Below are 142,028 nucleotides of genomic sequence, written 5' to 3' on the forward strand. Positions count from 1 at the left end.
CACAATGATCAGGTTGTGCTTTATCGTAACCAAGCCCAGTCATAAAAGACTCAAACTTCTTGTACCACTGCCGAGGAGCTTGCTTCAAGCCATACAAGCTCTTCTCCAATTGGGAAACTAAGAGCTCCTTGCCTGGAACCATGAATCCCTCTCGCTGCTCCATGTATATCTCCTCCTCTAGGTCACCATGTAAGAATGCAGTTTTCACATCAAGTTGTTCAATTTCCAAGTCCATGGTGGCAGCCATGCCAAGCACAACTCGAATCGAAGACATCTTGACCACTGGAGAGAATATCTCACTATAATCAATGCCCTTTTTCTGACTGAATCCTTTCACAACCAATCTGGCCTTGTACCTTGGATGTGAGGTGTTTTCTTCAGTCTTCACTCTGTACACCCACTTGTTCTTGAGTGCTTTCTTGCCTTTTGGCAGATTCACCAACTCAAAAGTATCATTCTCATACAGGGAATTCATCTCATCCTGCATGGCTTCTGACCATTCTTCTTTGTTCTCATCAGACATTGCCTCCTCATAGCATGAGGGCTCACCTGCATCTGTCATCAACACATATGGATGTGGTGGATACTTAGAAGAAGGAATGTGACCTCTTTCACTTCTTCTTTGCTGCTGCACTGGTGGTGAATCAGGTGTATTTTCGTTGGCATCATCATTACCAACTTCATCATCATCATCACTTGATGGCTGCTCGCCACTTTGACTTGTACTGCCTTGATCAGTTGCATCTCCACTGTCTTCAGTGTCATCATCTCCCCCATGATTGTCATGCAGGAGAGGAGGACGGATTGGATCCATATCAACCTGAGGTGTGTTGGTCATTGGCTTCTCTGGTTTCCCAATATCTTTTATTGTTTCATCTTCAATGAACACCACATCTCGGCTTCTCACAATCTTCCTATTTGCTGGATCCCACAACCTGTAGCCAAACTCTTCACTTGGTTGGCTGAGGTAGATGCACCGCTTTGTCTTGCTATCAAGCTTGGATCTCTCGTCCCTTGGAACATGTACAAATGCCCTGCAACCAAAGACCTTCAAGCGCTTGTATGATACCTCCTTCCCTGACCAAACTCTCTGAGGAATATCTCCTGCAAGAGGAACTGAGGGAGATAGGTTAACAACATACATAGCATTCATCAATGCTTCAGCCCAAAATGAATTAGGTAAATGAGCATGAGAGAGCATAGTTGTGACCCTCTCTGTGAGTGTCCTGTTCATTCTCTCTGCAAGACCATTGAGCTGAGGTGTCTTTGGTGGACTCTTCTCAAGCGTGATGCCAAACTTTCTGCAATACCTTTCAAAAGGACCTCTATATTCACCACCATTGTCTGATCTCACGCACTTCAATTTCCTGCCAGTTTCTCTTTCAACTTTGGCATGGAACTCCTTGAAGGCTTCAAGCGTCTGGTATTTGTGTTTTAGCACATACACAAAAACCTTTCTGGAATGGTCATCAATAAAAGTCACAAAGTATAATGCTCCACCATGAGATTTTTCAGTCATGGAGCAAACATCAGTGTGCACAATATCAAGAACATTTTCTGCATGATGTGGAGGGAGTGTACGAAATGCAGCCTATGTTGTTTGCCAGCAAAACAATGTGCACAGGGTTTCAAGGATATACCTTTCAACTCAGGGAGGTACTCCATGCGAGCAAGAGCATGCATGCCCTTCTCACTCATATGCCCAAGCCTCTTGTGCCACAATTCAATTGAAGTGTCTTTTTCAGCAATGTTCAACACCTCATTGCACAACTTGGTTTTAGTCACATAGAGATTACCTTGCTTACTTCCTCGAGCCACAATCAAAGAGTCTTTGGTGAGCTTCCATTTTCCTTCACCAAAATAACTAGGATGTTTGATATCATCAAGCTTGCCCAGTGACAACAAATTCAGCCTTATGTCGGGAACATGCCTCACATCATCAAGCACCAATCTGCAACCTGTGTTTGTTTCAATGCATATAGAGCCCTTGCCAACAATTGCTGACGAACCACTATTTCCCATCCTCACTTGGCCAGTAACACCACTAGTGTAAGATGTGAAATACTCCTTGTGTGATGTGATGTGGAAGGACGCACCTGAATCCACAACCCAACTCATGGCATCATCACGAACAGCACTATAGCAATCTTCATCCTCAATGACTAAATAGTCCTCATCTGTTGCGGTCATGGCTGAACTGCTCTCAGCCTTTTGCTCGGTTTTCTTTGTGAGTTTCCCCTCTGCAAGATCTCTTTTGTACTTCCTGCACTCGCTCTTTATGTGTCCCGGATTGCCATAATGAAAGCAAGTAATATCTTTTCTCTGTTTTGACTTTGATCTCCCCCTTGCCTTGTTGAAATATTGTATTGCTACGTCCACGGTTCTCATTCTTCCCATGGGTTTCAGCCACATACGCATCAGAAGAAGGCGCATCACCCTTTTCCTTCTTTCTAGCTTCTTCATTCAGCATACTGTTCTTCACCATCTCCAAAGTCAGCTTCCCATCCAGAGCTGAATTGCTAAGTGACACAATAAGCGTGTTCCAACTATCAAGCATGGAACTCAGCAGCAACAATGCTTGCACCTCATCCTCAAAGTTGATCGTCATGGCTGAAAGTTGATTTATATGGCATTGAAAGACATTTAAGTGCTCAATCACACTTGTGCCATCTCGGTACTCAAGCTTTGCAAGTCTTTTGATCACGGAGGCCTTGTTCATTGATGTCTTCCTCTCATACATAGACTCCAACTTCTGCCACATCTCATATGCATTTGTGTCATTTGCAACATGGTGGAAAATATTGTGCTTGATGTACAACCGAATCATACCTACTGCCTTTCTGTGCAACACTCTCCATTCTTCTTCCGTGACACATGTGGGTATCTTGTCTTTCACAATTGGCTCATACAAATCCTTGCAATAAAGGATGTCTTCCATCATGGGCTTCCATAATGAGTAATTGGAAGAATCAAGTTTTATCATGCCACTTGTAGTAGCGCTATCTTCCAAAGCCATTGTGAGCAGCACTTCCAGCAACAATCAAGCAACTGGGATTTACAACCTTCTAAGCAACCAAGGCTCTGATGCCACTCTGTTGGGAATTAGCACACAAATGCACTTGTGGTTAACTGAAAACTGCAGCGGAAACAAGTAATCTCAGCACCACATCATGTACTAACTCAAGGATCGTTGCTTAGCACGGAAGGAAACATATGCAGCAGCATATATGGAGGCAGAAAATGTTACTCAGCGGGCAAGACACTCCTCAGCCTAGTGTCTTGTGGTAGGAGTAAGTTTCTGGACAGCACATAGCATCAATAAAGAGACACTAGATTTTTACGTGGAAAACCCCTCAACTTGAGGGGGAAAACCACGGGCCGAAGCCACCCAAATCCTCTTCCACTATTATCAAATGTGGGATACAACAAGTTCTTCTCTAGACAGCACTAGAGGATCTCATACATCAAGATTTCTGAATCTTGGATGAACACAACACGATTTGGGGCTCAAGAACTAGGGATTGGAACAATCTCACCAAAGATGGTGGAACCGAAGCTTGAAGGAGGCAAGGTAGTGGATCTGGACCATCACAACCTTGGGGAGGAGCTCCCTTTTCTTCTTCCTTCAATCTTCCTCTTCTTCCCTTGCTCTCTTAGTTTTCTCTCTTCTTCTCTCTTGGAGGATGAACTAATTTTCGTCACACTTGGTGGTGGCTGCTAGATGAAGGGTAAAGCATCCCCATCCACTTATGTGCAAAGTCCAAAATGACCCTAGATCATAACCCTAATGGGTAGTGGGCTTCTGCACCTCTTTGGGCTGCCTAAAAGGCCTCAAATGGTCATCTCCTCACAGCCCACATGAGGAGGATATCCCAACAACTTCTATTAGCCCAGCTTGTATGCACGATCGATACGTGCATCTTCTAGAATAAAAACATCAACTGATACGATATGATATGCAACAATAGTTAAAAAAACATCGATTGATAATAATATCTAGATGAGTTCTTGTATTGGGCTTTTCGGGAGATTAGAGGTCATCTAATCTAATATATGTTTTTTCTATCCACGTCATATCTATATTTGGGAAAAAAAGTAAGCAAAACAATCATAGGTAGAGCTGCAAACGAATCGACTTCGCGTGACTTCGACTAGTCTCAGCTCAAAATACTAAAATTCGAGCGAGCTCAAACTGAGTCAAACTCAAGGTGGCGCCGTGGAAAACTGACTTGTGCTCAGCTTGTATTGATCTCGAGCTAGTTTCAAGCTAAATAAGTAGAAAAGTGGCTGACTTCAACTGAAGGTACAACAGTCTCATCATGTCCGTGATAGTTCATCTTGGACGAATTAGCAAGAGATCATGGATGAACTATAAACAGAAGAAAATAAAAGTGCGTTCCCTCTCAAAGTTTGGCTAAAAATAGTAAGATATTTAATCCACGTGACCACGAACCATTTAAGGGCCTAAATATTGTTCCTAAGCTTCCATGGTTGCTAGTGTATAAAATGAACAAAAATCATACACAACATATATGGTAATAAATTATCTTAATTATTTTTAATATATATACATTGGGCTTGATTAATATAATTATATTATATCAAGCTATCAAAGTAAAATCAAGTGATTTAGTGTTGCCTCAAGATTGGTTCGTTTCTCGACCGAGCTACATAAAGTGATCATACTTAGTTTATTTATTTTTGAGTCAAGCCAAAAGACAAGTCAATCTCAAGCGGCTCACGGCCTCGAGCCTTTCTTGAACCCCAGTCGTAGGTAACCCCCACTGTTTCAACAAAAGAAAATAGGAGGATAGAATTTGAACATAATTTTGTTTAGGTGTATTTGAACCAACTAGGTCCAGACAATCCTTTTGGTTTAGGGGGAGCTTTGGCCCAACCGGCACTAGAGAGCCGAATGGCATCACTTGTTTGGGCTGAATGCAGTGGAGCCCGTCAGAGCGTATATGGCCAGGCCCAGGCATATACAGCAGCAGCAGCTGAAGAAGAAAGAAGAACAGAAGGCAAGCACAAACCCTCGACGAGACGGCGGCGAGAGGCCGGAGCGCAATGCCGCTCCGATTCCTCGGCCGGATCTGCGGCGACGCCGTCGGATCGGCGGCGCGGAGGCTCCGGGTACGTAACCTCCCCACCTCCCCCTCTCTCCCTCGCTTGGCGCGCGGTGCGTGTTGGACGGATTAAGCTCACGGCCATGGCTAATCGATCGACCGACCTGCAGGGAAACCTCGGCGACGAGATGCGGGAGCTCTCCCAGCACAGGTTATTCGATTCGGCTCTTTCCGATTGCTCTTCTGTTTCACCAAGCATCCGCCTTTGGTTCGGCTCAAATGAAATCCCGTTCCGTCCGGTGGCAGGTGGTTCGTCCAGTTCCGCGCGGAGAGGGATTTCTACGCCGGGGTCTGCAGCGAGGCCGCCGGCTCCGCGCGGAGGCTGAGGAAGAACATCCAGCACGAGACGGAGAGATTCGGCCGCGGCCTCTGGCAGCAAAAGTTTGTTTCCTAGCTAGCTACTGTCTCCATGGATGTTAATTATAACCAAGTTTTAATCACCTTTTGCACTGATGCTTTGATTTCGTTATAACACCCAGGATGTATACATAGTAGTACATCACTTCATTTCATCCAAGAAACCACTTCAAGTATAGGCCTTTAATTCGGTTCCTCTCCCTGAACCCTGATGGGGCTGCCTGTGCGGTCTGTTCTGTTCTGTTCTGTTCCATGTGGTGACATCGCAGTCAAATTCGACTGGAATGTGTTTAGTTTTCCCAAACATACTTGAAACAATCGTGTCGCTGCACTGTCTGTAGCTATATATGGAAATTATGTTGCTCACACTGCGGTCATTGGAAGCTTCGGGTTGGATTAATTATTCATGCACCATGACCATGACCATGGTGTAACAACTTTGGATGCATCTGAATGGGGCTGTCCTAACTAGCACGTACGTACGAACGTGCCGCATTAGAATTAGAATCTTAGCATAATTAGGTTTTTCTGTAATTTGCTAACCACACTGGGTTCCTTGATATAGCGTCCAACATTCTAATCAATATCGTTGAGATCTCAAATCCAATCATTGAACAACATATATAGCCTCAACAGATATACCTGCCGGTCATTTGAACAAATTTGTAATGCCATTTTAAAAATGGCTCTAGTGTGTTCCTGTCAGTCTCTTCTAACTAGTATCAATCTAATTAAGTGCCACCCTTGACAATCAGCAATAGTGGAGGCCCGTATATGGCGAATAGCTGCTCTGCATTTTGCACTGCATGCGGCTCCTCACCAAAAAAGGATGTTAATTTCAGTTACAATAAGATAAGCTAGTACAAATTTGTTAAGATGTCAGCAAAAACAGCAATGACACAATACTGTTGTGCTTCTAGCTAGTTTCCAATTTACTCAAGTTCTCATCATTTGCAGGAAAAAGATCTTGGATGCCTACCTTGCCTTGAGTGGAGTAAATTATGTTCTCAAATTTCCAGTGGGGCCAGCAGGTACGGCATTAGTCTGCTGGCCTTGGATCTCCGTATATACGTTTGGCATCGCTAGCTGTTGTCCCCTGGTTAACCGGCAGATGAATGAGTGTTTCTTCCCTCCTGCTCATAATCAATTGCAGCCATAGATGAGTTTGCTGCCGAGAAGGCCTTGAAGGAGGATGCCATGAAGTGGAGGTTCGAGGAGCTGTGGATGATCGAGCACGGCGCTAAGTACAAGCACAAGGAGTGGAGGAAGGCGTGGCTCTATGACAAGTACAAGAAATGCGCCCAGGATGTCGACAAGCGCAACAAGGAGAGCGGTGGGGCTGCCTTCGGGACAGACCAGTTCTGGGACGAAACCGAGCAACAGTTCCGCGCGCGCACGCGCCGCAAGCTCGAAGACTGATACTGCAGTATATGGCTTGCACCGATGCTCGAGTCATTGATAGAGAGGACATACGGTTTGCCGTGCTGAACTAATTAGCATTTGCTCTGAATCACGAATGCTCTGGATATTTCACGCTCTGTATGTAGTAGCCGTGACATGATGAATGTGGCAAGTGTGATGTATCATCGACTAGCATATGGAATCAGCATCTTTAACGTGTACGTGTTGATCCCTAGGTCTGGGTTCATTTTAATGTGCTTATTTAATCTTTAGATTATTGTGCAGTACGCCTGCATGCTGGAGAGAAAATTCACGTATAAATACATTTTACCTGCTGTTATCTATGTATATATTTGGAAATGATTACACATAGACTCCTACTTGCTGCTGTTAACTCCAGCTTAATAACAGAAAGAAAAATGTTAATGCCGTGAAGTAGCAGCAGTTCCAGAAAACATGATCACGACTAGTATAGTACTTTATATGTCAGAGTTTGTACAATGGTGAAGTGATGAATCTACAGAGATTAAGTTCCACAACTATTTCACGGCACGCATATACTCCAACTATTTCAATACATAGGTATGTATGTGGACTAAGATTAGACGAAAATGATCAAGCAGAGAATATTGATGCAGTTGGACCCATGAATGCATAGATGCATCATTTCCAGCAGAGGTGGAGGCTGACGCGCACGCCCTGGAGGGTGGCGTTGCCGGTGAGGGGATCGTACACCATCCGCCCGCCCTGCACCTTGGCGTCGCACACCTGCACCCGCGGCTGACTGTACATCCCGGTGACGACGTAGAGGGCGCCATAGAGGGCGAGGAGCAGCGCCGCCACCGCCAGGATCGCCCACCAACAGCTCCGCCGCCGCGCCACGCCGTCACGCCTCCCCATCTCGACTCGATCGGCTGGGTACTTAGCTAGAGTAGCTGTGGATATATGTAATCTTCAAGCAAAGAACTGGCCACCTACAGTACTTCCAACCTGCGTACTCTTCAAGCGAACTGGATACGTACAAGTGCATCAGTACTACAACATGTCAGCATCACCATTTGGATTTTGAACTCAGATTGTGTTTCAGTTGTTGTAGTATATTCTTTTTTGCGTACGATCGGTGGGCACAAATTTACAGGCCACGTCTTTTGCTTGGTGTTTCAGTTGTACTGTAGTACGTATTTCTCAACTCTACTTGGAAAGAGATATCCGTATGGTATCTACTAGTAGTTTGGTATACTGCAAGTCACCCCATGACGAGACCATGTTCATTATTATTGACATTAAGTCGATATATGTAATCTGCGGGATTTCTAAAGCGCGAACGTGCACCTATAATCTATCGGTTTTGCTAACCCTCATGTGCCTGAAAATTTTGTTTGCGTTCGTCTATTCTAAACGAGACTGAAGACGGGAGTGACATGATGAGCGCCGGTGAGGAACGTCAACCGTGACGAGGCAGAGCAAGGACCTCGCCGGAGACGGCTACATAGTTACGAGTAGCAGCAAGCTGCGGCGTCCTAGGCGAAGGCGAGGAAGAGGATTAACTAGTGCGGGTCATTGCTTGAGCTGGAGAAAGATGGATTTGGAGGGATGGTTGTGGTGGCGACAACAAAATGATGGGCAGTGGCCAGGGGAGGGCAGGGCAACGAGGCGTGCGCGCGGTTGTACCGTCGGCCACGGGAGACAGGAGCAGACTGTTAGGGCTAGGAGGTCGGGGCTTGGAGAAGGAACAGTCGCACCCGGCGTAATCCTGGCTGCTTGATGGTGATTTAACAATCTACAAAATTGAATTTCATGGTAATGAAAACTGGAGAATGTCAGCTGGGAGGAGGATGGCGAGCGAAATGTTTTGTTTTGGCAGCTTTTTGTTTGAACGTAAATAACTTTATTCCTCATACAATAGCCATGTCATTACAATATGTGGAAAAATAAAGTCTTGGAGTCCCAAAATTCAGATAAACCAAGACTAAAGCAGTGCTTTGCTAAACAATCTGCAACAAGATTGGTTTCCTTTCCGCAATGAACAAAGCTGACATTTGAAAAGTCCATCGCCAGCAGACTAGTTTCGGTGATGATTGGCACATCGGGACCCATGTAAGCATCAAGGTCTGAAACTGCCTGCAATGCATTTAAACTATCTGATTAATGATTATATTGGAGCACCAGAAATTTGAAGCCATAATAAGTCCATACCGAATAGCCCTTATCTCCTTCGAAACCACAAATGCTACATGAACCAAAGGCCAGGTTGCCGCTGCGATAACATTACCCCGATCGTCTCTCGCCACAGCTCCGCAAGCTCCTGCCAAGGTCTACGCATGAAATGACACATCTACATTAATTTTCACACAACCCGTCTCAGGTTTCTTCCATATTTGATCAAATTTTCGAACTGGCTGATTCGGAGTATTTGCACGGAAAAAGTTTGTGGCCAATACAACTAAACTTGCCATCTACAATGTTCGCAAATGCCACCCCCCCCCCCCCTCCTCCCAGTGTATAGGCGGTCCTATATGTTGTCAGTTATTAGCAGCCTTAGTAATTAATTAACCATAAATCTATTTGTAGAACATCCATAAGTCTCTCATTCTGTGACAGAAAGAGACAAGGTAACTCATGTTTGGTTCATCGAGAAAAAAATCCAATATACACAATGCATCATCAATAGCAAACACCACGTGTCATAGTATTAAGTTTAGGGGAACTTTGAGATGCTTTTTGTCAGATAATTGGCTTAGGTTACATGCTTTGCAAGGATGAGTGGTTTTAAATGAGGAGAGGGATAAATGTATATGGAAGCTTACTGGTTCTCGTAACTTTTTAGTCAAATCTTTATACAATATGCTGAAAGTTGTAAGGTATATCGCCCTTATAATAAGATTTGGTTTATTCGATGGTGTGGGAATTTGATATGTAGTTTGGTTGAGTTTGTGGGATGCTTTGATATGTAGTTTGGTAGAGTTTGTGGGATGCTGTCGAGATCTGATCTTGATGAACACACGGTGGTTGTGTTGTCTTATCAGTTTACAGAAATGAACATTGCGAAGAGGGGGTTGGGGGAGGGGGGGCTTATTCGAAAAACAAATGTAGTTCCTCGCAAAAAAAAAAAAACAAATGTAAGCAATTGGGATGTATCGGCAAGCATATATGGAACCAACTTCTTTAACGTGTGCTAATATTTAGGTCTTGGTTCATTCTTGTTCAGATTGCTAATGTGTTAAATCTTTAGGTTCCGCGAAGTTTTAAGATGGCCCCAAACTATCAGAGCCATCCATTTCTTTTGACTAAAGGCCTAGACTAAACGTGATGACATATTGCCTTAAAATTAGGAAACATCATCTTTAGGCATCAACGGTGAAGTAAATCTACGTACACATATATGTCAGGTTTTTTACAATGGTGAAGTAAATCTGCGTACACATTTAGGCAGCAACGACGACCGTTTAATTAACCGGCATATATAATTGGACGAACAGATATATACACCAACGGCACACAGATATATATGGTATATACAACAATTAATACGTGCATGTATTTCACATGTAGGCATCATTTCCAGCAGAGGGTGACGTTGATGCTCAGGCCTTGGAGGGTGGTGTTGAGGGTGAGGGGGTCGTACACCACCGGCCCGCCCATCAGCTTGGCGTCGCACACCTGCAGCCGCAGCTGCGTCTTGTACATCACGGCGCCGTAGAGGGCGCCGACAGCAAGGAGCAGCATCACCGCCGCCAGGATCGCCCACCGAAAGCTCCGCCGCTCGCCGTCGCGCCTCGCTGCTGCCGCACCCCTCATCTCGGCCGATCGATTGGGTACTTGCTAGCTCTGGAGTGAGCCCGTGTATCTGCTGTGTATGCGATTCCCGACGGACGGAGAAACATCTATATAGATCCATCTGGTGGTTGTTGCGTGAGGTAAGGTGCTCGCGCTTCACCCGCCTGGAATCTTCTCTATGCTTGCTCGATCACGTTGCTCCTTTGCTTGGACGGCGGCCTACCAGCTATGTCGATCGTCACGTCACTCCTGCACCCATGCATCCATGCATGACCAGGAGATTCATTACTGACTGAGAGGGCAGAAGGATACTCTTAGTGCAAGGGCAAAAGATGGTGTGGCTTGCTAGCTAGGGGGAAGTAACATGCATGGCCAAGTAAGTAATCCTTCGTTGAAGCCTCCAAGCCACGTACAGCACCAACCTGCCTAGTGCCTACTGTCCAAGCAAGAACTGGATACGTGCGTGTCCCCATTAATTGGATTTGAATTTGAACCTGCCCACAAATTTACGAGCGGCGTCTTTTGCTTGCTGTTTCAGTTGTAGCATTTTTCAACTTTACGTGAAAGGATCAGCATAACCGTTACAAAGATCGACATAGTATCTTGTTCGGCGCACCACAAGCCACCCTCACCCAGTTGGGGCAGAGATAAAGAGACAATAACTCATGCAGAAATGCTATTCGTACGCACAGGCCCGGCCCTGATGGGGGGCAGGGGGGCGGCCGCCCCGGGCCCCCGGAATGGAGGGGCCCCCACCGGCGGATGTGTGCTTAGGCCCAGCTGCTGCGTGGACTGAAGGATACTGCCATTCTGGCCCAAGTTACTGCGTATAGAAGAGAGAGTCCGGTTAATAACGCACCAGAATATTATTAGCGATCGTGGATTGAGTCAGCCTTCCACGATAGATGCATCAGTTACGGGGTTGCGGCTTCACGCATGCATGAGGCACGGCGTAGGCGGCGGCGGCTGCCGCGGATGCTTTTTTGCCTGTTCGTCTCGCGCGTCACGCCGCCGCACCCTCTCACCTGATCGATAATCGCCATCACCTCCTTGTCTATAGGGACCTCGACCGCGAGATTATCACCAAGCCGAGAAACTGATTCTAGAGAAGAAGGTATGTATGGCCTAGCTATTTTGCTTTTGCCCGTGATCGTTGTTCCCATGCATTGGGATTGATAATCGATTGATTGGCCATTGGTAGGGATGGATATGATTAGGCTTTGTCATTTGTGAGTTCAGTGTGATGATTAGTATGATTTTATCGAGTTGATTTAGCATCTGGATAGCTTTGCTACACGCCAATTTTTATATAGCCTTGCATTAATTCTCAAATTCTAATGGCAAGTCCAATTGAGAGACCTTGATGCGATGCTTAGGGCAATATATAAACTCTATACATAGGATCTGTCAAAAAGTCCCTACTGTTGTGCTAATTGCAATTTATAGATGCTTCCGTATTAAATTGATCTGACTGTGTCCGTTCTTTGCTTTCTGGAATGTAGAGATGCAAGCACTCAGTATGCTAAAAGAAGCAAGTCCTTCATTTTCTTATTAGATGGTTAATCTTTCTTTTTTTGAATTCTTCCACCTCATGAGTAAATAATTTGTCAGGCACAAGATTGAATCCTCGGATTATATTAAAAGTTGGGGAAAACCACTAATAAATTGGTCCCCATGACTTACTCTAAGGGCCCCGAGCTCTAGTTTCGCCCCGGGCCCCTAAAATCTCAGGACCGGCCCTGTGTACGCACAACCTCTACGTAAAACTTGCATACTGCGAGAGAGACAATCACCTTCAGGAAAAAAAAGAGCAATGCTACATCTACTTGGCAAACTATGATTGGGAGTTGAGGGAGAAGGGGCCCACCCCCTAGAAATCCGTGGGGGGTGGGGTGGGGGGTTATTGGGAGAAAAACGAGGGAATGACCGCCAGCAATTTGAACTAGTGCGTAACATTTTTGTACAATCAGTATGTAAGAATAGAATTGCCCATGGTTACCCCTATACCTGGCCAAACCTCGGGCCAGGCGTAGCCAAGGCCGAGGCAAAAAACCCAGGCCCGGGCCCGGCCAGCCATCGAGCCCGGTTTTTAGGCCCAAGGCCGGCCCGAACGCGTAAAAGCCCACCGGGCCTCGGGCCAGGCCCTTTCATAAAATCGCAAAAACGATAGGCCCGGCCCGGCCTTCGGGCTTAAAATCTAGGCCCGGGCCTGGCCCGGGAGCCGGGTCAGGCTTTTTCGGGCCGGGCTGCCCATGGCCAGGACTAGTTACCCCGCCGGGAACACATAGTAACCAAAACACGTATACAGTACATAAATTCCTCATTTTTTAACTCATTCAAGGATGGCGAGGAGGAGGCGGCGTCGATGGCCTGTATGAAGGGATGCCGTCAGGGCATTTGAGGCCCTTATTGGGCCCTTCCCTGCAGTTGAGGTAGAAGACGCCTGGCGGGTAGCCACCATGAAGGTCGATGTAATGGAACATGACGGCGGCGCAGTCGGTGCCGTTGACGTCGTTGATGTAGTCGGCGTACGGGCACGCGAAGTCCTTGAACGCCGCGCAGCATGGCGCCGGATCGAAGGGGGGCCACCTGCACCGGCTCGTCAACACCGTGTAGTTGGCTCCCGTGAAGTCCACCGGGCATGGCCTCCTGGCCTGCGACAACCTCCGGCTCCGGCCGGTGGCGGCTGCACCGTCGTCGTGGTGCGCTAGGAGGAACGCGTCATCTGCACCCGCACCTACGCACGATCGGGTTTGATCAGTACGTTAGATCAACCAAGAAGCTGTGCAAAAGCTATCGAGCAGATGTAACAGAGGCAGCTACTAGGATAGTGATCGGTCGAGACGAACTTGAGATGACTCCGGCTGCGGCGATCAGGGCCGCGCAGAGCACAAGGCGCATCTCCGCTGAACCTTGTGTGAATCGATCTCCCGGAGATGCAATGCAAGAAGTGAGCCACGAGAGCAAGGAGGGATAGGAGATGTGGTACGCAGTAAATATCGTTTGCATGGCTTTAGCAAGGAAGTTACTATAGGTTGTGTTAATTCGATTCACCAACTCACGCCCGCGTAATTCATTAAGCACGGGTTTAGACAGCTCACAAAACTGAAAGATTGAAGGTTCCCTTCCTGTGCTTAGATTGAATCGTAGTAATTGCTTGCAACGTTTTGCTTAGGATGGACAATTCACTTATTTTGGTTTTCTTATGTTGTTGATCAATGCTAATTTGCTTAGGACCGCTAAAATTGAGCGTCCTTGTACTTTTTCGGGACCAACTAACCAAAGGGTATCCTTGCGGGAGGCCTGAAAGGGTCAATTTTGGTGAGCTGAGTGTTCCCTCGTGATTTTTTTCATTTTGAGTTTTAGATCATCTTTTTGGCCTTTTCATTTTTGCCTATTTACCCTAGGTTTGGATGGAAAAAGAATTCTAGATCGCTTCTTGTGAAGGCATAGATTTGCTTCCATGAGTTGTGTCTCTTGAAAAGGAAAAACATGTTTTTTCTTTCGTGAGAGGCATAGATTTACCTCCACAAGAGTCACAGATTTGCTTCTCGTGGAGGCACAGGTTTGCTTCTGCGAGAGGCACAAATTTGCTTCTCGTTAAGACACATATTTACTTCTGGGATTATTTCTTCTGGTTTTTTTACCATTGGCAAGGGGATAGTTGAAAACAATAGTGCTTTTGTTTTTTGTTTTGGTTTTTTTGAATTGTTTTTTGGAAAAAAGTTTGTCGTAACCTATTAATACGGGATCTAATTTTGAAAATCTCGACACGAGAAATCCAATGGCGAAAACGGTTGACGATTTGGACGTGCAATTCAAGAGTAAAACATTTTGAAATAACGAATCTATGAGAAAAGGATAACTCCTAGGCCGTGTGCCATTTATCGCTACCTGAGAAGGTGGGTGACCTTTGCAAGGAGTACCTCTCAATCAGTGATTTTGTACTTTATGTATTTTAAAATATAAGTTGTATTAAACTTTAGAATAAAAAAACTTCTCGGTGTTTTTTTTTTGAAGGTCAATGGCCATGTATATACTTCACCTGTTTCTTTTTAGTTTGCATATAAAATTTGGTAAAAGTCGAGATTTGTAAGGTTTGACTAATTTATATTAAAAAAATATCAACACTCATAATATGAAACCAATATTACCAGATGCATCATGAAATGTATTCACATACTATATCACTAGCAAACAGGCCCGTGCGTTGCAGCGGAGGAGAACAAGTCATCCCTCATGCACACTCTCGAGACAGCAGTAAATCCCTTGAAATCTTTCACGATGTCACATGACAAATAACATGATAAGTGGTGTTGTGCAAAAACATAAAGATGGGAAGGGTACTCAAGATGTTTTTAATTTATTAGACAACAAAAATATCTACCTAGTTGGAGGTATCTCATTACACATTTATTGTAGTTACTCCTTGATGATGCCCAACAAATATTTACGCATTTGTTGTCGTTACGCATTTGTTTTCTTTCTTGTTTTCTTTATTTTTGGGTGTATTTTTTGGATTTTACGGGTTTTTTTTCTTTCTTTGTTTTTCGTGTTTCTTTTTCAATTTTATAGTTTTTGTTCGTTTTCTTTCTACATTTTTGTTATACACCAAGAATAATTTTTATATACACATTTAACATTTTCCAAATATACAATTAACATTTTTTTGCATGGTAATATGTGTCTTATTTAAGTCATAAGTATCATAGTACAAGTCACGTAACTGACCTGGCAAAACTGAAAAGATAGCAGAAAGCTAGCCTTTGCACAAAGGAACAACAACCAAGAAGTAAAATTACAATCAAGATTGAAGAAACCTCTGAACTTGACACCAACGCCCGTCACCTGCCTCTGGAACCACCACAGCAACCACCAAAGGAAAAAATGACGGATCACCTTATAGTTTTTTATGTCTACTTTGCTCATATACATTGTACATTTTTTGTATACACCAGGAACATTTTTTTATATACACGTTTAACAATTGGAAAATACATACATGATTAACATTTTGATAATACATAATTAACACTTGGTAAAAAAATTCTACATTCTCCATAAACAATGTACATTTTTGTATACATCAAAAACATTTAGATATATACGGTTAATATTTTCGAATTACATGGTCAACTTTTTTTAAATATATAGTTTTTTATGTCTACTTTTCTATACACATTCTACATTTCTTGTATACATCATGATCATTTTTTATATACATGTTTAACATTGTCCAAATACATGATTAATACTTTTGAAAACTTATAATTTTTTATGTCTACTTTGTTCTATACAGATTGCATATTTTTTGTATACACCAGGAAATTATACACATTTAACATTCTTTTAAATGCATGCTTAACTTTTTTCAAAAAAATGGAAACTTACATTATTTTTTTCCTAATTTTGTTTTCCATACACACTACCCATATTTTTGTATACAACGAAAACATTTTTTCTAGAGAAGTTTTAAAATTTCTTTAAAGCATGATTAACATTTTTTAAATTTTTGCATATAAGTGTTTTTTGTAACAAAAATATTCTGAGTATTTCAAAATAAAGCCAAAAGAAAGAAAAACGGAGTATAAGAAAGAAAAAAAAAAGAGTTGAAGGTCGCACTGGGCCGGCCTAATCGGCCAGCTGTCAAAAGAGAGAAGAGGGAGGAGAAAGGGGGAGAACATGGGATGAAACCTGCTTCTCCCAGGTTGAAGAGCGAGCGTTTACCCGGTGGGATGCGCATGTACTTGTGACACATAAGAGGATAGCTTCGTATTGAACCAGCAGGAACAACTGATTTATGAAGGAAAAAAGTGAATCGTTTTTGCCACTTACATGTGGCATTGGTGCGTAATTCTCGCCAACTTGTAGGGTAATTTGGATGATGGTGAATGGGCAGAAGCACTCTGTGCTTTATTATCAGGTAAAGATTTTAGTATCGTAGATGTTCATATTTTTTGATATAAATTTGGTCAAACTTTATATAGTTTGTGTTCAAACAAATTTTATATGCGGAGTAAAAAGAAACGGAGGGAGTATACTAAAAGATCCAACCCTTACAAAGCAAGGTCTAAAAAAATTACAAAGCCACTCCACAAGATATAGAAAGTACAGTCTTTTTATTTTGAGTAAATAGAAAGTACAGTCAGTTCCTTGGAGAAGCCCCAGCTGCTATAGCCCCAGGCGTTGCCCAACCCGGTGTTATAACGAAATCACTAATTAAGGAGTACTCGTTGCAAAGAACACTCCACTTTCCCAGGTCGCGACAAGTGGCGCACATGCAACGCGCCACTTGTCGCAACCTGGGAGTTTTCCCTTTTTTCGTAGATTCGTTTATTCAAAACATTTTATCTCTTAAACCGTGCGTCCAAATCTCGAACCGTTTTCACCATTGGATTCCTCGCGTCGAGATCTTCAAAACTAGATCCCATGTTGATAGGTTTTGACGAAAAAAAATTCACGAAAAAAAAACCGGGCGAAAAAACCGAACAGGGAGCATGGTTTTTTTTCCTTTCCGAAAGAGGCACGCCCATGCCTCTCGCGAAATCACAACCGTGCCTCTCATGGAAGCAAAACCGTGACTCTCGTGGAAGGAAAAAAACAGAAAACGCGTTTTTTTTTCTGTTTCCGGGGGGCACGGCCCCGACTCTCGCGAAAGCACAACCGTGCCTCTCGCGAAAACACAACCGTGTCTCTCGCGAAAGCAAAACCGTGACTCTCGTGAAAGAAAAAACAGAAAACGCGTATTTTTTCCCTTTCCGAGAGGCACGGCCGTGACTCTCGCGAAAACACAACCGTGCCTCTCGCGGAAGCAAAATCGTGACTCTCGCGAAAGAAAAAAAACATAAAACTCGTTTTGTTTTTCCTTTTCCGAGAGGCACGGCCGTGACTCTCGCGAAAGCACAACCGTGACTCTCGCGAAAGCAAAACCGTGACTCTCGCGAAAGAAAAAAAAACAGAAAACGCGTTTTTTTTCTATTTTCGAAAGGCATGGCCGTGGCTCTCGCGGAAGCAAAACCGTGACTCTCGAAAGAAAAAAAAACACGTTTTTTCGCGCAAAAATATTTTTTTAAAAAAAAATTGATCGAAAAGCTAAGGAAGACCAGGGAAAAACTAAAACATCGAAAAAAACTGTTTAAAAAGCCGAAAACGCGTGCGAAAAAATAAAAAAATAAAATCTGGAGGGAGCGTCCAGAGCGCGACACGTGGCGAATGGTTGAGAGCGCGCCAAATGGTGCTGATCGTTACAAGGCTCCCGAAAGAGCGCTCGTTAACTAGTTGCTCTCGTGTTATAACGCCCAGGATATCTGTAGCTTTTCAAGAGGCCTAGCCCCAGACGTGAATGCCCAGCCCCAGGCCTCAGCAGCTCAGCCCATAAACCGTCTCATTTTCTCATCCCAGCTGAGCTCTCCACGTTGGTCTGTTGCGATCCTTTCGCCCGCTGCATCTGCATGGATACCATCGATCACGCGCCTGCCGATCAGAAAGAATCCATGTTGGCTCGTTCCTGCGCCGCCCCAGGCGTTTCTCCTAGCCAGATCCAGAGTTGCAGAGCTGCGCGGCTCCGCCTGATGCTCGTCGCCTCGTCGGAGCAGCCCCCTTCAGGTTTCAAGCCTGGTCCTGTTCGGCTCCATCTCCACAACCGGCTGGACAGGCCATCTCTAGCGCTGTACGTATCACCGTTTCTTCTTCTACTAGTTCCTTTGCATCAGCGGAAAGCCGGAAACCAATGAATCTCTCTGTCTAAAAAAAGAAGAAGTTGAAACCAATGAATTGCTGAATGCTGATGTTAAACTGTAGTATTACTTTAGCCCAGCCATACCGCAGTACGGGCACTAGTAGAAAAGAGGGCTTTGGTTCAGGCCGGGTCAGCCCATTAGTCCCGGTTCAGTCCAGAACCGGGACCCATAGGGGCACTGGTCCCGGTTCGTGAGGCCAGGGGCCTGCCGGGCCTCGTGGGGGCATTGGTCCCGGTTCGTCTGGCTCCTTTGGTCCCGGTTGGTGGGACGAACCGAGACCAATGGGCCTCGCTCCTGGCCCACCACCATTGGTCCCGGTTGGTGGCTTGAACCGGGACCACAGGCTGCCCTTTAGTCCCGGTTCATGCCACGAACCGGGACCAATGAGGTGTCTATATATACCCCTCGCCCGCGAGCAGAGCACTGGAGTGCTCTGTTTTTCTCTGGCCGGCAAGGGGAGGGCTTTGTGATGCTCTACCTCACCTCCTATGCACATGAGGTGTTCGATGAAATGCCCGAGCCACACTAGTTAAGCATTCTCGTCTCGAAGCTCGACCTCAAAGCTCCATTTTCCTCGAGATTTGTCTAGATTTAGCGGCCCGTCACGTCCCATTCCCGTCTTCACCGCCGTCGATCGCCCGCGCCGATCTCGTCACCGGCACCACCGTGGTGAGCCTCTTGTTCTTATCTTCTTTCTGAAAGAAAAAAATTCTTACTTTAGATAGATACTTGTCTAATTTTCTTACTATTTTATTGCTTGTTATTATATAGTGCGATGGTTTTGGTATCCGCCCCCGTCGGCCCTTGTCCTGTCTATGATTCGGATGTGGTATATATTATCTTTATAACTATTGGTTCATATACCAACGTGACATAGGTTTTATTTATCTAGGAGGTATGTGAACCGGAAATTTCAACTGACCCTATTGTCGAGAGGTTAAATTTAGTTGAAGAAGAAAACAATTTCTTGAAGGAAAAAATAAAAAAATTGAGGAGGAGAAGATGATATTGGAGTTGCATGTTGCGGATGTCGTCCATGATCACAAGATCAAGATGGATGCAATGCGCTTGAAGATTAGAAAGATTAGAAAATATGCCATTCATACCGAGGCTTGGTATCATTATGCCGTTGGATCAATTGTTACCTTGGTTGCGATTATGATCGCATTTGTTTTCGCATTGAAATGTTTTACATAGTTTCAATGTATGGTTTAATTAATTAGATGCTCTGGAGAGCTATATGTTGTTAGATGAGAACTATGTATGTACTTTGGTTTTAATGTGATGATGAACTTCTATTAATTTGGTCACTTAATTATCTATTCATGATGTTCTGTAATGGTTTTTGACACACTTAATTATATATAATGCACACAGATGAACCGGCAATGGATGTACGGTGACAGACACACCTCCGAGTACATTAAGGGCATGCATGATTTTCTCGAAGTGGCTGAGGCAAACAAGCAGAATGGTTTTATGTGTTGTCCATGCCCTAAATGTGGGAATACGAAGTCTTACTCTGACCGGAAAATCCTTCACACCCACCTGCTTTACAAGGGTTTCATGCCACACTATAATGTTTGGACGAGGCACGGAGAAATAGGGGTTATGATGGAAGACGGCAAAGAAGAAGAGGACGATGACAACTATGTGCCCCCTGAATACGGTGATGCTGCAACGGGGGAAGCTGCTGAAGATCAAGAGGAACCAGACGATGTGCCCAATGATGCTGCAACGGGGGAAGCTGCTGAAGATCAAGAGGAACCAGTGCCCGATGATGATGATCTCCGCCGGGTCATTGTTGATGCAAGGACGCAATGCGAAAGTCAAAAGGAGAAGTTGAAGTTCGATCGCAATGTTAGAGGATCACAAAAAGGGTTGTACCCCAATTGCGAAGATGGCAACACAAAGCTCGGTACCATACTGGAATTGCTGCAGTGGATGGCAGAGAATGCTGTGCCTGATAAAGGATTTGAGAAGCTATTGAAAATATTGAAGAAGAAGCTTCCAAAGGATAACGAATTGCCCGACAGTACATACGCAGCAAAGAAGGTCGTATGCCCTCTAGGATTGGAGGTGCAGAAGATACATGCATGCCCTAATGACTGCATCCTCTACCGCGGTGCATACAAGGATCTGAACGCATGCCCGGTATGCGGTGCATTGCGGTATAAGATCAGACGAGATGACCCTGGTGATGTTGACGGCGAGCCCCCCAGGAAGAGGGTTCCTGCGAAGGTGATGTGGTATACTCCTATAATACCACGGTTGAAACGTCTGTTCAGAAACGAAGAGCATGCAAAGTTGATGCGATGGCACAGTGAGGACCGTAAGAAAGACGGGAAGTTGAGAGCACCCGCTGACGGGTCGCAGTGGAGAAAAATCGAGAGAAAGTACTAGGCTGAGTTTGCAGGTGACCCAAGGAACGTATGGTTTGGTTTAAGCGCGGATGGCATTAATCCTTTCGGGGAGCAGAGCAGCAATCACAGCACCTGGCCCGTGACTCTATGTATGTATAACCTTCCTCCTTGGATGTGCATGAAGCGGAAGTTCATTATGATGCCAGTTCTCGTCCAAGGCCCTAAGTAACCCGGCAACGACATTGATGTGTATCTAAGGCCATTAGTTGAAGAACTTTTACAGCTGTGGAATGGAAACGGTGTACGTACGTGGGATGAGCACAAACAGGAGGAATTTAACCTGCACGCGTTGCTGTTTGTAACCATCAACGATTGGCCCGCTCTCAGTAACCTTTCAGGACAGACAAACAAGGGATATCACGCATGCACGCACTGTTTAGATGACACTGAAAGTATATACCTGGACAAATGCAGAAAGAATGTGTACCTGGGCCATCGTCGATTTCTTCCGACCAACCATCAATGTCGAGAGAAAGGCAAGCATTTCAAAGGCGAGGCAGATCACCGGAAGAAGCCCGCCATGCGTATCGGTGATCACGTACTTGCTATGGTCAATGATTTACACGTAATCTTTGGAAAGGGTCCCGGCGGACTAGCTGGTCCGAATGACGCTGAGGGACACGCACCCATGTGAAAGAAGAAATCTATATTTTGGGACCTACCCTACTGAAAAGACCTAGAGGTCCGCTCTTCCATCGACGTGATGCACGTGACGAAGAACCTTTGCGTGAACCTACTAGGCTTCTTGGGCGTGTATGGGAAGACAAAAGATACACCTGAGGCACGGGAGGACCTGCAATGTTTGCACGAAAATGACGGCATGCCTCCGAAGCAGTATGAAGGTTCCGCGCATCTCCTAGTGATTCAAGCGTTAGTTTCATCAATACCATTTAGTATGCTTGCTTATCAGTTTGATTGACCTCTATTTCTTGTAAAGTGGTTGTGGCAGGAACAAGAGAATGATTTCTGTGGATACTACGTTTGCGAGTCCATCCGCCACACGACCTGTGAGCGGGGCTACTCTGACGAACAATATGAAGTGCGTAAGCAATAATATTCACAATTTTATTTTATTACCATCATTTGTGTTGAGTTTCATTTATTCATATATATATATATATATATATATATATATATGTATTGACCCCCTTCTTCAAATTAGATCTTTCGGATGCGGGATGAACTCCTAGCACCAGATCGTATGCGAGCAATTCAAGAGGAATTGCCGGCATTCTTCCTTGACCACGTGATCGCTGAAAACGGAGAATACTATGTGGACCTTGTGTTCATATATAATTAGGAGATTATATTGTAAGAGATAATTATTGTACATATGTAGCCGGTAGTGTCGGATAGATATACGAGAACTTGTTGTTCGACCAATCTCTCGGAGAAGGAGAGGTGGTCGATATCACTTCTCTCTGTATGCATATGTTCATGACGATCTTCTGTTTCCTTCATTTTCTTACTAGCTAGCGTGTCTAGTCCTCTCTATACGTATATAGTACGTAGCGTCGACCAAGCACGGAGATAAGAGAGGATACTTCTCTCTATTAATTAGCTAGCTAACACAATGTATGAAACACCTAAATTAACCCCCCAAAACCCCAACCCCCCCCCCCCCCCCCTTGAAAAAACAAAAACCCCAGCCCCTGAAATGCTGACGCGTGGATGCCTATTGGTCCCGATTAGTGCCACCAACCGGGACCAAAGGCCCTCCTGCCTGGGCTCGCCGCACCGGCCACGTGGAGGCCCATCTGTCCCAGTTCGTCTAAGAACCGGGACTAAAGGGCTAGGGCATTAGTAACGACCCTTTAGTCCCGGTTCAAAAACCGGGACAAAAAGCCCTTATCAACCGGGACAGATGACCCTTTTTCTACTAGTGGGGGGTACTCCTGCCATACTCTGCAAGAGCGTGGCTAACTTTATTTTGCGAACGACTAATAGAAGTAATAGAGATCTCCCTAGCTTCAGCATCCTTCATCCTCTTGATCTCCTCAACTAGCACGCGGTGCCTCGAGCGGTCCCTTCTCGAAGCGTTCAGCATATTCACAGCTTCCACACTATCCATCTCAATGATAATGGGCAAGTCAGACCGGTGTAGGGCCAATTCGAGCCCCTCCCTACATGCAGCCAACTCGGCTTCCAGGGCATTATCACATGTGCGAATTTCCCTACAAGCAGTGAAAATTATGCCTCCCCGGTCTGACCGCAGGACCATGCCTCCTCCAGCTGCTCCTGTTGCTGGTACATAGCTACCATCAACATTCAATTTTGTCCAGCCGGCTGGAGGTAACACCCACCCCACTTCGGCCTTCTGCTGTACATGTTGTGGTGGCGCCAAAGCATCAACCTGAACCACCATCTTCCCTTTCTCCATGTTACCTTGGGGCCATTGGTGGATGCATAACAAGGAATTGATGTAGCCTTGTAAAAATCTACGTGATGCTTCCGTTGGGGGTGGGGACTTGCCATGAGTTATTTCATTCCGCACATACCACACACGCCACATTGTCATGAGGACAATCATACGTGTAGTATCAGATAGCGGCTCCAAAAGTGAGAACAACCATTCTGGGCCGGTGTGCATGATGTCCTCCACCTTGGGTATGGGCCAGTCACGCGCCATAGCACGCCACAACTCTTTCACTAGGGGGCATCTGCACATAGCGTGGAAACCATCCTCTCGTTCCACACCACAAAGGGGACACACATCAGAGAGTTCGAGGTGTCGAGATAATTTATTTGCCCAAGTAGCGAGCGAGTTGGAAACCAGCCTCCATGCAAAGACTCGTACCTTTGGGGGAGCAGGGCACCCCCATATGATCTTCCAGATGGCGCGATGACCATCCGGTGCCCTGCTCGTTGCGGTCGCCAATGGACGCTCGCGCTCGTCCATGGCAAGGCGATATGCGGAGCGAACGGTGAAGATGCCGTTCTTCTCCGGGGCCCATGCGATGACCTCGTCGGTGATGCGGGGTGACGTGCGAATGCTGGTGATGGTCGCGACATCCACCGGGAGAAAATACTATCGCAGCACGTTCGTACGCCAGGCGCCGGACTCGTCCAGGAGCTCTGAGACCCGCCGAAGACGGCAAGTCCCTTGCCGCGTGATCGGCTGCCCCGTCGGTTCCGTTGGGAGCCAACGGTCACGCCATATGCGTATATTCCGGCCATTGCCGACGCGCCATTCAATCCCCTTCTTGAGGAGCTTGAGCCGTACTGAATGGCCTGCCACGTGGGAGAGGCGTTCCCCGAGAAGACAGTGTCCTCAATTTTGATTTACTTGTTTGCAATGATGCACTTTGTTAAACTCATGGCATGTCTACAGAATTTGTTCTTTTGTGATGATAATGAATTCATATTTTTACTTTTAGTGTGAATTTGTGGTGTACTTCTAGGATGCATTCGTGTGTGTGGTATTTGGCATTATTTTTAGCCGATTGGTTTAGCCCTAGGCTTTCACAAATCCTGGCTCTGCCTCTTCCGGCAGGGCGCCGTGAGCCATGCTTGATGTCACAAGTCGTAGAACTCCGCATCATTGTTGGAGCCGGCAAGATTTTGAATCCATGTGGCGGGGAGGTGTCGGGTTATGTCAGGGACGCTAGGACTTGCTAAGTATTGATGAACTATGAGTTCGGAGGAGGGTAGGGAGTTGACTGATGACATGGACTAACGTTTGGAATCAAGCCCAACTTTCAGAGTTATGCTAATATTTGGGCCGCTACATCAACCTATGTGCCACACGTGCCGACTGCTGGCAAAATAGGGCGGTCCCACCAAACTGCCAACTTTTCTTTTAGGCACTCAAGGGTGGTTGGTGCGTCGGCAAAGATAGTTCTTTTGGAAATGTTGCTCTTTGGAGGTGACCGGCGCTGGTCGAGACGTCTTCTTGAAGAACATTTTAATTTTTCGGGGTGTGTGACTATATTGTGTGCATTCTAGATGGAGTTGGTGTTGATTTTGCTACTCACCGGTTTGTGATGGGAGTTGTTCATCGTATTTGTATCTTAGCCTCTAACTTCTATAAAGGGCGGGCAATTCCTTCACTAAAATATTGATGCACCCGGATTTGGCAGGGCTGTCCGTGGGCATAATCCACTTTAAAAAAAAAAGACGAACAACTTATTCTGATAACTAAGCAATTGGTTAAAAGAGGGTGGTCGCATTTTCCTGGATTACATTTACGCCTTCTGGCGATGTGAGTTCGGTGGGAAGAGTCGAGTAGGAAGGTGTTTGTGGCGACTTTATCAATCTCAGAAGGATATGTCGGCTCAGTCTCTCAGATGTGCTCATGAGGTAGGGTGTGCGTGCGTTCATTCGTAGAGGTTGGTGTATGTGCATATGGATGAGCGTCTGTGCCTGTACTATGTCCAAAAAAAAAAAAAGACTCTAGTAAGTAAATAAACGCCTTAAGTACTTATTAATGGCACATTCTGCTGTCCTCAAGTATAGTAATACCTGCAATGGTGTTGCAAAGTCATTATGCATGTTAATTGTTTTCTGCAAAGACCACCGCACAAGGTGGGTCTTGGTGATAGTAGTTGTTGATGGATTGAGCACGCGTATTCTGATTTAACATACTTGGGTATACATATATATAAATAAAATAAAATCAAAGGGAAAGTCAAGCGGCCGGTTAGCGTACGGTAGGTACCAACGATTGATCGAATCAGATGCCAGAGCATAGGGACCCGAACTGCATGCGTGAGGTCGTGACAGGTGTGTGTGTGTGTGTGTGTGTGTGTTAGTTAGCAAAAGAATACAGAGCTCATTATTTTAACCAGATATCGATCTTGAACACATGGATGGTCGATATGCAAGAAGAGGAGGAGGAATAAGAAGAGAATATATTGTCATTTACAAAAGGACGTTAGTACGTCAACTATTAAAAATAGTCTTGACCGACCGCTAGCTAAGCTAGAGGACGCATGCATTGCAATTGCATGGTCTCTCCTTCCTTTGTTCACACTGCTTGCTTGCTGTGCGCGTCGATCGACCATGCCTCTCTAGAGCCCCCCTATGCTTTTCATGGATTTTGCATCGACCATCACTCAAGTCAGTCCATCTAGAGCCCCCCTTGACCGGAGGGAGTATATATACTACAAAGACCACGATCTTCCGTCAGTCTGTTGTGTGTGTGTGCGCGCGCACGCGTGCGTATAGAAAAAAATGGGATTGGTTTATATCCATCTTAGCCATTTGATGATTGCTCATTGTGCACGCGTTGCCACGACCGTCGCGTGGTTATCATTTCCTTTTTACAGGATATATAGTAAGGTGTAAGCCCCAAATAATATACTCTACATGATTGTGTGTAGAGCAAGGCAGAGCATATACTGTGCATGTTTCTGTATTCTATGACTCGTGAACTAGTCGGCGGTCCAAAAGAAAAAGGGGAAAGAACTGAAGCCGTGTAACGTATGTATGAAACTACGCGCTGAGGGCGTGACAGGTGTGTGTGCGCGCGTGTGTGTTAGTTAACAAAAAGATAAAAATACAGAGCACATTAAGTTAACCAGATATCGATCTTGAACACATGCATGTTGATCACTAGAATTAGTAACGTACACGCACAAGACAAGATGCTTGCGCGATGTTCAATGGGAAAGAAGAAAATGAAGCGAACCAACCTGTGGTCGGATGGTTAGAGCATCTCCAGCCGTTGGCCCCCAGGGGGCGCCTAAAATCGCCGCCTGGGGGTGAGCCGACGCAAAAAATCGGCCTGGGGACGAGTTGGTCCCCAGCCGCCCGCCCCAGGGCTGCCCCAGGCGCGTTCAAAAAAGGCAAAAATATAGCAAATTTCGGCAAAGTTCGGCATATATTACATAATAGTTGCGAATTTTTATTACATAATATATCTAATTAAAAAAGAAACTGGCTGAACGCGGAGTAGTCGCCGTCGTCGCCGCCATCCTCGCCGCCGCCGTCGTCGTCGGGCTTCTCCTCCTTGACGCGGCCGTCCCTGGTGGACCCCTGACCGGCGTCGCCAACGCGGACTGGTGGCGGCGGCGCGTCGTCGTCGTCGCTGTCCTCGATGACGACGACTCCTCCTTCGTCGCGGCCCTGGCGGCGCACTGGCGCTCCCTCGCCATCTTCAGGGAGTCCACGCGCACCCATTCCAGGGCCGCGTCATCGTCGAGCTCGACGTCGCCGCCGTGCTCCGTCTTCACCGCGGGGAGGCCCGGCTCCGTCTTCACCGGCGCGAGCCCCGGCTCCGTCTTGGGCTTGACGAAGCGCGGAGGAGCCGACGAGGAGGCGCGCCGGCCGCCCTCGTTGATGACGATGCCGGCGCTGCGAGTGCGCCGGCCGAGCGGCGTCTCCGCCGCGGGCTCGGCCTTGACGCCGAGCAGCGCCGGAGAGCCGGAGGAGTGCGAAGAAAAGCGTGATGAGGAGGAAGAAGAGGAGGTGCCGAACCTCCTGGGCAACCATTGCCCGTCGCGTCGACGGTGAGCCGTGGCCGTGGCGGCCGCCCTCGCCGGGGGGGGGGGGGGGGTATGCCAACGGCGGGTCGTTGCCGCCCTCGAGGTACGTCAGAACGCCCTCGAGGGTGCGGCCGGGGACACCCCACCACAGGTGGCGTCCCTCGCTGTTCTTCAGGCCGGCGCGCCGTTGGTGGACTACATCCTCTGCTGCTGCCAGCGCTGGAAGTATGCCGTCCACGCCGCTCGGTTGCCGGCGGCGTACTCTGGGAGGGCGAGCTGGGCGTTGGTGAGGGAGGCGCGCACGACCTCGACCTCGTCGGCGAAGTAGGAGGGTTTCGCCACGGCGTTGGGCAACAGGGGAATGGGCACTCCCCCGTTGCTGAGTCTCCACCCCGTCGGCCCGGCGCGCATGTCCGGCGGCGCCGGGACGTTCGCCTGGAACAGGAGCCAAGACTCCTGTTCGCGGAGCGAGCGGCGGCCGAAGCCGTTGGCCGCCGCCTCATCTTCGGGGAAACGCTTGGCCATCGGGAGAGGGAGGGAGAGGGAGGGCTCGACGGCGGCGCTCGGGAGAGGGAGGGCTCGGCGGCTACTCTCGGGAGAGGTAGAGCTCGGCGGCTAGGGCTAGGGCTGGTGTGGCCAGAGGCGAGGGAGGCCACCGGCTTATATAGCCGCGCCGCGCCCGTGTGTACGCGTGCGAGGGAGGGGAGGCGTCGGCGCGCCGCCCCGTGACGCGCCGCCCGTGAGGAATCAATGGTAAGGCTGACTGGCGGCAGCCTTGCCATTGATTCCCCGTGGGAAACCGAGGCGTTGGGGGAAGACGACGCGCGGTGTCGCTGACGCAGCGGGCCCGCGGCTCTTTCGCGCCAAAACCGCTCGCCCCGGCACCCCCAGCGCGCCGGGTTCGGCCTGGGTCCGCCGGCGCTAATTTCGGCCCAGGCCGGCGAAAATCGGGCTCCTGGGGGCGCGACTGGGCCAATTTTTCTGCGCCGACGCGAAAAAATCGCCTGGGGAGGCCTTTCTGGGGGCGCGGCTGGAGATGCTCTTAGAAGGATAATGGTATCCCAGCTCACCAGGGTTCAAGTCCCGGTGCTCGTATTATTCCTGCATTTATTTTAGCATTTCCGGCGATACGTTTTCAGTGGGAGGAGATGTTTCCGTCGACGATGAGGCGCCTACAGTGACTTCGTAAATCTCAAGACGATATGCCGTCGCAGTCTCTCGAAGGTGCTCATAGGGGTAGGGTGTGCGTGTGTGCGTTCATAGAGGTGAGTGTATGCGCGTATGTATGAGCGCTTGCATCTGTAGCGTGTTAAAAAATGAAGAATAAATAATACAATGTGTTTTTTGTCTTTTAAAACAAGGACGTAGTACGTCAACTATTAAAAATATACTCTTGACCGACTGCTAACTACCTAGGGGACGACGAATGCATTGCGCGGTCTGCTTCCTTTGTTCACACGGCTTGCTATGGGTATCCAATCCATCGACCATGCATGCCTCTCTGCTCTCTCTATATAAAGCCCCCTTTTGCATCGACCATCACTCAAAATTCATCAATCAGCATATAGCTATCTATCCACGGTAGGCTCTACACGGCGCACAGCGGTGGCTGCTTTGCTTCGAGAGACAGAGGTACGTGCTTGCTGATTATGCGTGTGCCGCATACGAAACGATTGCTGCTGCTGCTGCTGCTGTTGTTGTTGTTGTTGCTGTTGTTGTTGTTTGCATGCTCATGACATTTATGTATATGTCGCTGGCTACAGCTTTTGCTTAATACTTTTTCTGTTTCATAATTTTTGTTGTGGTTTTAGTTTAAAAAAACCACGAAAAGAATGATCTTGCGAACTATTTTTTTTCGTTGGGCGGGCCAGTACATTTGATTCGTCTCTCTGAAATTTTTACCTGAGATGTCTCCCGATATTAGCTAGTGTCAAAAACGCTCCTATTATATATACTATGTAACGGACGAAGGGGGTGTTTGGTTCAGGGACTTTTTAGTTGCAGAGACTAGAAAAAGTCCCTAAAAAGTCCCTAGGAACCAAACGGGAGGGACTTTTTCTATCGGGACTAGAAAAAGATTCTAGTCGAGAGTCTTTTTTATTAGTCCGTGAGACTAGAAAAAGTCGCGGCCTTCTGAACCAAAACCCCCGAAGTATTTCACCTATTAGTTGGCGTACGAACGTGGTAGGACCAGGTGCCCTGCATGTCAGCGGAACAGACTATTTTATTTTCTGGTCGGGACGCTGCACGCTGACTCGTTGCACACGAGGTGACTGGACCGAACTGCTGCTGACCAATGGGCCCTTCGTCAACACCGCATTCTGGGGGACCCGGTAGTCGGCGTGGGCATCCTGTCCGTACGCCCGCCACCCCGCTGCCAGTGCTAGCTACTCCAGCCGAGCAGCGGCTTGACCGCCCGCCACCCCATTGACCGCCGCCGCCGCCGCCGCCGCATTATTCGCCTCGCCGCTCGGCATCTTGCCCGCCTTCGCCACCTCGGTCTCGGTACCCGCGAGCGGAAATGGAGCTCGGTCTCGCCTCCTCCCGCGGCCCGGCCGGCCCCTCGCTCGCCGTCGCCGGGCGGCGGCCGCGGTCCTCGCTCTCGCCGCCGCTGCCGTGCCCCCTTTCGCTTCAGGTAGCTGCTTCATCCCTCTCAAGATCGTAATGCGTGGGGCTAGATCTCAGCTGCTTGTTTTGGATTGCGCTAGGTAAGGTAGCATTGCAGTAGCTAGTCCAATCTGTAAATGCGAGCTTGACTGGCCACTTTCTTGACATTTACTGTATGTACTATCTCCAATGTTCAAGGCAGTGGGTGACTGGATCTGGCAGAATGAGCTGCCCACTAGGATAGCACTATATATGGCTAGTGATAATTCCTTGAACAATACTTACATACCATTTGTTTGTATGGTCCTGCTGGATAACCTTTATGTTTGACTATTTTTGGCATCTGCTTGACTTACAGCACTAGCTGTAAATGTGTTGCTCAAAATGTCGTTTTCCCAGCTTGCTTTTGTGTTAACTTGTAAAGGCAGTTCAGGTGGTTTTACTTCTTGTCACCATCCTTGGCATCTCACAGACAGTCCTTTTGTTACATTCTCCTGGTTGCAGATACAGACTCGCGGTTACTCGATGCCGACTCTCCATCACAAGGACCATACCGCAGTAGGATGCCAGGCTTCTGTAGCAACTAAATACATGTATGCAATTATTTGTGAAATATATACAACACTATTTTGTTTCCACTACATTCACGAGTATTCATCTGTCTTTTCTGACGGCTGCTTTGTTCTGATGGTATGATTCTTACCAGGGAAACAGATGATATAGTCGATCTGGACTGGGAAAACCTTGGCTTTGGCCTTGTTGATACCGACTTTATGTACATGGCCAAATGCGGGCCAGATGGAAACTTTTCCAACGGAGAAATCCTGCCTTTTGGACCCATAGCACTAAGCCCGTCTGCTGGAGTCTTAAATTATGGGCAGGTTAGTTCATACATGCGGTGGATAGGAACCTCTAGCAATGATAACATGTGAGATATGTGGTATTCTTGGATGGCCTCACGGAGAGTTGTTATTTTGGTATGTAGGGATTGTTTGAGGGCCTAAAAGCATATAGGAAAACTGATGGGTATATCCTATTATTCCGTCCGGAGGAGAATGCCGTACGGATGAAAAATGGTTCAGATAGGATGTGCATGCCTGCACCAAGTGTTGAGCAATTCGTGGATGCAGTGAAGCAAACTGTTCTGGCAAATAAAAGATGGGTAAGTTATTTTTATGTCTTCTCATGCTCATTTCATTGCCCTCTATACATGCCTATGATCCCCTAACTTCTTCTTTAATGTACTACTGTAAATTTTAGGTGCCTCCTACCGGTAAAGGTTCCTTGTATATCAGGCCACTACTTATTGGAAGCGGGGCTATTCTTGGTCTTGCACCTGCTCCTGAGTACACCTTCCTTATTTATGTCTCCCCTGTTGGAAATTATTTCAAGGTTTGTACTGATTTTTTTAGTTCAACAGACATCGGCTCACAAGTACTGTTCTTATGTTCTTGATGATATAGATAGATGAATGGTAATTATGCCACAAGCATATTTGCATAAGTACAGGCTTATCCCCCGTGATCTATCTACTATCGAGAATAGTTGTCTTTTTTCCAAATTTATGCCAGCCTGGATGTTGATTAAGTCTGTTAACTTTATTCTACAGGAAGGTTTAGCTCCTATTAACTTGATTATTGAAGATAACTTTCACCGTGCGGCCCCTGGTGGAACTGGAGGCGTGAAAACCATTGGAAACTATGCCTCGGTAACTTTTTACATCGGCATTATTTTTCATTGTTTCGACCTCTGTCGGCACCCTTTTGTAGGAAAAAAGAACCTTTTGGGGCATCATTTGCTTTGGCATTTGCGTGATGCCTTCTCCCCAGTGCCCAAAATTTCTGTGGGCGAAATATGATGAAAATGTACATCTATAACATAATATAGACAGCTTTCAAAAGAAAAAGAGAATAATGGAAATTACATAATAGCTGCTCTTAGTGGTTGACTGGAAGTTTTTTCAGTACTAAATTCTCTCAGCAAACTAAGATTTACACCCTCATTGTTGTAAAAGGATATTGTTGGTAAATCAATATTGAAATTGAAGTCGTCGATTCTGTGATGAGTTGTTAACTATGCCCCCATTGTTTTGACTTTTGAATCTGAAACTATGATCACTTAATTGATAAACTGGTCGTCACCATGTAGGTGTTGAAAGCACAGAGAACTGCAAAGGAGAAAGGATATTCTGATGTCCTTTATTTGGATGCCGTTCACAACAAATATCTGGAAGAAGTTTCTTCATGCAATATTTTCGTTGTGAAAGTATGGTTCTTGACATGGCAGTTCTTATTTCTGTAAATCTGTTTCAATATCTGCAGTTACAGGTAGTTTTTGTGATCGAATCCTGTGGGAGCATCCTAGTTATGTACAACTTTTGCCCCCTTTTCTACAAACTAAGAAAGCCAAATGCGGACGATAAGCTACCAACAATATTTGGTTCAGTAGCAAAATTACAGGATTTTCGTCACCCTCATGTGAATTATCTTTTTCTGATGTTTCAAGTAACTAGGGAAGTGGCATGAATATTCCTTTAAGATACAAACCGAATTGATCCGTCAGAAAAAGATGTAAACACAGTTCGGTCCATCTAGTTTGCCTCTCATCTTCCTTGCATAGAACATTGGTCTTTATTTTCGTAGGCGATGAATACTCATTCTAATTCTGAAACTTATACCTGGCTTTCTTCTTAGTACATACTGTCTAGTTTTTCTTGAGGAGTTTTAAGTTAAGGACTGAAGAAATGTTAGTTATATTTTTCTAATATCTTTTGCACCAGGGCAATGCTATTTCCACTCCAGCAATAGAAGGAACGATACTGCCTGGTATCACAAGGAAAAGTATCATCGAAGTTGCCGAGAGTAAAGGCTACAAGGTAAATGTTGGTCACCAAGAGTTGATCGGAAGTACTATATGATGATGCTTCTTGTTTTATATGGCCTTAATTAACACAATGTGCTTTATTTAAGGTGGAGGAACGCCATGTGTCCGTAGACGAACTGCTTGATGCAGACGAAGTTTTCTGCACAGGAACAGCTGTTGTGGTTTCACCCGTGGGGAGCATTACCTATAAGGGGAAAAGGTGATGCTTCTGTTCTGCCTTGGAACTGTCAATTTTTACCGCGTTTAATTTGGCTGTTCAAACACTGACAAATAAGCCATGTACTACTAGAACTCAGACCACCATGCATTTTCTTCTGCTTTTCAGGGTAGAGTACGATGGCAACCAAGGAGTCGGCGTGGTCTCACAGCAGCTATACACCTCGCTGACAAGCCTCCAGATGGGCCACACAGAGGATCGGATGGGCTGGACTGTGCAACTGAATTAAGTATCGCATCACCGATCCTGGCTCGACAGATTTCCAGAACACTGCTATGGCAGATGGATTAAACTCTTCAACTGGGACCTAGGGGAAGCTAATGTGCAATTCTCTTGTTTACCATCAACTAGGATCTTGGAAAAACGGTCAGTCTAGCTGGACAGCTAGCGAGAGTTCCTGAACACGGCACATGAATATGTGTTTATCCTCTCTTTCATTCCAGAATAATAAACGTTACTCCAAATGTATCAAGTGATGTAAAACAGAGAAATTTCTCTCTTTTTTAAATGTACCCGTTGCCAATCTGTTTTCTGTTGATGATGCTGAATTGCTGATGACAGCGTTGTTTTCCTAGTATGATGAGTACAGCTTGAGTGTGCGGCCCTGACCGGTGGGTTACCGAACCAATTTATTGTGATTTCTTGACGTGAAATTGTCTAGTCAAATTCAAATTCGTGTCAACTTTGATTAGTACCGCATTTACTGAAACAGATTGATATTTACTGAAACAAAAGTGTATTATTATTTATACTGTATTTACCAAGTATTAGAATAACTGTATTGATACTAGTACTTATCAAATAACTGTATTTACCAAATTTACTTTCTTTTTTTTAGCAAAATTTACCGAATTAACTGGAGTATCAACAGCAAACCTGAGTGCTCGAACTCGCTATTGGGCTAGGCCTGACGGATGGGCTTTATAAGGAACGGGACTAAGGCCTGATGGGTTTTGGAAGGCTTGCCAGCCGAACGCCCAAACCGGAAGGAGTTCTGTCTGACTTTTGTGCAATATAAAATAGAGGATGCCCCACGCATTGCTGCGGGAATTGTTTGATAAAATTTAAGTTGATAACATGAGAACTAAAATTAAAATAAATGAATTACTATATTTGATTATCTATAGTTGTAACAATATTTATTGAATATAAGTAGAAAAATTGAATGAAAAACATTTTCCCATGCATGGTTGAATGTTTTGGTGAGATGTGTATGCATAATGACCTGGTTCATGGACGCAGTCGCTCTTGATTTTAATTCTGGAGATGCGTCAATTTAAACAAAGTCTAATACACAAATATTAGTCGATTGGGCTATTCGTTTTGAACTGAGAAGCGCTTGAAAAGATTATGCATAATTCACAAATCTTGGAGCACTATATTTATTTCTCTTGAAAAGAAATTATTAACAATCAATACTAGTCAAGGTACAACACGTGACTGAACAAGAAATTGTTATCAACCAATACTAGTCATAACTGGCAATACAACATGAGCTAGAACAAGACTACATAATGTAGCATTCCTTGTTCTTCAAGAAGCATATGCAAGTTGATGCCTGCTCTATCAAGCGACAGACACATTTTCCTCTTTCATATAGATTATTTAACGGTTAGAACCCAATTTGGGAGCAACGTACGATTATTTAATTACTAAGGCAACGCCTGAATTTCGGTGCATGGATATTTCACTTGAGCATGTACTTTATGACCCCGGGGATGTGGACCCTGTAGAAATAGTCATCCCAGTCAATGGTCTTCGGGTCGAAATTGAAGAGGCTGCCATGGTTGCTGGTCATGGCGAGCCTTAGTTTGTTTAGGTTGACGTCATCGAAGCACCCCTTGAACAGCGCGAAGGGCCCGTACAGATCCACCAGGTGCATCACGAACCTATAACAATACAACAATAAAAGTCGTGTCATCTTAATTATGTGGGAGCCATCAAGAAGATACAACCGCACAAGATTTCAACCAACTAACTAACCTGTACTTGCGTGCTTGGTCGTGGTAGAGGGTGTCGAGGCCGAAGAGGCCGCAGCAGAGGATGGAGAGCAGGTGGAGGAGCTCGAGGAGGAGGCGGTACCTGAGCATCATAAAGAGGTGGAAGGAAGCAATGCTGCTGAGGAATGTCATCTTATGGGTACCCACGGTGCGGCCGTCAGGGCCCACCCGAGGGTGCTCCGTGAAGTACCGAAACCCCGCCTCGTGAAGCACATTGTATGGTGCCGGATTACGCCGCGACGAGCTCACATGGTACACCGCCGGTGCGTGTGGCTCGGGATATGGCTTTGTCTTCTCCAATGAGGACGAGCTGTGTGCCACGATGGCAGCCATCGTCGCATTCACCACCATGTCGCCGGGCATCTACAGCAACATATACCCAACCAAACGATTGCATTCACCATCGTCGTCGAAATTCATCTTACTGTACGGATTCCTGGACTGGACTGGACTGGACTGACAACCAACCATTGCCTGGAATATATCTTAACTGCATGCATAGTACAACGTTGCTTACCACATCCATGGTGAGGTTGAGGTCGGCCAAGAAGTATGCCAGGTTCTGCTTGGCATAGCCGATCACGATCGTGTCGATCGTCCTGCAATTTACATTTTTACATTGAACAAATATCATATTGTACTTCTTTTGGCATTTGCAACAGAGTAAGACGATTGCACTCTAAATTTGGAGGCAGAGAAAGGACAAGAAACATATAATGAACCTGGTGCCTTCGATCCATCCGGGCAGTGGGTCGTTCTGGACACTGGTGATGATGCTGGGACGGACGATGACAACAGGGACATCACACTGCAACTGGCCCAGCACCATCTCCCCCATCGACTTGGTGAACACGTATGTGTTCGGCCACCCGAAGTGCCGGGCCCTGGTAAGGCCAAGGTCCTTCATGGCCTTCCTTTCGGCCTTGGGCGACGAGTCGACGTCGGCCTCAAGCTGCTTTTTCAGGTCCTTGGCCAGTCTCAGCTCGGTGTCGATATCGAGGTGGGTCCCCTCAAGCAGCGTCTCGCCATTCTTGAATGGTCTCTCTTGCACCAGTCCTTGCTTCTCACCCGCCACATAAGCTGCACCAACTCATACATGAATTTATTAACTTCATTTGTAAATCAAATCTAGGTGTATTATAATTAACATCCAAGAACTTTATTTTTGTTTTTACTTGTAGAGTTGGTGTACGTACCCGTGGAAACGTGGAGGAGCACCTTGAGATTGGGGCACTTCTTGGCGAAGTTGCACATATGCTTTACTCCCATCACGTTCACGTCCAGGGCCACATCATACCTGCACGCACACAAGTGTTCTTCTGAGACCATTCACTGCGTACGTACTCTTGCTGCACCTACTCAAGTTCTCTGCTGATTTTTCCTTTCTTGGACAAAACAATCAGTTGACAATGACGCACCTTTCGTAGAAGTTGGTGGTGGCGGCGCCATTAACGATGACATCGAGCTCTTGGGTCACCCGGAGCTCCCTCAAGGTCTCGCTGTCGACGCCGAAGTCCTCACGCATCACATCTCCGGCCAACGGGACGATCTTCACTCCGATGAAAGATTGAAACCCGTCCCCGTGCTTCTCCCTCAGAAGCCCGAACAGCTCCTTCCCTACCACCTGCGCATATAGAAAATAAATTAGTCAGCGCTAACTCTGAAGAAAAGGGATCAAAAGAATCATGAGAGGGGTAAAGGGTATAGATCATGAAGAACCATGATGGACAACACTACCTCAGTCTCCACCCGATGCTTCGCCGCAGCCGCATCCACCGCTCGCACCGGGAGGTAGATCTTCTTCACATCAGGTTGAACTCTCAGTATCTTTTCCACTAGTACTGCATATACGCACACCAACAGTGAACTAATTAACAGATGAGGACAGCACATATGAACTTGACGCAAAAAACTTCTAGGATTTGCCAAAAAAAAGTATATGCATGCGTAATATGTGTGCATAAACATTATGCATGCATGCATACTCTTTCCAAGAAAGCCTGTTGATCCAGTGATGAGGATGCTCTTGTTCTTGAAGTATCCAATGATCTTCTCTTCACTCAGTGTGTCAACCATCTTGATTTTTTTCTTGTGTGCCTGCGTGCGTGCGTGCGAGAGAGAGAGAGAGAGAGAGAGAGAGAGAGAGAGAGAGAGAGAGAGAGAGAGAGAGAGAGAGAGAGAGAGAGAGAGAGAGAGAGAGAGAGGAGGGAGGAAGGAGGAGATGATTTGTGTGGGTGAGTGGAAAGAGGGTCATGTACACAATATTTATACACGGGCCATGAAGGTGTTTCGTTTTGTTTTTGTTGTTTGTTTGGCAGTTGAACCAGTTGGTTTCATTATATGAAATCGGAGGGGGTGGCGCCCTCTTTTGCTGAAAAAAAGGTCTTTTGTGTTGTAGGTAGGAGAGGGGAGTCTTAATTTGAGGCACTTGAGCGCAACATTTATGCGCTGTCCAACCAAAACAAGGACCTGGTGATCATGAGAGGAATCACATGCAGTCAAAATAACGCGTAGAGGTACTCTAGATTTTCAAACAGGGTTATTATTGGGGTTGCAGTACGTTGCTAGCCATCAAATTAATAGCTCAAGTGGACAACCGGTAGTACTCAGTATTATTGCTACACACTTAGGAATGAGTTGTCCAGTAGGACGTCTAACTCTGGTTTATAGAAAACTAGAGAAGCTCACTATTCCTTTCTTTTTCGCTTTATAGAAGGCCCATGTACAATTCAACCAACGTAATACAAATCGTATGTCATCAAAGTTATACCATTAGAAATTAGAGGGTACTCCTACAATTGATCCGTGGAGTACAATAGAGTAGTATCATCGTACTCCATCCCTTCAAAACGCATAGCGTATTTTTCTCTCGTTAGAACAAAAAATTGACCAATAATTACACTATTAGCACATAATTCAGTGGTATATTTTGGCTCAATACGACAAACCTGTGGCAAAGAACTTGGACACAATATCTTGAAGATCGTTATGTTAGTACTCTACTCTACCATGTCTTAAAAACCGACAGTCGGATGGGTGGTACTAGCACAGGATTTATCAAGCCTTCAATTCCTTGTGTGCATTATTAAAGTTAGAACAGTGATTTTCAAACATGTCCTGCTTGTTTGGTTTATTTGCTACGTACCTGACCGACTTAAAGAGGCCTGCACTAGTAATTCCCGGTACGCACGGGCAGCATAGACCTGCAATATGTGGCGCCTACTAATTCCATCTGCTCCATGGTTTATCAGAAGTTCAAAACCCACGGTTCCTTCCACTTAACCACTTGTTTGCACAACGCTAACATTGATGGGATGAGATAGGAAGACGACAGCAGAACAAGAACCATCAAGGTCTACTCCTTTTGTTTAGTAAACATGGAGGAAACCTCCTCAACGGATCATCGGTTGGGAGATATGGATTAATGTAGGCATTAGTTGCCTGCCGACCGGCCACATGTCGTTGTTCTACGTACGTGAAAATGATGGGGAGAAGTAAGAGACTAGTTAGGGAATTCATGGATCTATTGAAATAGACTTTCGCCTCGCTTTATATAAATAAGGCAATCACCACATCCATCCAACAAGTTCAAGTATGAAAAGTAAACATATGGAAAGAAGACAAACGTGCCCTACTAAAAAGAAGAAAAGGGCGCCAAGTGACCGGCAGATCAGTGGCTTAGGTGCCCAAGCAAGGCGGCGTTCTGCCGTAGTCAGCGGATCCATCATGCCGCCTAGCCGATCTCAGTTCTACTACCTAGAGAGCGGTGCCAGTGCTGCAAAAAGTATAGACATTCAAATATGGAGTTAAAGGACCATCGACTCGTTCAATAACCATCTTATTACGCGTCGTCCAAAAGTTCCACATCAACGCCACGAACACTAACCAGAAGAGGCATCTCCTCCTATCTATCTGATTTGTCCAAGTCTCCAAGAAATGACTGATCCCACTAACAGAACATAGCTTAGCTAGGAGTCCACCTCTTTGGAGTAACAACGACATTGGTGATACTGGCTGCACAACCGTCTCATATACTCCCTCGGTCCCTTCGGATGAGAACATTGTTGGAAATATGCCCTAGAGGCAATAATAAAATGGTTATTATTATATTTCCTTATTCATGATAATTGTCTATTGTTCATGCTATAATTGTGTTATCCGGAAATCGTAATACATGTGTGAATGCATAGACTATAACATGTCCCTAGTGAGCCTCTAGTTGACTAGCTCGTTGATCAATAGATGGTTACGGTTTCCTCACCATGGACATTGGATGTCACTGATAACGGGATCACATCATTAGGAGAATGATGTGATGGACAAGACCCAATCCTAAGCATAGCACTAGATCGTGTAGTTCGTTTGCTAAAGCTATTCTAATGTCAAGTATCATTTCCTTAGACCATGAGATCGTGCAACTCCCGGATACCGTAGGAATGCTTTGGGTGTACCAAACATCACAACGTAACTGGGTGGCTATAAAGGTGCACTACAGGTATCTCCAAAAGTGTCTGTTGGGTTGGCACAGATCGAGACTGGGATTTGTCACTCCGTATGACGGAGAGGTATGTCTGGGCCCACTCGGTATTGCATCATCATAATGAGCTCAATGTGACTAAGTAGTTAGTCACGGGATCATGCATTACGGAACGAGTAAAGTGACTTGCCGGTAACGAGATTGAACGAGGTATTGGGATACCGACGATCAAATCTCGGGCAAGTAACGTACCGATTGACAAAGGGAATTGTATACGGGATTACTTGAATCCTCGACATCGTGGTTCATCCGATGAGATCATCGAGGAGCATGTGGGAGCCAACATGGGTATCCAGATCCCGCTGTTGGTTATTGACCGGAGAGTCGTCTCGGTCATGTCTGCGTGTCTCCCGAACCCGTAGGGTCTACACACTTAAGGTTCGGTGACGCTAGGGTTGTAGAGATATTAGTATGCGGTAACCCGAAAGTTGTTCGGAGTCCCGGATGAGATCCCGGACATCACGAGGAGTTCCGGAATGGTCCAGAGGTAAAGATTTGTATATAGGAAGTCCAGTTTCGGCCACCGGAAAAGTTTCGGGGGTCACCGGTATTGTACCGGGACCACCGGAAGGGTCCCGGGGGTCCACCGGGTGGGGCCACCTATCCCGGAGGGCCCCATGGGCTGAAGTGGGAAGGGAACCAGCCCCTGGTGGGCTGGTGCGCCCCCCATGGGCCTCCCCCTGCGCCTAGGGTTGGAAAGCCTGAGGGTGGGGGCGCCCCACCTGACTTGGGGGGCAAGTTCCTCCCTTGGCCGCCCCCCCCCCCTTGAGATTGGATCTCTAGGGGTCGGCCCCCCCAGGGCCCCTATATAAAGAGGGGGAAGGGAGGGCTGCACACCCAAGCCCCTGGCGCCTCCCTCTCCCCCCATAACACCTCTCCCTCTCGCTGAGCTTGGCGAAGCCCTGCCGAGATCCCCGCTGCTTCCACCACCACGCCGTCGTGCTGTTGGATCTCCATCAACCTCTCCTTCCCCCTTGCTGGATCAAGAAGGAGGAGACGTCTCTCCCAACCGTACGTGTGTTGAACGCGGAGGCGCCGTCCGTTCGGCGCTAGGATCATCGGTGATTTGGATCACGACGAGTACGACTCCATCAACCCCGTTCTCTTGAACGCTTCCGCTTGCGATCTACAAGGGTATGGTGATGCGTAGTAAATTTTAATTTCTGCTACGATCCCCAATAGTGGCATCATGAGCTAGGTCTATGCGTAGTTTCTATGCACGAGTAGAACACAAGTTGTTGTGGGCGTTGATTTTGTCAATTTACTTGTCGTTACTAGTCTTATCTTGATTCGGCGGCATCGTGGGATGAAGCGGCCCGGACCGACCTTACACGTACGCTTACGTGAGACAGGTTCCACCGACTGACATGCACTAGTTGCATAAGGTGGCTAGCGGGTGTCTGTCTCTCCCACTTTAGTCGGATCGGATTCGATGAAAAGGGTCCTTATGAAGGGTAAATAGAAATTGGCATATCACGTTGTGGTTTTGGCGTAGGTAAGAATCGTTCTTGCTAGAAACCTATAGCAGCCACGTAAAAGTTTGCAACAACAATTAGAGGACGTCTAACTTGTTTTTGCAGCAAGTGTCATGTGATGTGATATGGCCAGAAGGATGTGATGAATGATATATGTGATGTATGAGATTGATCATGTTCTTGTAATAGGAATCACGACTTGCATGTCGATGAGTATGACAACCGGCAGGAGCCTAGGAGTTGTCTTAATTTATTTATGACCTGCGTGTCAACTGAAACGTCATGTAATTACTTTACTTTATTGCTAACCGTTAGCCATAGTAGTAGAAGTAATAATTGGCGAGACAACTTCATGAAGACACGATGATGGAGATCATGATGATGGAGATCATGGTGTCATGCCGGTGACGATGATGAACATGGCGCCCCGAAGATGGAGATCAAAAGGAGCAAAATGATATTGGCCATATCATGTCACTATTTGATTGCATGTGATGTTTATCATGTTTTACATCTTATTTTCTTAGAACGACGGTAGCATAAATAAGATGATCCCTCGCTAAAATTTCAAGAAAGTGTTCCCCCTAACTGTGCACCGTTGCGAAGGTTTGTTGTTCCGAAGCACCACGTGATGATCGGGTGTGATAGGTTCTAACGTTCGCATACAACGGGTGTAAGCCAGATTTACACACGCAATACACTTAGGTTGACTTGACGAGCCTAGCATGTACAGACATGGCCTCGGTACACAAGAGACCGAAAGGTCGAACATGAGTCGTATAGCAGATACGATCAACATGAAGATGTTCATCGATGATGACTAGTCCGTCTCTCGTGATGATTGGACACGGCCTAGTTGACTCGGATCATGTATCACTTAGATGACTAGAGGGATGTCTGTCTGAGTGGGAGTCGTTAATAATTTGATTAGATGAACTTAATTATCATGAACTTAGGCTAAAAATCTTTACAATATGTCTTGTAGATCAAATGGCCCACACTAATGTTGCCCTCAACTTCAACGCGTTCCTAGAGAAAACCAAGCTGAAAGACGATGGTAGCAACTACACGGACTGGGTCCGTAACCTGAGGATTATCCTCATAGCTGCCAAGAAAGCATATGTCCTTGAAGCACCGCTAGGTGATGCACCTGTTTTCCCAGCAACTCAAGACGTTCTGAACACCTGGCAGTCGCGTAGTGATGATTACTCCCTGGTTCAGTGCGGCATGCTTTACAGCTTAGAACCGGGACTCCAAAAGCGTTTTGAGCAGCACGGAGCATATGAGATGTTCCAAGAGCTGAAAATGGTTTTCCAAGCTCATGCCCGGGTCGAGAGATATGAAGTCTCCGACAAGTTGTACAGTTGTAAGATGGAGGAGAATAGTTCCGTCAGCGAACACATACTCAAAATGTCTGGGTTGCACAACCGCTTGTCTTAGCTGGGAGTTAATCTCCCGGATGACGCGGTCGTTGACAGAATCTTTCAGTCGCTCCCACCTAGCTACAAGAGCTTTGTGATGAACTTCAATATGCAGGGGATGGAAAAGACCATTCCTGAGGTATATTCAATGCTGAAATCAGCGGAGGTGGAGATCAAAAAGGAACATCAAGTGTTGATGATGAATAAAACCACTAAGTTCAAGAAAGGCAAGGGTAAGAAGAACTTCAAGAAAGACGGCAAGGGAGTTGCCGCGCTCTGTAAGCAAGCTGGGAAGAAGACATAGAATGGACCTAAGCCTGAGACTGAGTGCTTTTATTGCAAGGGAAACGGTCACTGGAAGCGGAACTGCCCCAAGTACTTAGTGGATAAGAAGGCCGGCAATACCAAAGGTATATGTGATATACATGTTATTGATGTGTACCTAACCAGTGCTCGTAGTAGCCCCTGGGTATTTGATACCGGTGCGGTTGCTCATATTTGTAACTCAAAGCAGGAGTTGCGGAATAAGCGGAGACTGGCGAAGGACGAGGTGACGATGCGCGTCGGGAATGGTTCCAAGGTCGATGTGATCGCCGTCGGCACGCTACCTCCACATTTACCTACGGGACTAGTTTTAAACCTCAATAATTGTTATTTAGTGCCAGCTTTGAGCATGAACATTGTATCTGGATCTCGTTTAATGCGAGATGGCTACTCATTTAAATCCGAGAATAATGGTTGTTCTATTTATATGAGAGATATGTTTTATGGTCATGCCCCGCTGGTCAATGGTTTATTCTTAATGAATCTCGAACGTGATGTTACACATATTCATAGTGTGAATGCCAAGAAATGTAAGGTTGATAATGATAATCCCACATACTTGTGGCACTGCCGCCTTGGTCACATTGGTGTCAAACGCATGAAGAAACTCCATGCAGATGGACTTTTGGAGTCTCTTGATTATGAATCATTTGACACGTGCGAACCATGCCTCATGGGCAAAATGACCAAGACTCCGTTCTCCGGAACAGTGAAGCGAGCAACCAACTTATTGGAAATCATACATACTGATGTGTGCGGTCCAATGAGCGTTGAGGCTCGAAGTGGCTATCGTTATGTTCTCACCCTCATTGATGACTTGAGTAGATATGTGTATGTCTACTTCATGAAACACAAGTCTGAGACCTTTGAAAAGTTCAAGGAATTTCAGAGTGAGGTTGAGAATCAACGTGACAGGAAAATAAAGTTCTTACGACCAGATCGTGGAGGGGAATATTTGAGTCACGAATTTGGCACACACTTAAGGAAATGTGGAATTGTTTCACAACTCACGCCGCCTGGAACACCTCAGCGTAATGGTGTGTCCGAACGTCGTAATCGCACTCTATTGGATATGGTGCGATCTATGATGTCTCTTACCGATCTACCGCTATCATTCTGGGGTTATGCTTTAGAGACTGCCACATTCACTTTAAATAGGGCTCCGTCGAAATCCGTTGAGACGACACCGTATGAATTATGGTTTGGAAAGAAACCTAAGCTGTCGTTTCTTAAAGTTTGGGGATGCGATGCTAATGTCAAGAAACTTCAACCTGAAAAGCTCGAACCCAAGTCAGAAAAATGCGTCTTCATAGGATACCCTAAGGAAACCATTGGGTATACCTTCTACCTCAGATCCGAAGGCAAGATCTTCGTTGCCAAGAATGGGTCCTTTCTGGAGAAAGAGTTTCTCTCAAAAGAAGTAAGTGGGAGGAAAGTAGAACTTGATGAGATGACCCCTCTCGAACCAGAAAGTAGCGCAGCACAAGAAAATGTTTTTGTGGTGCCCGCACCGACTAGAGAGGAAGTTAATTATGACGATCATGATCAAGTTACCACTGAACTTCGTAGGTCCACAAGGACACGTTCCGCACCAGAGTGGTACGGCAACCCTGTCCTGGAAATCATGTTGTTGGACAACGGTGAACCTTCGAACTATGAAGAAGCAATGGCGGGTCCAGATTCCAACAAATGGCTTGAAGCCATGCAATCCGAGATAGGATCCATGTATGAAAACAAAGTATGGACTTTGACAGACTTGCCCGATGATCGGCGAGCGATAGAAAATAAATGGATCTTTAAGAAGAAGACGGACACGGATGAAAATGTTACCATCTATAAAGCTCGACTTGTCGCTAAGGGTTATCGACAAGTTCAAGGAGTTGACTACGATGAGACCTTCTCACCCGTAGCGAAGCTGAAGTCCGTCCGAATCATGTTAGCAATTTCCGCATTCTACGATTATGAAATATGGCAAATGGACATCAAAACGGCATTCCTTAACGGCTTCCTTAAGGAAGAATTGTATATGATGCAGCCGGAAGGTTTTGTCGATCCTAAGAATGCTGACAAAGTATGCAAGCTCCAGCGCTCAATCTATGGGCTGGTGCAGGCATCTCGGAGTTGGAACATTCGCTTTGATGAGATGATCAAAGCGTTTGGGTTTACACAGACGTATGGAGAAGTCTGTGTTTACAAGAAAGTGAGTGGGAGCTCTGTAGCATTTCTCATATTATATGTGGATGACATACTATTGATGGGAAATGATATAGAATTCTTGGAACGTATAAAGGCCTACTTGAATAAGTGTTTTATGATGAACGACCTTGGAGAAGCTGCTTACATATTAGGCATCAAGATCTATAGAGATAGATCGAGACGCCTCATAGGTCTTTCACAAAGCACATACCTTGACAAGATATTGAAGAAGTTCAATATGGATCAGTCCAAGAAGGGGTTCTTGCCTGTATTGCAAGGTGTGAGATTGAGCACGACTCAATGCCCGACCACGGCAGAAGATAGAGAAAAGATGAGTGCCGTCCCCTATGCCTCGCACTACTGGAATCAGCTAATTTGCCATCTGCCAGCTCTTTGCCGTCTGCTAGCTGACGGCAAAGAAGCTCTTTGCCATCAGCTACCCAAAAGCAGACGGCAAAGAAAGGGCAGACGGCAAAGAAGCTCTTTGCCATCTGCCAGCTCTTTGCCGTCCGCCAGCAGACGGCAAAGAATCTTTGTCGTCCGAGTAAGGTGGCCCCCACCCCCCGCCCGTTTGGGAAAAACTTAACGGGCCACCTCTTTGCCGTCCGCTAGCAGACGGCAAAGAGGCAAAAAAGCGGACGGCAAAGAGGGGCGGACGGCAAAGAGCTCACTACCTAACGGCCCGTACCCCCCGCCCGTTACTCACTTCTTCTCTCCCTCGCCGTTTCTCTCCTCCCACCCCGCCGCCGCCGCCGCCCCGGGGCCCCGTCGCCCCCACCGCCCCGTCGCCCCCCCCCCCCGCCCCGGCCTCCCACCGCCCGGGCCCGGCCCCCCGCCGCCCCGGCTCGCCGCCGCCCCGGGGCCCCGTCGCCCCCACCGCCCCGTCGCCCCCCCCGCCCCGGACCCCCGCCGCCCCGCGCCCCACCGCCAGGGCCCGCCCCCCCGCCGCCCCAGGCCGCCTCCTCCACCGCCCCGCCCCATCCTTCACCGGCCTCCTCCACCCCCCAGGTGAGCCCCCCTTTTTCTGTTTTTTTCTGTTTTTTCCTTTTTAGTTTTAGTTTTAGTTTAGATTTAGTTTTAGTTGTAGTTTTAGGTTTAGTTTTAGTTTTAGGTTTAGTTTAGTTTGAGGAAAGAAGAAGAAGAAGAAAAAAGAGGAGAGGAGGAAGAAGAAGAGGAAAAAGGAAAGGAAGAAGAAGAAGAGGAGGAGGAGAAGAAAAAAGAAGAAGAGGAAGAATAGGAAGAAGAAGAAAAGGAAAAAAGAGGAAAAAACCCCGACCCGACACGGCACCCCGACCCCGACCCGGCACCCCGACCCGACACCCCGACCCCGAGACGGCACCCCGACCCGGCACCCCGACCCGACACCCCGACCCCGAAGATGTCAAAAAATCGACCTCGTTCTCCGGACACCGTTCGGGTAGGAGCAAAGGCCCCGTTCGAAAATGAGTTTATTTTCATTATATCTATTTTCCTAATATTATTTAATATTTTAATGCTTCATTTTTATTTATTTTGTTTCATTTTTATAATTTTTTCAATTGAACATTACTTCTGTTTTAATTTTTTTAAGAGAACAATTTCATTGTTTTTGATAGTATTATTTATTGTCCACCTTTGTTTCTTTTTTATTTCCTTTCCTAATTTTTAGAATTTTTTGTGCAAACATAATAGTATTAATTCGAAAATTCAATTTGCAAACAATAATTTAAAACCACGCAAACACACTCGATATTTCATCATAGTTTTCATAAATATTTTACATAATACTAGAAATTAAACTTGACTAAACTAAACAACATTAGGAAAATAATTAAACATTACTAAACGTTATTTCGAAAATAACCTAAACTAAACTACTCGACGCCGCCAAAGTCCATCTCGTCGTAGAGCCCGTCGCTGTCGTCGCCGTTGTCGCTGCTGCTATCGTCCAGGTCCACCACCGGCGCAGCCATCGAGTCGGCCATCGAGTCGGCCACAGCAGCGTGGTAGCCGGGGAAGTCCGGCGGGTCCTCTGGGTGGACGGCGACCGGGGCGAGCTGCATGTACTCCTGCACGAGGGGTGGCGGCATCGGCGCGTTCTCCGACTCCCGGATCGCCGTCAGGTAGCCCGGCATGTCCTCCGGGTCGCCGGCCTCCGCCGCCAGCCGCCTGTACTCGGCCAGCAACGCCGGCTCAGGTTCCGGCGCCGGCTCTGGCGGAGGGGCGCAGCTGGACGACCCGGCGCCGTCCCGCGCGCGTGTGCGACGGTCGCCGCTGCCGAGGCGGTCAGCGCCGTGGTCACCGTCGAGGGGCCAGCGCGGCGCCGGCGGCCGCCTGCACGCGGTATGGCGCGACGCCGGCGGAGCGGGCATGGCGCCGCCGGCCGCCTGCACGCGATACGGCGCGACGACCTCCTCGAAGGTGCGCCCGTCCCAGAGCTGATGCCGCCGCGCGCGGTTGTGTTTCGTCGGCGGGCGCGGGCCGGCGTACGCGTGGAGGCGGCGCAGGTGGTCGTCGGCGAGGCGGTCCGCCCAGCCGGGGTTGTTGGGGGCGTACTGGGGGTCGGCGAGTTCCTTCGGCGAGAGGCGCGCCCTGTACAAGCCGACGGCGCGGGCGAAGAGGTGGGTGCCGACCTCGGGCACCGGTGCCACCGGCACGCCGTCGACGCTCAGGCGCCACCTCGCCGGGAGGCGCACGTCGAGAGCGGCGGGGATGACGAAGTGGGCGAGCTCCTCCGCCTCCTCGAGGGTCAAGGTGGAGCGGGCCATCGCCGGCGAGAGGGAGAGGTAGGGCGCAAGAGGGGCGATGCCGGCGGCAGGGGGAGAAGGAGAGGGAAGGCGAGGGGCGGTGTGAGAGCCACGGCGGGGCGAGGCGCTTTTTATAGGCGTGGTGGGCGGGGTGGGTGCCGGTGATCAATGCCGGGCCAGCCGGCGCAGAAGGCCAGGCGGCGGCGTGCGAATCGGCGCCGGCGATTAATGCCGGGCCAGCCGAGCGGTCAAGGGCGCAGAAGGCCAGGCGGCGGCGTGCGAATCGGCGCCGGCGATTAATGCCGAGCTGTCAAGGGCGCAGGAGGCCAGGCGTCGGCGTGCGCGGGCGGTCAAGCGGTGGCGTGCGCAGGCGGGCGTCGGGCGGTGGCGTGTTAATCGGCGCCGCCCGCGGACCGCCGCCGCCGACGGTACGTCTCACTGCGCCGGCGCCGATGGCAAAAAGCCATCAGCGGCAGACGGCAAAGAACCTGCCATCTAGTGACGTGTAGATGACATCATACGGCGGACGGCAAAGACCATAGAAATTTTGCCGTCAGCGGCGGACGGCAAAGGCCTGCCGTTAGCCACTTAACGGACTGACAGCGCAATTATTGCCGTCCGCTCTCTTTGCCGCCGCTGTAGGCAAAGGACTCTTTGCCGTCCGCCATAAAAAGCAGACGGCAAAGGACCTGTTTACCGTAGCCTACTTTGCCGGAGCCTTTTGCCGTCCGCGGCTGACGGCAAAGGCCTTTGCCGTCCGCCGTGGCAGACGGCAAAATAGCTGTTTCCTGTAGTGTCGGCCATAGGGTCTATTATGTATGCCATGCTGTGTACCAGACCTGATGTAAACCTTGCCGTAAGTTTGGTAGGAAGGTACCAAAGTAATCCCAGCATGGAACACTGGACAGCGGTCAAGAACATCCTGAAGTACCTGAAAAGGACTAAGGATATGTTTCTCGTTTATGGAGGTGACGAAGAGCTCGTCGTAAAGGGTTACGTCGATGCTAGCTTTGACACAGATCTGGATGACTCTAAGTCACAAACCGGATACGTGTATATTTTGAATGGTGGGGCAGTCAGCTGGTGCAGTTGCAAGCAAAGCGTCGTGGCGGGATCTACATGTGAAGCGGAGTACATGGCAGCCACGGAGGCAGCACATGAAGCAACTGGATGAAGGAGTTCATTGCCGACCTAGGAGTTGTTCCCAATGCATCGGGGCCGATGACTCTCTTCTGTGACAACACTGGAGCTATTGCCCTTGCCAAGGAGCCCAGGTTACACAAGAAGACCAGGCACATCAAGCGTCGCTTCAACTCCATTCGTGAAAATGTTCAAAATGGAGACATGAATATTTGTAAAGTACATACAGATTTGAATGTCGCAGATCCGTTGACTAAACCTCTTCCACGGGCAAAACATGATCAACACCAGAACTCTATGGGTGTACGATTCATCACACTGTAACTAGATTATTGACTCTAGTGCAAGTGGGAGACTGTTGGAAATATGCCCTAGAGGCAATAATAAAATGGTTATTATTATATTTCCTTGTTCATGATAATTGTCTATTGTTCATGCTATAATTGTGTTATCCGGAAATCGTAATACATGTGTGAATGCATAGACTATAACATGTCCCTAGTGAGCCTCTAGTTGACTAGCTCGTTGATCAATAGATGGTTACGGTTTCCTCACCATGGACATTGGATGTCACTGATAACGGGATCATATCATTAGGAGAATGATGTGATGGACAAGACTCAATCCTAAGCATAGCGCTAGATCGTGTAGTTCGTTTGCTAAAGCTATTCTAATGTCAAGTATCATTTCCTTAGACCATGAGATCGTGCAACTCCCGGATACCGTAGGAATGCTTTGGGTGTACCAAACGTCACAACGTAACTGGGTGGCTATAAAGGTGCACTACAGGTATCTCCGAAAGTGTCTGTTGGGTTGGCACAGATCGAGACTGGGATTTGTCACTCCGTATGACGGGGAGGTATCTCTGGGCCCACTCGGTATTGCATCATCATAATGAGCTCAATGTGACTAAGTAGTTAGTCACGGGATCATGCATTACGGAACGAGTAAAGTGACTTGCCGATAACGAGATTGAACGAGGTATTGGGATACCGACGATCGAATCTCGGGCAAGTAACGTACCGATTGACAAAGGGAATTGTATACGGGATTACTTGAATCCTCGACATCGTGGTACGATGAGATCATCGAGGAGCATGTGGGAGCCAACATGGGTATCCAGATCCCGCTGTTGGTTATTAACCGGAGAGTCGTCTCGGTCATGTCTGCGTGTCTCCCGAACCCGTAGGGTCTACACACTTAAGGTTCGGTGACGCTAGGGTTGTAGAGATATTAGTATGCGGTAACCCGAAAGTTGTTCGGAGTCCCGGATGAGATCCCGGACATCCCGAGGAGTTCCGGAATGGTCCGGAGGTGAAGATTTGTATATAGGAAGTCCAGTTTCGGCCACCGGAAAAGTTTCGGGGGTCACCGGTATTGTACCGGGACCACCGGAAGGGTCCCGGAGGTCCACCGGGTGGGGCCACCTATCCCGGAGGGCCCCATGGGCTGAAGTGGGAAGGGAACCAGCCCCTGGTGGGCTGGTGCGCCCCCATGGGCCTCCCCCTGCGCCTAGGGTTGGAAACCCTGGGGGTGGGGGGCGCCCCACCTGACTTGGGGGGCAAGTTCCCCCCTTGGCCGTCGCCCCCCCCCTTGAGATTGGATCTCTAGGGGCCGGCGCCCCCCCCCCCCAGGGCCCCTATATAAAGAGGGGGGAAGGGAGGGCTGCGCACCCAAGCCCCTGGCGCCTCCCTCTCCCCCCGTAACACCTCTCCCTCTCGCTGAGCTTGGCGAAGCCCTGTCGAGATCCCCACTGCTTCCACCACCACGCCGTCGTGCTGCTGGATCTCCATCAACCTCTCCTTCCCCCTTGCTGGATCAAGAAGGAGGAGACGTCTCTCCCAACCGTACGTGTGTTGAACGCGGAGGTGCCGTCCGTTCGGCGCTAGGATCATCGGTGATTTGGATCACGACGAGTACGACTCCATCAACCCCGTTCTCTTGAACACTTCCGCTTGCGATCTACAAGGGTATGTAGATGCACTCCTCCCCTCTCGTTGCTAGTAAACTCCATAGATTGATCTTAGTGATGCGTAGTAAATTTTAATTTCTGCTACGATCCCCAACAAACATAAGTCTGGCAGGACAACATAGGTCGTCAATTTAACAAGCGAAACATATACAAAATCTCATAAAATATTTGTTTAGAAACTTAATTTGACAACGATTTTTTTTCTCCAAACAAGGCTTACCCCCTTTCCATTATCATGATAACAGAAATATATCAGTTCCGTAGAACATAGGGCGCGGGAAAGAAGGGAAGCGAGTTCAACCACTACTAGGAAGAAACCCACATTTTTTAAAATATACCTTGTTTGGCAAAAAACATATTTGTCGCTAATTAAATCAAACACCTAAAAATGCAGGGAGTAATAGGACCAGCTTGGGAGGATCAGTTGGGAGATGAATGAATGGCCGGCCGGCCGGCCGCACGTTGATAGATGATGATGCAGTGTCCTCTACTCCTGTGTGGCGATGTTGGGAGACTTCACTCCATTGGTTCGGGTGCGTGCACGTCTTTTTCCAATGGTGGGCGTGGGCGTGGACGTTTTGCTACAACTACTGGTTCATGGCATGGCAGTTGGTTCCGCCCTCCTTCATTATCATTGTCCTATGCCGACCTCTTAAGTCGGCTCCAATCTACCGGGAGACCAACAGAGCGAATGGCATAAACACGGTCTTAAAGAAAATGTTGTTAGGTCTTATATACATTGAATTTTAGAGGACGAGCTATAGTGCAAGATTATTTAAAGTATGATTTTTTTTATTCACTAGATTCCTTCTACAGTTAAAACATGTGATTTTATACAGTACTAATAGAACGACGTGTTATTCATATCTAATCTTCTACACAAAGACCATATTTTCCTCTAACTTTCTTCTCAATTGCATGTTAGCATTCATAGGCTACCAGGATGTGCTGTCGGTGATAATCCTCCCCAGCACTAAACCAGCTACTTTGAGTTGTTTCCCGGGCTATGTTCTTCAGTATGGTAGCAAGCGTCTTGGAAATTACTAGTTACTTCATATGATACATTACATAGGCTTATAGGTATGAACTAAGTCACAGCTAGTCTCTGGACTCTATTTCAGGAATCAGAACAATAGTAGTCATGTTCCAATCATCAGGAAACATGCGTCATTAACCGCTTGTGACACCTCTTTAGTAAGCTCATCCCAGTTATGTGCCAAAACCATTTACGAAAATAGCATGAGGGGCATCGGGACCAAGGAGCCTTAAAATCCCCTATACTGAATAATGCTTTTTTTAAACCCTTCAGGGAGAAAGGATCCAACAACATATCATTCACATGTTGTGTAAACCAAGGAATATCACTTTGCTCAACACCTCCAGACGTTCGGTTTGCCCACCAGAAAATAGAACTAAGAAGTAATCCTTAGCATGATTCGAACGCAAATGTCCCCTCTATCCAATTCCAGTTTACCCTGCCTCGTTGGAACTAGATGAGTTCCTCCTACTCCGGCATGTTCTCCAACATTAGTTGAATTTCTTTCTAATGCTTCATTGGACATGCAGCCACACATGGGATCTTCAAACTCTAGCTATAGTTGTTGAATCGTCTTTCCCGGGTTTTTCAATATTGGCATGCTCTCTTTTGATCAGAATGGCACCTCTTTTGATTTGAGCAATTGGCTTTAATAAGCTTGCTGTTGAAATAATATCAGTGAGATACATTTGTTTTCCTCACCTGGCAGCCATCTAGGATTTTTTTTACTGCAAACTTGTTCTGCTCATCATCCTACTTATCTGAGATAAATGGCAGGTACTACCTCTGTACACCAATATAAGATGTTTTTGCAGTTCAAACGTCTTATATTAGTTTACAGAGGGAGTAGTATAGAAGGGTTTGGAGAATATAATAAATGAACTGTGAAACTCTTACTTCCATAAATTTAGACTAGCCTTTACAGTGTTGTAATTGCCAGGTGGAACCAGTGCCTTCACATCTACATGCACATGCTGAAATTACTTTACAAAACAAATTTACAGTGCTGCACACATTTACATTTGTGAACACAGGGAATAGAAGAGAACATGACATGCTCACATCATACAGAGGCAGACCTCCCAATCGAGAGATTCAGCGTTAGGTTAGTAGAACTGCAGAAATCATATGGGACCAAAAGGAAAGCTTTTGTAGGGCGCAGACCCGCCCACTCCTTTGCATTTGTGACAGAGGCCTTGAGTTGCAGGCAGTTTTCGGGGTTTCTCGTACTGGCCGCTTCGATTTCGTAGGAGAACTTCCAGTTCAAATCGCCAGTCCTGAGGCAAACCACGGAAAAGGCATGCCCGAAGGGCGTCATGTTCTTGTTCAGCAGCAGGAAGAGGTGATCGTCCTCTCCGAGAAGAACAAGAAAAGGCAGGGACGCCTCCAAATTCACTTCAAATGGCTGGCCGTAAACGAAGTGCAAGAAATCGGCACTGTGGTGGTCGACGAGGAAGTGGCCTGACCAACGCCCTGTGAAGCCTCTGTATCCACAGCCAGGAATCGGACACGTTGAAGGAGCAAAGAGGCAAGTTTCTTCATGTGTGTTTCGTTGCGTGTAGCTAACCAACTCGCAACAGCCCCACTTGGCGTATGCGCAGGAGGACTTGATTGACTCAACAATCTTCTCCAGTGCAATGTTCCGTGCAAAGATCGCATCATGAGAACAAACATGACACTTGTTGCTGAGCCTGGACCAGCAGGACAAGCATGCTACATGGCCATTCTGGCACTGGAAAATACACAAAACAAGCTGTGATCATGCAATAGATATCTTGCCTCTTATAACAAAAGGTAGTCTTCTCGAAACAAGTGTGTCCACTCTGCCTTTGCAGCTTAATTCGTGCCTTAAATACACGCCAAAAATTATATGGATCACATGGTTTTTAGCTTTATGGAGTTGACTGTATATGTTCAGAAATGTAAACTGTATGTATGTCAGTATGTGTTTAGAACCAGCCATGGAATGGTTTTTGCTGACGATTTCTATCAGTTTCCCTAGGGCAGTGATGCTCGATGATGGTTTTAGCAGCATAGCGCTCTTTCTAGCAGTACAGATGAGTCCTCGGTGTGCTTATAAGCTGTGGTGTTCCATCTAAACTGTTACAGTTTATGAGGTTTGCCTCTTTGTTAGTGACTTATCAACTGAAACATGTAATGACCTTGAGAACAAACCCAGGTACCTATAATGGAGGGAAAGGCACAGCTCGGCGAGGAAGGAATTCAGAGAAAACAATAGACCGTGAGACTTAAACTATATACTCCCTCTGTCCCATAATATAAGAGAGTTTTTTACCCTAGTGTAGTGTGAAAAACGCGCTTATATTATGGACGGAGGGAGTAGATAAGTGTGATCTTTGTTCCTTACTTGCTTGAAAGTTTGACAATTACTTGGAGGTTCTAGAACCTAAAAGATAGAAACTGCTTCAGAAGGAAATGAAACAGAGCAACTAACCAAAGGGAAATCAGAGTACCTTGAATCCCAAAATTAGTTCTCCTTCCATATGCAGAGATTCAGTTGTCAGGAATAATGGGGACATTGGCTCAAGAATGCATTTTAAAAACTGGTCTGTGGTCACAGTGTCCTAAGGAACAGTGGATAGTAATTGTGCAGTTACCCAACTGCTTCGCTGCCTATCATCGTCTCTGATCCCCTCCTGCCAATTGCCATAGCTATGGATTTTCTTAATTAGCTCAACAGAAGCGATGCCAGCTTAATTAGCGAATTCTAATCGATAATTAGCAGAGGAAAGAATCAAGCAGCAGCGCGATGGATAATTTGGCAGAGCAACATCTTCCTTCCTCCGGTTAATTTTTTAATTTACCTGGTAGAGGGGAGGGCAGAGGGGCTCGAAGCAGATGGAGCAGTCGAGCAGGTCCGGGTCGATCCGCATGCTGATCCCCGCCGCGTCGCCATCCCCGCCGGCGCCGACCCTCCCCACCTCCCGACCGCACCCCGCCACCGCCCTCTCCTCCCGCTCGCCGCCCACGACCTCCAGTCTCCGGGCCTTGGGGGGCGGCCCTCCACCAGCCGCCCCGTCTTCAGGGGCAGGGCCGCCTTCGCGCTTCCTCTTCTCGGACCCGGCGGCGGCGGCGGGTGGAGGGTCTTCGTCGGCGTCGGCGTCGGCGAAGGAGAACTTGGCCATGGAAGGAAAATGGAGTAACCAACCGTATTTCTTCTTTTTTTTTCCTTCTTGGGGGTGTTCGTTTTACAGCTGCGAGGGGATGCACGTCACGTTGGATCGTTTAGCCCACCATCATCATGTCACTGACTCGTGGGGCCCGGGGGCACCTGTCAATTACTCCCACGGTTCTATAATGTAAGACGCTTTTTTGACATTACACTAGTGAAAAGATGTCTTACATTATGGGATGAAGGAAGTACAAACAAAGATATTCCGGTTGAGGTCACCCTCGTCTCAAAATCAGACAAGTGTCTTCCATCGATTTTTTAAATCAGACAAGTGTCTTTAAAAAAATCTAACAAGTGTCCATCGATTTCCGCCACACACTCCTCCTCCCTCCAACACGAGCCAAACCGCATGTGGCCAATGGTGACCGCACACCTCGCCGCTCGGTCTTCCATCAAAACCTTCCCTCCTTCGTCGGCGCCGGAGGCCAAACCCACACCCGCACCCAAACCCATCAATCTCTTGTTGACGACCCCGCCCGCGGTCAACCATGACATCCTCGTCTCTCGTTCGTTCATTCATGGCAAGGCTTCGCCGAGGATGCCATGTCCAGCTACATCGCTCCCGTCTCCGCCTCCTCGTAGCTTTGCTTCTTCGAAAATCGAGTCACATCAATAATGTTATTTAGGTGACTTTTAAATGGCAAACGCGCAACATTTATCTTTGTGAGTTGTGACAGCCCAAGGGCTCGTCCACAAACGAGAAGAGTAAGCGCGCAACATTACATAGTTGCTAACGACCACCTCAATAGGCAAGATCGATTTTGCGATAAAAGTTGTTTACTTGTACAATTCGATAAACAAACAAGCAAGCAAACTAATCATTTCCAAAAGTTTGAGCCGGTGGGAAAATTGTACAGAATATGTTGCACACAACTGCTGAAATAAATTCACATAAGATCTAGCAGGAGGGTGCAGAAAAGCGCACACACACAGGTCATACAAATTTCTGAAACAATTCAAATCTGAACTGTATCTTTAGTCATACAAATTTCTGAAACAATTCAAATATGAAGTTTGGTCATACAAATTTCTGAAACAATTCAAATCTGAACTGTATCTTTGGTCATACAAATTTCTGAAACAATTCAAATCTGAACTGTATCTTTGGTCATACAAATTTCTGAAACAATTCAAATCTGAAGTGTATCTTTGGTCACACAAATTTCTGAAACTATACAAATCTGAAATGTATCTTTGGTCATACAGATTTATGAAACTAACCAATCTGAACTGTATCTTTTGTCATACATTTACTGAAACTAATCAAATCTGACCTGTATCTTTTGTCAGACAAATTTCTGAAACTAATCAAATCTCTGAACGTAATCAATAATTTCTGAACTGTAGCTTTTGTCAGACAATTTTCTGAAAGTAATCAATAATTTCAGTCACTAATTACTGATGAAAATCAAAACTGAAAAACTACTGTTACTTTCACAATTTTTCAGTCATAGAATTCTAAGACTTCCCAACAATTTTGCAGTCACATATTTCACAAGCAAACTAATCATTTCCAAAAGTTTGAGCCGGTGGAAAAATTCTACAGAATATATTGCACACAACTGCTGAAATAAATTCACATAAGATCTAGCAGGAGGGTGCAGAAAAGAAAAAAAAATCACAAAAAGAAGTCAAAGTTGGAGCCACTTGTCAAGTTATCAAGGATGGTGGGCTTAATTACCTCCATTCCGGGTGCTCTCCTTTGAGCATTTCTGATAATTCATGGAGAAAATAGTAATTTCAGTACGCTTCCGATTGTCGGACCAAGCTCTTTTAGAATTTATATTATATAAGACCTAATTTGGTATTTCTCGCAGGGCCTCCGATTTCTCATGTACGGCCCTGATATGCATGGCACTTTTCAAATTTCAATATGAGCCTACATACACCATGGGCACACCTTGCTCCATGGTTATTCTCTCAAAACTTACTAACTTGAACATATGTGGCATGCTTTCATTATTGAAAGAGGTTCCAGTACAAAATCTCATCAAGCAAATGCACCGCCACCAAGTAAAATTTAACAACTGAAGAACCAGATAGACCATAAATAAAAGAGAACCGGCCTGCGACAAGAATTAGCTTGGCATAACTATGCAAATCAACCAAAAGACACAATGGCACAATTGGAAACCATCTGGGAAGAAAATTTTCATTGTTATTACCAGCATCAAGCCTCATATGTTAAGCAAAAAACGCTGCAATGTAACACCACTGTCATGTCATCAGACCACAGCAAGCATGAAACACAGGTACAGAGGTCCGCAATCGCCAACGGAAGATCAATTAATTCATGGTCGCAACAGAATGGTGGTAGTATACTAACTTGGACACTTAGCTGCTAATCATGTGCTAGCAGGAACAAGAGTCGACGGGGCGGATATCCAAACACTGAAAACAAACCTCAACGGTGCCTTGCATGCACAGACCACGGGAACAACAGGACACCGATAACTTTCAGGGCAATTTGCGTCCCACACACCTGTTGTGGCTTCAGTAGTTTGCAGAAGGGAATTTCAAAAGGAAAAAGAAGTCGCCAAGAGGAAATTCAGACCCTCGCTTGTACCGTCCTTGAAGATCAGAACAGCCGGTGACCAGCGCAACGGAGATTTCACCTGCCCGTTTAAACTTCGCCACTTTGGAATGCACCTCCTCCGCCGAAGTGGAGCCAGCGGACAACAGGATCACCACCTGCTTGAGCACTGATGCAGTCTCGACGAAGTATTTGAGGAAGGCGAGCTCACTTCGGTCCCCTCGGAAATCATGGAAAATCAGCCGCTTGACGCACGACCGGACGCATTCTACGGTACCAGAGTCATGCCAGAACTTTAGGTTGAGCTTGCCAGTGGATAGATCGCACTTTCCAGACTGAAAAAAAAATCCATCAATTAAATAAATGCACATCAAGTTCAACAGCTATATGTTTGATAGGAATTAGCAATATAGTACAGGCAAACAAAAGCAAGCTGAAAGAGAGAGGGCTTCACCTTGATGTGGAGCGTCTCGACATTAGGAAAACATCGGAGGAGACTGGGAATCATCTTGGCATCATTGCGTACTCCGAAACGGACATCCAAAGCCAGGACTGTCACACTTGATACCATGGTTCTTGGGCTCACCCTTGTCCCAGCCTGCAAATGCAATTCAGAATGCAACCATCTTCAGTTAAGAGAAGAAAGAAAAATCAGAAAAAGGAAAGTTAAACAACAGTCTCGGCACCTTGATGATGGTGTTGCCGACCTCCAGAACATGATTCCCTGCGTCCAACTGCAGGTATGCCAGCAATTGCAGCTTGGGGGCATGGCCAATCTTGACCTTGGTGCAGCCGCCATGAGGGGTCCAACCTTCCAAGTTGATGAGGCGCTCAAGGCGTGGGGCGTTCACCACGAAGATCTCCTCCAAGAAGGAGCCGATGATCTGCACGCACCGGAGGCTTTGGCTGACAAACCGGAGCCGGAGCGTGAACAGATTCCCTTCGATGAAAAGCGTCTCCAGCACGGGGCTGCTGTCGAGCATGAAGTCCAGATCCCTGGTCTCCATGAGGACGCTGCAGAGCCCGAGCTCACGGAGGTTGGGGAAAGAGACGCCGGGGCCGGGCGGGAGGCCGGCCGTGTCGGGGAACTTCCAGAGCCTGAGGTGGAGGCGGGTGAGGGTGGCCATGCCGAAGACGGCGGCGGGGAGGACGGCGTCGAGCGAAAACCAGCTGCTGACGAGGACGAGCTCCTGTACCGCCTTGGCGGCGAGAAGCTGGAGCCAGGGCGCGAGCAGGTGGCCGGACTCCTCGGTGCAGCTGCTGGTGAGGTGGACGCAGCGGAAGGGCCCCGGGTGCGCGCCGAGGACGCGGGACAGGGCGGAGGCGGCCGGGGACGGGGAGAGGTCCGCGTCGGCGAGGACGAGCGGGGCGGAACGCCACACCCCGCGCCAGCGGCGGGAGAGCGCGGCGGTGCGCGCGGCGTCCTTGACGGGCAGGAGGGAGACTATGCCGCGGAGGAGCGCGTCGGGGAGGCGGCTGACGCGGTCGACGGCGTCGTCGGGTCGGGGGGGAGGGCGGAGAGGCGAGCGGCGGCGGAGACGGGCGGGTCGGGGACGGTGTGGTGGATGCAGTAGAGCAAGCGGGCGAAGATCTCGTGCCTGTCGTCTAGGTGACGCCCGTGCTGCATGAGCTCGCCCGCCATGGCGACCCCTAGGGCGCCCAGGGTCGGCGCCGGCGGCGGCATCGCTCGGTGGAGCGGAGCAGGGACGGCGGAACAGAAGGGGGACGAAATGCGAACCAAATCAGATCCTACGGTCAAGATGAATCAATAACTCTGCAGATTGCTCTCACACGGAGAGAAAGAGAGTAAGTGCATCTCCAACCCACCCCAAAACCGCTAGTAGACAAACTCTGGAAGCTATTTGTTGAAATATATTGTACGCCTCTCTCCATCAGTTTGGATTTTAGATGAGTTAACTTATGCATGAATTCAATATGGTATCCGAGCCAGGAGGTTGCCAACGGAATATTATATAAATCCCACATATAAGGACTAAATAAGGCTAGACGTGAGGAGGGTTGTTGAAATATATTACCCGCCTCCATCAGTTTGGACTTTTTAATGAGTTAGCTGCTTCATGAATTCAATACCATCCAACACCGATCCATCCGTTTGCGGAGCAGTCCGGACCATGATTTTCCCGCAACCCAAACGTGGGGGGCTTGACGCGAGTCTGAAAACAAGACATGTCGGACTCTGACATCCCTGGTCCATCCAAAAGGAAGGCGGAGCCCGCGCTTTTATAGTGCGTGCATTGTTTCTATGGCAAAATCCCTCACTCTCTTCTTTCATCTCGCGGCTCTCCACCCAATTCCCGCTCTTTTCTCACATCTATTCTTACCTCCCGCCGTCGACGCATGGAACCAGAGGAGAACCTGCCGGAGATGGAGGTGGTGGAGGCTCCGAGTATCATGCTCGCCCAGAAGATCAACTCGGCGACACGGCAAAATCCCCGCTCAAAGCGAAGGTCACAAAGGAGGAAGCGCTCAAGAAGCATAAGGCCGGTGGAGGACTACTCGTGACGGACATGTCGGTGGGCGTGCTGGTCACAGACGTGGTGGAGGTCGTGGCCCGTTGGTGTCGCCCACCGTACATATGCCGCGATGGCTAGAGCATAAATTACAAGGCTCCGTACTTCTACGCCACCAAGCAACTCGGTAGGCAGTCCACGGCATCCGCCGCCGAGCAAGTGCCTGACATTGTCGACGTAAATGCGGCATCACTGCTCTTCTCGAAGTGTTCTTCGCCACAACTTTCTAGGCATGAAAAGCGGGCGGGGAGCAAATGGGTGTCCGCATGTTATTTGCTGTTATGCCTAAAACGGTGGAGCTGGCGTATGACGATGCGGACACGGAGATGTTAGACATCATCCATGTTGGATGCAAAGGAGGAGGTGGCAATGAAGACGGGCAGGTGGAAGACTTGGATCCCACCCGGTCCCACAACTACACCCAGACGCAGTAGGGCTACACCCAGACCGGCACGGGCGCAAAGCAACAGGATTAGGCCGCCAGACAATAGGAGTAGAAAGGAGGAGGAGGAGGAGGAGGGGAGCTCCTATTGGGCGCGTGACGCGCTGGCTCGCACCCCTCCCCTCTCATGCTCCCCTCTTGGGCCAGGCCATGAGCGGGGCTCAACGACCCTAGTTTTTTATTTCATTTTTTGCTTTCTTTTTTATTTTTCCTTCTTGAAAATAATTCAGAATTTTTAAAAAGTTCCATTGGAAAAATATTCCAGAAATCTAAAATGTTTGTTGTTTCAAAAATGATTTATAAAAAATGTTCGTGAATTTGAACAAACATCATGAATTCAAAAAATATTCGGGATTTCAAAAAATGCTGGTCTATTAAAAAAATCATGATTTTCTAATAAATGTTCATGGATATTCAAACCAATGTTCGGAAATTTATAATTATTCCGATTTTTTTAAATCACAAAATTCAAATAAATGTTTCCCGATTCAAACAAATATTCATGAATTCAAAATATGCACGTCTAGAACAAAAACTATTTTTAAATTTAAAATTTTGTTCCCAATTTTTTTTTAAAAATGATCGCCTATGCAAAACACTTTTTCACGACTTCCAAAAATATATATGCAATTACTGAAATATTAGTGAATTCGTAAAATGTTCATAAATTTGTAAAAATAAATGAATTTAAAAATATTCAAATTATAATAACATGATGAACATTTTTTGAATTCGAAAAATGTTCACCAATTTGCAAAATGTTCATGAAATTTGGAAAAGGAAGAAAAGAAAAATAGAAACAGAAAAAGGAAAATAATAAAATTACAAAAAAACAAAAAATTAAATGGAAATAAAAATAAGAATAAAAAAGGTGAACATAAAAAATAAAAGAAAAAGGGAAATGAAAATGAAATAAGTAGAAAAACCGAATGAAAACACACACAAAAAGTAGCTCCTTCCCGAAACCAAAAAAAGATAATGGCCCGACCTAAATCGTTTGTAGCGGCTGCGGATGGGGGGGGCGAGGGGTTCGGGCTCGGTCGCCAACTGGCGACCTATGCACCAAATAGGATCCCCAGAGGAGGAGGAGGATGATGATCCGGATGATTTTGCCGGCGATCCGAAGATGAGGGGTAGAGGAGAAAGTTTCAATATGTGGGAAGACGAGCTGTTGTGTGATGCATGGTTGGCCACTAGCCTCGATCCGATCCATGGCACGGAGCAAAAACGACACAACGTTTTGGGCCAACATTCAGACATGGTTCCATGAACACAAGCATTTCGTGCCCTACTCCGGCGTGGTCATCCACAACCGTGAATCAAAGTCCCTCAACCATCGATGGTAAACCATCCAAGAGGCCGTGTGAAGTATTGCAGCTACTTGAAGCATCTCATTGCACGGTGGCCTAGTGACGCAAATCATCAAGCAACTAAGCTCATTTGGCCTAATATGCATAGTTTTGTTGTTCACTAGCCGGATATGCATAGTTTTGTTGATCACTGGCCAGATATGCAAAGCTTTGTTGGTCACTTGCAGGATATGCATAGTTTTGTAGCTGGATATGCCTAGATGTTGTCCTTGAATTTGGATGTTGTGATGCCTACGCAAGAATGATCTTGCAAGCCATCCGCTACAAGATGTTGCAGCGATAGAAAAATGAGTTAGAGGCAGAGAACAAGAAGGAGGAGGAGGAGGCAGCGGAGAAGGAGGCGTAGGCAGAGGCTTCCTACGCGGCGGCGACGACACCTTGAGCATGGAGGCTCGGATTATCGGTCCGGCAGGGTAGAATTCTGGTAGTGGAAAATCTAATTTTTTCACGGACTGCTGGACGGAGTTTTTTTGTGATCGGGCATGGAAAAGCTAAGTATACTTGCCTCTTTTTGGTTGTGATCGGGCATGTGATCCAAAGCTGGTGAGATCCGGCGCGCGCTATGGATCGGACTTTATTTGAATTTTAAATTTTCCTTTACTGGCAGACATATACATGATAGCTTTGCATGTCCAATTTACAGGTAAGCGTTGGAGATGTCCTAATGCAATAATCAAATTATCACTAGCTATATGGCTAATGTTTCTTCTTAAGTCAGGCCCGAAGGCTCTTGATTCATTAAGAATGAATAGGAGAGTTGCCTGGTTAATATCCTAAAACCAGGCTAAAATCATCACAACAACTCATATAGGGCAATACCAGTCGACCTGACCACCCGCGCGAAGGTAGAAAACGCCGCATAGAAGAAACACATAGCCAGGATAATCACCAAGCAAAGGGAGAAATTCGAGAGAGGGGATGAGCAAGTGAACAAGGACCTCTATGACCAAATGAAGGTTAGCTCTTTTCCTTACCAGGCCAACAATATTATCCGATAAAATCCTTGATTAATAACACCAACAAAAATAACTGCAAATTCTTTCGCTCATCTCGAGGCTATGACACCTCCTCCTACTACTCCTCCATCACAACCTTGAGGCCGTGTCAACATACATGTTTGTGTCCTATGGTTCTGAGACACATGGTAAATCATTTTGTAACGATGAACTTTGTATGCATGTGACATTATTGAACTTGTGATGTATGTGCAATGATATGTATGTGTCAATTGCTATATAATGCGATATGGTATGTTTGAAATGCCATATAAATTGTGATATGTGCATATGTTTATTGTATGCGTTATTGTGGGGCTAGCTGCAAAATTAATTAAAACTGTTGAACACACCTTTGTCGAGTGCCACGATCAATAAAAGAGCCACATAGTAGCAGTTGGGAGCATCTGAAATTTTTTGTCGAGAGCCTGAGTGCGGAGCCGTCAACCGCAGACGACAAGGACACGTTGAATCTTGCTTGCTGAGTGTCTTCCTACGGAATCTTGCTTGATGAGTTTTTTTTTGTTGCCGAGTGTTTTTCGGTGACTCTTGACGAAGGTTTTCGCTGCCGAGTCCCCACGTTTGCCGAGTGTGGTACTCGGCAAAGGGGAGGTTTGTCAGCCGGTGAATCCCGGCAAAAAACGTCGCACTCAGCAAACACCAATTTTCCGGTAGTGGCTTCACACATATGTATTACAAAATTACTGCTTTATAACATAACAAGGTATTTCTTTAACATATCATTTGTGGAGGGTTGCATAACCATATTGTTTGTAATCGCACGCACAAAAAAGATATTTATGAAACCGTAAATTTATATGTCAAACACATTCAACACACAAATAGATACACATAATATAATCCAGGTGAAGATTTAGAATCCTGCTCCAGCAAGTACAACAGAATACACCATTCCTTGTGATGGAAATACTTTGAAGGTGACAAAAACCGAACATAAGTACAGAAGAAGGGTGGGGACGGAATCTCCACGAGAAGAGAATCTATCCATGGCGGCTAACATGATGGATCATCACGTCACTCGCACCGTTATTTTGCTCTTTTATTTCATGCGCTATAGTTTTCGTTTACCAAAACGCCTGTCTCTGCTCTGGAAGGACATAAGAGCTTCGAGATATTCAGCCTCCCCGAAATCAGGCCAGAGCGTGTCAGTGAAGAAGAGCTCGGTGTAAGCAGACTGCCAAAGCATGAAGTCACTGAGCCTTAGTTCGCCGCTGGTCCTGATGAGTAGGTCAGGGTAAGGGAACTCGTCTGTCCAGCTCGTTTGGAGCTCGTCGGCGAATAGTGAATCATCGATGTCCTTCGGTCTGAGCAGCTTGTTGTACACCTTTTGGGCAATCTTCTTGCATGCTTGCAGGATGTCCGCTCGCCCACCGTAGCTGATACCTAGCATCAGGTCGATTTGTGAGTTGCTTCTTGTTTCCTCCTCGGCATCGTGTGCAGTCTTCTGCAGATAAGTCGGCAACCTTGACAAGTCACCGATTACGTGTAGACGAATCCCATCCCTACAAAACATAATAATCTCTTCTGTTTATTAGTCAATACAAGTATTAGTAGAAGTAATTAGAATAGCTACATTCATAGCATTCATAAGCACATAAAAGGAAGACTCGTGCCTTCCACAACAAGTGCATGCCGCCCCCAATATTGCTCAACAACATCAATCTCGAGACAGAACTTTGGTAACCGCGGGAGCTAATTAAGAAATTAGGTCCTAATCATTCTTGGAGAGTAATCCCTTTGTAGCTCCGGGCTGTAATATAACTCTACTCTCTTCTTAATTAATGGACGAGGCAAATCTTTTGCCTCTGTTTCAAAACAAGCACACAACATGTCCTAAGTCACATTCCACTCTCAGTTTCTAATTCAAGTGAAGTAGTATGCTTTTCAAGCTCCCAGGGGTTGTCTTTGTAGTTGGGATTCAATTTACAAATTACCCAACCTGAAGGCCCCAAGGGGTCGGAGAAAGGCCAGAGGAAATGTGGGTATCTTACATGGACATGTTGGTTACGACGCAATGTGTCTAAGTGCGGTTCCATTAAAATTAAGCTAAAATGTCAAAGGACAAAAATGAAAATTTTCTCACCAACAACCGCAGTGGGGATTCAGGGAAGAGGTAAGGATTATAAAATCTTATCATATCATTTCTACCTAAAAGATTCATCCTTGCTAATTAATTTATCTCAACATGCAAGTATGCCACCTCCCCATATGATTATGAACGTGATATAGCCTACCTCAACATGCAATCATGCATTGGAAAAAATCCACCCCAACATTCAACCATGCATGAGAAAATGTTTTCTGTTTAATTATTCCATGTATATTTAGTAAATATTGTTACAACTATACATAATCAAATATAGTTAGTCATATGTATTTTAAGTTTCGTTCTCATGTTATCATCCCAGATTTTCATCCACTAATTCCCGCAGCAACGTGCCCTAAATAGTTCAGACCCACTACCTCTATTATCTTAACTTGCACATATGCCACCTCATCAAAGGACCACCACAATATGTATAAGAAAATATTTTCCATTATTAGTTGATCCTATGCATACATCCGACCTCACCACACATGTCATCTCATCAAAGGTCCACTCAACATGCATGGAATTTTATTTTCCATTATATTATACCATGATAATCAAATACAATATACATGTATTTTTAGTTTTAGTTAATATATTATTATTTCCATGTTTCGTACAATCAAATCACTTGAAATATATTGTAGTCGATTCCTGCAGCAACGTGCGGGGTATTATCTAGTTTCCTCTATTCTTTGTCACTCTATCCACCATACATATCTTTTTTCTAACTATCCACCACCCCAATATGGGATGAATATATGATGACGAGAACAAAATTTGAACTAATGCATACTTTGCCTTCAAAATTTTGAATTTTTTTGAAAATTTGATTAATATTTTCAAGTTGACGTAAAATATAAACTCGTTTGCAAATCATATGGATTTTCTAATGAATGGAAACCACTCATATTTTGAAACACCTATTCAACATTGTTGAAATTTCTAGAAACCCTTGCCACCCATCCTATACAACATTGTTGAAGGTATGTTGGTAGTGCTCATTGGGCTAGCTAAAGAGGCTAGCCAAGTGAATGGTCTTATTCAGCACCTTGTTGATGGTGGGTCTCGGTTTTGCAGTATCCGGATGGCACCACCATATACATGGAGCATGGCATTGAGAAGGCTATAAACGTGATGTTAATTTTGTATCTGTTTGAGCAGTTTTGGGCCTTAAGTTTAACTTCCTTAAGAGCGAACTTCCTGGTTTTGGAAAGCCAAAGCAGAGGTCGATACAAATAGTTGTTTGGTTATGAGTCTGGTTCTCTTCCCTTTTAGTATCTAGGCGTTCTAAATCACTTTCGTAAGCTCCTGAATAAGTAAAGGAAGTGTATTGAAGTCCGCTTCAAAACTAAGTTGGATGGATAAGCTCATGTTCTCTGGTGCACGTCTTTCTCTTATAAATGTTGTATTTCTTTGATATAAATAAACAAAGGAGTCATTAAGGAAAAGACTAGACTAGAAAAAAATCCGAGAGTTTTCGGAAACCAGTATTCCCGGCTCCACACCCGGGAAAAAATGGTACCGGGAAAAACCTGATTGTAGTAGACTATAGTTTCTTTTAATGACTCCTAATAATTTGTTCCCTACACAATTTTTGAGAAAAAAGAAAAAAATGGTATTGAGGGATGAATCCGTAAGGTAAATTCTCATATTGTGCATGCGTGCGCGCGCGTGTGTGTGTGTTAGAGAGAGAGACGGCAGTTTAATGGAGCCGTTAAACGATGAAGACATAATATCTTGTTAGTGCCAGGTTGCACCGTGCTTTATGCTCTTTCTTTTTTCTTTGCGGGAAGTACTCTTTTTCTTTCACTTGTTACTTTCGAATGATATGTACTGCATATTTGATAGTATGAACTTAATAAACATGACTGTGTGAGCGGTGACGAGAGCGTGTCGGCAGCTTGTTCTCGCGACGGTAGTGGTCTTTAGGTGGTCTGGAAATCTCAATTTTTATTATATTTGAGATGCTCTGTACTCCTTTCAATGAATTTTGATAATAGATCTGCATCTTTTATGGAAAAAAGAGAGACCTATGGTAAACCCTCCTCAGGAAAAAAAAAACATGCTACCTTACAAACTGGGCGACATTGTCCTGGATGAACCGATCGAACACGCCCATAGCAAAGTCAACCTCCTCCTTGGGACGGTTCCAGTTCTGATCGGAGAAGGCGAAGACAGTGAGCACGCGGATTCCCCAGGCGCGTGAGAGCCGCACCGTCTCCTCCAGCGCGGGCTGCAAAGCGGCGTGCCCCGCCGACGTCGGCATGCCCCGTGCTTGCGCCCACCGGGAGTTCCCGTCAATGGTCACCGCCACGTGACGCGGCAGCGACTCGACCCGCAGCCCTACTGGGAGGATCCCCTCGGCCGGCAGGCCGATGCTGGCGCGGACGCGTAGGCATGGTGGTGCTGCAGTGCGCCTTGTTTGGTGGGAGGAGCTCGAGCCCCCTCGCTGCTGGAAGGGAGAAGCAGCTTGAAGAGCGTTGCGCGTTTGGAGGGGGAGCTGCATGGCGTGACCGCAAGACAATGCACGGCTTCTTGGCGCTCCGTGGTCTCAGAGTTGAGAGCTACTACTATCTCAAAAGTATGAGCAGCCAGTACCATCATTATATAGGCCGGCAGACTGATCCCGCGTGCTCAACAAGATAAATGAGATTGCGGGCTTCACCCACGTTTTTTCTTTTTGCGAGGTGCTCGAGGTTTTACACAAATCCTTCATCTGAAATTTCGTCGTTTAGATGATCACGTGCTTCGTCAACACGGGGGTAATCCTTTATGTGAAAAATACACATGGATAATCATCATTGTAGAAGTGATCCTTGTGTATAAGAAAATCACTATGTCGGTTGTACCAAATATACCGACAACAATAAGCAGTATGTTCACTTATTGATTTTTACACAATACATATTGTGTTTTGCATTTTGATTAAGAATTAAGATTCCATCAAGAACCAATTATGTATGAATCTAGTGATCCACATGGATATGTAATCACTACATAGAGATATGATTTTGTACTGTCAATGATATAAGGTATCAGAAAGAGATTCCATCTCTGGAGAATAGTTTGGGTATCTGTATGAACCGTTGTGCTACAAGACTTGCTCAATGTTTCACCACCTTGTTGTTCTCATCATGTTTCCGGAATAAAACAGGTGTAGGTATATATTGCATTGTGAATACCCTCCCATTACTGAGTCAGATTATTTTCGCCTAGATTGCATCCTCTATTTGTGTTGAGTCTGAGTGTTGTTCACACTTTGCATGCCCATGGTCTTTGGACCTAAATCACTCAATCTAGTTGAGAAATGTATGTCGGCAATTGTAAGCATTCGGTTATATGCCTCCAGAATCTATATATGTATATATAGTTGACGGCAATATCATTATCCATGGTGACTATTCGCGATTTCCCAATGCGGTTGAGTCGGCTATTCCAATGTCCCGGTCATTGTGTGGACTGTGACCTGGGTTGTTGGAGGTTGCCCATCTGGGTGTATACTACCCATTAGGGGTCTATCAACGTGAAGTTGATGATGTATTTTACACTCATTCCACCATGTTCAAACTGGACAATCCCATATATTCCATGAAATCACTGATCTTTTCACTAATGACAAACAAATGCAGAAGATTACATATCCCTTTGTTTAGTTTGTTTCTATGGGAAAAGGATCAACAAAGGAAAGGAAATGAAATTATACATGGAAATATGAAGTCGAATAGAGATAGCTTTTATTGTTTCCGTCCTGACATTTGCACTTCTTTTGGGTTTATGATGCCATTGGCCGGGGCCGTTACCTGTTTAGCCCACTGGGTAAAAGCATGTACTGGTGCTATGCACATTAGTGTCGTGCATTAGTGATAGATCTGGCAGGGTGTGACATTCGTATTTCCTTCCTTTTTGTGTGGAATTTTACATTTTTTGTGGTGGGTACTACCTTGCTTGGGTCTATTCGGGTTGATGTTGGTCCATGCAACGGGGCCACTAAACTGCGAGGTCGCGTTAAATGCATCAATCCACTATCGCACGACATGTCTTTATTGGAATCTCTTAAAAGACTTATATTTTGAAACGGAGGGAGTAGATTGGAACAATCCTGCTAAGCGGGAGCCATGCATGCCAGTCAAACGTGAGCGATCAGTACAATAAACTGCACGACCCTCCGTGGCTCTAGGATTCGGTTGGAACCAAGCCCCAACAGGAAAAACAACCTGTCTAGGCTGCTACGTTTTGCCCAGCGAAAGCCTTCTTTCCCGTTTGGTGATCCCCTCTCTGTAGTCGGGCGCACATAACCGCTCGCTCGACCCTCGACTGTGTATCAGGAAATTACCATGACCAGAGTCAAACACACGGCACAAACTAACAAAAGGACCATTTGTATGTGTTGACATGGCTCCTATGGTCTGATGGGATGGATAGTGATCTCCATGGCTCTCTGCGCCACATCTGCACCAGCCACACAGCCCACTCTGCCCCGTTGCTCTGCACCCAGCGAAAGCCTTCTCTTTGTTTTGGCATTCCCCTCTCTATATCCGGAATTAGATCTCAAGCTCACAAAGTATGATAATGATCTCGTCATGTGGCATTGCGCTTCAAGCTGATCGACTTATGAAATGAGTTACCATTCAAAGCTTTGAGGTGTTTTGCGATGGTGCGTGAAGTAATTGCTTGAAGTAATGTTTTAGATTGATATTGTGTTCTTTGAAGGGTTCTCTAACATGAGTTTTCCATGCCGGACAGGAAGACGAGAATACGTCAGGCAACCAGATCCCGCGGATCATTACCCTTGACATCCCGCATTCGCTCACCGAGCACGGAGCAAGTGGTTAGCCATCCCATCCCACTCCGACCCATCGAGCACATTCTATGAAGAAACCAAAGCAAACATTACCCATCCAATCCCACACCAACCGAATGACATCGATGGGACCACACCACCTCCCCCTTGGCAAATTGATGCGGAGCATCCCATGGTCATCCCCATGGACCTACCATCGTCTCATCAAGAGCCAAGAGGACCCATGACACGAGCACGAGCTAGAGCTCTCGAGAACGAGGTGACTTCCTTCCTTAGTGATATCACATATGATCCACTCGAGACATGGCTACTACCTAAGTCCGATATGCTATGCATGATTAGGTGTCAAGAGGACCCTCCCGGAGATGCTCATGAAGACGGACAAGCCGGCAAATTCATGGACAAGGAGGACCAACGGGAAGAGTCAAGTGCAACTCCCAGGACCCGGACATCCGGCCAGGACCCCGGACGTCCGGCCCCTGGAAACGTCACCAGCGCCAAGGAGCCAGCGGCCAAGTCTACAGGCCCCGGACATCCGGCCGCAGCCCGGACATCCGACCCAAAAGCCCGGACATCCGGCGCCCGTCACAGAACGTACCCGAAGCTGAACCACTTCAGCCCGGACATCTGGCCCGTCCAGAGCTCCCTGACATCCGGCCCCTCGCCCAGACATCTGGACCCCGTCTATCCAGAGAGCATCCAGGCCAGCCACGCCAGCCCGGACATCCGGCCCCTCGCGAAGGCCCGGACATCCGGCCTCCCCTGTCTGCGCACAGTGTAAGGGCCGAGGCCCGTGTACCCCTTCGCCCACCTAGACTATATATACTCCACCATCTACCTCTTTCTAGGGTTAGCATTGGTTTAGCTCATATGTGAGATAGAGCTTTGCTCATCCATTACGGATCTACTCCACGAGAGACCGCGGCCCCTCTACAGAGAAGATCCCCTTGGATTCAAGACCCCCTCTTGGGTGGCCCCATCAAGACCTCCTCACGGAGAAGAACCGGTTACCTCTTGTATCGTCCCTTGTTGACTTTGGATCGTGTATCTCCCCTTTGTGTTCCGAGGATCTAGCATATGTGTGACTATATCTTGTTGGTTTGAGAGTTCCTCTTGTGTTTTCCCTTGTGTTTCCCCGTGTGTTCTTCGTGTTCTTAGTTGGGATCCGCTCCTTTCGTGAAAGATCGGCCGTATAGGGTTCCACCCTACATCATCTTGGTATCATGAGCCACATTGATCACGATTTTGGAGCCCCCTCTCTTTGTTTTCTAGCCTAGTTTTGTTGATTTTGTCCCTAATTCGAAAATTGCCCCACAAAAATAGCCCCAATTTTTTTTTGTGATTTGTTGGTGTGATGAAGTTTTGTTGGATTTGATCCGCAGATTTCGTGTGTTGCAGGTAGATCTAGCTTTCCCCCATCTTTTCCCCAATTTCCATCCACAAAATCTCTCGAATTTTGCCCCGGATTTGACCTCTCCACGCGGTGTTCATCGAGTTCGTCCACGGATCCAGAGCCCGGAAATCCGGCCCGACAGCCCGGACATCCGGCCACCCCGGACATCCGGCCCTCAGCCCGGACATCCGGCCCCTGACAGCATCACTCCCATCCACCACTCCGTTTCCCGCTAAACTTTCGCCCAATTTTGTTCCGGTGCCCACATTCCACTTCCGCGTAACCCCACCACTTCCGCATAGCACCACCATAGCTCTCCCGCTACCAACTCTGACAATTTTGAGACGCTTTGCTTTGAAAATTTGAGTTGCGGTTCCCGTGTCCTATTGTGTTTCGGCTATTTAGGTACGGTTCGACATCGACATCACCGCTGCTCATCTTCGCCACGGACTACTACGAACGGTAACCTCATCTGGGTATCGTGATATCATCATACTTTCTTGCAATTGCATTGATAACCCCATAGCCTTACTTTTGCGTCACTTACCCATCAAGACTAGCCTTTGAGTATTGCCGGCAATGTGACTTGTGCACATTAGTGATCATACTTCCCATAGCATCCATACCATATCATAGTGTTGCATATCTTGGTATCATCTCTTGTGTCACAAAGTTGTCATCGCATATACTCAATTGCTACCTTGGTTCGTGAAGTTTTGCATGAGAAAAGAGCTCAAACAACAAAGAGCCAAACAAGCTTTTAAGCAAAAGGGAAATAAGCAAAGAGAATTATAAGCAAGAACCATAGCATCATACAACATTAAGATTGTCATACTCGATCATCTTGGATCATATCATCGGAATACCATACATATAGCATACTTGGGATAGAAATCGTTGCATTTTTGCTTAGTAGGTTGTGCACAAGTTCGTATCCGCCTATTGTGCAATCGTGCTAGTGTCTCTCTAGTGTTGTGCAACAAGAGCATTTTCGTGGATTCCACATGTTGGCTCATCCCTTGGTTGCACGACCCCACTTATCTATTTGCGTGTGTGTTTCCGTGTACCACATCTTGCTATTGGTCTACTTGTTGCATTTGCAAATTTGCGAATCTTTTCCAACATTATTGAGTCCCACTTACAATTGCATCAAATTTTGTGCCACCATCCTAACCAAGCTCCACTATAAGCTTTTACTTGTGTAGGTGTGAGAAACCGACAAGAATTGGTACCAATTGTGCTATTTCCTTGTTACACATTGAGTGATCATTGATCCATCTTCAACATCGGTCAAGGTACATTTGGTATAAGTTCTTCTCTTTCTCCCACTCACATATTTGTTTGCAATGATGGATAGGCCAAGTACCTCTACCAACCCACTCTTCCTTGAACACGACGACGACATGTCATCCTACGTCACAAAGAGCCACCTCTTTGGTGCGCAACGAGCCTTGCATGAAGAGCAACAAGCATTGAGCGACCGCATCGACAACCTCGCCACCGACTTGCGACTCTTCGAGCAACGTACAAGAGACTACTTCGACAACAAGCTCGACGAACAAAAGCAAGAGAACAATGTAGGAATGGACGAGATTCGTGCCTTGCTGGTCAACCGCTCTTCTACCACTTCGTCCTACTCAAGAAGGAGCCGCTCAAGTCGACACTCCGACGACACTATCTCTGGCTCAAGTACCCCGACATCAAACACTCTTCGTCATGCCGCGTGTCAAGATCGTCAAGCTAACCGCAATCCTCTACACGACACCGACTCTCAAGAGCATCGACATCGTCAAAACCAAGCTACATTCGCGCAAGCACAAGAACGGCAACGCCAACGACAACAAGAACAAGAGGAGCAAGCGCGACAACACCAAGATGCACAAGATGCCGAGGCACAACGCCAAGAACAACAACTACGAGAAGCTCAAGCACTTGAGGCGCAACGTTCCCTTCGAGATTCAAGTCGAGTCGTAGCCAACCCAGGACGACAAGCCCGTGAGCACCAAGAAGTGCTTCGCGATGAAGTTCAAGAAAGGATTTATCACGCACGTGTGCATCGTAAAGTTCCTCGTCAAGATCGACAAGCGCCTCCTCAAGCTCGACAAGAACCTCAAGTTCGCCAAGAGAATGAAGACAATGGAAATCCTCCAAGACAAGAGCAACATGAGAACGACAACCCTCCTTGTCAAGAGCAACATGAGTTTGTCAATCCTCAACGACATGGGCGTCATCATCCCCGACCCCAACACAATGAAGAACAACGCTACGGCAAGCTAAAGTTCACCATGCCCAAGTTCACCGGAAGCAATGACCCCGAAGAGTACATATCATGGGCATTGAAGGTTGACAAAATATTCCGCTTGCACAACTACGAAGAAGAGAAGAAGATCACGATGGCATCCCTTGAGTTCCAAGACTACGTCCTCATTTGGTGGGAACAAGTCCTTGAGCGCCGTGGAGCACGAGGTGAACCACCCATCACAACTTGGGCGCAAATGAAGGATGTCATGAGAGCACGCTTCGTGCCGAACTACCACAACCGCGACCTCTACAAGAAACTCCAACTACTCAAGCAAGGAACCAAGAGCGTTGAAGAGTACTACAAGGAAATGGAGATTGCCATGATACGAGCCAATGTCACGGAAGATGATGAGCAAACTATGGCACGTTTCTTGAATGGACTCAATCATCCTATCAAGAAGATCGCCGACTTCCAACCATACTCAAACCTCATCGAGCTAGTGCATCAAGCTACCAAAGCGGAACGTCAAGTGCAAGATGACTTCAAGTACGCCAAGTACTCATCCAAGTCCTATGGCTTCTCCAACAATCAAGCTTCACCGACTCCAACAACTTCTACCTCAACCAAGCCATCTACAAGCAACGGCGACAAGTCAAGTTACAAGAAAACTTCGACAACCTCAAGTCGTCCTCCTACTACAAGCAACTTCAAGCCGAAAGCTTCATCATCATCTACCCCAACTGATGAGACCAACAAGACGAGTTCCTTCGAATGCTTCACATGCGGCGGCCGAGGCAAGTCCTTCGAGTGAACAAACAAGCGCACCATGATCCTCAACGACGAGGGAACCTATGACTCCATGAGTGAAGAGGAGATGGAAGCCCTTGAGCAAGTGGCCATGCACATGCGCGTGAACGAAGATGAAGATGATCAAGTCTTTTGTGACGAAGATTCGAGCCCCGCTCTCATTGTCTCCAAGGTCTTGACTCTTCAACATCAACAAGAAGAAGACCAAAGATGCCATATCTTCCACACCAAAGCCGACATCAATGGAAGGTCCGTCAAGGTCATCATCGATGGAGGGAGTTGCCATAACTTAGCAAGTGAAGAACTAAGTTCCAAGATCCAATTGGATAAGATGAAGCACCCGCACCCTTACAAAGTTCAATGGCTAAGCGACAACGGCACCATCCAAGTCGAGCATAGGGTACAAGTCTCTTTCAAGATCGAAGCTTACGAAGACACTTTGGAGTGTGATGTCCTTCTGATGACCGTTTGCCACCTCCTTCTTGGACGACCATGGCAATTTGACCGAGGTGTCATCCACAACGGGCGTACAAACCACTATAGCTTCAAGATGAAAGGGAAGGAGTATGTGCTACGAACTATGTCTCCAAGCCAAGTGATCGCCGACAAGCAAGCCACCCATCGTGGAGAGAATAGTGAGCGAGCGAACCACCAAAAAGAGAGTGAGCGCCACAAGCCAAAATTGAGTGCCTCCACGATGAGCGACAAGAAAACCTTAGTTCTATTTGCCACCAAACGTGAGATGAGAGAAGTGTGTGAGAACCCATCAAGTGGCATGCACTATGTCCTTTTGTGCAAAGATGAGGCACCAAAAGCTAACACCTCTCACAATCTTCCTCTAGTGTTATTTTCTCTTTTGCAGGAATTCCAAGATGTTTTCCTCGACGAGCTACCTCCGGGTTTACCTCCAATACGAGGCATCGAGCACCGCATCGACCTCATCCCCGGAGCACCACTTCCAAACAAAGCTCCCTACCGCATCAACCCCGAAGAAACCAAAGAAATACAAAGGCAAGTAAAGCATCTCATAGATCATGGACATGTGCGTGAAAGTTTGAGTCCTTGAGCCGTCCCGGTCATTATTGTGCCAAAAAGAGACGGTAGCTTTCGCATGTGCTCTGATTGTAGACCTATCAATGCTATCACCGTTCGCTATAGGTACCCCATTCCACGCCTTGATGATATGCTAGATGAACTTAGCGGTGCCACTATTTTCTCAAAAATTGATCTCAAAAGTGGTTACTATCAAATACGCATACAAGAGGGTGATGAATGGAAAACCGCTTTCAAAACAAAGTTTGGTTTGTATGAGTGGTTAGTCATGCCTATGGGTTTATCAGAAGCACCCGGTACTTTCACGCGTCTTATGCATTATGTGTTTCTCCCTTATATTGGAGAATTTGTTGTTGTCTACTTCGACGATATCCTTGTTTTTAGCAAATCTCTCAAAGAGCATGTCACCCACCTTCGCACCGTGCTACAAACTCTTCGAAAAAAGTGTCTCTATGCTAATATGGAAAAATGCCTCTTTGGTGTTGATAAGCTTGTTTTCTTGGGTTTTGTAGTATCTTCTAAGGGTGTTAATGTTGATGGATCTAAGATCAACGCTATTAAAACTTGGCCCCAACCAACCAATTTGCAACAAGTGCGTAGTTTCCTTGGTTTAGCCGGTTTCTACCGTTGATTTGTGAAGGATTTTAGCACTATTGCATCTCCTTTACATGCTTTGAGCAAGAAGAATAATGCACCCTTTATTTGGGGACCATCTCAAGATAGCGCATTCAATGAGCTTAAGAATTTGCTTACTCATGCTCCCGTGCTTGCATTACCCAATTTTGACAAACCCTTTGAAATTCATTGTGATGCTAGTGGTAACGGCATAGGAGATGTGTTAATGCAAGAGAAGCGCCCCATAGCATACTTTAGTGAGAAACTCTCCGAAGCGCAACTCAATTACCCCATCTATGACAAAGAGCTTTATGCTTTAGTGCGAGTTTTGCGTGAATGGGAACATTAGCTTCGCCCTCATGAATTTGTCATCCATACCGACCATGAAACGCTTAAGTATCTTAAGGGTCAAACTAAGTTGAACAAGCGTCATTCTAAATGGAGTGAGTTTATTGAGTCTTTTCCTTATATCATCAAGTATATTAAAGGTAAAGAAAATATTGTGGCGGATGCACTTTCCCGTATATGCATGCTTGTTACACAACTTGAATTGAATGTCATTGGTTTTGAGCACATAAAAGACTTGTATGAGCATGATACAACTTTTGCTATTCCTTATGCCAAGTGTTTGACGCATACTTCTTGGTATCGATATTACCTCAAGGAAGGTTATCTTATGAGAGCTAACAAACTTTGCATCCCCGAGTCTTCTCTTCGTTTGTTACTTTTGCAAGAATCTCATGGGGGAGGACTAATGGGACACTTTGGACGCGAAAGACATTTGCTATGCTCTCCAAGAACTACTTTTGGCCCAAGATGTTTCGTGACGTCAACCGCTTCCCCAACCGATGCTCTACATGTCGCAAAGCTAAGTCTAAAGCTCAATCTCATGGACTATATATGCCTCTTCCAATTCCGTACCAACCATGGGAAGATATTAGCATGGATTTTGTCCTTGGTTTGCCTAGAACTAGAAATGGCAAGGATTCCGTTTTTGTTGTTGTGGACCTAAAATGGCACACTTCATACCATGCAACAAGATAGACAATGCTTCACATGTTGCAAATCTTTTTTGTAGGGAAATCTTGCGCCTGCATGGAGTGCCAAAGACGATTGTCTCGGACCATGACGTCAATTTCTTGAGTTACTTTTGGAAGACCTTATGCGCCAAGCTCAAAATCAAGCTCTTGTTCTCTTGGGCATACCATCCTCAAACCGACGGCCAAACGGAGGTGACGAACCGTACACTCTCCACTCTACTACGCGTGTTGATAAAGAAGAACATCAAGGAGTGGGAGGAGTGCCTACCAATCGCCGAGTACGCCTACAACCGTGCAAGACATTCGACTACCGGCAAGTCCCCCTTCGAGGTCGTCTATGGCTTCAACCCGTTGTCACCATTGGACATTCTTCCTCTACCGCTACAAGAGCGCACAAACATGGACGCGAGTGCCCGAGTCAACTACCTCAAGAAGATGCATGAAGATACAAGGCACACCATCGAGCGCCAAGTACAACGACTCGCGACCAAGCTCAACGTCAACAAGCAACCCATGATATTCAACATTGGAGATCTTGTGTGGCTACACCTTCGCAAGGACCGCTTCCCCAACGAACGCAAGTCCAAACTCCTACCACGAGTCGACGGACCCTTCAAGGTGCTTGCACGCTACAACAACGCATACAAGATCGACATCCCACGCGACATGTACTCCGTGAGCGACATCTTCAACGTCAAAGATCTCTCCCCGTACCATGGTGATGAGGATTTAGATTCGAGGTCGGATCTTTCCCAAGGGAGGGGAGATGATGCGGAGCATCCTATGGTCATCCCCATGGACCTACCATCGTCTCATCAAGAGCCAAGAGGACCCATGACACGGGCACGAGCTAGAGCTCTCGAGAACGAGGTGACTTCCTTCCTTAGTGATATCACATATGATCCACTCAAGACATGGCTACTACCTAAGTCCGAGATGCTATGCATGATTAGGTGTCAAGAGGACCCTCCCGGAGATGCTCATGAAGACGGACACGCCGGCAAGTTCATGGACAAGGAGGACCAACAGAAAGTGTCAAGTGCAACTCCCAGGACCCGGACATCCGGCCCCTGGAAACGTCACCAGTGCCAAGGAGCCAGCGGCCAAGTCTACAGGCCCCAGACATCCGGCCCGAAAGCCCGGACATCCGACCCCCGCCCGGAAATCCGGCACCCGTCACAGAACGTACCCGAAGTTGAACCACTTCAGCCCGGACATCTGGCCCGTCCCGAGCTCCCGAACATCCGGCCCCTCGCCCGGACATCGGGACCCCGTCTATCCAGAGAGCATCCAGGCCAGCCACGCCCGCCCGGACATCCGGCCCCTCGCGAAGGCCCGGACATCCGGCCCGCCGCCCGGACATCCGGCATCCCCTGTCTGCGCACAGTGTAAGGGCCGAGGCCCGTGTACCCCTTCGCCCACCTAGACTATATATACTCCACCATCTACCTCTTTCTAGGGTTAGCATTGGTTTGGCTCATATATGAGATAGAGCTTTGCTCATCCATTACGGATCTACTCCACGAGAGAGACCGCGGCCCCTCTACAGAGAAGATCCCCTTGGATTCAAGACCCCCTCTTGGGTGGCCCCATCAAGACCTCCTCACAGAGAAGAACCGGTTACCTCTTGTATCGTCCCTTGTTGACTTTGGATCGTGTATCTCCCCTTTGTATTCCGAGGATCTAGCATATGTGTGACTATGTCTTGTTGGTTTGAGAGTTCGTCTTGTGTTTTCCCTTGTGTTTCCCCGTGTGTTCTTCGTGTTCTTAGTTGGGATCCGCTCCTTTCGTGAAAGATCGACCGTATAGGGTTCCACCCTACATCACAAATGCTCTGAGCCATCGTAACCGGCAGTGCAACCAACAAGACCCAAGTAAGCCCGCCAAACACGCTAGCCGGCCATGTGCAGCTGCGGCAGGATACTGGGCAGGCAATGCCCTTCCATAGGCAACCCCTAGGGCTGACACCCACATGTATCTTCCCTCACAGGGTGCTTGGTATATTCTCCCACGAGGGCTTGGCTTCCGAGGTACTTAGTCTCGAAGGAGCTTGGCAATCAAGGTCCTACTTGCCTTTCACTCAACGGGTGCTAGGTGCACTACCTGGACCTACTTGGTCCATGTCTCAATAGTTTAAGATTGGAATTTGCTCCTACGGTGACAAAGAGATAAAGTTTGGGACCACTTGGTATGGAAATGCACCACGTCAAATGGAATAGCCACGAGCGTGAGGACAAGAAGACCGCACGGTAAAACACAATCCAGGTCCAACGATGAAACGACCGGAAGGAGACGACCAAGACCAGCGACATGCCAGTCCATCATGCACCGATCAACGAACAGGAAGACAATGGTTGAAAGCCCCGAAAAGGCATGTACTCTCACTCATGCCGATGTCATCATGCGACAACCCAAGACCCACCTGGCACGACGCGAGGAAGGGCCCACCAAAATCAGCTACATCCCACGGCGACGGAAAGTTGAGCAGACATCCAAAAACACACTTCAGCGACAGTGAGAGGCTGAATAGGAAAACCCCTCTTGATCTGAACAAGACCAACCGGTGGAACCACCCCACAAGGCAACCCGACACCTAGTTCACACAACACAAGAGGGAAATGAAATTGGACAGGGTCCATAGTGTCCAAAATTCATGTGGGCATCCGAAATCTTGAATGATCTACAAGAGTTTTGGCTCAGATTTCGGCTATGAGTTGGTTACTGTCTATAGCAGCAATGTCATGACGAATAATATCCGGCTTTCTCTTGAGGGAGTGTGTAGGTGGAAAAAATAATGTCGGTTGCTGCACTGGAAAGAGACGAATCTTGGTCTGTAGTATTCGACTTAAGCCACAACAAACCCCCCGATTGCATGTATCATTTTGTTTGACATGGTCTCGTCACCGTAAAAAGGAGCACCATCACGACCATTCCCAGAAACCCTAGCCACTGCCATCGTTGCCGTCATCTCCATCTCCATAGCCATTCTCCCCATAGTTTGCCATACTTGTAATTGATACATCGCATACGACGACATTGTTTGTCATTCATTAATATATCAATGCCATCTACAATGTTTTCCATCTTTGAAACGATCGAGGTGTGTGAATATTCCCAACAAGCCATGGGTTCGGGCATAGCCTTGCACCCCTATGTACCTATGCATAGGATCGTTGGTGCTGACATTGTTTAATTGAATGTTATGTTATACGTCTTGTCACATCGGATTTGTCTCTTGTGCCTTTCTCGTTCTAAGACTCGGTAGGTACCAGGAATCCCTTAGATCAATCCAATAGGAGGTAAAGTGTAGGGACACATGGAAAGCTACGCCGAACGCCGGTGACAGTAAGGATTCGTATTGTACCAAAATCAAATCATTGGGGACCATGAGGTGTATTCATTAAACGCCCAATGAATTAGTCTGGATAAATCCTTAATAATCGAGGTAAACCCGCAAGAATGTAAAGGCCTTGGTTGGAAAACAAACTCAGGATGTAGGTTGTTGATTGGTCTTGACCTTATTTAGATGCATCCCCCACAACTACACGTTCATAACACATCATAAACGGTGTCTACCAGAACCATGTTGGAAATCAAGACAAGATCCTAATTGCAAGTATAAGGTTGTAAGTAAAGTCTTCATGCCCTAGCCTATTTCATTCCATAAGTCTCTCTTTAAAGTAAACTGTGATAATTTGGTCTGGGGAACAAAAACTTCTAACAACAACAATAGCGTTTTTGAATCCCTGTCTAATAGAAGTACTTCCTACGGGTTGATGCCAAGGGTCACCCTTGGGTAAAAAAAGGTAGGGACAATCTACATCCAACCATTTGTTAGCACAAAAGCAGGGGGTTGCCAATACTTTTTGCTTTAGTGAGTATATTTGTAAAACAAACTTGATAAAATATTACACCTATTAATTGCCTTAGCATTAATCACCCCAACCCAATAGGTCATAAGGTGCACTTTCAAGAACTAAAGGTGCCAAAGGAAACTCGAAGGAAGAAGAAGGGAGGAGCAAGGAGGTGAAGGGATGTGAGGACCAAGGCACGTGAGTGTCTTCTCTGTTCGGGTAATTAGCAACCCACCAGGGCAACCGCGCCCAAGAAAAGGGTAGAACAAGAGCTTCCATTTTTGGCAATGGAGGCTTGTGCATTTTGGTAGTTTCCATAAATAGAAGGCTAGTAGATCGGTCCGTGCTACAAATGTTTGTTTTGTAGCACTATCGATAAGAGAATTCAAACTATTATATGATAGAGAAACAACAATATCACTAGAATCAACAATGAGAGCAAATAAGAAAATTTCATGGATGATCATTAATTGTCAAGCTCCGTCACCAAAGCATTTGTTCAATTTCAACACCTGGTACAAGTACATTCCCGCAGAGTGCAGTGTTGATTACACTAGATTAAAGACATAGCAGTCTACTATAGAGAGGATAGAGTACATGTTATTATGGGCCATTGCAAGTAGGAAGCACATCATCCATGCAAGGAGTGTAGATGAAAGACTTATGTAAGGCCAAATATTGAGGATTAGAACATCCATCTGGGTAAAGTGATCCCAAGTAGCGCAACTTAGAGGTACCAAGGTAGTAAGCAAACCCATATAAGCTACGGGTCACCAGAAAAGCAATCTCCTTGTTTGGATGGTACCCAATAAAGCGTATGCCATTATTAAATATAATATGTTGTTCCATATCTTCATCTAATTCTTCAGCCTCTTCTTCTTCCCCAGAATCATCAGCATGACTTTCACCACTAGAGTCCCACTCATTGTCTTCTCCATCACCAAACTCGTTGTCTTCTCCATCACCCAGCTCGTTGTCTTCTCCATCACCCAACCCTTGCGCTCTAGTGTAGCATCGTTTAAAAGAGGGAATAAGCCCAAAATGACACTTTAGCTCCCACTCATGCACTAGACATGGTTTGGATTCCTCAAGTAGTACCCATGCTTGAAGTTGGGATCCATAGATGGTTGTGCAGTATACTCCATGTTTCGATTTCCCAAGATGCATTTCAGGCTCACAAACAGTAATATTAGGCATCACCGCTACTTCCGGGGATCTGATGACTACAGAAGTTTTCTTCTCCAATGAAAACCTATTCATATGTGTTTTCAAAAGCTTTTTAATGATTATACAAAAAGAACAATATTAATTTAGATGATTGTAGCTGATATTACCATTATATATGCACCTTATGACCACATGATTGGCAGATCATCTGTAACCTAGAGGGATTGCAATCCTCCCGTAAACAGATCATAGTTTATTTTTGCTAAAGATGGTGAAGTTAACAGCCAGAACTAAATTTTATCTTCTGCTTATACTAACCAACATTTGGACTTAAATTAATTTCCGCAAAAGTGAGGTGTTTTGTGTTGGGGATTCTTACTGGGCATATTTGGCCATGCAAGTTGAGATCTTTGACCATGACCTACTTGGGTATCTCTACAGATTCAAAGAAAATTTAAATGCTTCATGGAAACTTGTAGAAATTTGACTCTAAGACGAGTGTTAGAAGGGCAAGCTCCTTTCCATTAGAGGGAGAGTTTGCCTAGAGAAATTGAAAGTCAAGTGGATGTATTTAGTAAATGTTTGTTTTGGCAAGAGGATTTGGTTAACTACCAATTGCATCTAGTGAATGAGGGACTATAGGTAAACCTAAAGATATGGGAGGATTGGGAGTTTTGAAATTGGATTTGATAAATATAAGCTTACTTGCAAAATGGTTGTGAAAATTAGAGTTGATCAAGGTGTTTGGCGAGATGTTCCCAAGGAAACCTATCTTGAGAATATTACGCTAACCCAATCTCCGCAAAAAAAAAACAGACCAATCTCTGTTTTGCTCCAAGTTAATGGAAATTAAAGATCTCCCAAAATTCTTCTGAAATGGATAGTTCCTAATGGAAAATGAGTGGCTCTAGGAGGATATGTTTAACAGGATAAACACTTAAACATAACTTTCTCTAAGCTTTTCACTATCACTTTCATTCACAACATCATGCTAGATACAATGATGACTATAGGCTTAAATGGCTTAATTTTCATAAGAAATATTTGGAGGCATTGCAAAGATCAGTGGGCACAAATGGAAGAGCTAATTAGTGATGTAAGTATTTTAGATATAGACAACTTTATTTGGATTCGTGTATCCAATGGTGTTTACTTTGTCAAATCCTTCTATTTAGAACTACAGTGCGATATTCCTCTGTCCCCAAAGAAATATTTATGGAACTAAAGCTTCTGTTCAAAAGTTAAAATCTCATGTTGGCTAGTGCTTCACATAACCATTTGGAGTGGAGATGTTTGGTTGCATAGAGGGTGGACTAGGTAGTAGAAATGATTGTTTTGTGACGCTCAAGAGATAATTGATCACCTTTTCATTTCATGTTCGATTGCACATTTTGTAATGGGGGTTTGCAGTGTGCCATGAACTTTCATATGTGATGAATGGATTGAGAAATTTCTTCTGTGGTAGAGTAAAATGTTCCCTGCCAATGTGGCGGAAGTCATCTAAGGCTCGGAGTGTAGTTGTGAATAATGACAATGATTTAATTTCTAGATGATCCTATTGCTACTATATAACATATATGTTGTTGTATTCATTTGTGGTCGAATTTGCACAAGGAAAACGCGAGATGTTCTCCCACAAGAATCGAAAAAACTACAAGAGCTAGTTCATAGGCTGGGCACCAACTGCCCAGACATTGAAGTGAAGAATGATCTGATTCAAGCTACTATTACTCTTGCTGAAGTAAGGTGATCCTGATGGAGTCACGCTACTTCTCTGAGTCCTAGTGCGATTTTTCGTTCACATCATGGCTTGGTTGAAGATGATAGAGTGCATAAGAAATCTTTTGTAATTTCTGCTAAGCATGTAGAGTATAGGAGCGACTATTAGTAAGTTGCCTGAAAAAGGTTCAGTTTTTAGTCAATTGTTGCATCGTGTCTTCATCTTCCTCGCTTTCCACCTAACGGCTTGGTTCACCCTCGTGGACCTGCCCTCCGCTAGGTGACGAACCACCGTCCCCACCACCTGCAGACTTTGCTGCCTCACCATGCCCTTCCCAAGCTACCACCGCCTCATACATCCCTCTAAACCCTCCCCCTGTTTCTCTATCACCAACGCCCTCTGCCCCCCGCACCATAGCCACACCAACCATCGCTTCGCCTCCACCGGCGGCACCGCAACAAACCATGGTGTCCCTATCTTCGGCTCATTCCAGACCAACCTTCACCAGGCTAGCCAGGCCATCTGCATCGCCGACTCGGTGCCTGCACAAAATCTACCACTGACTGCAAATTTCCAGGTGCCTGGAGAATATCAAACACGGTATATAACTCTTCGTGTGTGAGTTATAACCTAATGGTGTTTAGGTCCTTCTCTCCCCAATTATGATATGATGAGAGAGGATTTCGGTTTTCAATTCTTCCTTACTATATATGCAAAACTGTATTGTATAAATCAACTGGTTGGTTTGTTAACTAATTGCAGAGGAAATGTACCTTATGATGAAACCAGTGGGGCAATGAAGATAGAATGCCCCTCGCCAGTACACGGCATGGCGCTTTCGTTCATTGATTCGATCTGCCCACATGGCCACCGTTGTTGCACCTCCTTCTCGGACAAATGTCATGTCATCCCACTGGCCGCTTCTCGAGCAGTACACTTTCACCATGTAGGAAGACGGCGGCCATTCCATCGACTGATCATGTTTGTTGGGCTCGGGGAAGAAGAAGACGCTGTAGTGCAGCGACTCGGTGGGGTCGAACAGGAGGTAATAGGCGCCGGGGCGATATGAGGGCAAAGGGGGAAGCTCCGCCCACCGCCGCGTCGCGGGGTTGCACACGTACAACGCGTACTCGCCCTCGTACAGGAGGAGGCCGTTGCGGTGGTCGAGGACGATCCCCCGCCCCGTTTCCACCTCCGGTGGGATCATGAAATCGAGCGCCGTGGCGTTGAGGCCGATGCCCGTAGGGCCGGCCCCGCAGGGGAAGAAGTAGGGCCGGTCCTCGTAGGAGAAGTTGATGATGATGCCGCCGACGTGGTGCGGCACCCGGTGCTCCACCGCGAGCATCAGCCCGTTGGAGTCCACGGCGGCGCGCCAGCCCTTGCGGACGGCCCGGCACGTAGCGATGCCCCGCGGCGGGAGGCGGCGGAGGATCTCGGCGAGCAGCTCCATGGGGAGACGATCCATGGCGGACATGGTGGGCAGCGCGATTGCGGCGTCGTCCTCGTCTAGGGTTTGGGCGGCGGCGGCCGCCGCAGCCTCCTGCGCGTCAGTCGGGGTCAAGGATTGGTCAGGGTTTGCTTCCGCTTTCTGTTTGCAGGCTTTATTAAAACAAAGACGCATCAGGCTTCATTTCTGTTGCCGTCCACCTGTAAGCCCAGTAGGCCCGACCCACCACATAGCTTTGCCCGGTTATTTTTTTCTTCTAAAAGGAGCTTCGTCTAAAAATTAAATTTACAGCACGTTTTCTAAAATTATCAGTGTACTACTTTTTATTATATTTGTATAAAATGAAGAGTAAATTTTAAAATTCCTTATGTTGCTCGTCAAGGAAAAATAATGCCGGCAAAAGGATGTGTGCGAGAGGCCTCACAACATTTCGATATAAGATATTGAAAGTCGTATCCTACTCATTTTAAGACCGACTTGGCCAAGGATGCATGCGTCAGCTTTCATGGCAAAAGAAAAAAATAAGGACCGATATTTCATGTCATGCGGTTGTATTATTTTGTTACCAACATAAATTGCAAGGAAATACACATTGAAATGTAGATGTATGCACTAGCCAGCAGAGAAAATACATCACATCTATTTGCAGATTTACACGTGGGGTGGATAGAGTACAACCTTTTTAACTATAATGGATTGACATACATTATGATGAGACCACTGCCACAAATCCTTTTATTTTAGGATCCCCACTGCCACAAATCCTGATAAGTTGGGTCCAAAAACAGATATAGTATGTTTTTGGTCCCTCAAGTTTCCCAAAAGTATAGACTTAGTCCCTGAAGATTTTTGGTAGACATTTGGTCCTTCAAGTCTCACAACTTGATACGTTTAGTCCAAAACTAGATATACAATATGTTTTTAACTATACAGTTTTTTGGTCCCTCAAGTTCTCCAAAAGTATAGACTTGGTCCCTCAAGATTTTTTGGGTAAACATTTTCGGTCCTTCAAGTCACAAACCATGATAAGTTTGGTACATTGACCGATTTTGACCACGTTGGCCAGGTTTGACCGACAGACATTAAAATCGAAAAGTAGGAAAAAATAAAAAAAAAACTGAAATTTTGTGACAACCAAGATACTTGTGTGCACTAGGTGCATGTAATATTTGTGGCAAAATAACATCCGAGAAGCTCTAGCAAAAAAAACCCAAAATTTGCCTTTTATTTGTCAGCCAAACTTTTATTCCCACGAGCTTCTCGAATGTGGAAACACCACAAACAATTTCATGCACCTAGCGCACAGTAGCATCTTGGTTACCATAAAATTCCAGGCTTTTTCCAATTTTTTGCTATTTTTTATGAATTTATTGTTCATTGGTCAAACCCGGTCAACATGGCCAAAATCTAGTTTTGGACGAAACTTATGCGTTTCTGAGACTTGAAGGACCAAATGTCTACCAAAAATCCTTGAGGGATCAAGGCTATACTTTTGTGGAACTTGAGGGACCAACCACATATTTTTCTCTATATCTTTTGACCCTGTAGAGGAGGAGGCCGTTCCGGTGAGGATGGTCTCCCATGGGTAGCCATGGCACATGCGGCCGTTGCAGTGTTCTTGAAAATCTGTCGGTAAACAAGAAAATTAGATATCCTAGAAAACCTAGAGAATTACACATTAGGCCTGTCATTGCAGAGACCTCCCCCTGAGCGCTTTGTGCGCCATATAGAGGATCTGGCGCTCATGCGCCCTGTCCGCGGGCCAGCCCAACAATGAGGCCAGCCAGCCAGCTCACTCGGTTTCCCAGTTGAATGGTTGTGATTAACCGACCAAAAATGTAAATTAAAAATATCACAAAAAACAAAAAGGTTCATGAATTCCACAAAGTTAAAAAATTCAAAAAGATCACAAAATTCGGAAAGGTTCACAAATTTGGGAAAAAGTTCATATATTTCTAAAAAAAGTTCACAAACTTTACAAGTGTTCATAGAATTAAAAAAATTGAAAATTTGAAAAACCGTCATCAATTTTGAGAAAATTCATCAATTTTGAAAAAACATCAAATTTGAAAAACATCATGCTTTTTGAAAAAACTAAGAAAATTAAAAATAACAGTAAAGAAAAATAAAGAAGAAAAGAGAGAAGAAAAAGGAAAATAAAAAGGAAAGAAATAGAAAAGAGAAAACCAAACAAAACCACTTCAGAAAATAATCAAAATCATGAAAAAAAACCGGTTGGGAAGCTTCAAAACCGGGAAGAACTCTCTCCCATTACACCCTTAGATGGAGCACCTGCGCTAGTTAACGAAATGCATGTTTTTTTGAACACTAACGAAATGCATGTTAACTGACGCATAAGGCGCCAGATAGTATTCGGTGTCATTACAGTGGTTTCTTACGTAGTTCGGGATAAAGTGACGCAATACCAATTCAGTTGCACGGTCCAGCCCATCTGATCCTCAAAGTGGCCCACCGGAGGCTCGTCAGTGAGGTGTATAGCTGATGCGGAATTTCTAAAAAAAAAAGATGATGCGACACCACGCCAACTCCTTGGTGGCCATTGAACTCTACCCTGGAAAGCAGAAAAGAAAAATGCACGGAGTCTGAGATCTAGTTGTAAAGTATGGATTATTCATCGGTGTTTGAAGAACCAAATCCTCAACCATGTAAAAATAGACACAACTGTTCCAAGGCGGAGCAGGAGCTTCACATTTTCCCCAGATATGCAAACCCAGGTGGCGAGCGCACTCTATGGAAATATGTGTGGCGTGCAAAAGTTCCTCTTAAAGATGCATATTACTGCATGGAAAACAGCGACATGAGCATTTGCGACGGACAAGAACAGAGTATGTGGGGCACCTTTCAACAATTGGTCGTTGTAGACATGCCATCGTGACGTAGAGAGTTGACCAGAAAACCGCTACAGCCGAGCAATACACACCAGCCACGAGGCTGCATACCGATCAAGCCGACGACTCCACCTGCCAAGTGACTGAAATCGACACCCCACAACATGACCCGAAGCCGCCACCCCAGCATACAAAGAACACATACACATCGGTCCTGAGCCCAGTCACCAGCCGAGCCGAGCCGAGCCGATGACTCTGCCACCCAAGTGACTAGAGCTGACACCCTCCATTATTTTTTTGAGTCAAACAACTCCGTTTGAGGCGACGACTCTGAGCCGACGCTGGGCCTCAACCAAAGGCCTAGCCGAAACCACCCTGTTCTGGGCCTCATGATATTTTTCGCTCAGTTCGTGCAGCAACGCAGCCCAAGACCATTTGGCACACCGCCCACGCTGCCAGCCTGGGCCCGCATGGCCGGCTGCCTATAAGACTAACGGCCAGTGAGAGGGAGGCCCCACCAGCCAGGAAGCAGCAGAGAGAGAATTCAAATTCCAATTCCTCGGTGTCTCCCCATTCCCCAACACCACCACCACCGCCACCCAATCCGTCGCTCTCCTCCACCACCTCCTCCCCGCCGGCGATCGCCGCCGAGGCCCTCCTCGGCGGGGCGCCGCTCCGGGACCGCGCGATGAAGCTGAAGATCAACAAGGCGTGCGACATCGCCTCCATCTCCGTCCTCCCTCCCCGGTACGGCCCCCCCGCCCAGGCCGATCCCCTCCCCTCTCGCCGCCGGCTGCTCCCGTTCGTTCCGAGGCGTGCTTGGTTTAATTCGTGCTCGTGGTGCGTTTTGTTGGTGGTTCAGGAGGACCGGAGGGAGCAGCGGTGGCGGTGGCGGGATGAGCGCGCCTGCTGCTGCTTCCGCGGCGGCGGCGGCGCAGCAGCAGCGGTCCCAATCGATGTCGCAGAAGTCCTTCTCGCAGGGCATAGGCAGCGGTGGCGCGTCCTTCTCCCAGGCCAGAGGCGCGTCCTTCTCGCAGGGCAGCGACAGCGGAGGCGCCGCGTTCTCTCAGGTCGGTGGAGGCGGAGGCGCCGCGTTCTCTCAGGGCGGCGGAAGCGGAGGAGCCGCGTTCTCTCAGGGCGGAGGTGGTGGAGGCGCAGCCTTCTCTCAGGGCGGAGGTGGCGGAGGCGCGGCCTTCTCTCAGGGCGGTGGAGGCGGAGGCGCGGCCTTCTCTCAGGGCGGCGGAAGCGGAGGCGCGACCTTCTCTCAGGGCGGTGGAAGCGGAGGCGCGTCCTTCTCTCAGGGCGGTGGCAGCGCGCCGCTCGTGCACGCGCAGTCGCAGCTCTCGCAGGCCTCCCTCGACGCGAACCTCCTCAGCCTCCTCTCGCAGGCTCCCGCGCGCGACCAGGTCTCGTACACATCATCCCCCCTTCTTCTCCAATTGTTGCCGCTGTGTGGTGATCCATGATCGAGGCCGCGTTTGCTTCTACCAGTTCAGTTGGATCACATGATCAGTGTGTTCGGTGAATTTGATCAGTCGGTAACTAGTATGTCAGGTAACTAGCGAGTTTGCATCGAATTGATTGGTGTTGGTTACTGTCAATTAGTCGTTTCCACTGAATCCGCTTGTGCTTGGTTAATCTCTGAAGTGACCATTTCATCGATCTTGTGTTTAGTCACAGTAGCGTTGCAACGAATTTATTAGTGTTGACTGTTGGTTACTGTTAATTAGTCGCTTCCAGTGAATCCGCTGGTGCTTGGTTGATGCGTGGAACAAATAGTTCAAGTCTCTGCAGTGACCATTTCATTGGGCAAACTAGTGAACTAAGTGTTATTGCTTGATATCTCAATTTGGTGCACGCGAGCATTCATGTACTGCATTACTGAAAGTGTAAGGGGAACGACATCCATGTGATCCTGTTCTGCTAGACTCTTTGAAATGGTGATTTTGATCTGTATGATTTGTCGGAATTGACGCCGTTCTGTGCACAGTTAGAATGCAGTTACGATTTATTCATATTCGGCAATGCAGAGGGAATGCCCAAACCAACAGTTCTTGTCCTAATAAATGTTTGAGTCAGAACAGCTATGTTTTTTGTTATATTTGCTAGTTACAGAAGGTGGATTCCTTAAAAAAAAGTTATATAATGTGCACACTTTTTATCTGCTGCCCAATTGTGATCTTCATTCTCTTTCCTTTGGTGACCAGAGATTTGCCTTGCAACAGGACTCATCCAAGAGAACGTCTTCATATCCTGCCAGTTCAGCTTCTTGTGTGCGCGAGGAATCTCAGCTGCAACTGACAAAAATACCAACCAACCCTATCCACCGCTGGTGCCCCTCTCTTCTGGATAGCAGATGTAAACTCAAGCCCTTGCACTTGACAGAATTTACATTTTATTCATTTTTCTTTTGCAGAAAATTACATTTCATTCATCGCCATAACAACAGTTCACATGCTCTTCAAGCACACTAATTTTGGTGTTCTGAATAGGTTTACAAAAATTCTCTCATTAACTGGGCATGTAAGGTCATATAGTGCATGCTTTAAACAGATAGTGACCTGAAGCTGTTCTAAACGTACAATCTAGATTTTATTTTAAGATGTCACATTGTCATGATATACTTGGAAGTATGTTTCGACTAAAGTGCCCAGTTGATGTTGTTTCGACAGGTCAGGTTAATGAGGAAGTTGAGCGCAAGTTTCAGCATCTGGCAAGTTCAGTACATAAGATGGGAATGATATTAGACTCAGTGCAAAATGATGTGATGCAGTTAAACAGAGCCATGAAGGAGGCATCACTAGACTGTAAGTCACCCCCTAATGGTACTTTCGATCAATATATGGGCGATCGTAATTGCTGCTATTTCTTCATGAGTTTTGCACTCTAATTCTGTTGCTTCCCACAAATAGTACATTATCGACTAATGAGAGCATGTATTCGCTTTGTTCAGCTGGTAGCATTCAGAAAAAGTTTGTGCTCCTGGAGGACTCTCTAAAGCAAATTGTAAGGGTAGTTGCTGGTTTAGTCCCTTTTTCCTTCTTCTTTTTGCTGAGGCAACAAAGTTTAATTAACCCAAACATGCTACCACAGCTTAAGGGACAAGATGACCTCAGAGCACTCCTTGAAGGAATCACAGAAAGTAATCCTGACCAAGTGAGTGTTCTCAACTCTCTCAGCAGCAAACAGGATGAGATGTCCTTGTTACTTTCAGTCTTGCCAAACCATGTGCAAAGAGAACTGGGGCAACTGAAGGGTGACATCAGCAGAATTTTCTCAAAGGAGATGGAGGTACTACTGCTAAGATCAACCACTAGCTTCAGGTTCACTTGTGTTTGGGAATTATTCTGATGTGCATATAAGTAATTATCTTATCTGGCTGATTTACCACCGTGAAAAATTCTCTCTTATGTCCATATGTGTGAGTTTAGGTTCTATGAAGGCATATATAAGCTGGTTCATAGCATTTTCTTCTATATTTTTTTTTCAGGAAGCGTAATTCCGTTTCGATTCATGATATCTAACACTAAAAATTCTCAGTCTACACTAGGGCTTATTTTTCAGCATTTTACTGAAGTTAAAAGGATTGCTTTTGAAGAACATGCACAATCTTGTATATCATGTGGCATGCTAAGACCCATCACTTCACATACTAGAGTAAAGCAACAAATGTGTGTTTTGCTGACCTTTGCCTATTTGGACAGGTGATGGTTAGAGCTGTCAGATCTGTTGATACTAGGCTTGACCAGATGCAAATGCTGGCAGTATGTGTACTTATCACTCAACTAATTGAATTAGCAAGCCTTTCAGTACTTTTCTCCTCTTATTCTATTTCCCTTTCTTTGCTGAAGAACCAGAGCTGCACCACCAATGCGAAACCCCTGATGAACCAGACAAGAGTAGCCAATGGAAGCTCCCTGATGATGCAGACACCAGTAGCATATGGAAGCCCCCTGATGAACCAGACACCAGTAGCAGATGGAGGTCCCCTGATGAACCAAGGACCAGTAGCAGATGGAAGTCCCCTGCTGAACCAAGGACCAGTAGCAGAGGGAAGGCCACGGAAGAAACAAAGGCCAGCAGCAAATGGAAGGCCCCAGAGGAAGAAGCTAACACCAGTAGCAAATGGAAGGCCTCAGAGGAAGAAACAAAGACCAGTAGCAAACGGAAGGCCCCAGAGGAACCAAAGACCAGTACCAAATGGAAGGCCCCAGGTACAAACAGCAGATGGAAGCTCGCACATGAACCAGAAACCCGAAGCAAATGGAAATGGCCTGATGAACCAAGTACTACCAGTAACACAAGCGTAATCTTCTAACCTCAGCTTCTTGCAGATCCAAGTTGTTAGATAACCAGTAGTATGCATTGCTGTGGGATGGGGCATCAGTGTGAAAATTGTCTTGATGAAAAATCGAAACGCAAACTGAACCTATAAGTACCGACATCGTCAAGAGGAAAACTGCAAGATATTCTTATGTGCAGGAGGATCTTGTGATAAGATGCTTCTCACTTTCTTTTGTTACAGAGCTACTAGTTTAATTCTGGCCTTTGAAATGTTGAAATGTCCTCTTGAGGTTGGTAATTAAAACGCCTGTACAGTAGATCGTTATCTCTGTTTTGACAGCAAGATCATATTGTTGTGTTTCAGTTATATTGCCTCCACTTTTCAGAATATGCATCTGCCTTTGCTTTAATTTTCCCTGTTCCTGTTTGATTTGAGATTCTACTACGTACTAATTAGGCTTGTTTGTCTGTCAGTGCCAGTGCTCCTGCACCCTTGGCTTATCAGAGGAAGACAGAAGGTGTGAAGCCAAATGTGGAGAAGGGGATGGTAAAGGCTGCCACAGAAGCACGGAAATTGGATGGCTCAGGCGACAGCAGGCCGGCGCCACCTAAAGAGCAAGAGTTGGCGATTCAGAAGGACAATGCAGATGCACATGCGCCCATCAACAAGGTAACTCGCGCCGCAACCTTGCTCGTTTCTAGCTCGAGTGAACAACCGTAAAATGTTAGCAGAGATGAGATCACCTAACGCAATGTCACTAGCTGTAGCCAATGGCTCGAGACCAACACCGCTGAATTTTTATTATTTGGCCTGAAAGAAGAGCACCACTGATGAACTGAATCATTTGTCCTGAAAGAAGAACATGAATGATTAACTGGCTGAACATACTTGAGCATACTTGGTGCCGCTGCTTCATGAATGCTCTGTAGTTTAGTTTGCCCCTGTTGATCAAGCAAGTGCGGAAACATCATGTGAAACTGTGAAGTTGTTGTTGTTGCGGTTATTGGCTGTGCGATGATGATGATGATGATGATGATCATGGTTGTTGCGGATGGGGGAAAACGCAGGCGATCGTGACGATTGTCATCGACTCGGACGAGGAGGCGGAGGAGGGGAGCGCGTCCTGCGTCATGCTGAAGACGGGAGCAGGTAGAGCTGGGCGCTGGACTGAACCTCCTTTCTCCTTCCACACCACTGTATTATATGATGAACCAATGCGAATGTGAGAGTGACTGTATGTCTTGTGCAGGAGGTGCGGGAGAGGGGGAGGCGCTGGAGATCCTGCGGCGGGCGAGGAAGCGCCGGCGGAGGGAGGAGGCCAACGCCGTCGCGCTGGACCACTGCTAGGCTAGACTGTTTATTTAGTAGCAGCAACCCAACACGGTAGGTAGGGCGTGGCGTACAGATGCAGAGGCGGGTCGACAGACAGTGGTTTAAGAAGAGACGAGGAATCCAGGCGCGATGCCGACGGGCATGGACATGGACATGATCGCCTGAACATAGACCGACCGCAGTGCAGCCGGTTGGTCCTCCGCTTGCATTGGCCTAGCCAGCCTAGAGAGAGAGAGAGAGAGAGAGGTGGGCCGTTTTGAAAGGAGGTCGGTGCCTTTTACGCTGGCGGGCACGCGGGCAGTTTCGTCTGGATTCCCTCCTCCAGTCCAGGGACGGACTGACTGACTCGCCGGAGAACAATGCGTTATGACTGCTTAATGTGCGTGCCAGCGACGACAAGTTAGCCGCGGTCACATACATTTTCCGGGCAGGTTACCCAGGTAAGGATATGATACTCCCTCCGTCTTGCGAGCGTTTTTTTTTTCACTAGTTTTATATTATGAGACGGAGGGAGTAGTTGCACCTATTCTTAATCCGAAGTAGAATGTGCCATCTTGGCACTGAGAGGTGGGGGACCTCGGATCTTCAAGAGTTCTATATTCACCCCAACATTTAGTGGCCGTCATAGGGGTTTTCCAATAAAGTCACTCTAATTCTTCCTCTGATGGTGCCATGGAGCTAGAGAAACCCGTGTCCTCGCATATCTGATTACTCAAATCTGATGAGCCCATGTTATTGTGTCATACTGTTTTTGTCGCTTTGATGCTTTGTGGAGTCTAAATCCTTTCTCGACACTACGGTGAAAATGTTGTGGCTTGACGGCCTACGCTTCTAGGGGATCATCCCCAATCCAGATACGCTCACTGCACAAGGCTTTTCGTGTTTTCAGACGGGAGATTCAAGAGGCTTTTATAGATATCATTGTAATTCGTAGCCATACGAGTTACTTTTTGCTAATTTTCTTGGATGTCGAATCCAAAGTGATTACCTTTAATGGCTATGAACATGAACAGAATACCATGTGGTCCTCAAAAAACAAACAAAAACTCCTTATGCGTGCCAAGGAAGGTTACCTGTGTTAAACATACAACATGTCACGTTATGTGACCGGCGCATCTCATAGGAGATAGTTGAGGTAGTTAGGTTGTTAGTCTTATGTTTATCTCATGTAACCTCTTATCTCTATCTTCTTTCTTGATCTCCAAGGTTGTAATCCAAACCGCATGTATGCGCTGTTATGGGAGGTGCGCCCCATCTATTTAACACGAAGCCGTCGGTCTGAGCAAGGCAAGACGTTCCGCTAGTTCGCACATGGTAATCAGAGCCCCATCTCTTCCCATCTACTGAGATCCCATCTACCAGAGCCTAGCCATGTCTTCCTCCTCCTCCTCCGGCGCCTCCCAACCTACCCTCAATGGACAGGTCACCGAGAAGCTAACATGCACGAACTACGTGCTGTGGCGCACGCAGGTCACTCCCCATCCGCGTGGCGCCGGTGTCTTCGGCTACGTCGACGGCACCACGCCGGAGCCGGCCAGGCTTCATGTCACCAAGGACAAGGATGGCAAAGAAAGCTCTGTGCCCAACCCTCTCCACCGATCTGGGTCAGGGAGGACCAGCAGGTGTTGGGCTACTTGCTCAGCACCCTCTCCAAGGAGGTGCTCGTCACGGTGACCACGGTCACCACGTCGCTTGCGCTCTGGACCACGTTGGCAGGCATGTTCTCGTCCCAGTCCATGAGCCGTGTGAACAACATTAGGACGACGCTCATCAACGCCCAGAAGGGCAACCAAACGGTCGCCGCCTACTTCGCCTCTCTCCGCGGCCTCGCCGATGAGCTTGCGGCTGCCGGGAAGGCCATCCAAGACGACGAGCTCATCTCCTACATCATCCACGGCCTCGACATCGACTACCAGCCCCTCGTCTCCGCCCTCGACGCCCGCGTCACGCCGGTCTCCCTCGACGAGCTCTACACCATGCTCAGCAACTTCGATCAACGCATGGCTCAGTTCAACCACTCGGGCGGCGGTTTCCGTTCCTCTGCGCTCACGTGGCCGTGGCTCTTCCCGCAGCAAGGGGAGGCCTGGAGGCGGTGGTGGCGGCAACAGTGGCGGCGGCAACTCCAACGGCCGCTCCGGTGCATCCCGCGGTCGCCGTGGTGGTGGCCCAAATCGGGCACGCTCAGAGATGCCCCGCTGCCAAATTTGTGGCAAGCTAGGGCACACCGCGAAGGACTGCTGGTATCGTTACGATGAAGATGACGATGACTCCCAAGATGAAGAAAAGGTGGTCGCCGCGGCTCATGGATCCTACGGCGTCGACACAAATTGGTATGTTGATAGTGGTGCCACTAATCACATAACCAATGAACTTGAAAAGGTCACGATGAAGGAGAAGTACCATGGCAAAGATCACATCCACACGGCAAGTGGAGAAGGTATGCAGATTTGTCACATTGGTCATTCTATTTTTCGTACCCCTCATCATCCAATTCATCTTAAGAAAATCTTGCATGTCCCTAGTGCCGCTAAAAGTCTCCTCTCTGTTCATAGAATTGCCCTTGATAATCATGTTTTCCTCGAATTTCACCCATACTTCTTTTTGATCAAGGACCAGGCAACGAAGAAAGTTCTCTATCGAGGTAGATGTGCTAGAGGGCTTTACCCTTTGATTCCGGAGATTAGGAGACTCAATAAACAAGCCAATGGTGTTGTCAAAGTCTCGTTAACACGGTGGCACGATCGATTAGGGCATGCTGCTTTTTCTTTAGTTGAAAGATTGCTTAGGAAAAATAAACTCCCATTTGTTGGTGAGCAAAATGTCGAAACTATTTGTGATTCTTGTCAATGTGCCAAAAGTCATCAATTACCATACCCAATATCTACTAGTGTTTCTACCAAACCACTTCAATTAATTTTTTCTGATGTGTGGGGTCCTGCCCCTACTTCTGTTGGTAGACACGAGTATTACGTAAGCTTCATAGATGACTATAGCAAATTTGTGTGGATTTATCTTCTCAAAAAGAGATCTGATGTCTTTCAAGTTTTTCAAAACTTCCAAGCCTTGGTTGAACGAAAATTTGCTAGCAAAATTATTGCAGTGCAATCGGACTGGGGGGGAGTATGAAAAACTAAACTCTTTCTTCCAAACACTTGGCATATCACACCACGTTTCATGCCCTCATGCTCATCAACAGAATGGCTCTACTGAACGAAAGCACAGGCACATAGTTGAAGTTGGGCGCGTCCTCTTGGCAGGGGCCTCCATGCCTCTCAAGTTTTGGGATGAGGCCTTTCTCACTGCTGTTCATATCATCAATATGCTCCCTAGTCGAGTCATCAACAATGAAACTCCTGTAGAAAGACTTCTTCACACAAAAACAGACTACAAATCCCTTCGTGTGTTTGGGTGCTTGTTGGCCCAACCTTCGCCCATACAACAAAGCAAACTCATGCTACGCTCCAAGCAGTGTGTCTTTCTAGGGTATAGCCCTCAACACAAAGGTGTCAAGTGCTTAGATATATCCACTGGTCGCGTTTATATATCTCGTGACGTTGTCTTTGACGAAACAAAGTTTCCGTTTGCCACCCTACATCCAAACGCCGGCACTCGCCTTCGAGAAGAAATTCTTCTTCTACCCACTCATCTCACCAGTATTGATCAAGGGGGTCCGAATTATGATGATCAATTGTTGACTAATTCTGCTACTAATGGTGTGCATGAGTTTTCTGATGATGCTACAGGAGAAAACCGCGAAACGATGCAGAAATCAGTAAAAAAAAATGCGCCGACAGACCCATATTCCATGTGTCCGGTTCTGGGAGGCAAATCCTCCTCGGGATCGGCCCCGCAGCAGGTGTCCAGTCGATTCTCCTCGGGATCAGCACCGGCAGGCGCGGCCGATGCGCCAGCGACATCGTCCGCCGACCGTGTCGCTGTCTCCAGCCCAGCACGCGACACGCGTCGTCCCTCCAGTGGCGGTGGCCCGAGTCCTCCTCCGCGCCAATCCGCGGCAGCATGCGGCTCGTCAGGACGGCGTGCGGTTCCGCGACCAGCCGCTTGTGTACAAGCGACGCGACTCCGTTCGCCCACCTGGCGCGGGGCCCAGGCCTGACGCGGGATCCGGCGCGGACTCCAGCGCGCACACGCGCGCGTCCACGCACCCGACTGGCGTCTGCTTCGAGGAGGATGCGCAATCATCAGCCAATGATGAGGCCCCGGGATCCTCTGCGCCGACTGGAGAAGCTGCACATGATCAAATTGTCACAGAAGATCCGGTGGAAGCAGATTCTGCTACAGGAGTTTCTGCCCCGGGATTCTCTGTGGCTGGTGATCCTACTGCTGCACCGTCACGACGTACACGACTACAACATGGGGTAATACATCCAGTTAATTATAAACACATAACCAAATATGGTATGGTTTGTTCGACAGGTGAACCAGGTGAACCACATACGCTTGAGGAAGCACTTGGTGATGAAAAGTGAAAGAATGTCATGAATGAAGAATACATGGCACTCAAGAAAAATAAAATCTGGCATTTAGTTCCCCCACACCAAGGTAAAAATTTAATTGATTGCAAGTGGGTATTCAGAATCAAAAGGAAATCTGATGGAACTATTGATCGCTATAAAGCTAGGCTCGTTGCAAAGGGTTTTAAACAACGGTATGGCATAGACTATGAGGACACGTTTAGTCCGGTTGTTAAAGCTGCCACTATCCGTCTTGTTTTGTCTGTTGTTGTTTCCAGGGGGATGGAGTCTCAGGCAACTTGATGTACAGAACACGTTTCTTCATGGTGTTCTGGAAGAGGAGGTATATATGAAACAACCTCCTGGGTTTATAAGTAAAAGTGCACCCTCTTATGTCTGCAAATTGGACAAAGCACTCTATGGCTTGAAACAGGCACCAAGAGCATGGTATTCCCGTCTCTGTCACAAAATGCAAACACTTGGTTTTGTTCCTTCAAAGTCTGACACCTCTCTGTTCATCTACAACAAGTCCAATACATGCATATTTGTCCTCATATATGTTGATAATATTATTGTAACAAGCTCATCTAATGAAGCCATCACAGGACTGTTGAAAGATTTGAGTGCAGATTTTGCCTTGAAGGATCTTGGAGACTTGCATTATTTTCTTGGGATTGAAGTATAGAAGCACAAGGATGGACTTCACGTCTCTCAAGAAGGCCTGATATTTCTTTTGCTGTCAACAAAGTATGTCAGTTTCTTCATGCACCTACAACTGTCCATTTAATTGCTGCAAAGAGGATAGTTCGATATGTCAAAAACACATTAAGCATGGGTCTTAATTTTAGCAAATCATCTTCTACACTTGTCAGTGCCTTCTCTGATTCTGATTGGGCAGGCTGTCTTGATGATAGACGATCCACTGGTGGTTTTGCTATTTTCTTTGGATCCAACTTGATATCATGGTGTGCTCGCAAACAAGCCACAGTCTCCAGATCCAGTACTGAGGCAGAATACAAGGCTCTGGCAAATGTCACAGCTGAAATCATATGGGTTCAGTCCATGTTGAAGGAACTTGGCATAAAGAGTAAACAAGCTCTTTGTCTGTCGTGTGATAACCTTGGTGCGACTTATCTCTCAGCTAATCCAGTGTTTCATGCCAGAACTAAACACATTGAGATAGATTTTCATTTTGTCAGAGAAAGAGTTGCTCAGAAGCAACTTGACATTCGGTTTATGCATTCCCGTGACCAAATTGCAGATGGGTTCACAAAGGCATTGCTGATCAAGAGCTTTGAAAACTTCAAGTATAATCTCAACTTAATGCAGTTGTGATTAAGGAAGGGTGTTAAACATACAACATGTCACGTTATGTGACCGGCGCATCTCATAGGAGATAGTTGAGGTAGTTAGGTTGTTAGAGTCTTATGTTTATCTCATGTAACCTCTTATCTCTATCTCCTTTCTTGATCTCCAAGGTTGTAATCCAAACCGCATGTATGCGCTGTTATGGGAGGTGCGTCCCATCTATTTAACACGAAGCCGTTCCGCTAGTTCGCAAAACCTGGTGCAGTAGATTCCAGTCCAACACTCTATCATCATATATGCGTGTCAAGAGCTTAATCTGCATCCATTATTTAACACTGTATTTTAGTCGATAATCCTGTACTAGTAAACATGAAGCATGGTTGTCACTGAATCATTTACTTTTTAGGGAGAGAGAAAGAGAGTGGGACTCAAATCAAATCCCCATGTCTAATCCCCTGCTTAATTAATTCCCACATGTAAACTATCTCCCTTTGCCCATTGTAGCCAAACACGCTGTCAGGGAGAGAGAAAGAGATAGATAGGGTGTTTAGTTATTCCGGTGCTCGTTGCCGGTAGCGTAGCCGCCTGCGTTCTGCGTGTGCTAGGTTTTTCAGGATCAGCTTGGTAAGGGGGCTACCTCACCACCTTGTATCGTTCACCCGTATACTCTTTTAGCTGTTGCTTTATTTATAAAGCGGGACGAAAGCCTATATCGAGAGTAAGCACAATCAAGGTGCACGTAGTTAGAGAAGCAAATATAGATAACGTGAGCCGTCGTTTCTGAGGTTTGATTGGCGTGCACTGTAGCTACGTACGTTTGCCGGCTACACTACGTACTCCATCGATCGCTAGCCCACAACACGAACGTGACATGCACGCATGATGAGCAAAACAAGGAAAGTATATAATAGAAAAATCAAGGCACATGTGCATGCTTACTGCTCACGTATATCCTGTCCCTGTGTGTAGCACTTAAAAAGTGTTTGACGGAAACGGGATGCGTACTACTTTTTTTTTGATAAATGATGTTTTTGTTAACTCAAAATGCCGCAATAAGTATATGTGTCCTTCACAAAGTAGTGATCTAAACATTTTTATATTTCTTTATGGAGGGAGTACAAAGCAGGATGAACGGCGTGGAGCCAACCCAAACAATCCGACGAGTAAAAAACGTGAGCTCTGCCGACGAATAAGAAACACGAGCTCTGCCGACAAAGCATTTAGCACAGCCATTCACATATTCCAAATTTCCAATTTTTTTACACAACCATGCATTCAGCAATTATATACGTAGTAAAATAAATTGATATGATGCTTTTACCACAAGGTTGGATGATTGCTACAGGGCGGCCTCAAGGACAATTATCAACCGCTCTGATCCTGCCACTTTTTCCTGCAGAGGGGTGGGGAAAAAAGCATGCGTGCGTGGGTGCGTGGGGGGCCGTGGCCACCTTGATGCGTGTCCATGGCATGTGCCGCTGCTGGTGCTGCCGCTACACCTGTCCGTCGCCATAGCTGTGCTGCTTGCCCCTCCACGCCAGCTCCACAAAGCGCAAAGAGAGGCCGGCAGGCACGAGGGAAGAAGATGAAAAAGATGGCGTGCCACTGACTGACCGGACTGGCACTGGCCTGTGCGAGCCAGCAAGAAAGGCTTCTCCTTCTGATTCCTTCCTTCCTTCCGCCGCCGCCGTCGGCGAGCCTGGCTGCAGCTGACCGTAGCATCCCTTCACATGGCCCCCTCCTCATGGTTGCTTCCCTAGCACTCCTCTGGCTAGTCTTGTGTGGTGATCTCCTCCTCCTCCTCGGCTCGGAGCTAGCCACGGTTCTTCATCTTCTTCCCTGCTGCGGTGTCGCAATTGTCGGTAAGTAATTCTTGTTCTACTCTTGTCTTGTTTTACAAACATGGTAGTACAAATTGTCTCTGGTGGCGGTTTCGCATGCCCAGCTCCGTTCCTGTGATTACAATAGCAAGAGAAATGTAGTAACAATGGTCAGAACCAAACCAGAGTGAAAGTAGGACAATCCTGTTCTACGTTGGTATTGGACCAGCAGGAACATACCAATCAGAACATGGTCATTTGCAGCCAACTCTAATTGTTTGTTCATCTAACCGCAGCAGAGTGCAGAAATTTTCTGCCACCACGCTTGCTTGCTGCAAGAGGATTGGCACCATGAACTGATCGAACAACTCACACTGCTGCCGGGTAATTGAGCTTCAGAGCGCAGTTAGAAGAAAACCACCGAGAGGATGGGGAAGACGAGCCAGAGACGCGCTACACAGATCCAGGAGAACAATGTTGGGTGCACCTGGGGCCTCATCCGCATGTTCTACTCCCGCCGCGACCCCAAGCTCATCCTTGACAGGAAGCAAGGGAGCACAAGGCACTCCTTCAGTGGCTTTCCTGGTACTGCTTCTCTTAAATGTACAAACCACAGCTATATTAGTTATGTAAAGACTAAAGACAGAATAGTAGTAGTGATCTAGATAAGTGGGTAGTGCAACAGCAATTCAGTTTCATGACAGTACTATCTTCATTTCTGATGTCCATCCTTCGCTTCACAATTCTCTAGTGCTACAAACTAGCAACTGATCCCTCTAGAACTAACAATTTTTTTAAGGCATTCAGGAAATACATCACTCAAGCTTCTTGTTGTAAATTCTGTTATTGGGATTTATACCGCTTCTAGTAACACCCTGCTTGGTTGCAGGAAGAGGGCACTTGAGAAAGAAGTCTAGGGACTTTGAGGAAACAGATGAAGACAGGGATGTAAGTTAATTTTTGTATATCAAATGAAAAGCATGCGGTTCTAAGAGTGAAAAATACACATGAATTACAGTTTACTGTAGAACACATAGCGTGTACGTTAAAACCGCAACTCCACCCAGATGCAGCAGATGCTATATCAAGTTACTTGCATAACAAAATCGCTGTGACTTGTGGTTTCGAAAAGTGCCAACTTGATTCTGATAGCAGCCAAAAAGTTTTCGAAGCAAAGTACAGTTTAATATAAGTTGAGTAATAATAAACTTGGAAAACAGCAGTCCGGATATGATTTCATAAATACAGCATTGTTGGGCAGTTGAAGGAACCTCCTTACTGTGTATGGGTTTGTACTGAACTACCATCATTCAGTCCTCTTGATGCAACGGAGACTCTGTTCAAGCTTTTCTATTGTTGTAGTAATATTTACGCTGCATGTCGAAACTTGTTTCCTGGAGACAACTCATGTTTTGGTCTTGTATTTCTCAGAACACGGAGGAATGCAGTACCACGAAACCAACTGTCAAAAGACTCATGGGGGGTGAGCTTGGCAAGCCAAAACATTCGAAGAAGATCCCAAACGATGAGGTTCAAAGGATATTGGCTGACCTGGGACATGATGTCTGTCTGGACAAAAGAACAACACCGAACAGCAAACCAAAGGGAGTCACAGATCCCAGCGCAGACATAGGCATTGCTTCCTCCTCTGAGTGCCTGGATCCCAGTGGTTCAAAATGCATGGAACAGGTGGAAGAAGATGGCCTTGAGCTTGCTTTGTCAGATTTCCTGGGACAAGTCTATAAGTACCACGATGAAGGGCCGCATGATGATTGCAGGAATAAGAGTGAACTATACCCTGAATTAGAGTCCATTATCCATACAAAGCTTAATGAGTATAACAATCCTCCCTGTGACCTTGCTTATGAGAAAACTCCGGTGAGCGAGGAAAAGCAGCTTGTTGACAACAAACATATTTGCAACAGACATGTAGGGGCCAGGTTAGAGCCCAAAAAAATGCTTGAAAAAACTAACATTGTTGAAGATACAAAGGCTTCAAATCAGCGTGAGTTGACTATCAAAACAAAGAATAAAGAGAGCAGAAATATATTTTTCTGGAAGAAAGATAAACCAAGCAGAACACATGCATCAGAGGGAAGGTCTTCTCAGCCAGTTAACAAAATAGTAATACTCAAGCCGAATCCAAGGAGAGGCTTTGATCCTACAGTAGCAACTGCATCGACATACTTACATCAGCAATCAGGTGGAATTCAAGCTCCAGAATACAGTGCAGCTGAATGTTCAACATTTTCAGTTAAGGAAGTCAGGAGAAGATTCAGAATCGTGACCGGAGAAACTAGAAAAGGAAGACCCCCAATGAACGAAGATGATGTACAAAGAGATCCGTGTTTGCTCAGAGATTCATTTACAATTATAAAGGATTCCAGACAGGCCCCTCCAGCTACTGATAAAAATGATGTTCGACCTTCAAACAGCAGCAAACACAAGCAAATAAATCATTCACTAGGTGGTTTCAACAGAGACGTATCCAAGTCAAAGGATGCATCCACCTTCTACGCAGAAGCCAAAAAACATTTAACAGAAATTCTGAAGGACAATAGTCATACTGGCCAGTATCCAAGTCCAGCAGTTCAGGTCTCAAGGTCCTTGGTAGGAATGCTTTCCCTCCCTCAATGCAGTACCCCATCATCACCTGGGAATACCCCAAGGGTAAGAGAATGTATTGAACATTCACAGGAAGAGAAAAATATTTGTGCCATACACAAGGCTGAGGGGGAAGAATCTGCAGAAGAAGGAAATAAAACAGAGGGAGATTCAGGGAGTGCTGAATGTGGTCCTAATGAAGCAACAGTTGAACAAGCGGATCAAGAAAGATATTATTACAAGGAAGAAGACACACAACAAGGTGAGTGATTACAGAATACAAAATTATCAAATACTGCATGGATATTATATTAACAGAATATGAATACTTGCAGACGTTGAACTTGATATTGGTTGTATTGAAGAAACTGACAATCTGGATCACTCGCAAGCAATTCGGAATGCGCAATGCATTCCAGCAGAGCAACACAAATATTACCCACCCCCAGTATGTTCAAGATAATATTTATTGCTATTTCATCTAGTTTCCGTTGATGTGCTAGTTTAATGAAAATTTCGAATGTCTGCATTGAAGGAAACGACAGAAGCAGCAGAACCAGGTAAAGAGCATGCTGAGATTTGTCCAGGTTCCCCTGAGAATGTTGTCGAGATGCTAGAGCACCAAGAGCCAGAAACTCCCAGACGAAGCGCGTCATTTGGACCAACATCACAAGAGGAAAACCATGAAAAGCAAGAGCAACCCAGTCCTGTGTCTATTCTTGATCCATTCTTCCATGAAGATGTCGAAAGCCCTGAAAATAAGAGCCCAATACAATGTAATATTCAATTGATAAAAAAATCTAATGTATGCTTACCATTGACCTTCAGAAAAACAAAGTGTTTTTTTTTAAATCTAATGGTTTCATCTCCCAAAATGACCTACAGGTGAGTTGCGCCAAGATGTCTCGAGTCCCCACCAGTACTACCAAGATGATGGATCAGACCCAGAGGAGATCTTCTGGGAGGACAAGGATGTCAGGTTAGGTTACATAGAAACAGTACTGGAGCTATCAGAACTATGCACAGACCAGAACTTAGATGTATGGTATCTAGAAGATGAATTGATCAGCACCGGCCTGTTTGAAGAACTGCATCAGGGCAATCATCAAACTGATGATTTCATGCTCTTCTTTGACTGCATCTGTGAAGCTATAACAGCAATTCAGGGGAAACACTTTGGAAACCCCCATTGCTTATCCTTTGTCAGACAAAACATACAGGCACCTCCAATGGGACAGAACCTCATCTCAGAAATAAATAAGCACATTGAGGGCCATCTCTGTTATGAATTTCCAAGCACATTGAACCTGCTAGTTAGTGTGGATCTGGAAGAGGGAACATGGATGAATCTCCGATCGGAAAGTGAGGAGACTGTTGTGGATATATGGGAATTCTTGCTGGATGAACTGCTAGAAGATGTCGCTTATGGCTTGTGGATACAGTCTATCAGGGCGATCAACTCAGAGCATTTGTGTGCTTGCTAATTTGAGTATTAGATACGTAGCTTTTAACATGTTTGGGAGGGCAGAGCCAGTGAGGTTTTTTCCCCCTCTTGTGAAGAAAGCTTGATAGTGTGCAGCTGACGATTACGATGTTGTTCTTGTGCCTTGTGTGGTGTGTGCATATGTGATTTGTGTAACTTGTAGTGTGAGTTAGTTGTGCAAAATACTGTCAAAGTGACACCCATTTCAGTGAAGTTCAGAGTGATCCATAATCAGTGCGCGCATAATCAACACCGATACATATGTCATGCATTCCAGTCATACCCATAACATATCCTACAGCAGTTTCAGAATTCGACAACAGTAAAACATGATAGAACAGAACATACCCATGACATATCCTACAGCAGTTTCAGAATTAAGCAGCAGGACAGGAGGCCGGATTAATGATCAGTCACCAATCAACCGACGAATCAGCTGTTCAGCTGAGCTTCTTGATCGCAGTGCCGCCGCCCGGTTTCTTGGTGACCTCGGGGCTGGACCTGTCCTCCTCCACAGATCCCCTTCCACTAGCCGGGGGAGCTGCGTTTCCTCCCTCCTCCTCCTCGTCGTCGTCGTCGTCGGTGAGTTCTATCTCGACGAAGCCCTTCTGTCCCCGCTGCTCCCGGACCCGCGCAAGAAACTCCTCGTCCGGCGGCGGCAGAGGCTCCAGGAATTCCTCGGCCCTCATGAGCGTGTCCAGGTGGAACTGCGGCAAGACCACCCTCGTCTTCTCCTTCTTTGTCCTCTCTTCTCCCTTCGCGGCCGCCGCTGGATCCTCGCCGGCGGCGACGGGCGGCGCCGCCTCGGATGACGAGCTCGCCATTTCGCCTCCCCCTCGCCCGGCCCCGCCGCTCTCCCTTCATTCTCTTCGAGAAATCCGGCCCGGTAACCCTGGGTCAGCTTTCCCTTCCGGGCTCGGAAGGCAGAAAAGCCCGTGTATGATCTCCTACGGCCCGGCCCGGTACGACGGCTGCATCGCGCGTATGATCTCGGCCGGGCCCAACAAATCACTGGTTGTGCCACTTTTTTTTTCGTTGTGAAACTTACACCCTCGAATCCTCAATTTGAACTTCACTTTTGGCATTGCACTGCATGCTGACGGCGATGGAATGTCCGTGTGTCTGTTTGCACCTTATCGCATGTCCCGTTTCGCGGATTATTCTTCATGGCAGACAATTTCTATCGATAATGGTGACATTTTCTTTTGAACCGGATAATCGTGACATTTTCGTAGTCGTGAAGAACCACGACTCCGGTATTCAGTAAACGACATGTGAATGAGTGCGGCTGTGTGCGTGTTGTGTGGGCGCACACATCTATATGCAAGGATGATAAAAGGATCACAATTGGAGATGGCGTCCAAGCATATGCACCTTATTGCAATTAATCGTATGATACACATGATTGCACCTTATTGCGAGGGACTAGCAATTATATCTAAAATCATGCATCGTTGAGCCGCTTGGTCGGCGAGACGGCCTCAATGGCTTCTCCGAGCGCCCACGCGGCTTCGATGAAGTACTCCCCGTGCTTCACCTTCTGCGCCACCGTGATTTCCTTGGTGGGCTCCAGACCGAAACCGTCCACGAGCAAGGAGTACTGGTAGATGAGATCCATGCATATGTAGGGCGCGTCGGCGGATCGCACCTTGGGGTACGCGGCCTTGGCTTCCACGAAGCCCATCGGGCAAATCTTCTCGGCGGCGGCCCTGAACGCCGCAGGGGTGGTCTTCCCACTTGTGGCCTCACTGTCGATCAAGCCAACATCTGATGCCATGTAGTAGAAGCTGGAGGTGACGTAGAGGTCGGCCTGGCCGGGGCCACCGCCACCGTTCCATGCGCCGTTGAAGGTGCAGTTCTTGGCCTGGCAGGGCGCACTGATCTTAAGCGCCCTTGTGACGTCCTCTCTGCACTTGTCGTATGCCGCTCCTTGCGGAGGCGCTATGGCGTCGTATTGCTCTCCATTATAGGTGTATTTGCCTTCATTCATATTCAAGGAATGTATAAATGTACATCGATCACTCCTTTATTTGATTATATTATGTGCTCTGCTAACTCAACACAAATATTAAGGATATATATCATACCATTGTATCCGCGCAGCATGCAGTAGCTCACTGGACCATTCTTGGCCTTGAAGATCTCTACCCGAGAAGCCATTGCGCCATAGTGCAAGTAGCTGAAATGGTTCAAAAATTACCACCCGTAAAACCGTTAATAAGGGGAGCAAAGTAGTTACCATATGGCCTTTGTAGAATTGAAAAATACTCCCTCTGTTTTTATTTACCCCACACATTAGCTTTGATTCAAGTCAATTGTTTATAATGTTTGGCCTACTTTATAGAAAAGGATATGAACATTTACAATAATAAACCTATATGATATGAAAATATATTCAACGATAATTTTAATCCTATTAATTTGGTAGTGTAAGTGTTACTCTCTCCAAAGTATTTGTCGGAGAAATGGATGTATCTAGACGTATTTAAGTTCAAGATACATCAATTTTTATCCATTTCTTCGACAAGTATTTTCGGACGAAGGGAGTATATATTTCTTTCTACAAACTTGATAAAAAATTATAAAATTTGACTTTAGACAAAGCTAATATGAAAGCTAATATGTGGAACAAATAAATACAAAGGGATTAACATAGATGGATGCACAGTAATAAGTAAAATAACAAAGGAGGGAGCTAGCTAACTAGGGTCCAAGTATGTAACCTGTGAACATAGACATTGTAATCTCTTCCTTTGAGATACTCTTTGGTGACGTATGGATCGTCCCCTTGAGGCACCCCGGGAGCGGCGGCGGCGGCATCCGCAGAGATGGCATATGCCATCTGCACGGACCCACCTCCAAGGTCGATCACACCCACCGTCTTGGAGTAGTCTCCTCCCAGATTACCCAGCAGATAATTCAGGGCAACCTACGGTGCAATATCAATTTGTGTGACAACAGTAAACACATCTACGTGGATATATATATATATATATATATATATATATATATATATATATATATATATATATATATATATATAGTGTTACTATTCATCATCCAGGGTGCAGAATAAATTATTCTTCACCCAAGGTAATCTTACGATCATTTCATAATTAAATTACGTTTGGAATTCAAATAGTTACATTCTTATTGATTCACTACGTAAAATTTGGCATAAAAAATAAAAATATAGGGCATAAGACAAGAAAATTTGCAGTTTATGTGTATTTTACACTATGTTTTTACATTTGTAATTTTACATAACATAAAATATTTTTTATGATGATTATATATTTTCTTATTGTCTCTTTTTACGTCAGAAATAAGACAAAACTTATGAAACGTAAAATTACGATGCATTGATGGTAAAATAGAGGGGGGTGAAGAATAACTATTCCTCACCCAGGGTGACGAATAGTCAATCCCATCTGCAATACCGGGTGTAGCTACACCCATCTCTCATATAGTACCATGTGGTAGTATATACTCTACTTTATTATTTTTAGTATATTCATATACTATATCTAAGGTAATTTAAAGTGAGTTATATGAAAAAATTGCAAGTGAGCTCATAGTTTATTGTATTTATGAAATACGTACATATTTGTATTCAAAAATAGAGTATGCACAAAATATGGTACATACTACCAAAAAAGTAGTATGTATACTACCTAAACATTCGTATATACTACATACTACGCGTACATACTCTCCGATATGATATATACTATCTAGAACGTACGGAACAAAAGTGGGAGTAACTACACCCCGTAGTAGGAAAAATTTGTCCTATATATACTACATCTGATTATTCCTAATACGTGTCTATATATATATTACATCTGATTTAGGAAAAACTTAGAATATCTTATATTTGTGAACTTAGGGAGTAGTTAGTATACTACTCCCTCCGTCCCACTGGTATCAAAAAACGTCTTACATTGTGGGACGGAGGTAGTACATAGGATAGGAGTATACGTACCCACAGGTAAGACCCTTCCTGAGACCCCTTGAGGACATTGATCCAACTAGGGTTGTACTGGAATTTGCTCTGGCTGTGGACAGCATCCCTCACCTGTACGTACGTGTCTTGGTTAATTATGAATAATCAGTTCAAACAAGTCCACCCGTTTCAAATTTTAGTACTATATATAGATACTGGAACAAGAGTAGAATTTAGAGATAATAAATAATTTACTGCTTCAAGAATTTGCTCTGCTTTCTCGTCTCCGATGAGCCTGAGCCCAGCCGTCGCCTGCACATTAATTCCATTTATAATTTTAGCGATTGATTTCTGTCCCATATATGAATTTCGTTTCAATTTGTTTGGTGGCTAGTAAACTAGGTGCTGGACAAACTGTATATTTATTGTTGCTATAGTTTGTTAAGGACGGACCCCTAGTTTAACGGGCGTTTTCTTCATGAGCCAGCGGGGCACGGTGCTCTTGGCCTTCTCCAGCAGAGGCACGATGGACTTGGCCGCCTCCTGCGGCCGTCCGGCGTACGCGCTCAGCCCCGGCTCCACCTTTTTTGCACCAAGAAATCAAAATGAATATAATTAAGAGGAAAGCAACAGCATACGATACTCCTAGAATAGATTGTTATGCGTGGTGCTTATATATATATACATACCTTGGCGAAGACCTCGATGTCGTCGCCGTCGCCGATGTCGATGAGCTCCATCTTCTTGTCGAACCGGAAGACGTGCACGCGCGTGCCCGTGCTGCCCGCGTCGAAGATCACAGCGTACTTCCCGGGCGCCGCCTTCAGCTCGGGCCCCTCCTCGGCAACTGCGCCAATACCGGCCTTCCGGCCGAGCACCGCCGCGTCAGCGGCAAAGGCGGAGCCGGCGAACGAGAAGGCCACGAGGAGCAGGAGGAGGACGCTCGAGGCATGATGAGCCTGAGCCATGGCGACCTGCTGGTGGTGGGCGGCTAGTGCGCGTGCGCTCGAGTGAGTGTGCTCGTGACGAGCCGAAAGGGTTTTAAAGAGTGCGCTCGAGTGAGCGTGACTTTCCACGGGCAGCCCCAGGGTTTGCTTGGCCGCGCAGCTGAGTCCCTGCCCTGCCTTGCTTGGTACTGTACGTTAAGAGCATCTGCAGCCGGGTAGGCAAAATTCTTCATCTGCATGCGCATACCTTATGTTATAAATCTTACATCCATACAAAAGTATGGAAAGAAAAAAAATCCTACGTGCTGCGTAGATCAACTAGCCTAGTCCCCGTCGAAGATGTCCACTGACCACTATCTCCGTGCCCGGCCGGGTACATGGGCGGCAGTCGCAGCTCCGGCCGCCTACGCATCCATCTCCACTTCGACCTCGTGGAAGAAGGCGCCGGTCGCCGTCCGTTCCTGCCGAATGACCGTCGTTTGGCTTACACATAGGCCTCATCCTGGATGGACTCTAAAATGGCCTGCTGCTCCACCATCTCGTCCGCTTGGGCGACGATGAACTCCGCCTCCACCTGCTCCATGTTGAAGTCCGGAGCCGGTGCCAGCTCCTGCTCCGGCTGCTCCGCCTCCTCGTCGTCCTCCGGATCCGGCACCTCCATCGAAGCCGGCTGCTGCTCCTCTCCCTTCTCCTCCTCCGCCTGCTCCTCCTTCGGCTTCGGCGAGTTCGGAGTCAGCCCGGCAACGATGCGGGAGAGAGGAGGTGGATGGGCTTGGGCTGGTGCGCGAAGAGGAAGTAGGTGGATGGGCTAGGGTTGGGGATGCCGGCCAGCTTAAATAGACGGATTTGGCCTTGGGCGGCGAGCGGGCCGGCATCACGCGACGTTCACACCCCCCACCGAAGGAGACGCCCATCGTACCGTCGGGTTTCCAGCGATTTCGCGCGCCAGACGCCCCCATATTCGCCTCATATTTAGGCTAGATATATATGAGAGGTGTCTGTCAGCCCGAGCGTTTGAGACCCGTTTAAGGCGCACATCTGGATCGAAATTTCATGACCGATCAGTGACCGGGCTGCCCGCCCGGGCGTTCGAGGATGCTTTAATAACTACTGTATACAACTGTCTCAAAATAATAATAATACTGTATACAAGGATCGATCTCACTGTTCGAGTGTACTTGCGCATGCATGCATGCATGCATGTATGTCGATCGTGAAAAGATGATCTGGATGGATGGGGTTGTTGGATCTGAAACATCGATCTGTGTGCAAGTTACTGTGTGCCGCTAGTATCGCAAATGCTAATCGACTGTGCGTATAGGTGGTTGGCGTCTGTGCGTACTGTGTGCCGCTAGTATCATTCAACAACTTGATCGATCCATCCATTCCAAGGCAGTTGGCGTCTGGGCCCCCTCCACGCGAAACACGCTGCATGTTTAAACAATATTGTGGCGGGACCCTTACCCGACACGGGCACATTCATGCATGCGCCTCCAAAAATCATTGCGCCGGCCCGTCACTCTCTCGTCGATCTCCACAGCGTTATTCGGAGATCGGAGCATCTGTAAACTAATATTTCCTCCGTCTCAAAACAAAATTGAGACACTTATTTTAAAACAGAGAAAATATAAGATTACTACTTTAGTGATCTAAAAGATCTTATATTAATTATATTAGTTTATAATTCTTCTACATATTCCGCTGCCTAAATGTTCATATACACCACGGTCTAATACGGAACCCTAAATTTCCATCAAACTGTTCTACCTTCTCTCCCCCCTATTGTAATAGCATCTTACAACTCCTCAAAATAGGCTTTCGCCCCGCTATATTAATATAGCAACCATCCGATACAACTGTTCGATCATCGCTGGGGCAAACAACACAGTCACGCCCAAAAGAACAACCAGAGAAAGAATGCCAACAGCGTCGGATCGGCAGAAGCGACGGTATCCCGCAACCGCTGCGCCCTCCAGAGAATTCCACCACGCTCATATGCCGCCGAATTGCCGCGTACCAAGCAACACCTTCAAGAAGGACTGCGACGATGACGACGCAACTGCCCGGACGGATCCTAGGATTTCTCCCGGTACACGGAGGGAAGTGAGAGAGAGGTACACCCGACGCCCTTCAAGAAGGATGATGGCGCCCACATGCGTCACCTCGTCGGTGCCGACAAGAGCTGACAGAGATTTCTCTCGACCCCTACCCCCACACTCCAAGACCAATCGTCAGCTCCACCACGCTTGCCGCCCACCAACATGCGCCAGCACAGTCTTGAGGACACCACCGACTTCTCACCATAACAAACACTACGAGACCGGCCGGACATAACCGAAGCAACCGTAGACAGGGGCCGGCAGTACCGCAACCGCGTGGGAGGGAACAACCTCCACTGGCTTAGGCGGTAGCAGACCGGACGCAACAGCAGGAGCATACCAGGCCAACTGCCTGGTCAGGCCCAGATCGGGCCCGTGAAGCTCCCGCCGCCGCGCTGCAGCCGATGCAGCACAGTAGTCGCTACCCCCGTCACAAGAAGCTTGCCAGGCCAGCCAGAAGCGACCAGGTGGAATCCAAACCGGCCCGTCCTAACCCTGATCGGGCCCAAATCTGGGCCCGCAGGGCACCGCCGGTCAGCGCTTGCATCCAGTCGCCAAGGGGCCACGCCGCCGCCTCGCCGGCACCCGACCAGGGCCGGAACGCCGCCGCCGAGCTGCACCGCCGCCGGAGCAGACCCACCCGAGCCGGGCGTCCGCGGCGGGGAAAGGAAGAGGCCGCCGCTGGCGGCCACGCCACGGCGCCACGCGGGCAACGCCCGCCGCGCCAACCAACGACGGTGGTGGGAATGGGGAGGCACGGGGAAGTGCTGGACGGAAAGGGGAGAGGAGGCCGCCCCGACCGCCTCGCTCGGGGAGGCGGCGTGGGGGTACGGGGTCGGGGGAGTGGATATGTTTTGTGTCTGCTCTCATAGCATCTTACAACTGACAATTCAACTATCATTTCAACATCTATAATCCGAACTCCGTCTCTCTACCCATGTGATGCCATCACATCAGTCCTGCCCATGCCCCCCTCCCGTACCAGGAGATGCGGCGGCGGCACTCTCCCTCTCCTTCTTCTCCGGATCTAGATGGATGGCGCATGGCAGCGAATGGTTCAACGCCTAGCCTCTCCCTTCCCATTGGTTCTAGATGGACGTTGCACATAGCGCCCGGATCGACCACGATACTCTCTTCCCAACCTCCCCCTCCCCCACATCCTATTCACGAAATAGAGCCTACTTTGCAGGATGGTGCGGCCACTCTGACCCCGCGAAGCTCGCGCAGTGCCCTCCTGGCTTCCAGATGGTGGTGCGGCAAAGGCTCGGAAAAGGTGGTTTGTGTTTCATTGTTGTGGACGATGTTGAGCCATTTTTGGATGGTGTCTAAATTTAGGCAATGCTTTGCACAACCAGATAGGTGATGATTTTGTCAATTCGCTGTCTAAATCAGCTATACACAACGCTTTAAACATATTGCTAGAAATGCTCTTAACTTCTATTTTTATTTCATGTTATGAACTATAGCATTATTTGTTAGGGAACGTAGTAATAATTCAAAAAAATTCCTACGTGTCACCAAGATCAATCTAGGAGATACTAGCAACGAGAGAGAGGGAGTGCATCTTCATACCCTTGAAGATCGCTAAGCGGAAGCGTTACAAGAAAGCGGTTGATGGAGTCGTACTCGCGGCAATTCAAATCGCGAAAGATCCGATCTAGCGCCGAACGGACGGCGCCTCCGCGTTCAACACACGTACAGCCCGGGGACGTCTCCTCCTTCTTGATCGAGCAAGGGGAGAGGAGAAGTTGAGAGAGAGCTCCGGCAGCACGACGGCGTGGTGGTGGAGCTTGCAGTTCTCTGGCAGGGCTTCGCCAAGCACTACGGAGGAGGAGGAGGTGTTGGAGAGGGGGAGGGCTGCTCCAGGGAAGGGGTGCGGCTGTCCTCCCCCCTTTATTTATAGGGTGAAGGGGAAAGGGGGCCGGCCCCCTTAGATCCCATCTAGGGGGGAGGGGGCGGTGGCCCAGGGGGTGGGGGCGGTGGCCAAGGGGGGGGGGGACTTGCCCCCCAAGTTTGGTGGGAGGCGCCCCCACCCCCTAGGGTTTCCAACCCTAGGCGCCTTGGGCCCTTGGAGGGGGGCACACCAGCTCACTAGGGGGCTGGTTCCCACCCTTGTTCAGCCCATTAAGTCCCCCGGGGCAGGTGGCCCCACCCGGTGGACCCCCGGACACCTTTCGGTGGTCCCGGTACAATACCGATAACCCCCGAAACCATTCCGGTGACTGAAACTGGACTTCCCATATATAATTCTTCACCTCGGACCATTCCGGAACTCCTCGTGACGTCCGGGATCTCATCCGGGACTCCGAACAACCTTCGGTAACCACATACAATTTCCCATAACAACTCTAGTGTCACCGAACCTTAAGTGTGTAGACCCTACGGGTTCGGGAACGAACCATGCAGACATGACCAAGACGCTCTCCGGCCAATAACCAACAGTGGGATCTGGATACCCATGTTGGCTCCCACATGTTCCACGATGATCTCATCGGATGAACCACGATGTCGGGGATTCAATCAATCCCGTATGCAATTCCTTTGTCCATCGATATGTTACTTGCCCGAGATTCGATCGTCGGTATCCCCATACCTCGTTCAATCTCGTTACCGGCAAGTCTCTTTACTTGTTCCGTAACGCATGATCCTGTGACTAACTCCTTAGTCACATTCAGCTCATTATGATGATGCATTACCGAGTGGGCCCAGAGATACCTCTCCGTCATACGGAGTGACAAATCCCAGTCTCGATTCGTGCCAACCCAACAGACACTTTCGGAGATACCTGTAGTGCACCTTTATAGCCACCCAGTTACGTTGTGACGTTTGGTACACCCAAAGCATTCCTACGGTATCCGGGAGTTGCACAATCTCATGGTCCAAGGAAACGATACTTGACATTAGAAAAGCTCTAGCAAAATGAACTACACGATCTTGTGCTATGCTTAAGATTGGGTCTTGTCCATCACATCATTCTCCTAATGATGTGATCCCGTTATCAATGACATCCAATGTCCACGGTCAGGAAACCACAACCATATATTGATCAACGAGCTAGTCAACTAGAGGCTTACTAGGGACATATCACGGTCTATGTATTCACACATGTATTACGGTTTTCGGTTAATACAATTATAGCATGAACAACAGACAATTATCATGAACAAGGAAATATAATAATAACCACTTTATTATTGACTCTAGGGCATATTTCCAACAGTCTCCCACTTGCACTAGAGTCAATAATCTAGTTACATTGAGATGAATCGAACACCCATAGAGTTCTGGTGTTGATCATGTTTTGCTCGTGGAAGAGGTTTAGTCAACGGATCTGCGACATTCAGATCCGTATGCACTTTACAAATATCTATGTCTCCATCTTGAATATATTCACGAATGGAGTTGAAGCGACGCTTGATATGCCTGGTCTTCTTGTGAAACCTGGGCTCCTTGGCAAGGGCAATAGCTCCAGTGTTGTCATAGAAGAGAGTCATCGGGCTCGACACATTGGGAATAACTCCTAGGTCGGTGATGAACTCCTTCATCCAAAATGCTTCATGTGCTGCCTCCGACGCTGCTATGTACTCCACTTCACATGTAGATCCCGCCACGACGCTTTGCTTGCAACTGCACCAGCTAACTGCCCCACCATTCAAAATATACGTGTATCCGGTTTGTGACTTGGAGTCATCCAGATCTGTGTCGAAGCTAGCATCGACGTAACCCTTTACGACGAGCTCTTCGTCACCTCCATAAACGAGAAACATATCCTTAGTCCTTTTCAGGTACTTCAGGATATTCTTGACCGCTGTCCAGTGTTCCATACCGAGATTACTTTGGTACCTCCCTACCAAACTTACGGCAAGGTTCACATCAGGTCTGGTACATGCTACCTCTTGAGCAGGCATTGGTTTTCCCTAGAGGAAAGGGTGATGCAGCAAAGTAGCGTAAGTATTTCCCTTAGTTTTGAGAACCAAGGTATCAATCCAGTAAGAGACAATGCACAAGTCACCTAGTACCTGCAAAAACAATCAAGAACCTTGCAACCAACGCGATAAATGGGTTGTCAATCCCTTCACGGTCACTCGCAAAAGTGAGATCTAATAGAGATAGTAAAGTAAATATTTTTGGTATTTTTGTTGTATATATTGGAAAGTAAAGATTGCAAAATATTAAACTAGATGCGATGTAAATAAAAGAGATGCAATATAATAGGTAAGAGACCCGGGGGCCATAGGTTTCACTAGTGTCTTCACTCAAGATAGCATGTATTACGGTGGGTGAACAAATTACTGCCGAGCAATTGATAGAAAAGCGCATAGTTATGAAGATATCTAAGGCAATGATCATGACTATAGGCATCACGTCCGTGTCAAGTAGACCGAAAAGATTCTGCATCTACTACTATTACTCCACACATCGACCGCTGTCCAGCATGCATCTAGAGTATTAAGTTCATAAGAACGGAGTAACGCATTAAGCAAGATGACATGATGTAGAGGGATAAACTCAAGCAATATGATATAAACCCCGTATTTTTATCCTCGATGGCAACAATACAATACGTGCCTTGCTGCCCCTACTGTCACTGGGAAAGGACACCGCAAGATTGAACCCAAAGCTAAGCACTTCTCCCATTGCAAGAAAGATCAATCTAGTAGGCCAAACTAAACCGATAATTCGAAGAGACTTGCAAAGATATCAAATCATGCATATAAGAATTTAGAGAAGAACCAAATAATATTCATAGATAATCTTGTTTATAAATCCACAATTCATCGGATCTCGGCAAACACACCGCAAAAGAGTATTACATCGAATAGATCTCCAAGAACATCGAGGAGAACTTTGTATTGATAATCAAAGAGAGAGAAGAAGCCATCTAGCTAATAACTATGGACCCGAAGGTCTGTGGTAAACTACTCACGCTTCATCGGAGAGGCAATGGTGTTGATGTATAAGCCCTCCGTGATCGATTCCCCATCGGGCAGATCACCGGAAAAGGCCCCACGGGTATAGAAGGTTGCGGCGGTGGAAAAGTGGTTTCGTGGCTCTCCCTGATGTTTCTAGGGTATAAGAGTATATATAGGCGAAAGAAGTACGTCGGTGGAGCTACGAGGGGCCCGCGAGGGTGGGGGCGCGCCTACCCCCTGGGCACGCCCTCCTGCCTCGTGGCTTCCTCGTGGAGTTCCAGACTTCGACTCCAAGTCTTCTGGATTGCTTTCGGTCCAAGAAAGATCATCACGAAGGTTTCATTCTGTTTAGACTCCGTTTGGTATTCCTTTTCTGCAAAACTCTAAAATAGAAAAAAAAACAGAAACTGGCACTGGGCCTCCGGTTAATAGGTTAGTCCCAAAAATAATATAAAAGAGCATATTAAAGCCAATTAAACATCCAGAACAGATAATATAATAGCATGGAACAATAAAAAATTATAGATACGTTGGAGACGTATCAGTGTTAAGGTGGTAGCTGTGAATAGCCATCGACTACCTGGAAAAGGTAGCAGCCCCTGCTTCTTCGGGCGGAACCCCAGGCTGAGGACTTACTCGGGTTTCTTCTATCTAAAATATTAGAAAGAATTTTCCTGATTTATTTATTGATACACAGCATGGCATACATAATAGACCCTATGGCTGAGGCATAGGGGATGACACTCATCTTTTCTCTATCTTCTGCCGTGGACGGGCATTGAGCCGTGCTCAATCTCACACCTTGCAATACAGGGAAGAACCCCTTCTTGGACTGACCCATATTGAACTTTTTCAATATCTTGTCAAGGTATGTGCTTTGTGAAAGACCAATGAGGCGTCTCGATCTATCTCTATAGATCTTGATGCCTAATATGTAAGCAGCTTCTCCACGGTCCTTCATTAAAAAACACTTATTCAAGTAGGCCTTTATGCTTTCCAAAAGTTCTATATCATTTACCATCAATAGTATGTCATCCACATATAATATGAGAAATGCTACAGAACTCCCACTCACTTTCTTGTGAACACAGGCTTCTCCATAAGTCTGTATAAACCCAAACGCTTTGATCATTTCATCAAAGTGAATGTTCCAACTCCGAGATGCTTGCACCAGCCCATAGATGGAGCGCTGGAGCTTGCATACCTTGTCAACATTCTTAGGATCAACAAAACCTTCTGGCTGCATCATATACAATTCTTCCTTAAGGAAACCATTAAGGAATGTCGTTTTGACGTCCATTTGCCATATCTCATAATCGTAGAATGCGGCAATTGCTAACATGATTTGGATGGACTTCAGCTTCGCTACGGGTGAGAAGGTCTCATCGTAGTCAACCCCTTGAACTTGTCGATAACCCTTAGCGACAAGCCGAGCCTTATAGATGGTCACATTACCATCCGCGTCAGTCTTCTTCTTAAAGATCCATTTATTCTCTATGGCTTGCCGATCATCGGGCAAGTCTGTCAAAGTCCATACTTCACTTTCATACATGGATCCTATCTCGGATTTCATGTCCTCAAGCCATTTGTTGGAATCCGGGCCCGCCATCGCTTCTTCATAGTTCAAAGGTTCACCGTTGTCTAATAACATGATATCCAGGACAGGGTTGCCGTACCACTCTGGTGCGGAACGTGTCCTTGTGGACCTACGAAGTTCAGTAGCAACTTGATCCGAAGTTTCATGATCATCATCATTAACTTCCTCTCTAGTCGGTGCAGGCACCACAGAAACATCTTCCTGAGCTGCGCTACTTTCTGGTTCAAGAGGCAGTACTTCATCAAGTTCTACTTTCCTCCCACTTCTTTCGAGAGAAACTCTTTCTCTAGAAAGGATCCATTCTTGGCAACAAAGATCTTGCCTTCGGATCTGAGGTAGAAGGTATACCCAATAGTTTCCTTAGGGTATCCTATGAAGACGCAATTTTCCGACTTGGGTTCGAGCTTTTCAGGTTGAAGTTTCTTGACATAAGCATCGCATCCCCAAACTTTTGGAAACGGTAGCTTAGGTTTCTTCCGAAACCACAATTCATACGGTGTCGTCTCAGCGGATTTAGACGGTGCCCTATTTAAAGTGAATGCGGCAATCTCTAAAGCATAACCCCAAAATGATAGCGGTAGATCGGTAAGAGACATCATAGATCGCACCATATCCAATAGAGTGCGATTACGACGTTCGAACACACCATTACGCTGAGGTGTTCCACGCGGCGTCAGTTGTGAAACAATTCCACATTTCCTTAGATGCGTACCAAACTCGTGACTCAAATATTCTCCTCCACGGTCTGATCGGAGGAACTTTATTTTCCTGTCATGTTGATTCTCTACCTCACTCTGAAATTCCTTGAACTTTTAAAAGGTCTCAGACTTGTGTTTCATTAAGTAGACATACCCATATCTACTTAAGTCATCAGTGAGGGTGAGAACATAACGATAGCCACCGCGAGCCTCGACGCTCATTGGACCGCATACATCAGTATGTATTACTTCCAACAAGTTGGTTGCTCGCTCCATTGTTCCGGAGAACGGAGTCTTGGTCATTTTGCCCATGAGGCATGGTTCGCACATGTCAAATGATTCATAATCAAGAGACTCCAAAAGTCCATCTGCATGGAGCTTCTTCATGCGTTTGACACCAATGTGACCAAGGCGGCAGTGCCACAAGTATGTGGGACTATCATCATCAACCTTACATCTTTGGGCATTCACACTATTAATATGTGTAACATCACGTTCGAGATTCAATAAAAATAAACCATTGACCAGCGGGGCATGACCATAAAACATATCTCTCATATAAATCGAATAGCCATTATTCTTGGATTTAAATGAGTAGCCATCTCGCATTAAACGAGATCCAGATACAATGTTCATGCTCAAAGCTGGCACCAAATAACAATTATTGAGGTTTAAAACTAATCCCGAGGGTAGATGTAGAGGTAGTGTGCCGACGGTGATCACATCGACCTTGGAACCATTCCCGACGTGCATCGTCACCTCGTCCTTCGCCGGTCTCTGCTTATTCCGCAACTCCTGTTTTGAGTTACAAATATGAGCAACCGCACTGGTATCAAATACCCAGGAGCTACTACGAGTGCTGGTAAGGTACACATCAATAACATGTATATCATATATACCTTTGGCATTGCCGGCCTTCTTATCCGCTAAGTACTTGGGGCAGTACTGCTTCCAGTGACCATTTCCCTTGCAATAAAAGCACTGAGTCTCAGGCTTGGGTCCATTCTTTGGCTTCTTCCCGGCAGATAACTTACCGGGCGCGGCAACTCCCTTGCCGTCCTTCTTGAAGTTCTTCTTACCCTTGCCTTTCTTGAAACTAGTGGTCTTATTGACCATCAACACTTGATGTTCCTTTTTTATCTCCACCTCCACTGATTTCAGCATTGAATATAACTCAGGAATGGACTTGTCCATCCCTTGCATATTGTACTTCATCACAAAGCTCTTGTAGCTAGGTGGAAGCAACTGGAGGATCCTGTCAATAACCGAGTCATCTGGAAGATTAACTCCCAGCTGAGACAAGCGGTTGTGCAACCCAGACATCTTGAGTATATGCTCGCTGACAGAATTGTTTTCCTCCATCTTACAACTGTAGAACTTGTCGGAGACTTCATATCTCTCGACCCGGGCATGAGCTTGGAAAACCATTTTCATCTCTTGGAACATCTCATATGCTCCATGCTGCTCAAAACGCTTTTGGAGCCCCGGTTCTAAGCTGTAAAGCATGTTGCACTGAACCAGGGAGTAATCATCACTACACGACTGCCAGGCGTTCATAACGTCTTGAGTTGCTGGGAAAATGGGTGCGTCACCTAGCGGTGCTTCAAGGACATATGCTTTCTTGGCAGCTATGAGGATGATCCTCAAGTTACGGACCTAGTCTGTGTAGTTGCTACCCTCGTCTTTCAGCTTGGTTTTCTCTAGGAACGCGTTGAAGTTGAGGGCAACATTAGCGTGGGCCATTTGATCTACAAGACATATTGTAAAGACATTTTAGACTAAGTTCATGACAATTAAGTTCATCAAACAAATTATTTAATGAACCCCCACTCAGATAGACATCCCTCTAGTCATCTAAGTGATACATGATCCGAATCGACTAGGCCGTGTCCGATCATCACGTGAGACGGACTAGTCATCAATGGTGAACATCTCCATGTTGATCACATCTACTATATGACTCATGTTCGACCTTTCGGTCTCTTGTGTTCCGAGGCCATGTCTGTACATGCTAGGCTCGTCAAGTCAACCTAAGTGTTTTGCATGTGTAAATCTGGCTTACACCCGTTGTATGCGAACGTTAGAATCTATCACACCCGATCATCATGTGGTGCTTCGAAACAACGAACCTTCGCAACGGTGCACAGTTAGGGGGAACACTTTTCTTGAAATTTTAGTGAGGGATCATCTTATTTATGCCACCGTCGTTATAAGCAAATAAGATGTAAACATGATAAACATCACATGCAAATCATAAAGTGACATGATATGGCCAATATCATCTTGCGCCTTTGATCTCCATCTTCCACGCGTGGCATGAACACCTTCTTCACCGGCATGACACCATGATCTCCATCATCGTGTCTTCATGAAGTTGTCTCGCCAACTATTACTTCTACTACTATGGCTAACGGTTAGCAATGAAGTAAAGTAATTACATGGCGTTTTCATTGACTCGCAGGTCATACAGTAAATTAAGACAACTCCTATGGCTCTTGCCGGTTGTCATACTCATCGACAAGCAAGTCGTGATTCCTATTACAAGAACATGATCAATCTCATACATCACATATATCATTCATCACATCCTTTTGGCCATATCACATCACATAGCATTGAAGGAAATATGCCCTAGAGGCAATAATAAAGTTATTATTTATTTCCTTATATCATGATAAATGTTTATTATTCATGCTAGAATTGTATTAACCGGAAACATGATACATGTGTGAATACATAGACAAACAGAGTGTCACTAGTATGCCTCTACTTGACTAGCTCGTTGATCAAAGATGGTTATGTTTCCTAGCCATAGACATGAGTTGTCATTTGATTAACGGGATCACATCATTAGGAGAATGATGTGATTGACTTGACCCATTCCGTTAGCTTAGCACTCGATCATTTATTATGTTGCTATTGCTTTCTTCATGACTTATACATGTTCCTATGACTATGAGATTATGCAACTCCCGTTTACCGGAGGAACACTTTGTGTGCTACCAAACGTCACAACGTAACTGGGTGATTATAAAGGTGCTCTACACGTGTCTCCGAAGGTACTTCTTGGGTTGGCGTGTTTCCAGATTAGGATTTGTCACTCCGATTGTCGGAGAGGTATCTCTGGGCCCTCTCGGTAATGCCCATCACTTAAGCCTTGCAAGCATTGCAACTAATGAGTTTGTTGCGAGATGATGTATTACGGAACGAGTAAAGAGACTTGCCGGTAACGAGATTGAACTAGGTATTAAGATACCGACGATCGAATCTCGAGCAAGTAACATACCGATGACAAAGGGAACAACGTATGTTGTTATGCGGTTTGACCGATAAAGATCTTCGTAGAATATGTGGGAGCAATATGGGCATCCAGGTCCCGCTATTGGTTATTGACCGGAGACGTGTCTCGGTCATGTCTACATAGTTCTCGAACCCGTAGGGTCCGCACGCTTAATGTTACGATGACAGTTTTATTATGAGTTTATGAGTTTTGATGTACCGAAGGAGTTCGGAGTCCCGGATGAGATCGGGGACATGACGAGGAGTCTCGAAATGGTCGAGACGTAAAGATCGATATATTGAACGACTATATTCGGACATCGGAAAGATTTCGAGTGATTCGGGTATTTTTCGGAGTACGGGAGAGTTACCGGATTTCGTATTGGGCCTTAATGGGCCATACGGGAAAGGAGAGAAAGGCCCCAAAGGGTGGCCGCACCCCTCCCCATGGACTAGTCCGAATTGGACTAGGGAGGGGGGGCGCCCCCTTCCTTCCTTCTCCTTCTCCCTTCCCTTCTCCTACTCCGGCCGCCTCCCCCCTTGCTCCTTTATATACGGGGGCAGGGGGGCACCCCATGGACACAACAATTGATCTATTGATCTCTTAGCCGTGTGCGGTGCCCCCTCCACCATATTACACCTCGATAATATCGTAGCGGTGCTTAGGCGAAGCCCTGCGTCGGTAGAACATCATCATCGTCACCATGCCGTCGTGCTGACGAAACTCTCCCTCAACACTCGGCTGGATCGGAGTTCAAGGGACGTCATCGAGCTGAACGTGTGCTGAACTCGGAGGTGCCGTGCGTTCGGTACTTGATCGGTCGGATCGTGAAGACGTACGACTACATCAACCGCGTTGTGTTAACGCTTCCGCTTTCGGTCTACGAGGGTACGTGGACAACACTCTCCCCTCTCGTTGCTATGCATCACCATGATCTTGCGTGTGCGTAGGATTTTTTTTTTGAAATTACTACGTTCCCTAACAGTGGCATCCGAGCCTGGTTTTATGCGTTGATGTTATGCACGAGTAGAACACAAGTGAGTTGTGGGCGATATAAGTCATACTGCTTACCAGCATGTCATACTTTGGTTCAGCGGTATTGTGAGATGAAGCGGCCCAGACCAATATTACGCGTACGCTTACGCGAGACCGGTTTCACCGTTGCGAGCACTCGTTGCTTAAAGGTGACTGGCGGGTGTCTGTCTCTCTCACTTTAGTTGAATCGAGTGTGGCTATGCCCGGTCCTTGCGAAGGTTAAAACAGCACCAACTTGACAAACTATCGTTGTGGTTTTGATGCGTAGGTAAGAACGGTTCTTGCTAAGCCCGTAGCAGCCACGTAAAACTTGCAACAACAAAGTAGAGGACGTCTAACTTGTTTTTGCAGGGCATGTTGTGATGTGATATGGTCAAGGCATGATGCTATATTTTATTGTATGATATGATCATGTTTTGTAACCGAGTTATCGGCAACTGGCAGGAGCCATATGGTTGTCGCTTTATTGTATGCAATGTAATCGCACTGTAATGCTTTACTTTATCACTAAGCGGTAGCGATAGTCGTGGAAGCATAAGTTGGTGAGACGACAACGAGGCTACGATGGAGATCAAGGTGTCGCGCCGGTGACGATGGTGATCATGACGGTGCTTCGGAGATGGAGATCACAAGCACAAGATGATGATGGCCATATCATATCACTTATATTGATTGCATGTGATGTTTATCTTTTATGCATCTTATTCTGCTTAGAACGACGGTAGCATTATAAGATGATCTCTCACTAAATTATCAAAGTTTAAGTGTTCTCCCTGAGTATGCACCATTGCGAAAGTTCTTCGTGCTGAGACACCACGTGATGATCGCGTGTGATAGGCTCTATGTTCAAATACAACAGGTGCAAAACAGTTGCACACGCGGAATACTCAGGTTAAACTTGACGAGCCTAGCATATAACAGATATGGCCTCGGAACACTGAGACCGAAAGGTCGAGCGTGAATCATATAGTAGATATGATCAACATAGTGATGTTCACCATTGAAAATACTCCGTCTCACGTGATGATCGGACACGGTTTAGTTGATTTGGATCACGTGATCACTTAGAGGATTAGAGAGATGTCTATCTAAGTGGGAGTTCTTAAGTAATATGATTAAATTGAACTTACATTTACCATGAACTTAGTCCTGGTAGTATTAGCATATCTATGTTGTAGATCAATAGCTCGCGTTGTTGCTCCCCGTTTATGTTTTGAGATGTTCCTAGAGAAAACTAAGTTGAAAGATGTTAGTTGCAATGATGCGGATTGGATCCGTGATCTGAGGTTTATCCTCATTGCTGCGCAGAAGAATTATGTCCTTGATGCACCGCTAGGTGACAAACCTATTGCAGGAGCAGATGCAGATGCAGACGTTATGAACGTTTTGACAAAAGCTCGGTATGATGACTACTTGATAGTTAAGTGCACCATGCTTTACGTCTTATAACCGGAACTTCAAAAATGTTTTGAACGCCACGGAGCATATAAGATGTTCCAAGAGTTGAAATCGGTATTTCACACTCATGCCCGTGTCGAGAGGTATGAGACCTCTGAAAGTACTTTGCCTAAAAGATGGAGGAGAATAGCTCAACCAGTGAGCATGTGCTCAGATTGTCTGGGTACTACAATTGCTTGAATCAAGCGGGAGTTAATCTTCCAGATAAGATAGTATTTTACAAAGTTCTCTATGTTGTGGAACGTAGCAGAAATTCAAAATTTTCTACGCATCACCAAGATCAATCTATGGAGTTTACTAGCAACGAGAGAGAAGGAGTGCATCTACATACCCTTGTAGATCGCGAGCGGAAGCGTTCAAGAGAACGGGGTTGATGGAGTCGTACTCGTCGTGATCCAAATCACCTATGATCCTAGCGCCGAACGGACGGCACCTCCGCGTTCAACACATGTACGGAGCAGCGACGTCTCCTCCTTCTTGATCCAGCAAGGGGGGAGGAGAGGTTGATGGAGATCCAGCAGCACGACGGCGTGGTGGTGGAAGTAGCGGGATTCCAACAGGGCTTCGCCAAGCGCTGCGGGAGGAGGGAGATGTGTCACGGGAGGGAGAGGGAGGCGCCAGGGCTTAGGTCTTGCTGCCCTCCCTTCCCCCCACTATATATAGGGCCAAGGGAGGGGGGGGGGGCGCAGCCTTGGCCCTTCCTCCAAGGAAGGGTGCGGCCAGGGAGGAGTCCATCCTCCCCAAGGCACCTAGGAGGTGCCTTCCCCCTTTAGGACTCTCCCTTTATCTTATCTCTTGGCGCATGGGCCTCTTGGGGCTGGTTCCCTTGGCCCATATAGGCCAAGGCGCACACCCCACAGCCCATGTGCCCCCCCGGGGCATGTGGACCCCTTGGTGGACCCCCGGACCCCTTTCGGCACTCCCGGTACAATACCGATAATGCGCGAAACTTTTCCGGCGACCAAAACAAGACTTCCCATATATAAATCTTTACCTCCGGACCATTCCGGAACTCCTCGTGATGTCCGGGATCTCATCCGGGACTACGAACAACTTTCGGGTTACCGCATACTAATATCTCTACAACCCTAGCGTCACCGAACCTTAAGTGTGTAGACCCTACGGGTTCGGGAGACACGCAGACATGACCGAGACGACTCTCCGGTCAATAACCAACAGCGGGATCTGGATACCCATGTTGGCTCCCACATGCTCCTCGATGATCTCATCGGATGAACCACGATGTCGAGGATTCAATCAATCCCGTATACAATTCCCTTTGTCAATCGGTATGTTACTTGCCCGAGATTCGATCGTCGGTATCCCGATACCTTGTTCAATCTCGTTACCAGCAAGTCTCTTTACTCGTTCCGTAACACATCATCCCGTGATCAACTCCTTGGTCACATTGTGCACATTATGATGATGTCCTACCGAGTGGGCCCAGAGATACTTCTCCGTTTACACGGAGTGACAAATCCCAGTCTCGATTCGTGCCAACCCAACAGACACTTTCGGAGATACCTGTAGTGCACCTTTATAGCCACCCAGTTACGTTGTGACGTTTGGTACACCCAAAGAATTCCTACGGTATTCGGGAGTTGCACAATCTCATGGTCTAAGGAAATGATACTTGACATTAGAAAAGCTCTTAGCAAACAAACTACACGATCTTGTGCTAGGCTTAGGATTGGGTCTTGTCCATCACATCATTCTCCTAATGATGTGATCCCGTTATCAACGACATCCAATGTCCATGGTCAGGAAACCGTAACCATCTATTGATCAACGAGCTAGTCAACTAGAGGCTTACTAGGGACATGGTGTTGTCTATGTATCCACACATGTATCTGAGTTTCCTATCAATACAATTCTAGCATGGATAATAAACGATTATCATGAACAAGGAAATATAATAATAACCAATTTATTATTGCCTCTAGGGCATATTCCAACAGTCTCCCACTTGCACTAGAGTCAATAATCTAGTTCACATCACCATGTGATTAACACTCACAGGTCACATCACCATGTGACCAACATCTAAAGAGTTTACTAGAGTCAACAATCTAGTTCACATCACTATGTGATTAACACTCAATGAGTTTTGGTTTGATCATGTTATGCTTGTGAGAGAGGTTATTAGTCAACGGGTCTGAACCTTTCAGATCCGTGTGTGCTTTACGAATATCTATGTCATCTTGTGGATGTTACCACGCGCTACTTGGAGCCATTTCAAATAACTGCTCTACTATACGAATCCGGTTTACTACTCAGAGTCATCCGGATTAGTGTCAAAGTTCGCATCGACGTAACCCTTTACGACGAACTCCTTTTCACCTCCATAATCGAGAAAATTCCTTAGTCCACTAGGTACTAAGGATAAGTTCAACCGCTGTCATGTGATCCATTCCCGGATCACTATTGTACCCCTTGACCAACTCATGGCAAGGCACACTTCATGTGCGGTACACAGCATAGCATACTGTAGAGCCTACGTCTAAAGCATAGGGGACGACCTTCGTCCTTTCTCTTTCTTCTGCTGTGGTCAGGTCTTGAGTCTTACTCAATACTCACACTTTGTAACACAGCCAAGAACTCCTTCTTTGCTGATCTATTTTGAACTCTTTCAAAATCATGTCAAGGTGTGCGTTCTTTGAAAGTATCATCAGGCGTCTTGATCTATCTCTATAGATCTTGATGCCCAATATGTAAGCAGCTTTATCCAGGTCTTCCTTTGAAAAACTCCTTTCAAACAACCCTTTATGCTTTCCAGAAATTTTACATCATTTCGGATCAACAATATGTTATTCACATATACTTATCAGAAATGTTGTAGCGCTCCCACTCACTTTATTGTAAATACAAGTTTCTAACAAACTTTGTATAAACCCAAAAACTTTGATCACTCCATCAAAGCGTATATTCTGACTCCGAGATGCTTGCTCTAGTCCATGGAAGGATCGCTGGAGCTAGCATACCTTTTAGCATCCTTAGGATCGACAAAACCTTTCTGATTGTATCACATACAACCTTTCCTTACGAAAACTGGTAAGGAAACTTGTTTTGACATCCATCTGCCAGATTTCATAAATGCAGCTAATGCTAACATGATTCCGACGGACTTAAGCATCGCTACGAATGAGAAAATCTCATCGTAGTCAACTCCTTGAACTTGTGAAAATACTCTTTGCCACAAGTCGAGCTTCATAGACGGTAACATTACTTGTCCACGTCCGCCTTCTTCTTAAAGATCCATTTATCTCAATGGCTTACCGATCATCGGGCAAGTTCACCAAAGTCCATGCTTTGTTCTGATACATGGATCCTATCTCGGATTTCATGGCTTCTAACCATTTGTCGGAATATGGGCCCACCATCGCTTCTCCATAGCTCGTAGGTTCAGTATTGTCTAACAACATGATATCTAAGACAGGATCACGTACCACTCTGAAGTAGTACGCATCCTCGTCGTCCTACGAGGTTTGGTAGTGACTTGATCCGAAGTTTCATGATCACTATCATAAGCTTCCACTTCAATTGGTGTAGGTGCCACAGGAACAACTTCCTGTGCCTTGCTACACACTAGTTGAAGTTATGGTTCAATAACCTCATCAAGTCTCCACCATCCTCCCACTCAATTCTTTCGAGAGAAACTTTTCCTCGAGAAAGGACTCGTTTCTAGAAGCAATTACTTTTGCTTCCAGATCTGAAATAGGAGGTATACCCAACTGTTTTGGGTTCTATGAAGATGCATTTATCCGCTTTGGGTTCGAGCTTATCAGCCTGAAACTTTTTCACATAAGCATCGCAGCCCCAAACTTTTAAGAAACGACAACTTAGGTTTCTCTAAACGGTGTCGTCTCAAAGGAATTGCGTGGTGCCCCTTTTTAAAGTGAATGCGGTTGTCTCTAATGCCTAACCCATAAATGATAGTGGTAATTCGATAAGAGACATCATGGTATGCACCATATCCAATAGGGTGCAGTTATGATGTTCGGACACACCATCACACTGTGGTGTTCCAGGCAGTATTAATTGTGAAACACTTTCCACAATGTCTTAATTGTGTGCCAAACTCGTAACTCAGATATCTCTATGATCATATCATAGACATTTTATCCTCTTGTCACGACGATCTTCAACTTCACTCTGAAATTACTTGAACCTTTCAATAATTCAGACTTGTGTTTCATCAAGTAAATATTCTCAGCATCTACTCAAATCATCTGTGAAGTAAGAACATATCGATATCCACTGCGTGCCTCAGCACTCATTGGACTGCACACATCAAATGTATTACTTCCAACAAGTTGCTCTCTTGTTCCATCTTACTGAAAACGAGGCTTTTCAGTCATCTTGCCCATGTGGTATGATTTGCATGTCTCAAGTGATTCAAAATCAAGTGAGTCCAAACGATCCATCTGCATGGAGTTTCTTCACGCATATATACCAATAGACATGGTTCGCATGTCTCAATCCTTTCAAAAATGAGTGAGTCCAAAGATCCATCTACACGGAGCTTCTTCATGCGTTCTATACCAATATGACTCAAATGGCAGCGCCACAAGTATGTGGTACTATCATTACTATTTTATATCTTTTGGCACAAACATGTGTATCACTGCGATCGAGATTCATTTTAGGTGCAAGACCATTGAAGGTATTATTCAAATAAATAGAGTAACCATTATTCTCCTTAAATGAATAACCGTATTGCGATAAACATAATCCAATCATGTTTATGCTCAACGCAAACACCAAATAACAATTATTTAGGTTTAACACCAATCTCGATGGTAGAGGGAGCATGCGATGCTTGATCAAATGAACCTTGGAAATACTTCCAACACATATCGTCATCTCACCTTTAGCTAGTCTCCGTTTATTCCGCAGCTTTTATTTCGAGTTACTAACACTTAGCAACCGAACCGGTATCTAATACCCTGGTGCTGCTAGGAGTACTAGTAAAGTACACATTCATATAATGTACATACAATATACTTCTGTCGACCTTGCCTGCCTTCTCATCTACCAAGTATCTAGGGTAGTAGTGCTTCAGTGACCGTTCCCCTCATTACAGGAGCACTTAGTCTCGGTTTTGGGTTTGACCTTGGGATTCTTCACTAGAGCAGCAAATGATTTGTTGTTTCATGAAGTATCCCTTTTGCCCTTGCCCTTCTTGAAACTAGTGGTTTTACTAACCATCAACAATTGATGCTCCTATTTGATTTCTACTTTCGCGGTGTCAAACATCACGAATAGCTCAAGGACCATCATATCTATCCCTGATATGTTATAGTTCATCACGAAGCTCTAATAGCTTGGTGGCAGTGACTATGGAGAACCATCACTATCTTATCTGGAAGATTAACTCCCACTCGATTCAAGCGATTGTAGTACTCAGACAATCTGAGCACATGCTCAACGATTGAGCTTTTCTCCCTTAGTTTGCAGGCTTAAGAAACTTGTCAGGGGTCTCATACCTCTTGACGTGGGCACTAGTCTGAAATCCCAATTTCAGTCTTCGGAACATCTCATATGTTCTGTGACATTTCAAAAACGTCTTTGGTGCCACAATTCTAAACCGTTAGCATTACACACTGAACTATACGTAGTCATCAAAACGTGTATGCCAGATGTTTCGCAACATCTACAGACGACGCTGAGGTTCAGCACACCGAGCGGTGCATTGAGGACATAAGCCCTCTATGCAGCAATGAGGACAATCCTCAGCTCACGGACCCAGTCCGCATAATTGCTACTATCAACTTTCAACTAAATTTTCTCTAGGAACATATCTTAAATAGTAGAACTAAATCGTAAGCTATGACATAATTTGCAAAGACCTTTTGACTATGTTCATGATAATTAAGTTCATCTGATTAATGAACTCCCACTCAGATAGACATCCCTCTAGTCATCTAAGTGATACATGATCCGAGTCAAACTAGGCCGTGTCCGATCATCACGTCAGACGGACTAGTCATCATCGGTGAACATCTCCATGTTGATCGTATCTGCTATACGACTCATGTTCGACCTTTCGGTCTCTTGTGTTCCGAGGCCATGTCTGTACATGCTAGGCTCGTCAAGTCAACCTAAGTGTTTCGCATGTGTTCCGAGGCCATGTCTGTACATGCTAGGCTCGTCAACACCCGTTGTATTCGAACGTTAGAATCTATCACACCCGATCATCACGTAGTGCTTCGAAACAACGAACCTTCGCAACGGTACACAGTTAGGGGGAACACATCTCTTGAAATTTTAGTGAGGGATCATCTTATTTATGCTACCGTCGTTCTAAGCAAATAAGATGTAAACATGACAAACATCACATGCAAATCATAAAGTGACGTGATATGGCCAATATCATCTTGCGCCTTTGATCTCCATCTTTGAGGCGCGGCATGATCACCTTCGTCACCGGCATGACACCATGATCTCCATCATCATGATCTCCATCATCGTGTCTTCATGAAGTTGTCTCGCCAACTATTACTTCTACTACTATGGCTAATGGTTAGCAATAAAGTAAAGTAATTGCATGGCGTTTTCTTTGACACGCAGGTCATACAATAAATTAAGACAACTCCTATGGCTCCTGCCGGTTGTCATACTCATCGACATGCAAGTCGTGATTCCTATTACAAGAACGTGATCAATCTCATACATCACATATATCATTCATCACATCCTTTTGGCCATATCACATCACATAACATACCCTGCAACAACAAGTTAGACGTCCTCTAATTGTTGTTGCATGTTTTACGTGGCTGCTATGGGTTTCTAGCAAGAACGTTTCTTAACTACGCAAAAGCCACAACGTGATATGCCAATTTCTATTTACCCTTCGTAAGGACCCTTTTCATCGAATCCGATCCGACTAAAGTGGGAGAGACAGACACCCGCTAGCCACCTTATGCAACTAGTGCATGTCAGTCGGTGGAACCTGTCTCACGTAAGAGTACGTGTAAGGTCGGTCTGGGCCGCTTCATCCCACGATGCCGCCGAATCAAGATAAGACTAGTAACGGCAAGTAAATTGACAAAATCGACGCCCACAACTACTTTGTGTTCTACTCGTGCATAGAAACTACGCATAAACCTGGCTCTGATACCACTGTTGTGGAACGTAGCAGAAATTCAAAATTTTCTACGCATCACCAAGATCAATCTATGGAGTTTACTAGCAACGAGAGGGAAGGAGTGCATCTACATACCCTTGTAGATCGCGAGCGGAAGCGTTCAAGAGAACGGGGTTGATGAAGTCGGACTCGTCGTGATCCAAATCACCGATGATCCTAGCGCCGAACGGACGGCACCTCCGCGTTCAACACACGTACGGAGCAGCGACGTCTCCTCCTTGATCCAGCAAGGGGGGAGGAGAGGTTGATGGAGATCCAGCAGCACGACGGCGTGGTGGTGGAAGTAGCGGGATTCCAACAGGGCTTCGCCAAGCACTGCGGGAGGAGGGAGATGTGTCACGGGAGGGAGAGGGAGGCGCCAGGGCTTAGGTCTTGCTGCACTCCCTTCCCCCCACTATATATAGGGCCAAGGGAGAGGGGGGGGGGGGCGCAGCCTTGGCCCTTCCTCCAAGGAAGGGTGCGGCCAGGGAGGAGTCCATCCTCCCCAAGGCACCTAGGAGGTGCCTTCCCCCTTTAGGACTCTCCCTTTATCTTATCTCTTGGCGCATGGGCCTCTTGGGGCTGGTTCCCTTGGCCCATATAGGCCAAGGTGTTGGGGATCGTAGCAGAATTTTAAAATTTTCTATGCATCACCAAGATCCATCTATGGAGTATACTAGCAACGAGGGGAAAGGAGTGCATCTACATACCCTTGTAGATCGCGAGCGGAAGCGTTCCAATGAACGAGGTTAATGGAGTCGTACTCGCCGTGATCCAAATCACCGACGACCGAGTGCCGAACGGACGGCACCTCCGCGTTCAACACACGTACGGAGCAGCGACGTCTCCTCCTTCTTGATCCAGCAAGGGGGAAGGAGAGGTTGATGGAGATCCAGCAGCATGACGGCGTGGTGGTGGATGTAGCGGGATCTCGGCAGGGCTTCGCCAAGCTTCTGCGAGAGGGAGAGGTGTTGCAGGGGAGGAGGGAGGCGCCAAAGGCTGTGGTGTTGCTGCCCTCCCTCCCCCCACTTTATATAGGCCCCTTGGGAGGGGGGGGGGGGCGCCGGCCAAGAACCCATCTATGGGGGGGGGGGGGGGGGCGGCCAAGGGGGGGAAACTCCCCGCCCCAAGTCAAGTGGGGCGCCCCCCACCCTAGGGTTTCCAACCCTAGGCCCAGGGGGAAGGCCCAGGGGGGCGCCCCAGCCCACTAAGGGCTGGTTCCCTTCCCACTTCAGCCCATGGGGCCCTCCGGGATAGGTGGCCCCACCCGGTGGACCCCCGGGACCCTTCCGATGGTCCCGGTACAATACCGATAACCCCCGAAACTTTCCCAGTGGCCGAAACTGGACTTCCTATATATAATTCTTCACCTCCGGACCATTCCGGGATCTCATCCGGGACTCCTAACAACTTTCGCGTTTCCGCATACTCATATCTCTACAACCCTAGCGTCACCGAACCTTAAGTGTGTAGACCCTACGGGTTCGGGAGACATGCAGACATGACCGAGACGCCTCTCCGGTCAATAACCAACAGCGGGATCTGGATACCCATGTTGGCTCCCACATGTTCCACGATGATCTCATCGATGAACCACGATGTCGAGGATTCAATCAATCCCGTATACAATTCCCTTTGTCAATCGGTATGTTACTTGCCCGAGATTCGATCGTCGGTATCCCAATACCTTGTTCAATCTCGTTACCGGCAAGTCTCTTTACTCGTACCGCAATGCATGATCCCGTGACTAACTCCTTAGTCACATTGAGCTCATTACGATGATGCATTACCGAGTGGGCCCAGAGATACCTCTCCGTCATACGAAGTGACAAATCCCAGTCTCGATCCGTGCCAACCCAACAGACACTTTCGGAGATACCCGTAGTGCACCTTTATAGTCACCCAGTTATGTTGTGACGTTTGGCACACCCAAAGCACTCCTACGGTATCCGGGAGTTGCACGATCTCATGGTCTAAGGAAAAGAAACTTGACATTGGAAAAGCTCTAGCAAACGAACTACACGATCTTTGAGCTATGCTTAGGATTGGGTCTTGTCCATCACATCATTCTCCTAATGATGTGATCCCGTTATCAATGACATCCAATGTCCATAGTCAGGAAACCATGACTATCTGTTGATCAACGAGCTAGTCAACTAGAGGCTTACTAGGGACACGTTGTGGTCTATGTATTCACACATGCATTACGATTTCCGGATAACACAATTATAGCATGAACAATAGACAATTACCATGAACAAAGAAATATAATAATAACCATTTATTATTGCCTCTAGCGCATATTTCCAACAGTCTCCCACTTGCACTAGAGTCAATAATCTAGTTACATTGTGATGAATCGAACACCCATTGCGTCCTGGTGTTGATCATGTTTTGCTCTAGGGAGAGGTTTAGTCAACGGATCTGCTACATTCAGGTCCGTATGCACTTTACAAATATCTATGTCTCCATTTTGAACACTTTCACGAATGTAGTTGAAGCGACGCTTGATATGCCTGGTCTTCCTGTGAAACCTGGGCTCCTTCGCAAGGGCAATAGCTCCAGTGTTGTCACAGAAGAGAGTCATCGGGCCCGACGCATTGGGAATCACCCCTAGGTCGGTAATGAACTCCTTCATCCAGACTGCTTCCTGTGCTGCCTCCGAGGCTGCCATGTACTCCGCTTCACATGTAGATCCCGCCACGACGCTTTGCTTGCAACTGCACCAGCTTACTGCTCCTCCATTCAAAATATACACGTATCCGGTTTGTGACTTTGAGTCATCCAGATCTGTGTCGAAGCTAGCGTCGACGTAACCCTTTACGATGAGCTCTTCGTCACCTCCATAAACGAGAAACATATCCTTAGTCCTCTTCATGTACTTCAGGATATTCTTGACCGCTGTCCAGTGTTCCATGCCGGGATTACTTTGGTACCTTCCTACCAAACTTACGGCAAGGTTTACATCAGGTCTGGTACACAGCATGGCATACATAATAGACCCTATGGCCGAGGCATAGGGGATGACACTCATCTTTTCTCTATCTTCTGCCGTGGTCGGGCATTGAGCCGTGCTCAATTGCACACCTTGCAATACAGGCAAGAACCCCTTCTTGGACTGATCCATATTGAACTTCTTCAATATCTTGTCAAGGTACGTACTCTGTGAAAGACCAATGAGGCGTCTTGATCTATCTCTATAGATCTTGATGCCTAATATATAAGCAGCTTCTCCAAGGTCCTTCATTGAAAAACACTTATTCAAATAGGCCTTTATACTTTCCAAGAATTCTATATCATTTCCCATCAATAGTATGTCATCCACATACAATAAGAGAAATGATACAGAGCTACCACTCACTTTCTTGTAAACACAGGCTTCTCCATAAGTCTGTGTAAACCCAAACGCTTTGATCATCTCATCAAAGCGAATGTTCCAACTCCGAGATGCTTGCACCAGTCCATAGATGGAGCGCTGGAGCTTGCATACCTTGTTAGCATTCTTAGGATCGACAAAACCTTCCGGCTGCATCATATACAATTCTTCCTTAAGAAAGCCATTAAGGAATGCCGTTTTGACGTCCATTTGCCATATCTCATAATCATAGAATGCGGCAATTGCTAACATGATTCAGACGGACTTCAGCTTCGCTACGGGTGAGAAAGTCTCATCGTAGTCAACCCCTTGAACTTGTCGATAACCCTTAGCGACAAGTCGAGCCTTATAGATGGTCACATTACCATCCGCGTCTGTCTTGTTCTTAAAGATCCATTTATTTTCTATGGCTCGCCGATCATCGGGCAAGTCAGTCAAAGTCCATACTTCGTTTTCATACATGGATCCTATCTCGGATTTCATGGGTTCTAGCCATTTGTCGGAATCCGGGCCCGCCATCGCTTCTTCATAGTTCGAAGGTTCACCGTTGTCTAACAACATGATATCGAGGACAGGGTTGCCGTACCACTCTGGTGCGGAACGTGTCCTTGTGGACCTACGAAGTTCAGCAGTAACTTGATCCGAAGCTTCATGATCATCATCATTAACTTCCTCCCCAGTCGGTGTAGGCACCACAGAAACATCTTCCCACGCTGCGCTACTTTCCGGTTCGGAAGGGGTGACTATCACCTCATCAAGTTCCACTTTCCTCCCACTTAATTCTTTCGAGAGAAACTCTTTCTCCAGAAAGGACCCGTTCTTTGCAACAAAGATCTTGCCTTCGGATCTAAGGTAGAAGGTATACCCAATGGTTTCCTTAGGGTATCCTATGAAGACGCATTTTTCCGACTTGGGTTCGAGCTTTTCAGGTTGAAGTTTCTTGACATAAGCATCGCATCCCCAAACTTTTAGAAACGATAGCTTAGGTTTCTTCCCAAACCATAATTCATACGGTGTCGTCTCAACGGATTTCGACGGAGCCCTATTTAAAGTGAATGCGGCAATCTCTAAAGCATAGCCCCAAAATGAGAGCGGTAAATCGGTAAGAGACATCATAGATCGCACCATATCCAATAGAGTGCGATTACGACGTTCGGACACACCGTTTCGCTGAGGTGTTCCAGGCGGCATGAGTTGTGAAACGATTCCACATTTCCTTAAGTGCGCACCAAATTCATGAATTAAATATTCTCCACCACGATCTGATCGTAAGAATTTTATTTTTCTGTCACGTTGATTCTCAACCTCACTCTGAAATTCCTTGAACTTTTCAAAGGTTTCAGACTTGTGTTTCATTAGGTAGACATACCCATATCTACTTAAGTCATCAGTGAGAGTGAGAACATAACGATATCCTCCGCGATCCTCAACACTCATTGGACCGCACACATCGGTATGTATGATTTCCAATAAGTTGGTTGCTCGCTCCATTGTTCCGGAGAACGAAGTCTTGGTCATCTTACCCATAAGGCATGGTTCGCACGTGTCAAATGATTCGTAATCAAGAGACTCCAAAAGTCCATCTGCATGGAGCTTCTTCATGCGCTTGACACCAATGTGACCAAGGCGGCAGTGCCACAAGTATGTGGGACTATCTTTATCAACTTTACATCTTTTGGTATTCACACCATGAATATGTGTAACATCACGTTCGAGATTCATCAAGAATAAACCATTGACCAGCGGGGCATGACCATAAAACATATCTCTCATATAAATATAACAACCATTATTCTCGGATTTAAATGAGTAGCCATCTCGAATTAAACGAGATCCAGATACAATGTTCATGCTCAAAGCTGGCACTAAATAACAATTATTGAGGTTTAAAACTAATCCCGTAGGTAGATGCAGAGGTAGCGTGCCGACGGCGATCACATCGACCTTGGAACCATTCCCGACGCGCATCGTCACCTCGTCCTTTGCCAGTCTCCGTTTATTCCGCAGTTCCTGTTTTGAGTTACAAATATGAGCAACCGCACCGGTATCAAATACCCAGGAGCTACTACGAGTACTGGTAAGGTACACATCAATTACATGTATATCACATATACCTTTGGTGTTGCCGGCCTTCTTGTCCGCTAAGTATTTGGGGCAGTTCCGCTTCCAGTGACCACTTCCCTTGCAATAAAAGCACTCAGTCTCAGGCTTGGGTCCATTCCTTGGCTTCTTCCCAGTAACTGGCTTACCGGGCGCGGAAACTCCCTTGCCGTCCTTCTTGAAGTTCTTCTTACCCTTGCCCTTCTTGAACTTAGTGGTTTTATTCACCATCAACACTTGATGTTCTTTTCTGATCTCCACCTCCGCTGATTTCAGCATCGAATATACCTCAGGAATGGTCTTTTCCATCCCCTGCATATTGAAGTTCATCACAAAGCTCTTGTAGCTTGGTGGAAGCGACTGAAGGATTCTGTCAATGACCGCGTCATCCGGGAGATTAACTCCCAGCTGAGACAAGCGGTTGTGTAACCCAGACATTCTGAGTATGTGCTCACTAACAAAACTATTTTCCTCCATTTTACAGCTGAAGAACTTGTCGGAGACTTCATATCTCTCGACCCGGGCATGAGCTTGGAAAACCATTTTCAGCTCTTCGAACATCTCATATGCTCCATGTTTCTCAAAACGCTTTTGGAGACCCGGTTCTAAGCTGTAAAGCATGCCGCACTGAACGAGGGAGTAATCATCAGCACGTGATTGCCAAGCATTCATAACGTCTTGGTTCTCTGGGATTGGTGCTTCACCTAGCGGTGCTTCTAGGACATAATCTTTCTTGGCAGCTATGAGGATGATCCTCAGGTTCCGGACCGAGTCCGTATAGTTGCTGCCATCATCTTTCAGCTTGGTTTTCTCTAGGAACGCGTTGAAGTTGAGGACAACGTGGGCCATTTGATCTACAAGACATATTGTAAAGATTTTAGACTAAGTTCATGATAATTAAATTCATATAATCAAATTATTCAATGAACTCCCACTCAGATAGACATCCCTCTAGTCATCTAAGTGAAACATGATCCGAGTTAACTAGGCCGTGTCCGATCATCATGTGAGACGGACTAGTCAAGATCGGTGAACATCTCCATGTTGATCGTATCTTCTATACGACTCATGCTCGACCTTTCGGTCTTCCGTGTTCCGAGGCCATGTCTGTACATGCTAGGTTCGTCAAGTCAACCTAAGTGTATTGCGTGTGTTCCGAGGCCATGTCTGTACATGCTAGGCTCGTCAACACCCGTTGTATGCGAACGTTAGAATCTATCACACCCGATTATCACGTGGTGCTTCGAAACAACGAACCTTTGCAACGGTGCACAGTTAGGGGGAACACTTTCTTGAAATTATCATAAGGGATCATCTTACTTACTACCGTCGTTCTAAGCAAATAAGATGCAAAACATGATAAACATCACATGCAATCAAATAGTGACATGATATGGCCAATATCATTTTGCTCCTTTGATCTCCATCTTCGGGGCACCATGATCATCTTCGTCACCGGCATGACACCATGATCTCCATCATCATGATCTCCATCATTGTGTCTTCATGAAGTTGTCAAGCCAACGATTACTTCTACTTCTATGGCTAACACGTTTAGCAATAAAGTAAAGTAATTTACATGGCGTTATTCAATGACACGCAGGTCATACAAAATAATAAAGACAACTCCTATGGCTCCTGCCGGTTGTCATACTCATCGACATGCAAGTCGTGATTCCTATTACAAGAATATGATCAATCTCATACATCACATATATCATTCATCACATCTTCTGGCCATATCACATCACATAGCACATGCTGCAAAAACAAGTTAGACGTCCTCTAATTGTTGTTGCAAGTTTTTACATGGCTTGTATAGGTTTCTAGCAAGAACGTTTCTTACCTACGTAAAACCACAACATGATATGCCAATTTCTATTTACCCTTCATAAGGACCCTTTTCATCGAATCCGTTCCGACTAAAGTGGGAGAGACAGACACCCGCTAGCCACCTTATGCAACTAGTGCATGTCAGTCGGTGGAACCTGTCTCACGTAAGCGTACGTGTAAGGTCGGTCCGGGCCGCTTCATCCCACAATACCGCCGAAACAAGATAAGACTAGTAGCGGCAAGAAGAATTGGCAACATCTACGCCCACAACTGCTTTGTGTTCTACTCGTGCATAGTAACTACGCATAGGCCTGGCTCATGATGCCACTGTTGGGGATCGTAGCAGAATTTTGAAATTTTCTACGCATCACCAAGATCCATCTATGGAGTATACTAGCAACGAGGGGAAAGGAGTGCATCTACATACCCTTGTAGATCGCGAGCGGAAGCGTTCCAATGAACGAGGTTGATGGAGTCGTACTCGCCGTGATCCAAATCACCGGTGACCGAGTGTCGAACGGACGGCACCTCCGCGTTCAACACACGTACGGAGCAGCGACGTCTCCTCCTTCTTGATCCAGCAAGGGGGAAGGAGAGGTTGATGGAGATCCAGCAGCACGACGGCGTGGTGGTGGATGTAGCGGGATCTCGGCAGGGCTTCGCCAAGCTTCTGCGAGAGGGAGAGGTGTTGCAGGGGAGGAGGAAGGCGCCAAAGGCTGTGGTGTTGCTGACCTCCCTCCCCCCCTTATATAGGCCCCTTGGGAGGGGGGGGGGGCGCCGTCCAAGAACCCATCTATGGGGGGGGGGGGCGTCCAAGGGGGGGAACTTCCCCCCAAGTCAAGTGGGGCGCCCCCCACCCTAGGGTTTCCAACCCTAGGCGCAGGGGGGAGGCCCATGGGGGGTGCCCCAGCCCACTAAGGGCTGGTTCCCTTCCCACTTCAGCCCATGGGGCCCTCCGGGATAGGTGGCCCCACCCGGTGGACCTCCGGGACCCTTCCGGTGGTCCCGGTACAATACCGATAACCCCCAAAACTTTCCCGGTGGCCGAAACTGGACTTCCTATATATAATTCTTCACCTCAGGACCATTCCGGAACTCCTCGTGACGTCCGGGATCTCATCCGGGACTCCAAACAACTTTTGGGTTTCGGCATACTCATATCTCTACAACCCTAACGTCACCGAACCTTAAGTGTGTAGACCCTACGGGTTCGGGAGACATGCAGACATGACCGAGACGCCTCTCCGGTCAATAACCAACAGCGGGATCTGGATACCCATGTTGGCTCCCACATGTTCCACAATGATCTCATCGGATGAATCACGATGTCGAGGATTCAATCAATCCCGTATACAATTCCCTTTGTCAATCGGTATGTTACTTGCCCGAGATTCGATCGTCGGTATCCCAATACCTTGTTCAATCTCGTTACCGGCAAGTCTCTTTACTCGTACCGCAATGCATGATCCTGTGACTAGCTCCTTAGTCACATTGAGCTCATTATGATGATGCATTACCGAGTGGGCCCAGAGATACCTCTCCATCATACGGAGTGACAAATCCCAGTCTCGATCCGTGCCAACCCAACAGACACTTTCGGAGATACCCGTAGTGCACCTTTATAGTCACCCAGTTACGTTGTGACATTTGGCACACCCAAAGCACTCCTACGGTATCCGGGAGTTGCACGATCTCATGGTCTAAGGAAAAGATACTTGACATTGGAAAAGCTCTAGCAAACGAACTACACGATCTTTGAGCTATGCTTAGGATTGGGTCTTGTCCATCACATCATTCTCCTAATGATGTGATCCCGTTATCAATGACATCCAATGTCCATAGTCAGGAAACCATGACTATCTGTTGATCAACGAGCTAGTCAACTAGAGGCTTACTAGGGACACGTTGTGGTCTATGTATTCACACATGCATTACGATTTCCGGATAACACAATTATAGCATGAACAATAGACAATTACCATGAACAAAGAAATATAATAATAACCATTTATTATTGCCTCTAGGGCATATTTCCAACACAAGGCGCACACCCCACAGCCCATGTGGCCCCCCCGGGGCATGTGGACCCCTTGGTGGACCCACGGACCCCTTTCGGCACTCCCGGTACAATACCGATAATGCGCGAAACTTTTCCGGCGACCAAAACAAGACTTCCCATATATAAATCTTTACCTCCGGACCATTCCGGAACTCCTCGTGACGTCCGGGATCTCATCCGGGACTCCGAACAGCTTTCAGGTTACCGCATACTAATATCTCTACAACCCTAGCGTCACCGAACCTTAAGTGTGTAGACCCTACGGGTTCGGGAGACACGCAGACATGACCGAGACGACTCTCCGGTC

The 142,028-nt window shown here is 46.6% G+C and overlaps 10 protein-coding genes and 1 pseudogene across 16 annotated transcripts; 4 read left to right on the forward strand and 7 right to left on the reverse strand.

Moving 5' to 3' along the window:
• Positions 1-5,002: 5,002 nt before the first annotated feature.
• Positions 5,003-7,156, forward strand: LOC109762642 (uncharacterized). The gene is made up of 5 exons (XM_020321515.4): positions 5,003-5,133; positions 5,237-5,277; positions 5,373-5,507; positions 6,441-6,514; positions 6,637-7,156. Exons 1-5 carry the CDS (start codon positions 5,068-5,070, stop codon positions 6,900-6,902), a joined length of 582 nt encoding a protein of 193 aa, XP_020177104.1. The 5' UTR covers positions 5,003-5,067; the 3' UTR covers positions 6,903-7,156.
• A 21,676-nt stretch (positions 7,157-28,832) lies between these two features.
• Positions 28,833-33,480, forward strand: LOC109762640 (branched-chain amino acid aminotransferase 2, chloroplastic). Of its 2 annotated transcripts, none has more exons than XM_045228067.2 (10): positions 28,833-28,880; positions 30,360-30,448; positions 30,562-30,736; positions 30,841-31,017; positions 31,116-31,247; positions 31,465-31,563; positions 32,004-32,120; positions 32,635-32,730; positions 32,825-32,937; positions 33,064-33,480. In XM_045228067.2, the coding sequence occupies exons 2-10, from the start codon at positions 30,381-30,383 to the stop codon at positions 33,182-33,184; spliced, it is 1,098 nt and encodes a 365-aa protein (XP_045084002.1). In that variant the 5' UTR covers positions 28,833-28,880; positions 30,360-30,380; the 3' UTR covers positions 33,185-33,480. The 2 variants fall into 2 exon arrangements, with proteins under 2 accessions (XP_045084002.1, XP_020177102.1); XM_020321513.4 differs by lacking the exon at positions 28,833-28,880 and adding an exon at positions 29,591-29,883.
• Positions 33,481-34,313: 833 nt separating this feature from the next.
• On the reverse strand, positions 34,314-37,268 carry LOC109762606 (fatty acyl-CoA reductase 1). Its single transcript, XM_020321479.4, has 8 exons — positions 36,941-37,268; positions 36,693-36,796; positions 36,374-36,579; positions 36,152-36,252; positions 35,678-36,035; positions 35,473-35,554; positions 34,939-35,318; positions 34,314-34,844 (listed from the first exon to the last, which is right to left on the reverse strand). Exons 1-8 carry the CDS (start codon positions 37,029-37,031, stop codon positions 34,643-34,645), a joined length of 1,524 nt encoding a protein of 507 aa, XP_020177068.1. The 5' UTR covers positions 37,032-37,268; the 3' UTR covers positions 34,314-34,642.
• Positions 37,269-52,656: 15,388 nt separating this feature from the next.
• LOC109762607 (putative E3 ubiquitin-protein ligase SINA-like 6) lies at positions 52,657-54,982 on the reverse strand. 3 transcript variants are annotated; one of them, XM_073497197.1, is made up of 3 exons: positions 54,608-54,982; positions 54,257-54,367; positions 52,737-53,514 (listed from the first exon to the last, which is right to left on the reverse strand). In XM_073497197.1, the coding sequence occupies exons 1-3, from the start codon at positions 54,926-54,928 to the stop codon at positions 52,846-52,848; spliced, it is 1,101 nt and encodes a 366-aa protein (XP_073353298.1). In that variant the 5' UTR covers positions 54,929-54,982; the 3' UTR covers positions 52,737-52,845. The 3 variants fall into 3 exon arrangements, with proteins under 3 accessions (XP_040243614.1, XP_020177070.1, XP_073353298.1); XM_040387680.3 differs by lacking the exon at positions 54,257-54,367 and having other exon boundaries at positions 52,657-53,535; positions 54,608-54,981; XM_020321481.4 differs by lacking the exon at positions 54,257-54,367 and having other exon boundaries at positions 52,657-53,514; positions 54,608-54,979.
• A 2,154-nt stretch (positions 54,983-57,136) lies between these two features.
• On the reverse strand, positions 57,137-59,224 carry LOC109762630 (putative F-box/FBD/LRR-repeat protein At5g22670; annotated as a pseudogene).
• A 3,777-nt stretch (positions 59,225-63,001) lies between these two features.
• On the reverse strand, positions 63,002-67,961 carry LOC109762622 (uncharacterized). The gene is made up of 3 exons (XM_073497408.1): positions 67,029-67,961; positions 66,008-66,159; positions 63,002-64,391 (listed from the first exon to the last, which is right to left on the reverse strand). Exons 1-3 carry the CDS (start codon positions 67,463-67,465, stop codon positions 63,919-63,921), a joined length of 1,062 nt encoding a protein of 353 aa, XP_073353509.1. The 5' UTR covers positions 67,466-67,961; the 3' UTR covers positions 63,002-63,918.
• A 13,246-nt stretch (positions 67,962-81,207) lies between these two features.
• On the reverse strand, positions 81,208-85,272 carry LOC120963581 (uncharacterized). Its single transcript, XM_040388261.1, has 2 exons — positions 84,425-85,272; positions 81,208-81,767 (listed from the first exon to the last, which is right to left on the reverse strand). The coding sequence occupies exons 1-2, from the start codon at positions 85,270-85,272 to the stop codon at positions 81,368-81,370; spliced, it is 1,248 nt and encodes a 415-aa protein (XP_040244195.1). The 3' UTR covers positions 81,208-81,367.
• Positions 85,273-88,475: 3,203 nt separating this feature from the next.
• Positions 88,476-94,521, forward strand: LOC109762631 (uncharacterized). 3 transcript variants are annotated; one of them, XM_040387681.2, is made up of 11 exons: positions 88,476-88,694; positions 88,810-89,353; positions 90,155-90,305; positions 90,620-90,754; positions 90,901-90,953; positions 91,041-91,238; positions 91,652-91,711; positions 91,799-92,253; positions 92,706-92,901; positions 93,300-93,381; positions 93,482-94,521. In XM_040387681.2, the coding sequence occupies exons 1-11, from the start codon at positions 88,636-88,638 to the stop codon at positions 93,577-93,579; spliced, it is 2,031 nt and encodes a 676-aa protein (XP_040243615.1). In that variant the 5' UTR covers positions 88,476-88,635; the 3' UTR covers positions 93,580-94,521. The 3 variants fall into 3 exon arrangements, with proteins under 3 accessions (XP_040243615.1, XP_040243616.1, XP_040243618.1); XM_040387682.3 differs by having other exon boundaries at positions 90,173-90,305; XM_040387684.3 differs by lacking the exon at positions 93,300-93,381.
• Positions 94,522-100,382: 5,861 nt separating this feature from the next.
• LOC109762625 (uncharacterized) lies at positions 100,383-105,485 on the forward strand. Of its 2 annotated transcripts, none has more exons than XM_020321496.4 (7): positions 100,383-101,206; positions 101,464-101,749; positions 102,054-102,112; positions 102,596-104,030; positions 104,104-104,216; positions 104,304-104,544; positions 104,654-105,485. In XM_020321496.4, the coding sequence occupies exons 2-7, from the start codon at positions 101,593-101,595 to the stop codon at positions 105,250-105,252; spliced, it is 2,604 nt and encodes an 867-aa protein (XP_020177085.1). In that variant the 5' UTR covers positions 100,383-101,206; positions 101,464-101,592; the 3' UTR covers positions 105,253-105,485. The 2 variants fall into 2 exon arrangements, with proteins under 2 accessions (XP_020177085.1, XP_073353299.1); XM_073497198.1 differs by having other exon boundaries at positions 100,384-101,206; positions 101,461-101,749.
• Positions 103,544-106,410, reverse strand: LOC120963160 (uncharacterized). Its single transcript, XM_040387685.3, has 2 exons — positions 105,600-106,410; positions 103,544-104,520 (listed from the first exon to the last, which is right to left on the reverse strand). Exon 1 carries the CDS (start codon positions 106,073-106,075, stop codon positions 105,692-105,694), a length of 384 nt encoding a protein of 127 aa, XP_040243619.1. The 5' UTR covers positions 106,076-106,410; the 3' UTR covers positions 103,544-104,520; positions 105,600-105,691.
• A 195-nt stretch (positions 106,411-106,605) lies between these two features.
• On the reverse strand, positions 106,606-110,219 carry LOC109762626 (probable apyrase 3). The gene is made up of 7 exons (XM_020321497.4): positions 109,887-110,219; positions 109,651-109,779; positions 109,453-109,509; positions 109,237-109,329; positions 107,975-108,180; positions 107,339-107,430; positions 106,606-107,231 (listed from the first exon to the last, which is right to left on the reverse strand). Exons 1-7 carry the CDS (start codon positions 110,163-110,165, stop codon positions 106,696-106,698), a joined length of 1,392 nt encoding a protein of 463 aa, XP_020177086.1. The 5' UTR covers positions 110,166-110,219; the 3' UTR covers positions 106,606-106,695.
• Between the last annotated feature and the right edge of the window lie 31,809 nt (positions 110,220-142,028).

This window comes from Aegilops tauschii, chromosome 4, assembly GCF_002575655.3.
Source record: "Aegilops tauschii subsp. strangulata cultivar AL8/78 chromosome 4, Aet v6.0, whole genome shotgun sequence".
NCBI classification, from domain to species: Eukaryota; Viridiplantae; Streptophyta; class Magnoliopsida; order Poales; family Poaceae; genus Aegilops; species Aegilops tauschii.

Bases quoted from the DNA above. Each gene is read 5' to 3' on its own strand.
- LOC109762622 (XM_073497408.1), bottom strand. From the start codon at position 67,465: ATGCAGCTCCCCCTCCAAACGCGCAACGCTCTTCAAGCTGCTTCTCCC. The intron at 66,160-67,028 runs GTAGCATGTTTT...TTCCAAAACCAG, and splicing joins AATGTCGCCCAGTTTGTAAG to GAAGTTCGCTCTTAAGGAAG. The intron at 64,392-66,007 runs GTGCTGAATAAG...ACTAATAAACAG, and splicing joins CGAGACCCACCATCAACAAG to AAGAGATTATTATGTTTTGT.
- LOC109762607 (XM_073497197.1), bottom strand. From the start codon at position 54,928: ATGGCCAAGTTCTCCTTCGCCGACGCCGACGCCGACGAAGACCCTCCA. The intron at 54,368-54,607 runs GTAAATTAAAAA...ACTGTTCCTTAG, and splicing joins TCTGCCCTCCCCTCTACCAG to GACACTGTGACCACAGACCA. The intron at 53,515-54,256 runs GTACTCTGATTT...TGTATTTTCCAG, and splicing joins AACTAATTTTGGGATTCAAG to TGCCAGAATGGCCATGTAGC.
- LOC109762625 (XM_020321496.4), top strand. From the start codon at position 101,593: ATGGGGAAGACGAGCCAGAGACGCGCTACACAGATCCAGGAGAACAAT. The intron at 101,750-102,053 runs GTACTGCTTCTC...GCTTGGTTGCAG, and splicing joins CTCCTTCAGTGGCTTTCCTG to GAAGAGGGCACTTGAGAAAG. The intron at 104,031-104,103 runs GTGAGTGATTAC...GAATACTTGCAG, and splicing joins GGAAGAAGACACACAACAAG to ACGTTGAACTTGATATTGGT.
- LOC109762640 (XM_020321513.4), top strand. From the start codon at position 29,770: ATGGAGCTCGGTCTCGCCTCCTCCCGCGGCCCGGCCGGCCCCTCGCTC. The intron at 31,248-31,464 runs GTTTGTACTGAT...TTTATTCTACAG, and splicing joins CTGTTGGAAATTATTTCAAG to GAAGGTTTAGCTCCTATTAA. The intron at 32,938-33,063 runs GTGATGCTTCTG...TCTGCTTTTCAG, and splicing joins ATTACCTATAAGGGGAAAAG to GGTAGAGTACGATGGCAACC.
- LOC109762606 (XM_020321479.4), bottom strand. From the start codon at position 37,031: ATGGTTGACACACTGAGTGAAGAGAAGATCATTGGATACTTCAAGAAC. The intron at 36,580-36,692 runs GTAGTGTTGTCC...CTATATGCGCAG, and splicing joins AGCATCGGGTGGAGACTGAG to GTGGTAGGGAAGGAGCTGTT. The intron at 35,319-35,472 runs GTAAGCAACGTT...ATGTTGCTGTAG, and splicing joins TCAACCTCACCATGGATGTG to ATGCCCGGCGACATGGTGGT.
- LOC120963160 (XM_040387685.3), bottom strand. From the start codon at position 106,075: ATGGCGAGCTCGTCATCCGAGGCGGCGCCGCCCGTCGCCGCCGGCGAG.
- LOC109762631 (XM_040387681.2), top strand. From the start codon at position 88,636: ATGAAGCTGAAGATCAACAAGGCGTGCGACATCGCCTCCATCTCCGTC. The intron at 90,954-91,040 runs GTAAGGGTAGTT...ATGCTACCACAG, and splicing joins AGGACTCTCTAAAGCAAATT to CTTAAGGGACAAGATGACCT. The intron at 93,382-93,481 runs GTAGAGCTGGGC...TGTCTTGTGCAG, and splicing joins CATGCTGAAGACGGGAGCAG to GAGGTGCGGGAGAGGGGGAG.
- LOC109762642 (XM_020321515.4), top strand. From the start codon at position 5,068: ATGCCGCTCCGATTCCTCGGCCGGATCTGCGGCGACGCCGTCGGATCG. The intron at 5,134-5,236 runs GTACGTAACCTC...ACCGACCTGCAG, and splicing joins CGGCGGCGCGGAGGCTCCGG to GGAAACCTCGGCGACGAGAT. The intron at 6,515-6,636 runs GTACGGCATTAG...AATCAATTGCAG, and splicing joins ATTTCCAGTGGGGCCAGCAG to CCATAGATGAGTTTGCTGCC.
- LOC120963581 (XM_040388261.1), bottom strand. From the start codon at position 85,272: ATGCGTCTTTGTTTTAATAAAGCCTGCAAACAGAAAGCGGAAGCAAAC. The intron at 81,768-84,424 runs GTACATTTCCTC...ATGCTACACTAG, and splicing joins CCCACTGGTTTCATCATAAG to AGCGCAAGGGTTGGGTGATG.
- LOC109762626 (XM_020321497.4), bottom strand. From the start codon at position 110,165: ATGGCTCAGGCTCATCATGCCTCGAGCGTCCTCCTCCTGCTCCTCGTG. The intron at 109,780-109,886 runs GTATGTATATAT...GGTGCAAAAAAG, and splicing joins ACATCGAGGTCTTCGCCAAG to GTGGAGCCGGGGCTGAGCGC. The intron at 109,330-109,452 runs GTAAATTATTTA...ACGTACGTACAG, and splicing joins CAGAGCAAATTCTTGAAGCA to GTGAGGGATGCTGTCCACAG.